The following is a 131468-nucleotide window of genomic DNA, read 5'->3' as shown; positions in this document are numbered from 1 at the left end:
CCCCCCGCCGCCCCGGTGCGCGCCTCCCGCAGGCTGTGGCGGGCGGCGGGGTGGGTTGCATCAGCCCCGGTTATATAGCGGCCCCGGGCTGCGGGGAGGGGTCGGGAATGCGGAACCGGCTGGGCTGCCAGCGCCACACGTCAGGGAGGGCGGGCGGGGGAGCGGGGCCGCGGGGCGGGGAGCGGCGCGCAGGGGTGGGACCAGCCGGCGGCCCCGGCACCCCCGGCCCCGCCGCACCGCTGCCCCCCGTCCTGCGCTGTGCCCCGGCCCGGCCCGTGCCGCTCTGCGCGGAGCCGGCCGCCCCGCGCCCCAGCCGGGATGCAGAGGAGCGGGGAAGAAGCTCACGGATCCCCGGCCCCGCTGCTTCGGGCCCCTATCACCGGCACATCCCGTGGGCCGCTGGCACTGCACGCGGATATCAGGTGGGGACGAGGGAGCAGCCGCGGGACCGGGCCTTCCCGATAACTAATTTGCATGGATGCCAGTCTCTTCCTTCCTTTCTCTCACCGCTGGTCCTCTCTCACCTGGCACCTGCCAGGCTGCTGGGGAAGCACGGCTCACACAGGGCCGTGTGGACCCGCTGTAGGAACTGCAAGCACCCGCATTGGTGTTCCCAGAGCAGCTGCATCTTCCTGCTCCAGGCTCGTCAGTCATCACTCCCATCAGATCCCACAAAGTTCCTTTCTTGGCACCATCACACTGCCCATCACTGACAGTTCCCCATCATCAGCACATCCCAGTCCCTCCATCTGTATCCCAGGAACAGCTAACTGGGCAGTGCAGTTGGGACTGAGCTGGGGATAGGACTGCTCAGCACAGGACACCCTCGGTCATGCTGTCCTACTGCAGGAGACAGCAACCGAGCTGGGCAGGACACAGCACCCATGTCTTCATTCCTGTCTCCTCATGCCATCAGCTTTCTGATTTGGGTGAGGCAGAACACTTTCTATGTACACCTCTGCACACAATCCAGTGTTTCACTGATGGCACCTCACATCAGGGAACAGTGCAAGTTGCAGCATGTTTTCCCATACACATTTATTCCATTCCCTGGATCAAACAGGACAGATTTGGTAGCACCTCAAGCTGGAAGGACCCTGGCATGGCTGACAGACAGAACTCCTCAGCAATTCATGCACAGCTGCCTTCAGGGCATTGCAGGGAGCAGCAGATCCAGCCAAACCCCTCTGTTCAGCCCCTAACGACTTTCCCTCCCTGTTCAACCCTGCAGGTGCCCTCTCTCAGGGGCACTAAGCCTCCATTACGATGAATCCGGGTTATCCCTTACTGTGATTTCTTTAACTGTTTTGGGGCCAGCTCCAGGGAAACATCCTTGCTCAGGGTAGCACTTACGCACATTTGAAGGGACACGCATCATTCTTTCTGGAGACAAGGGTTCTCATCTCACAGGGGAATTCTCCTTGCTCTCACTGCCACTTATGCCGGAACTGTTCTTTTCCCAAAGTGAGTTTTGCCTCATGTAAACACAAAACATGTTTGCTTTCCAGATATAATTTCATTCGGGCATAGGAATTCATTGAGAATTTGCGGTTTCAGTGGGTGAAAGTGAACAGAAGAGCCCCAGACAAGCAGAGTGCTTGCAGAGGGATACGGAGTGCTGGCCAAGCACAGCCACCCGACTGGGGCTGCTCAGCTCCACCACCACCACAGAGATAAATGAATCACATGGGAACAGCAGCACCTGCAAGGGAGCCGTGAGAGCTGGGGAAAGGTGATGTTCCATGGCACAAAATGCAAAAAGTACTTTTGGCTTCCTCCTCAGACCAAAGGGACGATCTGCATATTTTTGTCCCAAATAAAATGTGTGGAAGGTGAAGGCTCCTGGATATGGGAACAGAGCCCAGCAGCGCAACGCGGGGATCAAGAAGTTATCAGGAACACAGCGAACTCTATAGCAAAACAGAGCTGCACCAGCCCAGGAGTTCCACTGCAAGAGAGCTGCTCTCAGCCCCTGGAAGAGCTGTGCAGGAGCTCTGCCTGATCCCATTCCTAAGGCTGGCTCCTTGCTCCCCCAGTTAGCATGTAACATTGGAGAAGAAACAGGGTTCTTCACACATCACCCACCCACCTAAATCCCCCACGTCTCCCCTTGTTCCCAATCCTTTCCTTTGCGTTCAGCACAGGGATCATATGCAAACCTAACGGGCACTGGGGGAACAATCTGCTGAAGGACACAACCAAGTTTCAGCATTCATGCTCCTTTCAGTCAGAGTACAGCACCCACCTACAACACAAATGAAGGACAAATGCCACAGAGGAGGGCAGCAGTGACCTGAGTTGGGCAGCAGCTGCCCTTCAGCCACCTCTGCCTGCACACTGCACCATCCCCACTGGCCTCAGCTCCAGTTTAGCTGCTCCCATCATCTAACCCTACTCTAACCCTACCTAATTTCTAGCTGATTTTATGTGTACCTTTTTAAGTAACTTCCAGTCACTGTGCACGGGGAGCAAAAAGATAAACTTCACAGGCTGTAGGAGAGAATGGAGTGTTGCCCCTAAGTCACAGCAGGGAGGTGTGGGGGAAAGCAGCTGGGTCTGGGCTGCTGACTGGGCTGACTGATCTCTGGCTGTTTGCCTATACAGAGCACTGAGCAAATAGCAGGTCTGGCAACTGCTGCCCATGAGCTTGTCTCTGACAGTGCTGAAGCCTTTTGGCTAAGTAATCTTTATTCTGGACAGTTGTGGGATAAGTTATCAGAGAGGAATTTCCTTCTTATCTTTGTTGGTTAGACATTGGCTTAGACTTTAAAGTATATAGGATGCATCTGCTTTTATCTCCCCTGCTTTTCCCAGCAGAGGTGAGGAGAAGCACACAGAGTATTCCCAATGAAGGTGCATCCCAGGCCTTCTGAGTGCCAATACAATACCATCTAGGTCAGCTCCCATCCTGTTATAAACCCCGCCCTGCATGGTTCCCAGACATAAACTACGTAGAGCCTTTGGTCTCCACTTCCTTGCCATGTTTTGGGAGTGCCAGCACAGTTCACCACATGGCCACATACATACACAGCATGAAATGCCTTTGAGATACCCCACTCACAACTTGTTACAATCCCATGTTTTGCCATACTTCCTACAGCAGGAAGCACTGCATAACTCCTAGCAGCTCCAGGAGCACGATTCTCTTTGCAGAGGAAAGTGAACTGCAGACTTCTCTGCTATGCAGCTGAGCAGGTGGGTGTGCAGAGGGGACGTGCAGAATGGCCATTTCAGCAATGTACCTGGGACTGAAATAAGATGTGTATCTGCAGCTCTGCCCTCCTCTATTTTTGCACACAGCTGCTGGTCTCTATCAGTCACTGTTCCTGACAAACTGCTGCCTGATCAGGGGAATGCTGCTCTCAGACACATCCACATTTCCTTTAATAACTTCCATGGCCTCAGGGTGCCTCATCTGCACCCAGACCTGCACCGGTAGGGATTATCTTGGTTTTTGGTTTAGGAATTATTTGACTTCTTTGCAGCGCCCTTACCTTCCTTAGCTGCCCTACTTTCCTCCATGTTCTCAGTCAATCTGTAAGCCCTCTCCTGGCTTCCTACATCCTTCACATTCAAAGAAGGTCCTATCAGTTTTTTTGTGTTTTTGTGCTTTGCGTTCTCTCCTTACCCACCAAGTTCTCACCTCCCATGTTTCCCGCTGCCATCTTTCCTGACCCACTGCTCTGGGGTTGGATGCTCACTGTCTGAAGGATTCCTCTTTGCCTTGAATAACTTCTCCCGGCTTGCAACCTAAGCAGACGGTGGGGTTCCCTGCCTTCCTCTGGAGACTGCTGTCTGCTGCAGTGGCATTAGTAGGGACAATGAAAAAGCTCTCTTTTATCCCCAAACCATCCTTTCCACAATGTTCTCTCTCCTCCTTCCCCATTTCATTCCTTCACCATGGCTTCTTTACCCCATTCCCTGCATACTTCACTTTCTCACTTTCCCGACTTTCTCTGTCCCTCCCCCCATGCTCCCTCCTTCCTCCTCTGCCTCCCTTCTTCCCTCCTCTCCTTGGCTCGTATCTGAAATCCCTGCCCATAGCGACGAAAGGAAAAACAACAACACAACACTGCAGCCCAAGGAGGCCGGAGCACGGGATTCCTTCCGAGAGAACTCAGAAACCAGGGAAAAGAGAGAAAGCAAACACAGAGAGCAGGAAGAAGAACTGGGTATTTCAAGGGGGAGGGATGAGCTGGTATCTCAGCGAAATGCAGTGGGGTCTCTGAGAACAACACAGAGGGTGATCACAGCTCCAACCTAAACACTGCAGAGAAGTTCTGTGTTCTAGGGGAGGAAGCTGCTTCGGGAAGCCTGGCACCCACTGACAGAGCCCGACACACAGTTACCCAAAGGATAGAGAGAACCGTGCAGATGGGGAGGGAAGAAAAGCAGTGCCTTGCTGCAGGGAGCAAAGGGGCAGTGGATATCTCTGCAGCAGAGGAGGGCTGCCTCCAACAGCAGGGCGATTTGCTTTGCCAGAGGAAGCGTTTGGAGGCTCTGGGCTTGAGGCTAAAGGGTTAATACCCCACAGGAGGGCCCTGGGGAATCCACTGTAAATAGGTGTGGTTTTCTGTGTAGTTCCAAGAGGCATTTTCTCTCTGTACCAGTCTGGACAGGTGAGAAATCGGAAGAAGTTGGAGCCCGTGCTTCCCACCAGCACAAAGCAGGGCTGTTAGCACAGGCCTGACTGTTTGTTTGCACACTCCAGCCTGGCTGCTTAACTCCGTAGTACCCAGTGCCAGGAATTGCTGGCAGTCAGCACGGTGGTCCCCCGGGTACAAGCACCTGCCTGTTAATGGAAAGCCACAGATTAATGGTGCAGCACAAGGAGCCTCAGTCAGTTACTCCCTGTAGAAAGGATACATTTGGTGATAAGCAAAAGAGCTCATTACGGCAAGGACGGGAAAGGCAGCCCTCTTCCTTTCTCCTCCCGATGACTACCTCACGGGCCTGTGCCCCTCTGCCCTCGACCCCAGTACTGCACTTGAGAACAATCTCCCCATCTTCAATTGATTTTTAAACTTAGCTGGCCCCCAGGAAGTCAGGACTGAAAGATTGCTGAACTCACCCACAAGCTCTACTGCCATCACTTATATAATCCCTATCATAAACAAACCAAGCTCAGTCTTGAAACCAATTTGGATCTTGCTCTCACTGTTCCCACTAGAAAGCTGCTCAAAGATCACACTGCTAAGAAAGGAAGAAACATTTTGTTAATCTCCAGCCTAAATTTACCCATTCCTGTTTGCTCTGGCAATGAAAAACAGCACCCAGGCAGCAAAGTGCTGGATAAGATATAAACCTTAGAACAGAACTCAAACAAATCAATCACAAAGAATAAAGCCAAAGAATGAAAAGTGAACTGTTTGCAGAGCAATTGACCTTAGATTTGGAGATGTTAACTCCCTGGACCATTTCAGATCCTGTGGGCTTCTCAGCCCTCTAGAGCACTCATGTCTCTCTGGTTCCCCAAGTTCTTGTTGGAGACACAATCCCACTGTAGCCCAGTACCAACTGCTCTTCTGAAAACTGCTTCCAGAAAAAGTCATTTGCATGAAGATACATCCTCAACCCAATGCCTTCACGCAGCCACAGCCAAACTGCAGCCAAACCCCTGGAGAGCTTCAGGTAAGGAAGGAGAGTGCAGAGCTGCAGAGAGAGCACAAGAGTGTCCAAAGTGCAACATACAGAATAGCAAAATGAGCCTGCAGAGGGCTGAGAGCATAAGAAAGGATACTACAAAGCCCCAGGAAACAGAAAATGCAGGTGTCAAACCTTCCTTCTGCCTTTCACTAGTGGTCATTACTGAAGTCAGCAAGAAAAGTTGTTTATGTTAGGCTTTCAGTCAAGTTCCATTTAGAAGAAGCCAAAATAATGATGCTAAACACAAAGGCACGTCATATCCAGCAGAAATATGGTTCCCCAACTTACATTGGTAGATAGAGCTGAGACATGAACACAACACTGAATCATAGGTTTCTGTCATCTAACGGTGGAGGATAATGGGAAAGAAGACAGAGATAGGGAAAACCAGCTGCTCCTCTCGCTGGATTGTGCTGTGAATCTGTAGGCTCTGTTTGGGATAAAACAGCACTTATTTCCAAGGCAACAAATGGCAGTATCACAAACAACAGAGGTCCAGGAGCTGCCTGCAGGTTGGAAGCTGAGAGAAAGAATGCCTTCCCCAGAAGCACAGGCAGAGTAAGAGGAGGCAGGCCCCCATGCTCCAGCTCAAGGCAACATTTTGCCACTGTTTCTCTCCATTCAAGACCTTTTCCCTGCTCCTCCCATTTACAAGGCATCTATATGGACAAAAAACATGTTCTGTTGTGCCTGTATGAGGTAAATGCTCACATTCAAGGGGAGGATCATAAAGCTAGCCCTGAGGGCCTTTCAGGGAGAAAACAGAGCTGAAAAGCTAAGACTGAGGCTCAGAGAGACACTAGGCAAGGCAGAAAATGTCACATCAGCATGACTTACTGTACAATCATCCAGCGTGGCCATGCTTCTGGAGCTGTTACAGAAGATGAAGCGCAGCTGGACCTGGAGGATACCAAGCTGGATCAAAGCTGGAGGCATAAAATTACAGCAGAAAGCGAATCCTTCTTCAGGGGAGGAATGAGGCTGAGCAGGAGAAACAGGAGCGATAGGCATGAGAGACACTAATTTACATAAGCCACTGAGTGCTACAGAGGGAATGTCCAGCAGAGCACAATCAGTTCAGGAGAAAGATAAAGAACAGAGCTGGGGATGGAGGTTATTTGCTGGGAGCCAAGTGGGCAAGTGAAGCATACATGAATTCACTGCTTGGGACTAAGTTGTGGGGTGCAACAAAGAGAGGGGAAGTGAGTGCGTAAAGTCAGGGAAGACAAAGTAGGAAGAGAAACTAGGAGTGGGACTCCAATAGTAGATAGTAGAAGCTGTAATCACAGGAAATAATAGCTTCATGGATTTTGAGAGCTTAGGTGTCTGTTTAAAAACACGGTATCCAAAATAATTGAGTAAACTCGTCTGTGTAGCTCCATCTGCAGAACAGGGATGCCCTAAGTACCAGGGGAGCTGACAGTGGCTGTGCATCTTTCATGCAGAGGCACAGTTGCATTTCCTGAGAAGTTCGCCCCATGTCCTTCCAGAATTCCTGAATTCCAGAATTCAGCTGGAGCGCTGTACCCATGGTGGGGCTGAGTTCTGTTCCTTGGAACATAGAGCCAAGGAATGGCACTCTGTGCAGACAGCACTGAGAGAAGGAACAGTGGGGTGAGAGGGCTAGCCTGGGAGAGTGTTCAAAAGCTGTTAGTGGGAAGAAGGACAGGTGTATGGATGGGCACAGGAAATCCTAGAAGTGACAAAATGTGAGGGAGAAGGGTGAGGTGCAAAGGTTCCAGAGTTGACTTGTCAAGATCGTATGAACAACAAAGTTGGAGATAAGAGAGGGAAGAGTAGGGCTTGCTGCGGAGAAGTGAAGACAGCTAGCCAGGGAGAAGGTGGGACCATGCTGAAGGATTCTCTGAAAGTCATTAGCAGCACAGCCTCAGAGTGAGAACAGTTATTAAGTTACAGGAAAGATCTCAAGGTAGAATCAGGATAGGGCAAACAAAGATCCCACTGTGTGAGGTTTCAGTGGGGTAACCTACAACTCCCTGATGAGTGTGACAGTGGAACAAGGGGCAGACGAGAGGAGCAGAGTGGCATCCCTCGAGACCCTTCAGTGATCGGCATGCTCTGCAGTTAGTGGGCTGCCAGGAAGGCCTGCGAGCCAGAGTTGTTGTACAAGCTGGACTGGACATTCCAGGAACTTGAGAAAACCACAAGATGCCTTTGTGACGTGGACAAAGCGTGCATGGAGCGGACTAGTACATGCAGATGTCTCAGCTTGTTCCAGCTGATTGGCACCGATTGATTCCCCCAGAGTCTGGGGCAGATGTGCTCCACGTAAAACTAGACTCCTCACTGACATGAAAATGTGAGAAATCACAAAACCAGTTTTAGCTCACGGCAGCAAAAGGACAAATGAGCCCCTTATGAGCTTTCCCAAAGAGATGTGGTACCTCCATTTTAGAGTGGGACAGGTTTCTGCCCCTCCTTCCACTGCTTAGTCCTGCACAAACACCTTCCTCTGCACTCTGTAACTCCATCGGGGCTTCTCATTAACAGGCACTGTGAAGAAGGAAAACTTCCTTTTGAGCATCATCAGCTCTGAGTCACCACTGGCTGGATTTGTACTCCAGCAATCCCAAGGAAATCCAGCCTGAGAGGTGGTTAGATGCTGCACAGCCTGAGCCTCAGCACCACTGACAAGCCATTATAAAGCTTGCTCTCAGGTGTGCGAGGGGTTAAGTCTACCAAGAAAATGCTTCTGCTGCATAAACCAAAATGACTCTTTTTCTTCTCTCTCTCTCTCTCTCTTTTTTTTGGGTTTTTTTTTTTTTGTTGAGGAGTTCATGAAAAGGGGGGGAAAAAAAAGCTCCTATTTGTTTTGCCCCTGCAGGAGCTATGAAGGGAGCTCTGCAGAGTGGACAGTACAGGCACTGTGGCATCACAGCAGTGAGGGAGCTGAACCGGGAGCTGCGAGGTGAAGGTCCCTGTTTAACAGCTTTCCGTTTGTTTACCGAAAAAATATTGTTCCATCATAAAAATTCCCAAAATAGTTCGTGTCTTGACAGACTGACTGGCAGCTGCCCAGCTCTGCAGGATCCTGCTAAATGAAAGGAAATAAAAAGAGCTAATCTGGTGCCCATGGCCCAATGCCTGCAGCTTGGGAATCTGCAAAAGCTCAGGGTTCAGTTGGCCCATTAGGTACAGGGTAGGGTACCTAGAGAGCCCTTAGGTTGAGAGGCCAGCTTTACCTATGGCAAAAGCTTTCCTGTGGGTGCTGGGCAGGCTGCTGGGGAAGCCGGAGATTGCCTCCCCGTGAACGGCCAGTTTCTGCTTTATTTTTATGCTGAGATTTTTTTCCCTGTTTCCAGCTCTGCAGAGCTTTCCCTTGACCAAACAGGCTGTTCCACACCAGGGACTGACTCCAAGGCTTTCAATTCCTGGGAGCTGCCAATTGCTCATTTGGGGAAACTCTTCACGTAGGCATCGTTTTGGACTAGTGCAGATCCTAGCCAGCTTAACATATTGCTTGCTGTTCCAAAAGTCTTAGGACGACAACCTACTGTTGCTGCAGATTGTGATGATCTTATCGTGCATAAAAGGAAAAGTATCAAAGAGCAAATGGCACCCAAGTCAGAGCTGTTCTCCCTAGGAAGAGCAAAAGGCCACTGTGAAGCCCTGCAGCAGTGACCAAGGGACCATGCACACTGTGACTCACAGCGCAGAGAATCAGCAAACCCTGATTAGGTCATGCAGAAATTGAGCCTCTGTGGAAAGAACCTATCTACGCCAAATTGCAGATGCGTCCTCAGCTGCAGTTAACTTCTCCATGGGCCATGATCATGGCACTCAGAGCAGGTCTGCTTTAGGCAGGGACAAGAGGAAATGTGTGCTTCAGATCATTCCTGGCAACAGCCCCATGGGAGTCTCCATTCCTTCTTTGGACATTTCAGCACCAGGCCTCCAAGCTGGGCCAGGACTGAGCAGTGAGGGTGGACTAGAGGGTGGCTGTTCCCCAGCATGATTAGGGGAGATAAGCATCTCTGAAATTGACACAGCCTCAGCTGGGCTCACTGTGGACAATCATAGAATCATATAGGTTGGAGAAGAGCTTTGAAATCATTCAGTCCAACCATCAACCTGCCACCACCATGCCCACTAACCACGTCCGTCGGTGCCACATCCATACATTCCTTGAACACCTCCAGGGACAGTGACTCCACCACCTCCCTGGGCAGCCTGTTCCAACAAATTACCACTCTTTCCGAGAAGAAATTTTTCCTAATATCCAACCTGAGTGATCGTGCTCATCTGGCTGTTGAAGTGCCTGGTTCTTACTGTCTATTTGCATTTTGCACTTACTTCCCTTAGCCTAAGAGAGACGCGTTATGCAGTTGTGGCTGCACTCTGACAACCTCCTCCAGGATAAACATCAATTTCAACCACCAGCCCCTTTCCTCATCTGTTTTCTCCATGTCTGTCAATTTCCCTTTTACAGGATCAAGTGCCCAACAGCCTGACATTTCTAGGAGGTGGGGCTCCTGCAAGGCAAGGCTGGGAATACCTCTCCCTCACAAAGCTTCCTAGGTGACAGAGGCTGACTCCCATGGGCAGCATCCAACCAGTCTCAGACGGAGTCCTGCTAAGTAGCTGTCACCTCCATCCTGTCCCTGCTGTGTCCCTGGGCCCTGAGTCACCACTTCCTCTTTCACTGTTGGGGCAGGTGATGGACAGTACTGCCTCAGTTCTTCCAGCACCCTCTCAGTCACATTTTCCCTCTTATCTTGTGATTGCCACCTAGGAGATAATCATCAACAGACCAGCTGGTCAAGGGCATAAGCAAAGGGTGTTTCCTTTTTACATTTTAATCCTCAGTAGCTGGCACTAATGCCCGTGCTAAATAAAACCAAGGTTTCAGGATTGCAAAGAAGACAAAATGCTGCTACCTTGCTCCAGTGTTACCAAACTAAATAAAAGAATCATCACTAGCTGAGCCAAAGCCCCAAAATACTGAAGAGCCCTGGTCTTACCCCACTTTTTTTGAATGGCATATCAGTAGGACACTGTAAGTTGCTACAGAGGAACCTTATCTCTTCTCCAGTTTGGATGTTGGAGCTCACTTGGGCCCACAGATTCAGTTCCTCCTCTCACCCACAGCTCTGCTCACCCTGTATTCAAGACACCCGTTAGCACTCCATGGTATCTAGGCGCTTGGACACATCTCAGATGAATTGCTTCTCACGTACTCCTGGATTTGGTTGTCCACTCACGTCCCTACTTCAGTCCCTGGCTCATATCACAGAAAAACTCCCCGCAGCCATAAATTTGCTTTTCAGCTATCTTTGCTGGGAGATCTTTCTCTTCAAACAGCATAGGAGTGACATAAAACTCTGTCGTCTGGTTGTCTCTACGATCTCACTGCCAGCAAATAAAGTGCAAATTGATCATTGCTGTACCACACTCCTCATTAATTAAAAAATCTCAGAGAAGGAGCCCAGGAATTGAATTTACTTCTGAATTGAATTGAAGTAGTGAGTGAAGAAAAACTTAAATACAGAACTTCATGGCTCAAGTAAGTAGCAAGAACTCCTGGACACACACTGCCAGCATAAGAAATACTAAGGTTCCACCCTGCTCATGCCCCTGGCTTCTGCATTTGGTTCTTATCAGGTTGCTATCTGGCTGCTTATCAAGACTTATTTTGCATTATTTGTTATCAGTAGATGGCAAGCAATCAGATTTGTTGTTACTAACTGCTATTCCAATCTTGCTAGATACAGGACCCCCACCCCCTCCCTGGGGAGGCACGGTTCACTTCTAGGAAGTACTTTCCCATCTAAATTTTCTCCCTTGTTAATGCAATTCCCATCTCCTCACAGATGTTTGGAGTCAACAATCCTTTCCCCACCTTAGTCATCTTTTGGCTAAATTGGTTAGCATTATGCTCAGTCAATCTCCCCACTCTGTCAACAGCTCCAACTACCCCCAGTTCAGGTTACAATATTTGAACTGTTTGGAGAAAGACTCTCACTCTCCTCATAGGAGGGGAAAAACACTGACCTAGCCTGCAGCCATAACACAGCACAGGCTCCCTGTCTTGCTTGCTTCCCACTGTCCTCTGGGGTTCACTCAAAAAAAAAAAAAAAAAAAAAAAAAGAAAAAAAAAAAGAAAGAAAGAAAGAAAGAAAAAGCATTGATAGATACTGTGAGGTCAATTTCACCTCTTATCTTTCTGGTTCCCTAAGGGTAGCATCACATTTGCTACCAAGCTGATGCTCACAAGCACAAATCACAGTCCTTTTTCAGCCAGACTGCAGCCAAGCCTGAGCCCAGGACTTTAAGTTTTATGAAAGCCACAGACAAAGATTGTTATCTGCTTTATCACTTCCTCAGGTTGCCCATGAAGTTGGCTCTAGTGTGAGCAGGAGGGTGGGAGCTGCATACTGATCTCATCCATCACAGATGGCAGAGGAAGACCAGCCCATACTACTGAGTGCTGGAGAAGAGGGAAAGTAAGGCTGAGCATTGGCAATGAGCAGCTGGCTAAAAGAGAACACTCTCCCCGTCAAAGCAGCTCCACAGGCCCTGCATTCACTTGTTCTCAGTACAACACAACAGCCCTGTCAATCTGAAAGTCATGCTGCATGAAAGTCTAGAGGGAAACGTTTCACATTCGTTCTCCACGCCTTGGTTGAAGAAAAATCACAAAGATAATTGCCTAGTTCACTCAGTGACTGGTTGACATCATACTTCACACTCCTTGTGCCGTGCAGGATATTGCTCGCTCAATTCACATGAACTGGCTCCAGTTCCAAGCTCCTCCTTCCCATCCTTCCAAGGATACTGTGACAGTGGGTGGTTCACACTAAAAGCAGACTTGAAATCAGTTAAGCATTCTCTGCCTGGTCTCACTCCCACCTCCTCCAGAGATGCTTTCCTAAGCAGGAGGGCAGTGCTGTGCTGGCCACAGCTGAAGCATGCATGAGAGATCTTTGGTTCAGGACTTGTACCTGTCTCAGACGGTGCTAATGGTTGTGTAGGACAGCGAGGGGTCACAGCAAGCTGCAAAGAGAGCAGCCACAAGAAAGGAGCATGGGAGGGTTCCTGTGGAACTTAATTGATCTGTGGATACTCTGAGGTAACAACAGGGGCACCATGGCTTGTTTACCTCTCCTGGAAGTGGATTAAGCAAAATGGCAGCATGGGCTGCAGAGGTCAGTGCCCCTGTAGGGAGCTGGTACAGATGAGCTCTTGCACTCTGCCGTCAGCACTCCGCTACATGTGGCAGGGAAACTGCAGCAGTGAGGAGAAGAAAAAAAAGGAATAACTGTCTTTCCTGATGCCTGGTCATGAATGAAAGCCATTTCTAAGCAGACTGGCATGTATGGGAAGAAGGAGTATTAATTCCTCTCCTTTGCAAATTTGGAAAGGACTTGTGAATGTTTCCTTTCCTGCGCTCTGCCGTTAACAGTTCTGCAGAGTGATATCATCGGGGCTTTTTCCAAACTCAGCCCGTCTCAGACATTACAACACCAGGTTTTGGCTGCCTGTACATATCACCAGCTACACCCACTCCAGCCCCCTCCCTTCAACACCCCCAGGGGAACAGCAAACCTCCCAGACTCACCCGAGCTCTGCTCACATCTCAGCAGCCATAAGCTCCAAACTCATCCTCCAACATTGCACCTGCACCTACCCAACAGTTCTCCAAAGCAGCTCAGCTAAAAATAGACCCTAGCTTCTCCAAAAAGTCCAACACTCTGAGCCCCATTGCTTTTAAGGACAAGAGAGCAAGTGGCTTATAATGCTAGGCACTGGGATACCAAAGAGGGCATCTGGAAGTGGAGAGTGGAAAAAAGGAGAAGAGCAGCTGCCTCAGAAGGTCAGTTTCCCTAGTGCTGTAGGCCCATGTACTGAGGAAATCAACAGCCCCCAGTTGAAAATGTGCCCTTGGAGAAGCCATTTACACACTGGAGAAGGGACAGCCACTCTCTGGTCCCAGCAATCACATGCTGTACTACACACTGCAACAAGTTCACCTCTGTTGTGCAGCTATTGCTGGGCACAGCAAGAGAAAGAAGTTCTCTATGTATGATGGGGGCTCTCAGCCAAGCCAGCTTTGTGCCAACATGAAAAGGAAGTATTGCCATTGACGTTAATGAAATTACTTCTATGTCGAGTTAGGCCAAATAAGAATAGAATTAGGGTACTTTGAAGTGTTGGAGATTTGCAACCACAGAGCAGGCTATCAGCACAACAGGCAAAAACAATGCAGAGAGGAAGAAGTTTTAGTTTCAATTTGTCCAAGAATCACAATGAAGCAGCAGTTATTTAAAAAATGCCTGAGCTCAGTTCCTCAAAATAGTGGGAGTTTCGTTTAGCACTTACCCTGAGTGGTGTGTTAGCAGTAAAATCAGGCCTTCTGCAAGGAGCAAAAGTGCCAAAGGCAGAAGAAAAATAAAGAAACCTAATGCCTGGGTCGTTCCACTGACCAGCCCAGATGTCAGATTTGCTGCTAATAATGCCAAATGATATAACCTGCTTCCTTCCCTGCAATCATGACCAGGAAAGTGCGAGAAACCCCTGGAGATGCATACAGCACGTGCTCTCAACCTGAGACAGTTCCACTGCATGTTTCCACCGCTGCTACTCTCCCCTACAGATGTGCTATGTCAGTATGAAACCTCCCAGGGCTCTCAGCCTGCTCTCAACAGCCTCCTCCACTTCCCCCTATGCTCAAGGATCACAAAGCTGCAGAGCTTTCTTCTGTTTACTGTAAGGAGATGTTGCCTGGATCCTTTTTGGATGGAAACTCTCTGCTGCTTCAATCTCTAGCAAACTTGGTCCAGGCTCCCCAGAGCTTTTTCCAGCCCACCAGACAGTTTAGTTGCTCCAAAACAGAACTGGCTTGGTTCAAATCCAGAATTTGATCCAACGGCTCAGCTACATTCCTGCTAGGATATCGCCACTTGGCCTGCTTGTTGAGCAGCCACTGATGAGAAAGACAATCACATGCCAGTGGTTACGAGGTTCATCAAAGCTAACTAACCACCAAGGTCCAGAGCCGGCTGCCTTCAGTCAGGAGGAGATTTACCTTTGCTCTGGAAGCTTGCTGCTGCTATTGTTTCCCCTTTCTTTCCTCAGAGATTTATATTGGTACTGACAGTAACATTGCAAAGACCTTTCCTTTCTGTCTTCTAGAGCACTTTCTCTTTTCTCTCAGCCTCTATGTAGGTGATAAAGCCTATTTCCCTGCAGAGATTAATTACTGTTGGCCCTTTAAAGCACTTATATCCCAGAATAAGATTTTCTCTTACAGCTGATTCTGTCCCTCTGTAACTCAACGTGAACCTTGCACCATACACACAAGCTCTGAGCATTCCCCTTCAGGAACACAGGTCCAAGTCCGTACAGCAGACACTCAGAGAAGGACACGGTGGGCAGGCCGATGGGAGCTACTTGATGTCAATGTACAGCTCCAGCAAAAGCACTGCTTCCTTGCTTTAAAAGGGATGCTGATTCCTGGGGAAAGGAGTGGCAAGAAACTCCAATGGCTGCCAACTGCACCACCTGCTCCATAGTAAGCTCAACCTGTTCAGCCTCCCAGATGGAAAAAAATGCCTTTGTACTGCTGTAATCCCATGGTGTAAACACAAGGCACTCAGAAAGCTTTTCATCTCCTGTAGAAAGGAAGAATGGTGACCGCAGCCGGATGCCATAACCAGGCAATTTCTGATTAAAAATAAAACTTTTTTTTTTTTTTTTTTTTTTTTTTTTTTTTTTTTACAGTGGTGCTGTTCAACCAGTGGAAGTGGCAGATTCCCCGTCTCACCTCCGTTCTGCACTGAGGCTGGTAACCTCCCACTGCACTGCTGGCAAGCACACATTATTGGGTGTGGGACAGGGGTAACTACATGAAATGAAGGGTCCAGTCTTATACAAGAGGTGAGGCTGGATGATTGCCTGTCAAACCCAGGGAGCCTGTGAATTACCAGAGCTCTCGTTTTGCCCGTGGCATTTCTGTAAACCTGCCGCAGTTTCTTGGTGCTGGTTCAATGCTGGCACGTGTCCTGAAAGCACACCTTCTCCGAGCTGTTCGTTGTTCCAGGTCTGCCAGAGACTGAATCTGCTCCCCAGCCTCTGGCAAGAAAGTTTCAGATTTCCTCATATAACCCTGCAGAAACAGGAGCATAGCAATCAAAGGGAGCTGGCCGCACCCTTGGTCACAGACAAGAGGCTGTGCACTCCTAGTTCAAATCAAGTGGAAGAAGGCTGCTGGAGGTGACCTCAGAGCCACAGAGCACAAAGATGCCCCAGAAGAAAGGAAGCGCTGCAGTGTGGCAGAGATTAAGTAGAACTGCCTGGGGCATGCAGTTTATCATAAGGATCTCCTGGCATCAGTTGTACAGTGGGAGATTATCTTGCAAAACAAAGCTAAAACCCATCCAAAGTAATGTGGCAAGACATACCATAAGGCAAGAAAACGTGGTTCCTGTTTCAGAATGAGGCTGTTTGTGCCAAGAAAATACAAGGCTGTGGTCCCTTGAACCACGGGAGTACCCAAAAACGTACTATGTAGTACCCAATAAAAACTTTACTGCAACTTCACCTGTGAGACAGCATCCCCTTAGCCTTTGTTATCTCATACACGTGGGGGGTGCAGCATATGTGGGTCAGGCAGTGAGAATGTCCCCAGAAAAGAAGCTGCGCCACCCTGGAAACCTGCCAGTGGGCTGCACCTAAATCCTCTGAAGCCCACCAGGATGGAGGCACTGTTTTCAAGCCTTATGTCTTACTGAAGAGCTTAGGATGCAGCCAATGAAGTAAGTCTCACGCTTGGAACATGAAGGTATACCCAAGCTTCTGCTCATGACCAGACCATGTAGAATTCTTTGAAGAATTAAGAGGCACAATCTGGTATGGGTAACGATGTCAGAACAGAAAAAACAGCTGATGAACCATATTTCACATTTGTGTCTTTGCCTCTGGCATTGCTTTAATTCAGGCTTTCCCTTCACACTTCTTTCCATTCTGTGCTCTGGCTAGACCTGATGTATGTGTGCTGGCTGTTGTACCACCACACATACCCTGTACATACCGGCTCCACACCAGGAGTGCTTCTGCTGTGACAAGTGCTGATTTGGGCCTCATTCTTTTTCCACCTGCAGAGCACCATAAAACATGTAGAAATACAGCAAGCAATCCTGGAAATTTCTAATCTTCTCTCAAATTTGATTGAAATAGTCCTCTGTCTTCAGAAGTAGCCAGAGGGGCCCCATGGTAAAAAGCACGATGACGTAGGCTTTGTCACCTTAGGAAACAAGCCAGGAGCAGCTAAGAGGCCCATAAGCTACATCCACAGTCCTACAGGTATCTTGCTGCAAAAAAGCATGGTGAGGAGGCATGGAGCAAAGGCAGCTGCTTGCCAGCAGTGCTTTGCTGCCTTTCCAGCTTGCCTGTGCATTGTCACTTTGATGAGAAATAAACTGCTTAACTCAGCAGCGAGCCGCAGGTCTGTCTGGTTCTGTTGATGGTGGCTGTCAGTCCTCACTGAGATGATGCATGACTTGACACTATTTTCTGTGCTCCCTTCGTGTCTCCAGCTGGAGCACCCTGTACCCTTGGCTCCCAGCCAGCGAGCAGGGTGAGTGTCTCTCACTTGCCTACAGCAGGGCTGGGGGATGTTTAAATGAAGGTGGTGATGAGAATCTTGGGAATTTTGCAGCAGACGTAACTGCAGCTATGATCCTCCCTGCATCCACCAAGCTCCTCATAGGGCAGAGTACAGAAAAGTATTCATCTAAAGAGAAATCCATTGAGCAGTTACTTCTGGAAATGAAGGTGCTCTTAGGGATACTAGCTGCAAAGCAAATTTAAAAGACATAATAACTCACAGCCTGATCTCTAAGAGGCAGGAGTCCAAAGCAACAGGAAAAACCATGCGTGCAGCTGCATGCTTTGTTGACACACTCAGCTACCATGATTGCCTGCAGAAACACACACTTTGATACCAGTGAGAGATAGAGCCTGGCCCAGCACTGTGGCAAAAGCCCTTGGAAATGCAGGTCCCCACAGCCCCTTGCAGGCTTGGTGGTAACGGTGTCAGAGTACAATTGCAGCTCTAACACAAAAAATTCCCCAGTCATTCATTTACCAAGAAAGTGCTACAGATTATTACTAAAGCTGAAAGAATTTGTTTAGATCCACGCTGTGTTTCATTGCAAATGTTTATTTTCTTTCAGCACTTCATTCAGCTTGGACAATGACACTCAGTTAATTAGTTTCACATTTTTGTCCATGCTTTTAAGCCCATCTCTTTTGCAGGATTTCATGGCTGCGACGCTATGGCTGAAAGCACAGTGGGCAAAGGCACATTTGCTTTTTTCTGTAGAAAGTCTTCACTTGATTTTGATGTTGTTGTTGTTAAATCAAGTAATTCCAATGAGCTTTCTGTTACATAAAGCCTAAACTGGAGCACCAAAGCTGACATAGTCATGTTTCCTTTCAAAAAAACAATACATAATTATTACAACTGACACCTAATTTAGAGGCTGAAAAGCCTACAAGCAAAGCAGCTTTTTTTTTTCCACAGGGAATCAATGCTGTCATATTACAGAATTACTTTTTAATACTCACTCCTCAAATGCCAGTCATATACTGGACAGGAGAAGCACCAAATGCCAGGGCCCAGCAATATCACTCCAATGTGTGGCTCAGCTCAAGGTAACAAACACATCCAGGATCTCTTAAGGACTGCCTGTTAATGATCCTTTTCTAGTAGAAGTATTTGGACTCCTTACAGGATATCCCCAAGCACAGGAGATTTGGGAAAATCAGCACAATCTCAGCATTCACTGCAGTGCCTGAAGTTCCTTTCTGCATGGGCAGTTTTGCCTGAACGTGCAGCTGAGCACTGGCTTTGTGAACACATACAAAACCTGGTCCTGACAAGCAGGTGATGAGCAGCAAGGGCTCAGAGCAGACAGATGTCCCGCATTATTACACCTGAGCACCATTCCAGAGGGCATGGGTGGCCAACATTTCCACATCAAAAGGAGCAAGGATAATAAAAGGGACAGTAACAAATAGTTACAGCGCTGTTGAACTTCTGCTTTCATCCCACTTGTCCAACAGTAGGAATAGCCACAACTCTCTAAAACAACATGCAATTGTCAAGATTCATAGCTAATGCCTTTCTGAGAGCAAGAGCAAACCAGGCAGCAGCAGCAAAATAAAGTAAAATCACCTTTCCTCCTGTGTTTGTCTACATGTAGATGTCTGGAAGAGGATGGACTGCTTATTCTGGAGGACGCAGGACTCAGCACAGCAGGTTTAGCCTGAGTAGTCCCATCAAACAGTGACATTCTCAGCTACCTGCTCCTCCCCAGACCCACACCACTCCCCACACAAGCCAGTGACACACCTCTCCTGCTCTCCTACACTTACAAAATTTCATTTTCTCTCTGCTTCCGTCCCACATTCTGCCCCAGCTTCCACGCCTAATCTTCAGTACTTTCTGCTGATGGGCAGTCTTGCTTTCCACCAAAACAAAGCTTTTGGAGAATGAAAGCCACAGAGAATTGTATCACAAGGAATGAGAGATCCTGCAACGCATACACGCTAATCCAGGGACAAACAGTTGCTGCTGTCACCGCACGTCACAACAGCCGATCCACACACCGGCAACAGGCACCTGCCCACAAATCCCAGCCATCAGCAGGCAGAGGACTGCCACTGCCACGCTGTGTGAGGCCATGCTGGGTACACCTGTAACAGCCCAGCCTCCAGTAAACTGGAAACAAAGTAACCTGAGAATCATAGCCCTGAGAATCTGCTGAAGCTCTAGAAAAACAGCTAGTGCTGACTTGCCCTGAAAACCCCTTCCTTCTTTGCTGAAAGCTAAAATAAAGAACAAGAGCAGGTTCTCCATAACGGACAGCTAGAGATAAATTTCCCCCCAGAAAGAGCAGCATTTTCCGTAGTGGTGGCTGCATCATCATGGAAAGGCATCTGAGATGCTTCATTAGTCACTGCTCCTCAGTCATCTCCCCAAAGCAGCAGAGACTGAAAATACAACAAGAAAAGAGGAATCTCTGCATCTCTTTGCAATCTCTTTGCAAATGTGGAAATAACTGTGTTGCCAGTTTAGATGCCAACCAAAGAAACCCCTCTGTACATTTTATGAGCCAAACTCCAACCTCTTCTCCAGTGCTATTCTCATCTGTAGGTAACTCCTACATATATATATGTATATGTGTACCAGGATATACATATATACATACATATATATATGTATACCAGGACGGGGGTCAGGTGCAGATCTGCACTACCAAAAGAGCCGAGTTTGTCAAGCAGATGTCTGTACAAGTACATCCAAATCCTACAAATCACTTACGGCCGCCAGTGCCCACTGGAGCCTTGGTAAAGCAGCCCACATGCTGAAAGCTTGGCTGGAGGTGAGCACTCAGAGCTCTGCCAACTGTCCCCCTGCAAGGGGCTCCAGCAGCAGGGCCAGCAGAGGCCTCTGGGAGGAGTCGGGAGAACAGAGAAGCAGGAGGGAAGAAGGGAGGGAGGTACTAAGATGCCTAGAATATTTATTTTCGAGTCTAAAACGGTAAGAACCAGCAGGGTACAGAACAGACACAGAGGAACCCTTACAAATCTGTCACCCCCAAGTCTGCACATGTAGCATCAACCTGTACATAACAGGAAAAAAAAAAAAAAAAAAAAAACTTCAGGTGAAGTACAGAAAATGGCTCAGTGTCCTTTCTGCACTTTGGTAACATCTCGATGGCAGGGTTTTCGAGTTCCCTGTCACTCCACTGATCCTGGCTGTCATCACTTTAAAGCTAAGCGATGAAAAAGGACCGTCCCTTCCAGCTCTGGCGAAATGCGTCCCCAAAGCCCTCACACAGAGCCGAGCCAGGCCGTGGAGCGCAGCGCTGGGGCGGTCAGGAGGCAGCGGCCGCCTCGGATATTCCCGGGTGAGGGAGGCGAGCCGCTCCGGTGCCCAGCACAGCAGCAAGCCGAGGCGCGGAGCTCGGCCGCACCACCTACCGGCCGCCGCCGGACTCGATGATCTTCAGAGGTTCCTTCCAAGCCCTGCGATTCTGGGAAAAACAGTGGGACTTGCTGAATCACGAGGTCCAGAGCTCAGCTGAAGGGCAGACCTCCTGCCATCGGCTCAAGAGCGCTCCCTTTGCTACAACAGCCCTCACGAGCACCAAGACTAAACCTTTGCTCAGGTACCTACAACGCCCTCGGTGCTCTGCAGGCTCCAAACACAGCCCAAGGAGCTCACAGGGAAAAAACACGGCACCAAATGTTCCGAGTGTGCAAGAGAAATGGCCGTGAATCTTTTTCTGGGTGAGTGAGAAGCCATTACTTAATCAGCTTCAACCTCCTGGGGTGGTGGGGCACAGTAGGTGCAGCCCACTGCACAGCTGCAAGCCATGGCCACCGCAGGACAAGATTTCCTTTTATCCTCACCCTTTCTCCCACAGAGCAGCTCTTACTTCCCAGATCCAGCTAGCAATACAGAGTCAGTTATCTGGAAATGACTGGTTGTGGTTTCAGGCTATGATAGATGGCACTCACTTATAATCCCTCCCTTCCTCTCTCCATTAATACTCCTCCTCCCTTCGCTTACCAGAAAATGCAGCACTGCTCCCTTTTGCCCGCCCCTCTCCTCCCTCCAGGCTATTCCTTTAGAGAATTGGCTCCACAGCTGGATTGTAAAATAATCCAGCTGTTCCTATGACAACATGCTGGCAGTGGGCAGAGATGACGCCAGCACACGATGTTGGCCCATTCACTACCAACACCCAACTCTGTTTGTTTTGGTTTGGGATGCGTTTGTTTTGCTATGCGGGCAGCTCTGCCGAATGTGTTTCTGAAGGCCACAGGGGCAGGAGGAGCCACAATCCCAGAGACACCAAAAAAGTTGCTGGCTCTGTGATTTACCTCCCCCCCTTTTTTTTTTTTTTTTTTTTTTTAACCCCAACTTCATCTGATGTGAGAATAAAAATCCCTCCAGGAGTCTTGCAGTTGCACCCAATCTTTGCAAGACTTGATCCAGAGCCGGAGTTGAAAGGCGCAGTGCAAGACTTTGCATGTAAGGCTTCCAAAGAAAAAAGTGCTAGGTAGAATCAGTGATGGCTATGAAGCTTTTACTTGAACATCTTGCCTGCCAGCAGAAAGACTGCCATGCAGAGGAAAGTAAACGATAAACTTGTTCCCTGTGCTCAGCCAAACACCTGGGTCCAGCTTCTCAGTCTCTGACAGAAGCTAGCTGGGATACCAGGGAATTCAGGCAGAGGCATTAGCAGAGGGATCTTATAGGGAAAGCTGAGCAAAAGGAGAGACTTCTCAAGTCTTTCAGCTGTTAGACCTTCTAAAAAAGGTAAATTATTAAGATCACTCTGCAGAAAGCATCTACAGCTCTGCAGCTCCAAGGTCAGGGCTCCCACCAAATGCAAGGGCAGTGTTTGACAGTCCTCGGACAAGGACAGCTTCCCCAGGGCTAACACTCTTCACTCACAAGAAACTCAACACAGCGAAAGGCCACTGTTGCCAGGATGAACAAACAAGAGATGGAGATTGCCTGTACATTTCATTATGTCTGCAGTACCGTTCTGAAGGTCTTCAGATCAGACAGAGCAAGGCATGTAGGACAAGGCAGGATTGTACAGTTGCTAAGCTCTTTTTCCTTTGGAACCCAGGACATTAACCACCACCACAAGCTCAACAGTGGCCATCCCCATTGCACAGCTGACAGCAAGCACCAGGTCTCCCAATGCTCTGCTTTCCACATGCTGAATTTTAGCATTCTCCCCTTTGAGAAAAGAGAACCGTGACATGAATTACACTGTTTCTGAAGGGAGATCTCCATGGGCCACTCAGAACACCAATGATCCATTCACCCAAGAAGCACAACAAAGTGAACGCATCTCAATCTATACCGTCTTGGTCCTCTGACCTGCATAGTGAGAAAGTGGATGTAAGAGACTGGTACAAAGGAAGCCAGGAGACCAGATCAACACCTGTAGATCTGTCTTTGGTGAGAGCAAAGAGTATAACTAGAATAACAAAATAACTAGAGCACATTGTAGCAATTACAGACCTGACAAAGCAAGGCATATCACACTGCAGTCAGTAGGCATTGGATGGACCTTTGCATTTTCAGGAGGTTATCATTCAAAGCTTGGCACAGCTCTGCTTCTGGGTGTCTCACTCTCCTCCACTCTCCAAAACTATTCCCAAGTTGCTCTCAGTGTCTGTCCCCTGCCTGCTTTTCAACCACATAAAAGTCCTAGCCATCAGTGGCAGCAGCAGCAGGCCAGTGCTGGGCTTGGAAGTACTGCAGTGCACCTTCCCTCTTGTGTGAAAGAAGTAAAAGCAAGTTACTTTTTCTGAACTGGCTGCAGTGCTGCTGCTCACAGAGCAGGAGGCTCTACTGTACACTGACCCAAACTCTTACCTATGTCTTACCCCTACCTCCCCTCTCGCCACACGAGGACTTTCATTCCAAATTCAAAAGATTAGATATCAGTATCATGAGCCATAAGTGGACATACATTTTCTCTCGCTATTCATTTTGCAGAAATGACACAAATAACTTACGACAGTGCAGAAAGTGTTGATATTCCTTCCTGCAGGGCTATGTTTTCCTGCTTTTTTGTTTTCATTTTAGAAGTCAGCCCTAGCTTATACGCAGAGCACAACTGCCTCCTCCATATCAAACAGCCCTTCAACCTGAGTGCCACCTGAACATCTCCTCGGCAGCATACTAATGCTTCCAGCCATTCAGCCATGGGCTCTGTCACTGGCCCAACATCTCTTTAAATCTTTCCTGTGGGTATGGTTCAGAGAATCAAAAAACAGACTTGCAAAACAGGCAAAAGCAAATACCTTCCCCTGCTTAGCAGCACAGCCGGTGGGAACCCTCAGCACCTCTCCCAGGTGCCAGATCCCAGCCCCATGATCTTTCTCACAGACTTTCTACCATTTCCTAGGGCAAAATCTGATGGGAGGCTGCTGGGCCCCCAAATCTGCATGATGCTTATGGGATCATCTTGTCCAAAGTTTCGTAAGATAAACTGCACCCAAGATCAGCACACACACATATTCAAGAGGATTAAACACAAGAGACCCCATCAGAAATTATGTCAGTTTTCAGACTGCACAGCTGATACACAGCCACACAAAGAACTCCAAGGGCAAGTCCAGCCACGTATCAACAACCTGTCCTTTCTACAAAAAGTCTACCTGTCTCTACCTGGTCCTACCCCAACAAAGCACCTATGGGAATTTGAAAAAGTTTGGGAACACAGTGGAGAAATATAGGCTCTTCAAAGCATGTCCCCAGCATCCTATTTTATTCTAGTTTTTATCATAAGCACCATAAGGACGGTTGGACACTGGACTAAGTTGCCCAGCCAGGCCGCGGAAACTCCATTGCTAGAGATGTTCAAAATCCAGCCCAGCATCCTGCGCAACCCGCTCCCGCTCCGAGCAGGGGCTGGAGATGGGCGCCCGGGCTCACAGCGCCGCCATTCAATAGCACTCACGCACGGCGAGTTACCTCCGCCTTCCTCCGTCAGCGCTCAGCTTCCTCGGCAGCAGCAGGGAGCAGCGAAAGGCGAGCAACGAAGTCACGCACCGGGCAGGCAGCATTCCCGCGGGGCCGCAGGGACGCGCGGCGGTCGTAAGGCCGGGCGCCCAGCCCCGAGCAGCGGCCGGGAGCCGGGCAGCCAACAGAGGGCACTGCGCGATGCCGCCGGCGGGCAGAGCGCGGCTCACGGCGGGGCTGCGGCACGGGGAGAAAGGGCCGGCTGCAGCCACAGCTGTCAGCGCTGGCGCCCGCTCGCGCGCTCACGGCCGGAGCCGCGGGGACAGAGAGACCGCCTCGCTGCTGTTAACGCGGAACGCTGCTCCTTACTTCCAACGCCTGTGGCTGCTGGGTTCATATTGCTCAATTCTCCTCCTCAATCTCAAGATCTAATCGTATGCCTAACAAAAAATTACGTTTAAATTCTTACATAACCACATGACCCCAAGCGCTCCGGCTCTAAGAAATGCACGAAGCATTACAGGTCTGATGATGAAATCCCAAGTGCCTCCAAGAACTCTGCAGATACAGGACCTGGAAGGGGCTGACGAAACCCAGGAGACATAAACAGCCTTCTGGTGTTTCACTGGAAGGCTTTGCCATAGTTTAGGATCATGATGCACATCCACCGTGAGACAGAACACTAAGGCTACAAAGACATTTTCACTCGTCAGTCCGCTCCAGTAAAAACAGCATGTTTGTTTAAGATATGGCTCTTTACGTGCAGACAAGTGTGGAAATTCAGATTTGGGACTAAGAAGCTCTGATGAATGGGTGATGTTTGTCAGGACCCCAAAGACCCAGATTTAGAGGCAGCAGAGCCTAAAAGCACTGTTACGGGTGTCTGACTTGTGTGCTGATGGGCTGGGTTCCAGGCATTCCCATGCCAGTCTCTCCAGCATGTTCTCCCAGCTGGGGCTAACACATGTTCCTGGGGGTGGTAAAAGGGAACAGGAACCTCAGCCTCTGTCACTTGGCATTTGGGAACTGTGCCCCTCCCCATAATTACTTATCAGCCAACAGGATTGTGGATGGCACAGCACAGAGTCCTGTCACCTAAGAAAGTTATCAACTCACTTCAGAGAGCAAAGATTAGTACATAATCCTGATTTTAGAGGTACTCACACAGAGGTAAGTTTAACATCTCTGGATTAGTTCCTTGTTACCACTGGATTGTTTTCATACCACCACCACCACATTATTCCTGTGCTCCTCCTGACCCAGCTGATCCTACTGATCACAGACACAGTGCATCACATCAGTTGGTTGGGGTTTCTGGAGGCTGTGTAGCCCAGTCCAGCTAAAAGCTGCAGGATTTGCCTCCTGCATTGCTTCGGTATTAGCATTTGACTGATTCTGCAGTAACTTTGGTTAGGGACCAAATTCAGCTGGAATTTAACTCCCACATATGAAAACATTTCTTGTGCCAGTGTAAATTCCTGAACTACTTCACTGAGGATCAAGCAAGTAACTATGAAGAAACCAGGAAGGAAAGAGAATCGCACAGAGCAGAGGTGACAGCAGGAACATCCATGTAGGCTGATTTTAACTTTCCCAAAACTGCTGTTTAGTGCTTCAACTTACCTGGATGTTAACGTGGGATCACACTCTTCATCCTCTTCATACAATTCTGAGAACAGCAGAATTTGGTTCTCATCTTAAGGCCTGGCACCAGCATATCAAAGAGAAGGAAGCCATCTGAAACACCAAGATAGACTGTACTCAGCTAATGTGGCACAAATGGACTTGGCAAAAAGGCAGTGCTGATCTGTGCGAGAGACCCCACTTTCTAAGGACCTGTCCAAATTTGGAGAATGAACTCCCTAGCGACAAGAAGACCCTTCAGTACATGCTTCCCCAGACTGCAAGGCACAATTCTTCCCACCTGTACTACTGGCACACTGTAACCCAATGTGGAGAGACAGGAACAAACCACACATTTACATATTAGTCTCATTTGAGGTGAATGGGAAAGTACTCGAATGCTACACTGAAAATCTCACGGTGAGACAGAACAGAACACTTCTATCATTAGGGCCCATAAGGAGGCTACGAGATCCCCAGGTGGAAATTGTTCTATGATACTTTGCCCTCATAAATACAGATGATTATTTTAGTGCATGATGTATCTTAAAAGGAAATACAAACCTCTGGTTAAGAGTCAGACTGGTCTTCAGCACATTCTGTGTCTGATCATTTGCAGGACACAACCTGTCATTCCATATCCAATAATTAAGCTGTTCATATGACAAGACTGAGGCTGTGAGGTCATTACCTCATGCAACTACACGTGCCTTAAATTAGCTATGGTCATCAATCTCACACACGTGCAACAGTTCAGCCCCTTAGCTGTGTCTGATACAACAGCAAGTAAAAATATGGCATATAGAGGAAAGATAATGCAGGTTTTGGTTCTAAGGTTAAAGTGGTTTGGTAGAAGATTCTGTTGGGTATTGATCACATGGCCTTATACTCAATTCCACGTATCTAACAAATGGAATTGGTTTGCACTTTGATCACAAACACAGGGACACTGACAGTTCCAGAACTGTTTTATTCATAGCTGTTCTCTAGATCTAATCAGCAAACAAGCTGTATTTACTTTTGCCACAAAAGCATTTGTAAGTGTTCTCATATTAGAGGTAATAAAAATTAAGAGGAAAAATAAAATATTTCTACCCTGAAGTGCTAAAGCCCTCTTGGCAAAGGCTATTTATTTATACATTACAGGGACAGGCTTATCAAGAAGCCACATTAATCCTGTCCAGGTATCAGGAGCAAGAACACTGCACTCCTGTCATGCCTTTGCACAAAGAGCAGAGCTACAACAAATGGTGTTCCATTAGCAAGGCTGCTACAAATCAGGCCTTGACAAAATGCACTGGTATTAGGAGCCAGAACTGACACACCGTGAGGCATCTGCCCTCAGAATCACCCTAAGCATTTAAAGATGTATAAAATATACACAAAACTTCTTTCAAATAAGTGTTCCTAACCAGGAACGTGCCTTCTGGGGAAGGGAGCTTGTTTGAGTGCCACTGTGCAGTTCTAATAGCTGTACAACCCACCCCAGCAGCTTGCCATGCCCCTCAGCTCAGCCTTCAGGCTGAAGCAAAGATCTTGAAGACAATCAGGTAGAGTAGCATGTCTTCTTGTTTGGTTAGTTCACCGTATTTGTCTTCAAACACAGCTACCTACCTACCTTTTGGCAAAATAAATCACTTTGTGTTTCCCTTAAATTCTCCCCAGGTATTTCAGTAAGCTTGGAGCACTGAACGTTTTACACAGCCATTGCAATAAGTAAAGGACTTGTCACCAAGTAGGAAATGCAGTATGAAACTGGCTCAGATGTTGCAGTACAACCATGGAGCATGGGGGTAGCCCAGCTTCACACACAATCCTCTTTGAAGGCATACTATGCCCTGAACCATGCCCACACACCACCTTGGAGATTGCTAGTTGACACAGGCCAAAACCATTTCAGGTACCAGGATTATTACTGCGTAACAGTCAGCAAGCAATCCCATGCTCATGCTTTCTGCTTACCCCCAGGCACAGCTAAGGAACCCAGGCTCATAGCACCTCATTACAGGGAACTTGGCAAACTGCAGCAGGGAGGACCTGCAATTCCTATGAATAAAGCTATGAGGGCCTGAATTCTTTGAAAGTTTCAGAATGAAATCCTTACCTGTGCTGAAACATCACTTGGCTTTGTACTCAACTCTTATGTAATGGCAGCAAATTAGTTTATCTTCCTTTGTGTCCTCAAGGTTAGTGACGCAACACCATCAGGTCACGTTACTGTTGAGTTGAATCGCCACACCACACACTTGCATGTTGTAACAGAGCTTGTCCTTCTCTCAGCTGTGAGTTACCAGCAACTGCCATTCCTCCTACAATTAGGAGTTCAAATGCTCCACAGCAGAATCAACATCATTCTTACACAGAAACGCCCACTACGCTTCAGAGCAGTGCCAAAGTGATGTGCTACTCAAAACCCTAGCAACCTGGAAATATCTGAATCCTGTAGAACTTAGAGGATATGCCTCAGGTTTGACATTGCTACTCTGTGGCCCTTGCAATGCCGCTGCTCATTGAAAACAAATACTTAGTTTTGCAAACCAAAACAGATAAATACTGCATTATGAGGTTGCCCCTTATCCCTTAGCATGAGAAAATTCAAGCTGGGCTATTTAAAGGGAGCTATATTCTCACTAAACAGAAGCTGTGATGCAGTCAGAATTCAGACTGCTTTAAAGTTTTTCCTGTCGGCAAAAAACAACCAGGCACAAGTTACAAAATATTTGTATAAAAACAAAACCCAAGCAGTGAACAGGAACTGAAAAATCTGTTCTGCAATCCAAAGATGCCAGGGAAAAAAAGGAACAAGAGCTCCATAATTGGAAGTAATAAAGGTGCTGTATTGCCCACATGTTAGTTATGACCGTCTTTTGTTTCCCTGTGGTATCCTGTTGATATAACACCGAGGTCCCTTGTGGATATCCGCTGTTTCCATATCAGAAGAAGAATAATACGCGTTTGTCGGTTTCACTTCAGCATCTCGCCGGGTCACCAGCTTACCCGCTATGGCTGGAAAGCTCACCAGAAGCCATAAGAACAACTTTATCAGCAAAAGATCTGAACGGATGAAAATTGTGGACGTATGAGATCACATCTGGTAATTACTTACACAAATTTCAAATACACCTCAGTAAGGAAGCACAGAGTCAGAGCGAAAGTTTAGCTAACTGCTTACCAAACAATAGAGATCAGTCAGGGTCACACAGACCAAGTTTCCCTTTCTCTGGTTCTCCTCCTCTGCCATCACCCACAGACTTCTGCCACTGGCTGGCAGCAGGCACCCAAAGAAGGCTGTAAGGACAAGGTAAAAGCGTGATGCTGCATCCCCAGAATATTCCCCCAAAGCCCCAGAAATTTACAAAAAGTAGAACTTCATCACCCAAAGAGGGCACATTGTTATTTAACAGCACTCATTGGCTTTTTCTTCTGTTCGTTTTCTAGACTCAAGTGTAAGAAAAGTGCTATCTACAACATCTACCATGCCAACACACAACACAGAATGAACAACCCCTGTATGTTTAACCCTCATTTTTCCCACGTTTCATTTGATGCCCATAATTCTTGCCAGATACCTCCCTCACTGGTGCCTCTTTAAGGCTGAAGAGCCCTCATTAATTTAGCTGTTCCTCACACAGGAGCTGCTCCACAGCCCCAGAACGTCATTATTTACCTGCACCTCTCAGAGCTCCACAGCCTTTGGAAGGGAAGATGAGCACTGCACAGAGCACCCAAAGCTCAGGCACACCACAGGACCGTGCTGCATTGTGAATGCTGCGCTCGGCTTTGTTCTCTAGCCCACTGTTAACATTTGATTAGCTTATTTACCAAGCCTTGAGCCGAGATTCACACAGAACCATTATAATCTCAAGATCTCGTGCCCGAGCGGTAAATCAGCTTATAGGCTGATTCTTCACAGCAATATCGGAGTTGGACGGGACCCTGAAGGCCGCCCAGCCGCGGGCAGGGTCACTTGCGCTGCCTGTTCCAGCAGCCCTCGTGCAGGCACCGCCACTTGAGGCGCACACACCCACTTCTGCAGCCAATACAGCGCTACTGCTTTTCCAAACCCGCATCTCCTCACGAGAACAACGCGCCTATCGACCATCCGTCAGCACCGATGACTTTCTGGCAGGCTTCCTAGCGCGACTGACAGGTTTACTGACAAAACAACAGCGAAACATGTGACAGAACCTGCAGAACGCACACCTAAGGCCCGCTCCCCGCCTGTACCGAAGCCCGTTACAGCCCTAAGGGCTCATGGGCAGCGGCAGATCGCCGTGCCAAGGCTCCGGCTCGCGCCCTTCTGGAACCTTCCCGCTGCAGAGCCGCACGCGCAGCGCAACGTCCAGCGCCCGCGAGGGGAAAAGGGGGCCGCCGCTTTGCCATATATGGGCACGGCCGGAAGCACTTGCGTCACGGCGCTGGCTCGTAGCGTCTCCGCGGGGAGCGGGACGTCACGTCCCTGACGCGCCCGCCGCGCGGCGCCCTGGCAACTAAACAGTAAACACGGCGGCTCCGCGCAGGCGCGGGGCGGTTCCGGGCTCGGGCGGCGGCGCTCCCCGCGGCGCGCTGCGTCGGGCTGGGATGGGGCGCTGCGCCGCGTCCGGGGCGAGCGGCCCGCGGCTCCCGTCGGCCGTGACTCCGGGACGGGCTGCGGCCGGCGACCTCGCGGCGCTGCCGGGTGGGTGCCGGGCCCGACCTCGCGCGGGGGGTGGCGCGGCGGAGCTGCGGGGATCCCCGCCCTCCCCTGCCCGGGTCACCGCCGCACGCCTGTGCCGCGTTCCCCTGTAGAGGCGTTGCGGGCCGCTCGTGCTGTGGTACGGCGCTGCCTCTTGCCGTGCGTAACTGCGGTTCTACTTTTTCCTTGCGTTGCAGCTTCGTTTCTAAGAGCAAATTACGCTGCTGCTCTCAGTGGGATTAGGAGCACGGCAGGAGTCAGAAGTAATGCGAGTGTCGCTCGCTTGTGTTAACACCGTGCCCGTTGTTTTGTTTCCCCAAGCTGTGTGCCGGTATCTGTGTGATCCATCAGATACAGCCCGTAATTGAGGCACGTGCATTCGCATTTAATCTATCCCGAGCGGAGGCTGCTGCACGGCTCCCTCTCACGGCTCTGCTGAAGTCAGTGGCAAGATCCGTGCCAATTCAAGTGAGGTTTTGCTCCGCAGTCCTCAAATACTGGGAAGTGAGTACATCAGCCTAGTGACGAGCCGTACGTGGTACCCAGCACAGCCTGACTTCTGCACTGCCCCTGGGCTGCATCAAAAAGGGGTGGCAGCAGGGCAAGGCGAGTCATCGTCCCCCTCTGCTCTGCCCCTGTAAGGCCCCATCTGGAGTATTGCGTCCAAGCCTGGGGCCCCCAGGACAGGAAGGGTGCAGAGCTGCTGGGTGCAGAGAAAGGCACAAAAATGCTCAGACAGCAGGAGCACCTGTCGTATGAAGACAGGCTGAGGGAGATGGGCTTGTTCAGCCTGAACAATAGAAAGCTCCAGGAAGACCACATTGTGGCCTTCCAGTACTTAAAGAGAGCTTAAAAATGGAAGAGAGACACTTTTTACACAGGCAGATAGTATTAGATGGGATGGTTTTAAAATAAATGAGAGATTTAAATGTTGGGGAAATTTTACACTGAGAGAGTGGTGAGGCTGTGATGCAGGCTGCCCAAAAGCTGTGGTGCCCCATCCCTGGAGGCATTGAAGGCCAGGCTGGATGGGGCCCTGGGCAGCCTGAGCTGGTGAGGGGCAGCCCTGCATGTGGCAGAGGCTGGGACTGGGTGGGCTTTAAGGTCCCTTCCAACCCAAGCCTTTCTGTGACTATGATAAGGCAAAGAACTGGGCAAGAGCCTGGGATTAAAGGAGTGGATCTCGTGTGATGCAGATTCTGACACTGGCACATGGTGGTCACTGTCACCGCTGCTGGAAGGAGCAAACCTCAGAGAGGCTGCAGGAGGACCGTGGATCAGAATTCAGCCCAAGGTTCTGCTTTACCCTGCCGAGTAATGGGGAAAGGCGGTGAGGCCAGGATCACCTCACATGCCTCCAAGGTATTGCTTGGTACTTTGAGACTGCTTCTTTTTCCTCTGTTGAACATGCAGCTTGCTGAATTCTCCAGCTAGGAGCCTGAGAGTCTTTTCAGCAGCAGACATGTTGTGGTTACAGATTTTCTGACTTCACCAAGTCACTTGTCTCTTGTAGCTACACCTACATGACTTCTAGGGTCAGTGCCACTGTGTGTTTGCTGCACCTGGGTATTGCCCTTGTGAATTAGAGCGATGCTGCAAAAGTGCTGAGCAGGTGGCATCTCAGTGGCAACCAGGGTCATTCCTTGTCAGTTGTCAGTGCTGCCTCCAGCCGTGTGTTGAAAGACGGAAGCAGCACAAGTGATGCTTGCCTTTGCACAGTGCGGGTGGTGTTGAGCAAGCCCCAGGCAGTGCAATACGCACTGCTGAGATGAGGTACATCCTGTGCGTGTTCTGGTTGGGACGGGGTGAAGAAAGCAGAGCTTGCAGCCATGACCAGGAAGCCTCCAGTTGCACAAACCCAGTCTGAATGACCTCCAGAATCCTGTGGAGATTTCCTGAGCATGCTGTCACAGAATCTCAGTACTGTAGGAGCTGGAAAGGGCTTCTCAGGAATCACTGAGTTCAACTCCCCTACAGGTCATACAGGTAGGCATCCAGGCAGGTCTTGAATATCTCCAGAGAAAGATGTCAGGCACCTCTCTGGGCAGCCCATTCCAGTACTGTCACCCTCAACGTAACAAAAAGTTTTCCTCAGAGGAAAAAGCAATCCTCAGCCAGCTGCACATAGCAGCACAGGAGGCATCTTTGCCATCATCTTGGAAATTACATTCTCAATCAAGAGATGAGAGCAGAAGAGCCTCCCGCGTGCAGAGAGACTTGCCCACCAAAGGAGCATGTTTTGCTGTGCAGGCAGCAGGAGGAAAAGAGAGTAGCAGCCCCTTTAGATGAACCAGAGAAGAGGCTGCACAGGCAAGACCCTGGTGGGGAAGAGTTCCTAGAGCTCATAAGTTGCTTGCCATAGCTTGCATTCATTCAAGGACCAGGAGAACTGATTCTGGGGAAGTGTATATTTTGCCATACACTATTTTGTTCAAGGAGAAGTGTGTGTCAGCATCTCTCCATGCCTTTATGGCTAGAAGGCATTCAGTAGCTGCTCCTGGAGAAGCAAGCCCAAGACACACGGAGCAATGCTGCAGTCCCAGCCCTCCCTACACAGGAGGAAATTGGGCTATCAGCCACGTGCAAGTGAGAGGGTAGACCCCAGTCTGGAGACAGCCTTGGTGGTTCAGAAGTGAGACCCCTCCTACTCTCCATTCCCTCGCACACCTCTGGTTTATGGCAGAAAGGCCACAGCAGGTGACAGGCAGAGGTGCACCAGCCCATTGCAGGCAGCCCCAGAAGGAAGGCCAGAGGAGGGGAGGCCCCAGCAGTGGGTGGGAAGGGCGTAGACACAGCCAGGCCTGACTAACACATCAGGGCAATGACAGGTCTGCACATAATGGCTTTCCCACCCCAATACATGCTATGCATACAAGCGGTCAGTTGTCAGTAAAAACCCCAACCCCAGGCAGAGTTCAGGGAGCCCCTTTAGGGTCAAACGGATTAACGCAAAAGGTAAGGCTAGGACAGCTCCAGCACTCAACTTAAATGCTTTTATTGACAATGTCTCTGAACAATAATAAGCAAACAATGCTTAAGTTTCATCCAAATTCACTTTCCACATGTCAAAAAAGACCTCAAGGTAGAAAAAAATAAAATAAAAATATAAATATCTGAGAATCCATCTTAATAAATAAATTAAAAACACAATAAAAACGTTTTCATGGAAAACTTATGTCAGAACATTCAGACCACCTCAACAATGCATGATCAGTAAAGTTACAATGAACATCGATGTAGAACTACAGTACATGGATATAGCTATTCATCTACCTACTAGAAAATAAAATAGAGTCTCTTTCCCCCCCACGTCAGATGGGTCATTGCTAAGTCATCAGAACACGATATTGCCAGGAACACAGTAGTTATTGTTAATCAGCTGCACTAGATACAAGTTGGAGATACCCAGCACCAGGTTAATTCCAATCATTTAAAACCAAGGGATTAATTAGTTAATGCTAGTGATACTAAGGAGGGGGGGAGTCACCAACCCAGCCATGTGGGACATGCTACAGACTACCAGCTCTCACAGATGGGCCGTTGGGGACAAGACAAACTCCATGCGGTTTGCTACATCTCTGGAGGAGGTATGGGCCCAGGCACTCCACCAGGCCCCGGGCCCCAGCTGGACAGGGGGGTGGCAGCAGCAGTGCCCTCCCCAGGCCCGGGGGGGCATGGCGAGTCCGTGGGGGTGCGTGGGCAGGGGAGGGGGCCCGGCAGGTCAGTCAGTGCGGGGCGAGCCCCTCACAAGGCCAGCAGGGTGGGGGAGCTGAGGGAGTCAGACGAGGGCTCGTTGCTGCTGCTGCCCTTCCGGTGCGCAGCAGCACAGCTGGGGAAGGCGTCCGCCTCGGGATAGGTGAAGACAAAGGTGGAGGTGTAGGTGCTAGGGCACGGGGTGCAGGTCACCACGGGGGTGCAGAGGGGCTCCAGCTCCCCACCGCTCCCGGTACCCAGCGGCTCCCAGTCCGACGCATAGAAGGATGAGGCCCCGGGCAGGTCCATGTCAGGCACCGAGCGGGAGGCCTCCCGCGGCCCCGTGGAGAAAAGCAGCTCGTCGAAGGGCTCGGCCTTCAGCTCCAGCCCGCTGCCGCTGGGCTCCTTGGGCGGCACGGCCGGCGGCGCTTCGGTCATCAGCGGCAGTGCAAAGGCCTCCTCGGCCGCGGCGGGGCTGGGTGCGCCCAGGTCCAGTGCAGTGGCGGCCGCCAGCTCCTCGGAGAAGCGCAGCTCCTCGGGCATCTTGCAGGCTGGCCGGTGCGCCGCCAGGATAAACTCCAGCTTTTCCTTCTCCTTCAGCAGGTTGGCTATCTCTGCCTGCAGAGCGGACTTCTCCTCCTCCAGCTGGTCCGTCTCCTGCGGAAGACGAGAGGGGGCCGTCAGCCGGGGCCAATCGCTCCCGACCGCCCCCACCCGGGGGGTCCCCGCCCCGCAGCCTCCGGGATCCCGGGGCAGCACTCACCGCCTGCAGCGTATCGGTGAGCTCCCGCCGCCGGTTGCGGCACTTGGCCGCTGCCATCTTGTTCCTCTCCCGGCGGATCCTCCTCTTTTCCTCCTCCTCCGGGGACAGCTGCGGACACAAAGTGCGGTCAGCGCGTCCGCCAGACCCCCGCCCCGCGCCCAGCCCTGCTCTCCCCGCTCCCCCTCCCCCCCTTTAGCCCCGCGCCCCGCTCACCTGCTCGACTTTGCCCCTTCGTCCGATGCTCTGCCCGCGGCCGCCCGGCGCCTTCAGCACGGCGGGGCGGGAATAGGTGGCGGGGGGGGCGGGCGCCGGGACGCCGTAGGGGTGCCCGCGGTTCTGGGATGGGGCGACTGAGGAGATGAGGGTAGGCTGCACCAGCCACTGCAGGTCGGGACTGGTGGAGATGGCCGTCACGGTGGGCACGAAGTTGGCGCTGGACACGGCCAGGTCGGTGCAGAAATCCTGCGGGACACAGCGTGGGGGGGGGGGGGGGGGAAAAAGAGAGTGAGGGGGGGCTGCGGTCAGCACTCCCCTCCGGGCCGCTCCCCGCCGCCCCCAGGGCCGCGCCGCCAGCGCCGCTCCGCACGAGAGCGGCCCGATATAAATATCTCTGACGTCCGCGCTGACGCAGGCGCCGCTCCGGAGTCTCCTCAATGAACTCGCGTTTTATCAATGAAGCCGCTTTACACACCCGCCGCAACGCGCAGCCCAGACCCCAGCTCCCCCCGCCCGCCCCGCGGCGGCGCCGCGGCCGCTCCCCACGCTGCCCCCAGCCCGACTTAAGCCAACCGCGCCCCTCGGGCCCCACACCTCTCCGACCCGGCCCGAGGCGCGCCCCGCAGCCCCCAGCGCCCACCTCCTTGCCAGCACCGAACCCCGCGGCGACCGCGCAACGGCCCTCACCTGCGAGTTGACGGGGGAACCCATGCTGGAAAAAGAGTCCGCCGGGGACGGGTAGTAGGTGAGGCTGTCCCCGGCCGGGGAAGCGCTGCTGCAGCGGGAGGAAGGCGCCTCGTACTCCCCAGCGAAGCCCTGGTACATCATGTCGGCTGTTTGCGTGGCCGGTCGGGGCCTTGCGGTAATAGCGGAGGGCACTGCGGGAGAAGGCGAAGAGGGGCCGGCTACGTCCCTGCGTTCGGTCCGCGCCGCGCGTCTCTCTCTCCGCTGCCGGAGCTGCCTCTGCCGCTGGAGTATCGCTCGGCGCCGCCCCTTTATACCCTGCCGCCGCGTGAATCGCCTACGTCACGTGGAACGCACCACGCCCGCCCGCGGGGGGAACCGCTCTGCCCGCGTCCGCCTCGCCCCGCGCGCCAGGTCCCGCCACCGCCCCGCTCCGCCGCCGAGCGCGGGAAACAACTGAACTGCAGGGTGGAGAAAGCGTGGCGGGGCGGCGGGGCGGCGGGAGCGGGGCGGGGCGGGTGGAGGGGCTCCGGGCTTTCCCCCCCCCTCGCCGAGTGGTACAGCCGGGCTCGGGAACCCACTGACGCAGATATCCTTATATGGGATACATCCTGTGCGAGGGGGCGTGACTGACGGGAAGCGCTCCAGGCTGCGGCCAAGTGCGGCGCGGGACGGGACGCGGTGGGACGGGGCCGCCCCAGCCCCCCCGCATACCCCCCACACCCCCGCCGCCGGCACCCCCCGCCCCGAGCGGCCCGGCGGGGGTTCCGTACTAACGGAGCCGGGCGCGGCCACGCGTGGGGTGCGGCCGGGAGCGGTGCCCTTCGGCCCCGCGCCCTGCAGCGGGCTGGTGCCGCGCGCGGGGCTGTCGCGGCGCGCGGCGGGGACGCGTCCCCACAGCAGGGTCACGCACGCGGAGGGCCGGGAAGGAGGAGTGCGAGGCGGCCCCGGGGCCGCGTAGCACTCGGGGAAGCCCCCGGGCGTCGGGACGGGGGCGCGGGCGGGGGTCGCCGGGGGAGCGGCGAGGGCGAGGCCCGTCCTTTCCTCCAGTTTGGGTTTTGTTTTGATCCCCGTCGCGGTGAAGCCCGGAGACACCCACCCACGGCGGGGATGTCGGCAGCCCTGGCTCGGGGCAGGCAGAGCCGGCGGCCAGACCGCAGCCTCGCCTCGCACGGGAGCCAAGAGATCGCGGCTATAGATAGTAACAGGGAAGCTGCAGCGGCAGCGTGTTTACAGCAACAAACAGAGCCCGCAGCGCAGTCTCCAAGCAGGAGCGTCACCCGGGCAGGCTGGGATCCTGCTGGCAGCCTCTCCAGCTCTTTGAGCTCACGGGCTAAATGCAGCGCCTGATGCCGCTGCCGCTGTTGCTGCGCGAGCAACCTCCGTTCTTAGAGATCTGGGCCACGGGGGCGGGAGAACTGGGCCAGCTGCTATTTCTGCGCTGCCCGTCAGCGCCGAGGGGACAGCCAAGGACTGCCGCAGCGCACGGCCCCGCCGTTCCCGGGCGAGGGGCCGCGGGACCAGCGCTGCTCTCACCGGCTCTGAGCCTGCCAGGGCTGCTCCCTCCTTGGGACCGGCCCAGACCCCCGCCCCTCGCTCTGGCCACAGCTCTGGGAGCCGTCCTCCGGGTTGTCCTCTGCTGGAGCGACGTTCGGCAAACAGGCGATGCCGTGACCCCAGCACCGCTGCCACGTCCCTGGCAGGCCCGAGGGCAGCGCGCCACAAACCGGCCCGTGTTGGCCAAACCGCACCCAGAAGGAAGTTTCTGTAAAGAGAGGGGGTACCCGCTCCACTGACAGTCCCAAACGTTTTTGGGTGCCCGTGCAAATAGTGCATTGTTGCCATCTCTGCCGGTGACCCAAGGCACTCTGTGTCAAATGGAAAGTGCCCAGGTGCTGCTGTGCATCTCCAGCATGTGCCACTGAGGCAAGGAAACAGAGAAACCGAAAACACATGACGTGGGTTTGTTGTTTGCTCCAGACACGGGGTGCGCACGACGTCTCCACAGATGGTGCGAAAAAAAAAAGAAAAAAAAAAAGAGGAAGCAAGTGGTACCACAGGGCTGAACACCCGCGAGGCATGAGCCCTTTGCCTGGGTGATGGCTGAGGCTCTGCATGGGCATCACATGCACCCAGTGAGGATCTGGCCCTGGGTACCCAGGGGAACCCCTCTGCCTGCCCCCCGGCAAACTGCTCCCTGTGCCCTGACCCCAAACACCCCACAGGAACTTGTGCCACTTCCACACCCCACCCTAAACAGGGCTGTGACAGCCTTGGGCTTGGGAAGTCACAGCAGAGAAATGCCCAGGACACGTGGGACAGTGCAACCCGCACAGCCTGCACCATCTCCTGGGGCAGGTGGTGGCTGTGCCCACATCTGGCTGTTCACCAGGGGAAAGTTCATGCCACAGTGCAGCCTTTTGGCAGCCAGCCGACAGCTCTGATCCACCCCTGCCCACAGCACAAAGCATGGAGCAGCTCCATGGCTCACTCTGCGCTATGGGCAATATGGAGGGAACCCAGCAATGGGGAACCACCGTGGGCAGCAAAGCACACCTGCACCATCAGACAATCCAAGCAACCACTGGAATGCCCACTGCAATATGGATCTGATGGGCTGTAATGTCATTGCCGGTGCCTTTGCTCACAGCGTGTGCCACCAGTACAGCACAAGGAATCCCCCTCTACCTGCCTGGCTTGGGCAGAGGCTGCAGGGTTCTGGACCAGCCAGAATGGGAGAGCAGTAATGGAAAGGCTAAGGGGGCAGTGATGGGAACTCCCACTCATTGGGTGGTTGAGCCCCAGTCATGCTACAGCTGTGGCTCTGCCACCCAACCTGGGAGCTGCCAGAAGGCTCACACCTTTGCTGCAGTGCATACCCAAAGTAAATTATAAATAGTAATTAATAATCGCAGCAGCTGGGTGTGTGACGGGGATGTCCTGAAGAATAAACACCATCAGTGGAGACATCCCGGCATCTCGTGGTCGCGCAGCCCCACGCCATCAGCTGTCAATTACTACAGACTGTCCCACCCGGCCCCATCACTCTGCCTTTCCCTGCACCGTGCTGGCTGCAATGCTGGGCACTGAGCCCATTCTAAGTACTGACAAGACTGCACCTTGCTCACAGATGGTGAAGCTGAGTGGCACTTTGCCCATCGCCATGCTGCCCTGTGCCCTGACAGCCCTTGGCTTGGCCCCTGGCAGCAGTGACTCCAGGAGTAGCATTTTATAACCTGGAACATCTTAAGCACAAAGGTCCCCAGGCTCCTTGTGCTGCCTGCACAGAGCTGGCACAGCATGGTCCCTTATCTCTGCGCCGTCTGGAAGGCGACAGGCGCGTCCCACAGTTATCACCCCAGGGCACTGTTCCACCTCGAGAGGAAGGAAAAACACCTGGAACAAAGTGAGCAGACATCTGGGGAACTGCTTGGTGTTTAGAAGCGAAGTCTCTGCAATGAAAGCTCCTCTGCCCTGCAGGACCAAGCGGTCATGGTGCTTACACAGGGGGCAAGGGGGCTGGGTAGGGCAGGGTGCCCTTCTGTGTGCTGCTGGCAATGTGGCTCTGGAGGGAACTAGGACAAAGGTGGTGAAGGAGGAAGTACTGAGATCAAGGAGAAAAGGGCGGTTTTGCTTTGGGTGGAGAACAAATGAACCCGACTCAGGGAAAGGGACAGGATGTTGGGGATTGTTTGGCTCAGGATAGAGAGAAACCCTCTAATTGTTTTGACTGGAGAGTGCTCTGGGGAATGGCACAAAGGGACTTCCAGGACAAGGGATCACAAGGCTGAAAGATTCTCACAAGGATCTTTTTGCCTGGAGGGAGGCAAAAAGAACCTGAGGCTTTGCCACTGCCCACTGAAACAGCCCTGCTCTGGGGGAGGTGGGCCCCACATCACCTTTCACAGTGCTACTTGGGTACCAGAGAACAGTACATGGGGGCTGTCCTGCAGGACAACTGTCACCTCAAACAGCCTTTTGGGCCCAGAGACCTCAGCTCCCACAGCGTCTGGCTATTGTAGAGAGAGATACCAGGAATGAAACACAAGAACAAGCAACGAGGGATTTGTCCTCCTCTGCCCAAAAATATGGCAAATCTCCAGCAGAGAGGTTCTTTACGTGATATTTAATAAATGTATTGAGTATAAATTCAACATAATTACAAGGTGTGGAGATAAGAGCACCACTAAGAGATGTGTGCGAATGGCCTGGCCTGTGGTTTGATCCTCCCTGGGCCCCTGGTTTGCCACACAGTTTGGCCTGGCTAGGGGGGTTGCCGGTGTGCTGCTGGGAGGGGGAACCCTTTGTGTGGACTCGGGTCCATATCGCCATGACTGCAACAACCGCCAAGCACAGGAGACGAGCAGCTGGGCCGAGGTGCTCCACTCCATCCCTGCACAGAGAGCAGAGGCCCAAGCGCCGCTCGCCACTCCCAGCGGAGGCCAGGGGCTACTCGCCATTACCCAGGCACGTCCGTCTGCGAGGTCAGGCAGAAATACACCCCTACAGAACAGGCGGCCGGCCCAACCCCAGCCCTTTACCGGGAACCTGGCCGCTGGGCACCGCCCGCTGGGCTTCCAAGGAACAGGGCTTCCCCGGCCTTCCTCCGGGGGCACCGAGAGACCCCGCGGGTAGAACCGCGGCTGCCCCGCCTCGGCCACGAGGCCTGGTATCTCGCGGCCCTCCCCGGGGCCCACCCAGGCCGCGGCGGAGCTGAGCGACGGGCAGACGGCCGCACGACCCGACTGGCCGCACGCCTCGGCCCCGCCCCGCCTGGCGCCGGGCGCCCGCCCGCAGGCCCGGGGCAGCCGCGGGAGGGGGGCGGGACCGCCGCTCCGGCTCCGCCCGTCGCCCCTCCCGGCCAATCCCGGCGCTGTTGCTGGGGCCGGGCCGACCGCCTGACGTTGCCCGGGAGACGGCGGAACGTTGAAAACACACAAACCTGTTGACGTCGGTGCGTGGTTTCCATAGTAACGGACCGGGGACGTCATCCAGCCCTTCCCCCGTCCTCCCTCCGCCGGAGCTCGCGGGCGACGCAGGCGGCGGCGTCAGCCGCTGCGGGAGGGGCGGAGCCGCGTCGCCATGGCAGCGAGGGAGGGTGAGGTTCGGTCGCCATGGCAGCGGGAGCGGCTGTTGTTTGTTTGGGAGGCGGCGGCGGCGGCGGCGGCCTCGGCCTCGGCTCCCGCGGGCGCTCTGCCCGGGCGGTCCCCGGCTCCCGGCGGGGCTTTCCCCCCTCTTGGCTCGGCCCCGGGGCCGGAGAACCGAGGTGTCGCCTGGGGTCGGTGCACCCAGGGGCGGGGAGTTCACCCTCAGCCTGCACGGCCGTGTCGGAGGAAACGGGTTGGGTTAAAATAATCCTGCTGAAAAACTGTTTATTGTTAACCCGGGTCGGGTGTTCAGCCTGGCAGCGGGCTGCAGCAGTTCGGCAGTACCCGTCGTCCAGCCTCTGCGGCACAGGTGTGAGCTGTGTGACCAAGAGAACCCCAGAAACGGAGCCACGAAGTGAAAGGGAGAAAACAAACTGTGCCCTATGACTCACGGCAGCCTTGTCTGGTCCTAGGGATGGCCGAGGCCGTGCCCTCCCCTCCCCTGCCCTCCTTGTGTTGCCCCCCTGCAACGCCTTGCAGAGCTGCCGGGCACGCTTTGCCCGGTGCCCAGGCGCGGTGTTGCTCTGGGTGTTGTGCAGGTGCCCACTAGAGCCCAGGCTCCTTCCTGGGCGCTGAGCAGTCCCTCTGGCAGCCCCCTCTCTGCCACAGTGTGCCGGGTGCCCTTCCCTATGACATCAGCTTCCTCCCCTACACCTCACAGCAACCAAAGCCCTCAGAGGCAAAGCCCTGGGCTGGGGACGCCCGCCCACAGGCATTTCCTCAAGCACCTGGGCCAGGCGGGTGCTGACGCCAGTAAGGGTCTGCCCTGAGGCTGAGCGCTGCGTCGGCGCCGTGTGTTGCACAAGGAAAGCAGTAGGAGGGAACCACTGGGCTGCCCGACCATGGCAGCAGGCACCCCCAGGGCTGGGAACTCCCAGCACCCGCTCCTGCCCTGTTCTGCTGAGGCCAGCAAACTGGAAGGCAGTTGCTGGCCCAGCCCTCACTAGCAGCCAGGCTGCTGTCACCACTATTGGCTTTGCATCAGCTCTGTTTGTTTTGGCAGGTGGAGGGCAGCGGGTTCAACCCCAGCTATTTTATGAGTGCTGATTCCAGTCCCACGCCCGTGTCTGTGAACACAGTGTACACTGAGGATCCCCTCACCTTGCTGCCCGGGGCAGGAAAGGGTGGGGCTGCAATTAGTGTTTGCTTCCCAGGGGCAGGCCCGCGGTGCTGCCTTCCGGCAGGCCATTACTGTGCGTGCAAAGAGCTCTGCGTGGTCATGGCTGCCGTGTGTGTGGAAATGCAGATGGTGGGTGGCCAAAGGCAGGAACGGCACTGAGGTGGCTTGCAGTTAGTTCAACAGGATTGGCGTGCAGGCAATGGCGCTGTCAGCATAGGTGCTCGCCGGAGAGACCAATCAGCTTGATGCTCTCTGCGCATTGCCTCGTGCCCCATCCCTATCAGCTGGGTAGCTGTGCTGTGCCCTCTTTCCACTGGTGACCCCAGGTAGCTGCCATGTCGCAGCCCTGCCAGCCGCAGAGCCTTACCCAGGGCAAAGGACAGGGCTCACCTTGCAGCACCACTTCAAGTCCAGACCTGCCCTGGCTGCTGGCTCCTGAGCCTACCCTGCCCTGCAGCACGTGGGCCAGCTGGGCCGTGACGTGGGAGAAAGGCTCAGGGGCGATGGGGCACACCACAACCCTGCAGCCCTCCTGCCTGAGCTGTGTATTTCCACCCATTCCTTCTGCTGCCCACAGGAGGACAGGCTCCTGCCTGTCTGGAAACTGAACACTATCTTTTGCCAAGTTACTTGCCAGCAAGGGCAGCTGCCAGAGTCTCTTCTCTGGCCCAGCCTTCAGCCCTCCCCACATAGAGTTGCTCCGTGCTACCTCAGCAGAAAACCCCTTGCTGCTGTCAGTTAGCACCTTGCTATTTGAGAAAGGTGAAATGGCTCACAGCGACGTCAGGAGGCGGTTGGGTGCCTTGCCAAAGTGCTGGGATGGGTGAGCCCACAGCAGACAGACCTGGGCCACCAAGGTGCTGGTAGCTGCCTGGGCCCACATCAGCTGCCGCAGGTCAGGGAGGAGCTGGGGAGCATGGCAGTGCCCTGCAGCCCAGCGCTGAGCTGATCCTGCAGGAGCGCAGCCCTAGAACAACAGAACCCTGTCCCTTTTCTGCTTGATCAGCTTCAGGAACTGGCTTGCCACACAGGTACATGTGCTGTTGTGCCGGCACTGTGCGGAGGATGTGAATGAGTGCTAAGGAGTTAGCATCTCTCAGATCACTTCAAAGAGCACCAAAATGGTGTAACCATGGCCACACAGAAGCCCCAAGTTAATAGGGCTCCAATTATATGCAGAGCCTTTGTGAGTCCAAGCCTGATGCTATTCTGCGCTGAACTACCTTGCTGTGACAGATGTTACTGAGTGCTGGATTTGAGCTAGTGGCGGCACAGTGCTGCTTTCCCTTCCCTTCTGCATATCTGGGCACACTGACAGTTGCAGACAAAGCTGACAGTGGACAATGACCGACTGCTTTCCCATTCCCATTTATCCAGATCATGTAATATTTTCACTTCTGGGAGCATTTTAGATTTATTTTTTTCTGTAAACCTCCTGTTCACTCAGTGCTGCTTCTGGTGTTTTCAGCAACCCCTGCATGGTGCACAGCAGCTTCACCTGAGGTGTCACCACCTGGCCATGAGCTCATACAGCCAAGCCCTGCTCTTGGGCTGAGCCCACCCACCTTACAGGCTGGGCAGCAGCCATCCTCCTTGCATCAACTTTTCTCTCCCTCCCCCCTCCCCACCCCCTCGTGAAGGGGACTCTGCACTGTTGTGACTGTTGTGTAACAGCTGAACTTCCTACTGGAGCAGCATCCCTGCTTGCCAGCCCGTACCGGCCACTCATAGTGCCTGCAGCGCTCAGATCCTTCCCTCCTCCTTGCTGACGTGCTCACATGCACGCTGCCACATGCACGCCTGGTAGTGGCTTCGGCCCCTGGTGGTTTTCTGGGGGCTCTTGAAATACTGCCCCAGAGAGCATGTGTCAGAGGGAAGAGAACTCGAAGCTGATGAGCTGCTGCTGCCAGCATGGATGTGGGACAAGCAAGGTGGACAGGGGTCCCAGTGCCCGAGAGGGCAGCTCTGCTGACATCTCTCCATGGGCAAGTGGTGTGATGAGGGCGGCACAGTCCCGCAGGCTGACTTGTCCCGGCAGTGACTGTGTCGGGTGCGGAGGCTCGGCTGCCCTCCAGGGAGGTGACTCTTTAGGAAGTGAGTGGGTCCAGCAGTGCGGGAACTGTGTGGGAGCAGGGGGTGCCACAGCCTGAGCTTAGGGGTCATTAGGGAGAAGGTAGCTGGAAGCAAAATAGCTGCAGAGGTGAGCACAAAACTTCAGGGAGGTCACTGAGGAAATCAGGGCTCAGCTGTTTTCAGGGGGAAACGGGATCTGGGGGGGGGGGGAGGTGGCACATTTGGAGCTAGGGAAGGGCACGAGTCATGGCTAATGGGCTGTTTGCAACTGTATCGTGGCACGTCATAATTACTTTAGCTTCCAAATCTGCATTGTGCTATTAAATTTGCTGATTGTGCAAGAAACAAAAACAAAGAGGCATTCCCCAACACTCCCTCCAGCGCATAACCCAGATGTTGGCAGATCTGCCTGCGCCAGAGAGGGGAGGAGAAGGGAGTCCCAGTCACGTTGCCTCCTTCCAAAAATTCCAAACCCAGCAAGCCTCTGCTCTGCTGTGCTTCCTCTCAGCCTCAGGCACTGAAGCATCACTGACAAAGCCACCGGAGGAGCCAGGCTCGGCTCCCTGCAGCTGGGAAACAGCCTCTGTGTGGAGCCAGGTGCTGTTGTGAGGGCGGGGATCCCCCCACGGCGTGCATGACGTGGGGGAGCCGAGCTACTGGAGAAACCTTAGGGATTGCATGTTGGAGGTGCCGCTGCTGCTGCCACCTAACGGAGCTGCTCCCACGCCACGTGGGGGGACAGTGGCAGTACCCACGCAGAGTGCTGCTGTGTGGGTAGTGCCTGTACCACAGGCATCGGCACGGTGGGACCCGAGCTCACGTCACACTTGTGATAACACACAGAAGAGCAAACACCCGATCTACCCCTACAGATGGCCGCTTGCGAATCTCTCTGCCACAGGCTCCCTCTGCATGCATGGGACACAGCTGGATGCTACACATCTGGGACACAGCTGGATGCCACGCATGTGACAGATGGATGCCACTTACGTGGCACAGCTGGATGATGTACACAGGCACAGCTGCATGCCCCACGCATGGGTGCCATAGGAACTGAGGAGAGCATCTGAGTTGATGTTTAGTGGCAGCTGCAGTGGGGAAAGAAAAGCAGCTCCTGAGCAATGCAGGTCATGGCAGGATGCTTTATATAACCCAGAGCCACAGAGAAAACCAAAATAGCTGCCTCCCCACTGCTCAGTTAGTCTCTTCCATCAAACGTGGATAAAATTAGAGCAGGCGGTGACGTGTGCCTACGTCTGCACAGGGACTCCAGGGAGACAGAGGGAGACGGCTCAGGGCTCTGCCATCAGCGGCACAGGCTGCCAGAGCTTTCAAGTAAAATCCACCCTCCAGGTTGGCTGCAGGGACAGAGGTGTGGATGAAGAGGTGGTGGCAAGGGCCTGGCTTCACACCTCACCCCTTTTGGGGCAACCCAAACATCTGGACACAGGCTGACCCTAAGCAAGGTGTGCTGGAGCAGGGGCATTTCTCTGAGAGCTTTTCATGTTCCTCCGTGAGCCAGCTGCCAGAGCTGTTGATCTCTGGGGGTGACCTGCATGGGCTGGCCTCGCTGTGCAGCTACGGGGAGCCCCTGGCTCTGTAGTGCTGATTCAGAAAGTGTGCCTGGAGGCTCAGGTCCTCTGAGAAATGAACCAAAAAAAGAACCAAACCAAAATGCTAGGTGAGAGCCTGCAAAGCTATTGTCGACATCTGTGTTTATACACCCAGATAAGGCCTGAGCCCTTCACTGATAACAAGAGAAACTGCAGTCGAAACTTTTATTGTTTGGTTTACTGATCTGAATGCAGACAAGGGAGCCAGGAACGCAGCTGTCTGCCCTGCAGAGACATTGCCCCAGTCTGTGACCTTGGGCACATCTTTCCCTAATGTTCAGGTGGATGTGTGGATGCTTCAGAATCCCACTCCCTTCTCCGGGACTAATTTCATCCTCTTTCCGCTGCCAGGGGAAGGATTTGGGAAGGTGGGTTAGTTAATATTTGCTGAACACTCTGAAGACAACAACAGCCCTGGAGAAAGTCTCTGTTAATTATTATTTACAGGAAAACAACAACAAAAAAGGACAAAGGATTAAAATTTGTGGTCTGAGAAACACGCGCCCACTCGTGAAGTTAATTTACTCCCTGTCCCCTGGTGTCCTGCCACCTTCCCCCTGACCTCTGTCACACAGCACACTGGGTGCCTCTGCTCAGATCTTCTCAAGGCAGGCATTGCAGATATATATAGCAGCACAGCAAGGAGCAAGCCAGGCAGCAACAGCAGCGGCTCCTCACTCTGGGATCAAAAATACCCCAAGGCACACACAGAGCAAATGAAATCTGTTCATCTTCCACATGGGCTCCTGGAGTTGAATAGCTCAGTGAGAATGAAGGGAGGAATAGTGGGATGAGGGGAGGTACATGGTGGTACACAGTGGATCCTTCTTCACACCGTCCTGTCTGGGGACTGCCAACAGGACTGCCAAGCCCACCAGGGAGCTGCTTGGTTTTCTCAGGGACATTCTTTCCTAAGTCTCTGTCTATGCCTATGCCCATTATCTTATCTCACTTGTTGCTGGGCTCTCTGAGGAATTACGCTGGAATCCAAGGGTTAAACAAGGCCATGCAAAACAGTCAGCACATTGCTCTGTGCTCTGTTATCTATTTCTCCTTCGGTGTGTGTAAGACCAAGGGAAATGTGTATGTGCAGGCACACTGGAGTTCAAGAAGTGGCATGTGATATTTTTGTGTACTGTGAAGCAGCTCAAAAGGGGTGTTTGGGAATCAAGAGTTTTCATGTGGCTGTATATCAAAGCCCACCTTCTGTGGGTTGGTGCTGAAATCCATGTTACTTCTGCAGCACCCACAGCCCCTTGATTCAAAAGAGTGAGCACAGGAAGCATGTGGTGTTTCCAGCTAAAGCTTCCACTGCACTCATCCATGCCTCATCCTGCACACCAGCTCTTGAGAGATGAGAGAAGTAACATGAGAACACTGAGTATCAGGGGCATTTGTTAAAAAGACAGGGAGAGTAGGTGATAGGAGCTGGGATTCCCCCAGAGCTGCTCAGGGGGCTGGTATTTACTGCTAGTCTTTCGGCTGGGATCAGATGAATGGGGAGCAGGATTAATTTGCAATCCTTTTTACGTCACTTGATGGAAGACTTAATGACTGGGATTTCCCTCCAGTTATCCTGGGGGAATTAGAGTTTATTTAACAAGCTCTTGCCTAGCGTCAGTCAAGGAGCCCTTCTCTGGCTATTTGAGTCTCCTTAGAAAACTTTTAGGAATACAGATTTTTTCTTGTCAGCAGTGGCAAGGAACAGCCTAGCACAAAAGTGGTCTGAAAAGGATGCTTACAGCAAGAGCATCTTTTCCCTCAAACCTTCAGCACATTGCTCTTTCATAACTGTTCTGTAGCTCAAAATAACCTGTCCTGGTAGTTGGTGTTACTTGCATAAAGAGGAAGCTGAGGCCCCCAATGAGGTCAAAGGGAAGAGCACCCTGTCTAGACTAACATCCTTGGGGATTTCAGCCTTAGGCTCCTGGAAACTCCCCTGGTCCAGAATTGCTATGATGACTCACAGCCACTTGCACAAAACTAGCACCAACGCCAGAACTGTCCCACAACCTGACATCTCTCCTGTACCCCACTCTTCATGGGAAGGCTGCTGGGGGGGTGGTCTTCTCATGCATGCTGCAGGGTGAAGGAAATTTCCACTGCTCCTTCACTTGACCCTTATCAGTTATCCCCAGCCATGCTGCAGCATGGATGAGAACTATTCTGTACTTCCTATCCATCTCAATCACCTGGTTTTCCCTCCCCTCCAGCTGGAAAGCCTTGCACTGCTCACCAAAAGGCCTATACACGAACACTTTTTCCACCTCAGGTGCTGCATGCAATGGTCATCCATGTCTTTGGGGCTCACTGAGCCCAGCCCACTAACAGGGCTGGCAAGGCCCATAAGTTTTTGGCGTAAACTTTAGGAGGGACTTTTTGCCTGTGTACATCTGTGAGAGAACCAGTACCCTTGAGGTATCTCCCACCTTGGTTTTGAGATGCCTCGTGCACCCACAGCCAGCCTGGTGGCCCAACTTGGCCTCGCAAAAGGAACTCTGCAATGCAGAAGTTGCCCATCTGCACCAAGTGGCTACAGAGGTTGTGGTTTTGGTGAGCCATCCTGCTCCACAGAAGTCTTGCCTTAGAAGAGTTATTAATATTCCCATTGCCCACGTGCCACGCTGACTAGCTTCCAAGGATAAGTGCTCTTCTCATGTGCCTTTGGAGAAAAGGGACTTCCCAGGCCTAATTCAGTGCTTCCCATTCCTGCTTTCTTACAAACCAATCTCTGCCGAGGATAAGAATATGTCCTGCTGATTCAGTGTTCATCCAGCCAGCTTCTCCTTTTCACAAGGGGAAATATTTATAATCTAGCACTCAAGCCACTACATAGTGCAGCTGATGGAAGCCATCCAATAAACATCCCGTCTAACTGCTTTCTTTGCTGCCAAGCCTCCTTCCAAGCTCTGGTGATTTGAGTGGCATTCAGCTGTTCTACTGTTGATATATATGACTTTTTTAAATCCTTAGTTAGATGCTGATCCCTTTTACGAGTTGCATTTTCTTCGTGTAATCTTCAAAGAACCAGCAAGGCTGTTCTGAGCATGAAAAGATCATGTCCACCTGGAAGAATTCATTACATTGTTTTCAGTGGAGAGCCTGGATTAGTATTGCCCATCACATCTCATTTGTCTCCAGTGGTGAAGATATACTTAAAATACATAGTGTCCTTGTGTATAAATGTCCTGTGTTTATTATTACCAGGTGATACAGGGATATTAGCATTGAGAAATAGTGGCTCCATAGTTACAGCTGAGTACTGTGTTTAAAATAGGGATTTATGCTCTCTCCTATCTTGGCTTTTCTTCCCCAGTGCTCTTGCACTCACTTGCTACATATAAGGAGAAAAGACCTGAGAACAATCAGATGCAAATGTTAAATAGCTGAGAAGCTCAGAATTATCAAAATAAGCCCTTGAGGAAGTACAGCCTCTGCTATCAAACTTTTGTTTGGCATTTGATCATCGCTGTAGAATAAAATAAAGACTTCAAGCTTCCTACACAGTAAAATGTTTACTGCTGTCATGTGCAAAAGTTCTGTCTATGTTTTACAATACTTTTGCCACGATTCTTTCTCTGGAGGGCTACATGAAGAATTCAATTCAGAATTGTTCTTTTAAAAATGCTACTCAAGTCACAACTAGCCTTAGTTGGGGGATCATTTGGGAAGAGGTGTTTTTGAACACACTCATACATGAGCCTTTCCTCACACCTGCTCATATATTTCTATCGGTTGCTGTTACTCCACACCTTGGAAGCCATCTTCCTTGAGAGCAGTTTTGGCAGCGTTCCCAGCAGGATCAACCGAAGGCCATGTTTTGTGACAGCTACGTGTTCAGTTATGAAAAGCTGAGATTGATTTACTGAAACACCTTCACACATATTGGACAATCAGACAGGATGGCATTTAGGCGAAGAATTCAGCAATATTAAAAAGCACTGAAATTTATACGGCTGATAAGAACACTCCGATCTTTAAAAGTCAGTATGTGCTGTAAAAAGGAAAGTGAGTCTTCTCCTGAGGTCCTTTGGCTAGATTTCACTATTAAAAAATTGATGCTGGAGCAAATATGTTCTGTCTTTCTGTTGTGACCTTCTCATGTCTATCAGTGGCCATTGTCAGAGAGGACAATGGAATAACTGATCAGAGGGATCTATCTGTTCCTTGAGCCACAGCTAGCCCAAAAGTTGGCAGTGATATGTGAGAAAGGCGGAGGGATGTGCATCTAGCACAGCCAACCACCCCTTATTTAAAGTGCTACTGAGCTATGTTTTTTCATTCCACTCGTTTGTTTAATGGGTGAGGATGCTGCTCCGATCCATGCAGAGCAGCAGTACACAATAAAACAGCTGATCAAACTTTGTTTTCAGCATAAATTTGGTTTGAAGAAACCTAAGGTGATATTTACTCCAGTCAGTTTTAGATGTCTAGTTCAGTCTAGTCTCCAGAATAAAATCTTTATTTCCATCTCCTGGAAGGAGGCTACAGCTCCAAGCTCCATCAGATACAGAGACCAGAAGAAACTCAGCTCTAGATTTTAAAGAAAAAGTAGGGCTCTTGTCCTGAGACTGCACCAGACTCCACAAATGAAACAAAATTAATGGCATGACATAACACTGGAGGGTTTGCCTGTTAAAACATGACGGTACCCCAAGTCTCTAGTCTTTCGGAGTTGTGGCTTACGTAACAAAATTGCACGCAATGTTTTGTACAGCTTCTTAAAAGTCTTTGTAAACAGTAACTTCATTCCCTCCCTGAGCAGCAGGAATGTTCCTTGCAGAGGCTAAAGGGGGACAGCACCGGGCCTAGAGAGCATGGGAGCTTCTCGGTGGGCTGCCCGTTGGTGCCTGCAGAAGAAGTTTCTCTTGATGCACGTGCTGGCTGTAAGCTCCTGTGCTGAGGCAGCTGGAGAAACAGGGCTTGGAAATGGAAAGAGGAACAGTCTTTAACTTCAGGAGGGCAGTGGGTAAAAGTTCCCAGGAAGTAAAGTGAGGATTTCCTCAAAAAGCCAGGAAGGAGCCTTGCAGGCCTGCACTGCGGTTATTGCTGGAAACCTGCTTGGCGCCAGCTGGGAGCAGAGAGCGAATGAGAAGTGCTGTGGGTGCTTGGTTCCTCAAAGTGCTCGGTGCGTGAGTGAATCTGCACTATCTTTGATGAAGGACGTTTCACATCCCCAAACAAACTTGTGTTTTAGATTAAGTCCCAAATATATTATTTCAAGCAAAACTCAGTGAAATGGAAACAGATGTGTATACATATGTTGTAACAACAGCTTGTATCTTCATACAAAATGCAGCTAGAATTTCCACATGTGCTTCTCCTACTGACGTCTGAACGGTTATTTTGCCCCATGCCTCTCATCAGAACGTGATTAATTTAGCTGTAAGATCGGGCCACCGTATCTGAAGTCTCTGGGACAGATTACAGGGAAGGCAGAGCAGTGCAGTGGTGATTTATGGTTGTTCAGCTACTGCTTTAATTTTAGTCGATTGGATTATGTCGCCATGTGGATTGTGACCATAATGGTGCCTGCGATGGTTATATCTTGGCACTGAATTCGAATAAAGCCCTTTAAAGGAGGAAGCCTTGCACTTTCCAGAAGTGAGTGAACAATTTTGCATGTTTAACTAAAACACGGAATGGTTTACAGAAGTTTCTCAGTAGGTGGTAGTAGGTTGCTAGGTGCAAGGTAGAACGCAAGAGTGTCCAAGTCTAGAGTAGGTTCTAAGAAGAAAACTGTTTAACTTTTCATTGGGAAAACCAAGAAAATGCTGAGATGCCAAAACAGCTGATGCAGAGCAGGAAAAAAAGACTAATTGCCTCATTTGTAGACATTCCTACACATTGTTTCAAGGAGGCAGACAATTGTTTTCTGCAATTCACTGTGGAAAAAGACATATTTAAGTATGGCAAAAAAAAAAAAAAAAAAAGAAAAAAGCTTATTGCCAACAATCTGTTAACTTCTTCAGTTGAGAAAACAATTACAAATTTTGTGGGAAATGCCATATTTTCTCACTAACCATTGTTCCAGTGTTGCTTCAAACTATAGAAATACTGATTTTTTTTCCCAGTACTTCTTTGTAAGTCCAGCGTTGAAAGCTAAATAATTCATTTCTTTCGTAATTACTTTCAAGACAGCTATGAAACAGTATTAGGGATGTTTAAAAGTATAAAACGTACACAATAACAAAATGGTTTAAATTTTGTCAGTATGTCATGTTGGTAGATAATAAGGTAATATTTTCTCTGGGCATACACTCATTTGTCTATAGATGAATGGTAGCGAGAAACGATACCTGCTTTTACCTAATTGCCAAGCTCCTACAATGTGTAACACAGCAAATTACACGAAAATAGGTCATCGTTTCATCCTGAAAGTTGTGTAATGAGTTATCAATCTCTTCTTTTCATCTGTTAAGTGTTTCAGAGTTACAGGAAGTATTTCATTTTGCCAGCTCTGAATATGTGGAAATGTTAAGGCATGTCCCTGCAAGACTGTTATTTCTAAACCTGTAGCTGAAAGGATCTTAAAATGCTTTCCATCTGCTGTAAGTTACTTTACCCACGAAATGAAGATTGCCCCATTGCATTTTTAAGCAGTTAAAGAGCGAGGAGGTGGGGATTTTAGAGAGACTTTCAGCAGTTCATAGAATCATACAACTGTTTGAATTGGAAGCACCCTTAAAGGTCGTTGTCTAGTCCAACTCCCCTGCAATGAACAGGGACCACTTTCTTTCGCAACATGCTAACGTGCTGAACCACATATGATACAATTTTATAATTAGAACTGAATGTGTGTGTGGCAGTTTAAAACATAATGCATTATAATACGTGAGAAGCTAAAACAGAAACGATGATAAATTTGTCAGTCATAGATGTAACTCATCTAAAAATGCACCATGATGAAATGGACACAATAGGAAGGGATTGTTAAATATTTTCTCATCAATAGTTGACTTCACATTTTGGTTTTAGAAAATGAGGTTACTTCAACATGAATGAGACAATCTCTCCAATGTTTTCCCAAGCAAATAAGACATTGAATGTTTTAAACTCGCTAGCAGACTGGGTGCATATCATTGGTATAAGGAATGTTCAGCATGGAGAGAATTGTCGTGCTGTACATGTCTCATCTGGAATTTGGTGGAAGGACATTACAACATTTCATATCTTCAGATTCTAGTAATCTATATTTCTTAAAGCTTGTGAAATAGTATCATTTCTGCTGCAATGGAAGAAATGTTTTCATTGTGCAAATATACTTTGACATACTGCAGAAACAGCTAAACATTTATTTGTAAGATTGAACTTCAAACTAACACAATTGTCCAAGTAGGGAAAGGTTTGCAAACTGATTAAAAGAAACAAACATGTATTGGGATGTGCAACAAATGACCAGAAATCCCATTTTTGATCATGAAGTAATGGACTGAATATTTGAGCACAGCCGACCTTCACATAAAAGGTATGTGCTATGCTAAGGAAAATTGTGTTCCTCTATAATATTGTTTAAATGGAGCTTAAGAGGGGATTTTATTCATGAGGGTTCTATTGCTATTACTGCACAGCAGAGCTTGAGTTCTGTTTCCTCGTATGGAGGGCTTTATCGCACTCTCTCAGTAAACAGGAGCCAATGGGTGCAAGAGAGTGGAGCTGTTCTTTAAAATGCGGTGGGCAAGGCTTGTCTTGTCTTGACCTGCATGTGAACACTGAGACATGAAGTCCACTGGTTTAAGCCTCTTAAGATTGAAATTTGCAGTGATTCTTGATTACTGCTTGTCGCTAAAAAAAATTCTGCTCAAAGAGAGTGGAAGAGTGACGTTTAAGATACAGAAGTAAAAAACTGTATTTTTACTTTAGTCAAGCTAACAGAAACAAAAGAGTTTTGTTGTTTGTTTAATTTCTAGCAACATAACTATTCATTTGTTTCTTCCCACCCTTCCTTGAATCTTAACAAACCCAAACACTTGCAGTCTACTCCAGGAGCTGACCACAGGCGTGTTCATCATAACTACATATTTGGGAATTTTTCCTTCTTCCTTCATCAAGGCAAGTTACCGTGCAGCACACAGCAAAGGCCATAGAAACGAAGAGGATGGGATGGAAAGCTTACAGCCCAAACCCTGACATTCCTCAAGCTTGTGTTCAGCCTTTATCTCTGCCCTGCCCTGTGGGAGAGCAAGGCGCCCGTGTGCAGCGGGATGCTGAGGGAGGGGAGCAGCAGCCCAATGCTGCGTGGCTCCGGTGTAGAGCAGCTACACAGCAGGGTTACATAGTGCTACCTTCCTAAAAAGTACAGTGCCTGAAGCCACCGGAATAAGAGTAGAGCTGACCATACGCTGGCGAGGGAGGACAGAAGCCTCCAACTCACTTGAAAACCATCATCATGATTTTATTCGCTGCCAGAAACACCGGCATGCCTCTGTCACCATCATACGGTATTTGCACGGTGCAGATCCGAAGGGAGACATGTGGCACAACAATTTTTTCTGGGCTCAAGAAGACGGAGAAATTACTCTGGAATTTCTAATATATATGCGTGTAATTAAAAAGCAAGTGCATCTTCCAGCGAGAGACTTGGGAGGCACCCAACTGCAGGGAAAGCCCTGAGAGCTCGTGTCTGCATCCTTAGCGCGCACCGCCGTATCTGAACGGGCGCTTTGACGATTCCTTGAACGGTATCACAGCCCGCTGGTAAGAGACGCGCTTTCACACGGCACCGCGACTGCCCCATACCGACTGCCCCATACCGACTGCCCCATACCGACGCTGACGGGATACGGGCCGGACCGCCGGCCGCTCGCCCCACGCCCCTCAGCGCCTCAGCGGACGCGCGCGGCGCAGATTCGAACGCCAACGGCCGCCCTGCCCCGCCCCGCGCGCCTCCGCCGTGACGCAGGCGGCGGCGCGGTCACGTGTGGCGGAGGCCGGCCCGTCGCACCCGGAGCCGCCGCCATGCCTCTGCCGCCGCCCGGCCGCCCCCGCCTCAGGCTGGCCCCGCTGCTGGCGCTGCTGCTTCTGGCGGGCCCGGCGCGGCCCATCTCCTTCCAGCTGCCCGGCAAGGCGCGGAAGTGCCTGCGGGAGGAGATCCACCGCGACACGCTGGTCACGGGCGAGTACGAGATCGGCGCCCCGCCGGGCTCTTCCAGCGGCCCCTCCGCCAACCTCAAGGTGCGGCCACGGCGGCGCCCGAAGGAGCGGGCCGGGGGCGGGCGGGCGGAGGGCGGCGTGGAGGCCCCGCCCCGCTGCGCCGGACCGGGCCGCGCTGACGCACCGGAGCGAGGCGGCGGGGAGGCCGCGTCCGGACGGCGCTCCGTGCGTGGGGCCGCTCCCGGGGCGGCGGCGTGGGGCGAGCGGGGCCCGGCTCGGGCCGCGGTGCCGGGCCGTGCGCTGCGCCGGGCCGGCGCTGATTGGCACCGGGCGGGGGGAAGGACCGCGCTGACGTGGCTCTCGCGGAGCTGCCTCGTGCTGTGCGGCGTGGGCAGGGAGCGGTGGGGAGGGGGTCTGGAACGCCTCGTGTGCAGCCGTGCTGAGCTTAGCCGGGCGGCTCACGGGGCTTAGTGACGTACTCGCTTGCCGCCGCTGGCACGGCTGAAGGAGCTATCAGGGTACGGCCTAAAGCACCTTTCTGCGGCGCAGGGGAAGGCTGAACAGCGTTGAGAATGTTCCTGTCGATGTGACGAGCAGCTATTAAAACACACCTTGAGTATTTCTGCCTACAACCTGCATTTCTTCAGATTTCCCAGCTAGTTATGTAAGGCCTGCTGCGCCGTCATTGGTTGTTAACAGCTCTCTGTGTGCCTTTCGTCTTTGTCAAAGCTCCCACAGCCTTCAGAAGTTACCACACAGCACTTGCTAACGGGGTGGGCTGCCCAGGGCCCAGAAGTGGCTGTGTTACACGGTGAGAGTAGAAGAGCTGCTGAAACCAGGCTGCCGCTCCAGCACTGCACTCAGATGCTTGGAGGCATTGTGAGGTTGGCTGCTGTGTTTGATTAAGGACAGAGCACGCTGCTCTGGAAGCCTTTTTCTTTTTTAATATATTTTTTTCTGCTATCTTACATCATTTGTAAGAGGAAATTTGTCTGTGTATGGACGGACATACAGCTTACATACATAATGCTTTACAGTCTTGCTCTAATGTTTGCCTGCTAAGGTGTATGCATTTCCGCTTGAGTGCCATATGCCTGCCTCTCTTGTCAGGAACCCTCATTGCCTGTTGTACTGCTATAGCTGCATCTCCTCCAAACCTTGCCTTTTTTTATAGTGGTCTTAGCAGGTGGCAAGGCAGTAAATCCCATGCTGGAGTCTGGCTTTGCTGCTGAAGCAGTTATCCAAACAGGAGTGCTCACAGAAGGAGCTCTAAAATCAATTTGATGTAAAATAAATAAATGTCCTGTAGTATTCCAAAAAGCTACAAAAGAGAAATGAGTCCATGCTATTCCTTCTCCCCTTCTTACGGCTCAGGTATGTGATGGCTCCCAGCCGCTGGACCTGCTGGAAGTGCTGCAGCCCCTGGGCTAGGTGCATCCTGCTTTTTCTTTGTGTCTTTTTTTCTGTGGGAAGGTTAGTTGTGGGCATGGTACCTGCAGGTGGTCTCGCTCCCCCCACACTAGACAGCTGGCTGCAATCCCTGGATTGGCCACGGAGCGTAGGCGGCTGGTAGTTAATTTTGGCTGTGTTCGGTATGGTTCCTGTCCATGGGCTGAGCTTTGTGTTTGTGATGCTCCAACACTAACAGTGGCACCCTCTGTTTGGGAGGAATCTGCGCAATCTGCCAGCTGGCTCCAGGAGGGAGGCCCATGGGTGGCTGACGTCTTGCTCAGGCCCGGTCACGTGCGTCAGTGCCATTGTTGGGACTGGTGGCTTGGGGAATTGCTGGGCTGTTTGTCAAGGGCGAACAATGCCGTGTCTGTGGAGGGTTGTGTTACTGTAAATAACGTTTGAATATCATGAACAATCCTTTTCAGGACAGCCTCTCCCCCTCAAGTGTTCTGGCTGGGCTATTAGCAGCTTCTCCCACCCCCGCGGGCCCAGATGAATGGACATTTGGCTGATTTGGGTAACAGCATTCAATATTGATGGAAGCAGATAGCAGAGCTTTGGCTGTCTGAAATCCTTTTTATGAGCAGGGTGCTGCTAGACCTATAAAGGACAGAAACTGATTAAGCTGCACGATATCCTCTAGCTAAAGATTAGCTCTGGTCTATGGAAAGCCCCAAGGGAGCAACATAATGGGGTCATCTGAAAGCTTTCTTTACTGTGTCCTTGTCGCCATTCTTGGGACTGAGAACCCACTGTGCAGACGATACGATATCAGCCCAGATACACCATCAGCATCTTGGTTAATCAGGACTACACTGCTGAATGGTGTGTAGTGACCAGAATCTAAGCTCTTTTGCCACGGCCAAATGCAGGCAGTCCTGCACTGCAGAAGAACCTGCTCGCTTGAGCTAAACGCTTCCAGTAGTTTGGTGGCTTCCAAGCAGGATACGGTCTGTGTCCGGCTGCAGGGAGAACAGCAGCACAGCTGCCTGTGCCTGCCTGCGTTGGGCGGATGTGTATCTGCATGCTGCTTCAGTACGGGTAGAGCTCTGGAAAGGAACTGCAGTGCTACACCGCAGCAGTGCTCCGTGTTGTTCTCAGATGCTGACAAATACCACATGGTGCAGGGGAAGCCACAACAAAACCTGTAACAGACAATTATGAAATACTCTATGTAAAGGAAGTTTTTTTCCTACTGTCTTACACCTGAAGGCTTGAGGGTTTATTGTTTCTTTTGTCTAGTGTAGCAGCTCTCATTATCAGAAGGTTCCGAATCTTAGTAGGAGGTAGGCCTCAGTGGTGTCCTCTGGGGAGTTAATTAGATGCTCGGGTAGGAAAACAGGAGTGTTTCCCAAAAATTGTGTTAGGTATGTAGCCTTCCTGTATGGTTTGTTTTATTTCTCATGGGGAAACAAGTTGTTAGATTGCACAGTTGTTTTTCTGTTTAAGGTGGAGGGAAGGAAAATGGCCAGCCTATCCTCCTTGTACACAGAGTACTTTGTGTACCTCTGTATTCTGTGCTTTTGAAATTAGTTCCAAGCTTTTCAAACGTATCTGTTGAGGGAAACTGGGATACATTCCAGTGGAAAGCATGCTGTTGATTTTCACACGGTTTTGTAATACCTTCTTTTTTTTCCACCCAACTTGTTGGTCAGTGTATTTCAACTGATTGGACCTCCTCATGGGGCACAGTAATTCTCAAGCCTGTGCCACGTAATGTGTGTCTTTTTTTTTTTACTCTTGGTTGAAGCATTTTTATAGACGCGCTGTTTTTACCTGTTCTTAGTAGTTTCATAGATGTGGTGCAAAGCAGTCATTATTCTGTCTGCAGTCTGAATTGTCCTCTGAACTGACTGTTGTGGATGTTGGCACTCAGACCTTGTGTAACTCAGGGCTGCACTGATCATTCATTTCTGGAGAAATAGATGTGCCTTTCTCCATCTCATCTTGTGGGAAATTAGTCTTTTTTTGTACCATAAGACTTCTCTGTATTTGTTACTATGGGAATTTATAAATTTTATTTGCAGAAAGAAGGCAGTGGTTGACACTTCATACATCTAGAGTTCCTAAATGCAGTCTGTATTCAGCTGTCATAAGAGGAAAAGAAATTAGTGTGGCTTTCAGTTTTGGGTTGGTTTTCTTTTTCTGTTCTGTTTTCTTTTACTTTTTGTCTGTTTTGTATATTTGTTTTAATGTGAGAGTCAGTGATTACCTGAGAGGCACTCTGACTTTGTCAGCTCAGTGAGGATGAGTAGGAGAGAGTTTGATGTAGTTGCCAGGGAGGAGGAAAACTGTAAAAAGAAAAGTATCTGATCTAATAGGGAGGTTAGGAGATTTCTTTTACTTCTTATGCTGCCAAAACTCTGTAGTGTGAGCCTACAGCAGTGAAAAACTGCATTCCTTACTCTCATTATCTCTTTTACAGATAACTGACTCAGCGGGGCACATCCTGTATGCTAAAGAGGATGCCACTAAGGGCAAGTTTGCCTTTACCACTGAAGACTATGACATGTTTGAGGCCTGCTTTGAGAGCAAGCTTCCTGTGGGTAAGTGAAAGAACCACTGGCTGCCTTCACCTTCTAATGAAGTTGGTGTAGATGTGGATGTTTGGGTTAGTGGTATGTGTAAAGTTATCCTGAGCATAGTCTGCAGAACATCTTCTTTTAAAGCTGTGTTTCAGGAGTTTGTGTGTATTCTCCATGGTGCAGAATATCTGCTGTCTGTGTTGCATTTGGAAGTTAAGTATTCCTCTGTGGCTGTTGTGTAGAGTGCTCAGGTTTCTTCTGTAACAGGAAAAAGAAAGGGGAATTGTGTTCCTCCTACACAGGTTACCGCAGTTGCTATGAATGGTGGTAGCAAGGAGCAAAACACACCTCTCTTGTTCTTTTCATGGTTCCTGCCATCCTGCAGTCAAGCAAGGACAAAGCAGAATATCCTTATCTCCAGGACGTAGCTTTTGTGTCGTGTTGACCCACTCCTCTCCTTTGGTGGAATGTAATCTCAATAGAATGTGTACTTTGCAGCAATCCTGTTAGGCCAGCAACTGTTTTATGGAGTTCCTGTGTGTGTATCAAAGAGCGTGGCCTTCATTTGCACCCATAGCTGCTGAGCAGTCAGTAAAGGGAAGAGGAAATGAGCAGGATGTCAGTATTGCCTTTGTGCTGCAGGGATGGTTGCCTAACGAGCACTGAGGCTCGTTTCCTTTGAGCGTGACGCATGAGCTGCTTTGAGTGGCTGGGCTCAGCTTCAGGACAGATGTGCTGAAAGCAGCTGACATAGGCTCCAGTCTGGTTTGCTTTGAGTATGTATGTGCAAGTTTGTAGGTGCTTGCATTTTTTCACCGTCACTGTCAGAGTTCTGCTCCCTGGAGCCACTTCTCCCATGTCTTATCTTAGAAGATCTCAAAGTCCTTTACAGAGCAGTCACTAGCAGCATTCCTCGTATCTCTTGAAATGCAGCATCTGTTTTGCTCTTCTGCTCCATGTATAACATGCAAATAGTTTGCAAGCTGAAGAGAACTTGTCAGATAAAGACAGGTATCTTTTATTAAGAGACATCTGGCTTGTAGCACCTCTTCTATCGTGTTTTTCAGATGAAACGGTGACTCTAAATGCTCAGGGTTTTGCTTTTATTTCACTGCAAAGGTAGGGCTTCTCAGTGCTCCTTAACACATCAAGACATGCAGGTGCTAGTGACTCATATGGGAGAGTCACTCCTGCTATGTACTGTCCAACACCTGGGTGTTTGGGAGGTCTCCAGACAGTCCAATAAATCCTTTCTAGCTTCTGTGTGGTCACACAATGAAGTGGGAAAGGTTTCTTTCTTTAGCTGTGTCTAGACTTTCAGTGCTTGTGACCAGGGGTTTCTTGCTTAGACTGAGCTTCTTAACAGCTCTATTGATTCTATCAAAGGTTTGTTCCTTGGCTGCCTTGTCTTGCTGAAAGCTTATATTAAAGCTTTTGGTACCAATGAGGAAAAATATTTCTAAGTCCAGCTTTACTTGGTGACCAGTGGGGGATCAAAGTGCCAAAATCTAGAGCTGTTCAATTCAGCAGCTGGATCCTCTTCTGAAGGCTTTCTCTTTAGGTCCCTTTGAGCTACCAGTTTCTTTTTTTGGGGGGGCATAATCCTTGCTAATGATACATACTGCATGATGGAGATCTTCTGATTTCCATACCTGTAGTGGGTACCACAAAAATGTTGAAATAAGTGTGGTGGCACTGTGAGGCCTGATCATCTGCAGGACTTGATTAGGTCGATTAGGAAGAAGTAGCCATGCAGGAAGAAGTAGCCATGTAGCAAGAGGTGCCTCGCTCCTCTATAATGCAGGCAGGGGAATGAGAAAACTGACTGAGATCTTTTTTCTCCCCGTGTTTCTCTTCAAAAAGTTTTGTTTTTTCATAGTTTCTTCAAGTAGGCAATCAGGACTTTTAGTGCTCCAGCTAAGGAGGATGTTGGTGGAGTACTGGCAGAGGAGAACTATTGGTAGAGGAAGCCTGGAGCCGTTGGGCCCTGAAGGATCTAAGCAACTGGGATTTCTCAATCCTTAACCACAGAAATAAGGAAGAAGAAGTGAGAAGGAGATGCTGTGTAGAAGGTACATGTTATGAGAGTGCAGGAGGTCTTAGGGTGCTTCTTGAATCCAAACTTACCCTCTTCTAGTTTAAAGCCGTTACTCTTTGTCCTACCACTACACCCCAGGATAAAAGGCCTGCTCCATCTTTAATTCTCTGCTCATTCTGTAATCTTTAGTTTCCCAGCCTCGTGTTTAATGACTTATTTATTCTGCCATTTCTCTGCAAAACATTTTTGACATCCAGTTCGACTATCTTGTTTATCCTTTGACTTGGCAAATTAGGAACTTCCTTTGTCTGCCAGGAAACAGCTCTGTGATTGTTTGAGATGGCCTCTTGAACACTTACAAGTGGGAGATGTGGGTATCAGCTGGATAGTTTAGTTCAAGACCTCTGGTAGTTACTATTTGTTTTTCCTTTGCTGCTGATCTGCTCTGCTCTGGTGAGCACCAGCTGCAGGAGGAGCAGGGAGTTACTGAGGATCTGACAGGCTTAAAGGAAGCTCAGAACACTTCTAGAAGTGCAGCTTCGGTTTTTCCAGGACAATCCCCAGCAATGTTAACCTCATGCAGAACGTCTGCTTTCCGCCCCTTTGCACCCAGCAGCTCTCATTTTTAATGCTTTCTTTCTGCCTCCTGGCATCTCTCCCTTCCAGCCTGACAACTGAATCCTTCCAGTTCTGTATTCCTGTTTGCTGGCCTTTTCATCTTTTCTCGTTCCTTCCTGGAAGCTCCAGCTGTCCCCCCGAGTTGCTGTAGTTTAAACATAGAAAAAACCTCTCACCGAAACTGTGTGCTTTGCATTTCTTTTCTGCAGCTACTGTTGGCCACCCTGCCTACCAGTCTCCAGGCATGATGATATAAGGCATAGGTGGTCAAAGCTTGTTGGCTGGAGAAAGGAGTACTGGGTGGTTGTAGTCGACGTGTCAAAGAACAGTGCTGGGTTTTAAGTTTATTCTTGCGGTATCTGACCTTGTATAAGAAAACCAAAGAGTTCCATCCTAATCCTAGTTTATCCATTAGACTCCTCAAACAGCTGAGTTTGAGTTTTGGGCTGCAAAACTCAACTTGGGAAACCTAGGAAATCTAAGTAATAGTTTGTAGTTGATATGGGCCGTGTTGCTAGGAGATTATTCCATGTGCTGGTAGCAGTAGAACATGGAGGTGATTCCACTCTGTTGTTGGAAGAGCCATTTAGTGAGTAGAGAAAAAACTTAGGGGTGCCATATTGAAGGTCTGGAATACATTCCTAGCTCTGACTGGAGTGACCTTGTGTAACCTGTACTTTGAATTTGTTTGTGAACTGAGAGATTGTCCACCTGGCAGTCACCTCAGGCAGTGTGAGTATTGGACATGCTCCTGGATAAAGGCTCTGAAGTTTGTAGTGTGAATGAATTCAAACGTTGTGCTGTTCTGGCAGCTAGCTGAGGACATCCGTATACCTCAGAGTGCTGGGATTTAGGAATGTGTTATGTACAGACATTTCCTTGGTGGGTGGTATAGTGGAATATGATACTCAGGTCAGCTGATGTGCTACATTCTTTAGAGTATCTTGAATGCATAGCCTTTTTTTTTTCTTTTCTTTCTTGTGAGTATTCCCAGATATGATAGTTTGTAGCCATTTAAAACAAACAAACAAAAAAGCTATTAGATATAGGCTTCCATAGCCCTGAAAGTTAACAGGTTAACCTGTTGTGCTGTTGACTGCAACCTTCGTTAGTCTCCTGGCATCTTGAGATTTGCATTAGCAGCGTGGATCTTAAGACATCTGGTCAGTTCATTCCCTGAATTCCCTGAACAAAGACATTTTGGAAAAGATGCTGCCCTAATTTCTGCGATGCTGTAGCATGAGGAGGTCAGCAGTCCTCATACGCCACGTTCCTCGATTATGGAAGCTTTCTTCCTTCTGGTCTAAATGTAAAATCATTTACAACCCCAGTAACCTTGATAAGTTATTGGTACACTTCCTGCAAGGAAGAACGTGGGCTCTCCCAGTGACTTGCCTTCAGCCAGGCCGTCTCATAGCAGCTGGTATTGCTCTTCCAATCCTTTGCAGTTTTTACAGCGACTTGCATCCTACACATACTTAGCACTTTTGGTTACAGCTTGTTCCCATTATCTTTGGGAGGCTCTCCTTCAGCCAGGATTTATTCTGAAGTCTCTGTATTTTTAGGTTGGACTGTGCTGCCTCCGCAGTTAGCTGCAGACATGGAGGGGCGGGATGTTGTGAGTCCTTTCTCAGCACTGGGGAGAGCTGGTGATTTCCTGGCAGGCTGACTGTTTCACACAATGAATCCTTTCATTATGCTTCCAGGAACAGGGAGGATGCCGGACCAGCTCGTGATTCTGGATATGAAGCATGGAGTTGAAGCAAAGAACTACGAGGAGGTATGTCCCCTGGCTGCCTGCTCTTCAAACTCCCCTTTCCCAGCACTCACGTGGTGCTATTTGTAGATCTGAGGCTCATGATGGGAAGCTGTTTTCCCAGCGGTGATGAAAGCTTGTCTGCAACCTACTGTTCTAGTGAAGCTTTGTATGCGAGAGGGGGGAAAAAAAAAAAAGACAAACATCAGCTAAAATTCATTCGGTGCTCCGTAAACCAGAGCCTAATGTGTGAATATTTTTGCCAGGACAGTGTGACCCAGCTTCTGGGCATAGGTATTAGAAGCAATGAGATACTGAGATGTGCAGTGTCCCCTGCCCCAGCATTGGGGAGCATTTTAGGTTAATATCAGATCCTCTTAAAGGTCAGGTTGCTTTGTTACTGTCGTTACCTTCCTTGCTGTAGGATGTACTGGTGTGACAGCCCCGAAGTGGTACTCGTGTATTTGTAAGAACTGGCAGTGCATCAGTGTGAAGGTATTTGGCAGAGCAGTAGTTGGTGTGAGATGGGTGTTTGGTTTGAAGGTGTGACTTTGGGAACAGGCATAAAAACTTAAATGTTTACATCTTAGCAGAACATAGCTTTCTTAGACTCAGGAGCAGCTGTGCAGAATAGCAATTGCTTTGTGGCTGGGACAGTCTCTGGCTGGTTTGGATGCGGAATTTTGATGACTGCTGCTATGTTTTTTGCTTGCTGGAATTTGGGGTCAATAAGCTTCCTGAAGAGTCTGTGCCTGAGGAAATTAGAGTTGTTAGTGGAGAAAAGTTCCTGCAAATGTTTGCCATGCTCACTGCTTAAAACAGACTGGGAGATGTCTGAGAATAGAAAGCTGCTAGCAAAGGACACTGCGTATAGGAACAATTAGAAAACTAATGAACTTCTCAGATGGTTGGGCAGGAGTTTTTGTATCCTTTTGTGTTTTGGAGAAGCTGTTCATCCCTGGCTGGAGCCCGTCCTACGTGAAGAATAAAAACCACTTGGGGTCAGGAAAGAGCAAAGCAATCGTTGTGCCAACTGCCTGGCTAAACCAGCTGTTGAAGTATTACAAGACGTTGAAGTCTTACAGGGTGACCCCTGAGAGTTTAACTGGGAAGATTCTGGCGACTGCATTTACAGAATCTCTCTAAATCAACCCTGCAGCATACTCTTGAGTTCCATCAGGGTAGTGTGAGGTACCTCTTGAGGTACATTAGGGTAGTCCTCATTAAGGAGGAGGAGTGTTACCTAGAAGCATTGTTTCAACAGAAAGGTTCTGTTTGGTACAACTTATTGGTTGTACTGATAAAACCTTGCGTAAAAGCAAGTATGAAGTATGCATTACACTTGTTTCCAGTGTAATTATACCAAAGGTAAAGGTCCAGGGACAAACATGGGAAAAGAGGAATTTAGACTTGCAGCCCCACTTAATTGCAGACATTGCTAGCAGGCATTCTTGATGTTTTTTGAGGACCTTTGGGTGTTGCAAGGTCTTGGGGAGGACTGTTGCCCAGAGTTCTGTCCTGGAATTGCTGTCTTTTTTGGGCCTCTTGTTTACGATGTTTGTGTCCTTGCATCAGTGATCTGCCCTCCCCTTCAGTTCCCTTTGCTGAACTGCTAAGGAAGAATTGATGAAGAGTGTTGATTGAAGGTCAGTGATGCCAATTTGCTTGTGCATGGACACAGGCAGTGGGAGAAGGGATAGTGTCTCAGTCTGGCTTCATAAGCTTTCATAGCTGCAGATACTCTTGGGGCAAAGCAACTTGGTGATGTTAAGGCTAGGAAATCTTAATGACCTGCTGCATGGCATTGCCAGAACCTTAGTTCTCTGAGGTAGGGAAATGTGGTTTTCTCCATTCAGTATGTAGAAATGAGGGTAGGAAAAAGTGAAAGGTCTCTTCAGAGAACACCAGGAAGGCTTGGGGATTAAGGTTCCCTTGCAGGTTTGCAAATTGTTGATTCTTGCCCATGGTCTCTCTATGCTAGGGAGTTAGGCTTTGCATATTTAAGAGGCCTCACTGAGAAGCTCAGTGGCATTGTTGCCTCAGTTGTTACGCTGGCCCAGATGTTCCTGTGCTTTCCAGGATGGTGTTTCACTGTCGCGAGGCCTGGGGGGCTTCTTACAAACTCTTGGAGCAGCTGTGCTCGTTGGCTGCACTAGAGGCAAGAAAGTTTCTATCTGAGAGTACTGAAATTAGCTATCCAGTGTTTCTACCCATACATATTAAGAGTAGCTGAAGGGAGTGCAGAATGGAGCAAGCAAGCCCAAGTTTCTCCCAGTGGACGTTTCTAGCCTTCTGTGAGTATGAAGGAGCACCATCTGGGAGGATAATGGAGCTGGTCTGCTAGTGACTTTGTCAGCAGTGGTGCCTGGGACCTTCCTTGTGCATGCTACAGCAGAGTTCAGGCCATAGGCATATTTCTGCTAGTGCTGATTCTTCAGCAAAGCTCTGCTAACAAGTATGAATCCAGGCCCCAGAGTTTCATCCATACAGCCTCTTGACTTGAAAACAGGAGGATTAGAAAGATTTTAATCTACCATTTCCCACTACCTCCTCATACGTGCACTCCAAATTGATTCTGCTGTGTTGGCAGAACTGTAATACAAAGCTCACCTCAGCATAAAAATACTCAGATGACTGCTTGAGGGCCTGCTGCGTCCCAGGTTCCGTGTGTCATGTGAAGACCCTTCAGTGAAGTGTTTGATTAGCTAGCAGTGTCCTGGTCGTGAGTGCCTCTTCAGGTCGGTTCTGAAACCTGGGACTGTTTCCAGCGGCAACGTTTTGGGATGCCTGCTCCCCGAGCGCCATCTATTGGCTGCCTGAGAGTGTCTGGACCACGGGGGGATGCCATCCTGGCTTCGTTTCTGAGTCACGGTGGTGAGACCAGTGCTTCAGAGCCAGTCTGACCCAAACATGCACCATTCATTTTCTGTCGCGTGTCTTTCTTGCACTGTGTGATGTTATGACATGGTGTCTGTTGTTCCTGGTGGGAGCATTCATAAGTAGTGACAAATTCTACACAAAAAACAGTGTTATCCAAAACATACATTGTAATAGAGGCAGGATCTGCAGTTAGCTTCCCTTTGTGCTGTGCTTGTGTCACCAGCTTTACCTAAGGTTTAGTCCGGTGATGTCCGGCCTCGACTGGGACAAAATTGAGCTTATACATTCAACTTCAAACAGTTACTGTTGTGGACTGTGCTAATTGAATTTCCTGTTGATTTTTCTCTTAGATACAAGCCTGTAACTTGCAGGTTGCATGATCTGCACAAAAATGATGTCCCATAAAACCAGCTTTTATGAAGGGAAGCTTTTTCATTTTTTAAGCTGGCTTAAATGGAACCCATCTCATACATATTCCAACAGCGTCATCTGGTGGAGTACATTGTGGCTGTGTGATCTCTGCTCAGAGTGGCTCTGCTCTGCTGGCCTTGAGGTTAACAGTAAAACTACAAAAGCCCTGAGTGTCTGTGGATGTAATCAAACCACTGCTGTCAGGATTCGGGCTGCCCTGACTTTCTGGTACACATGGCAACATTTAGCCCTGTAAGCATGTGAGTCTCAATGCTCATAAGCAGTGTGCATGTATAACTGTGCTGCACATGTGTGCAAGTGACAGTCACTTGTATCTTGCTCTGTGTCTGCTGTTCACTAGAGGTTTAGCCATGTGGCAGGCTCTTCTACCCACTCATCAAAAGCAAACTGAATAAACTAACTGTAGGCTGAATAAGGAAGAAATGTGCATGTATGCGTACTGTGCTTCTCCGTTGAGTAGGAGGGGTAGACCTAAGTGTGCTTTAAGGAACAGGTGGGAGAAGTGATAGTGTTTTATGCAGTGGTAGTTTCTGGCTCGCAGAGCTGTTACCCTAAGGGGAAAGATGCCCCAGATCTGGAGTATGTGAGAAGGAGTGGTTCAAACTGGCAGTAAAAGCTCATGTGGGAGTTCTCATTTTTGGCTTAGTGACTGTCTGACTGTCTTGCTTTCTAGATTGCTAAAGTGGAGAAGTTGAAGCCTCTAGAAGTAGAACTGAGACGCCTGGAGGATCTTTCAGAGTCCATTGTAAATGACTTTGCCTATATGAAGAAACGAGAAGAGGAAATGAGGGACACAAATGGTAAGAGACAGTGTGTTCCTTTAGAGGGCTGGAGCTCTAAGACCCTCACTTCCACTGAATGTGTGACAAGGATAGCATTTGGAGACCAAGCAATTACAGTGGTCTCTGCTAATTCTGTTTCTAGTACAGGAAAATGCTCTGATATTTCTCTTCTTCTGAAGCAGTCACCTAGTCCTTTGTGGCCCACTTCTAGAAAGCTTCTTTTTTTTTTTTTTTTCCTTTTGTTTTCTGTTTTCTTTGTTCATAATGTGAACTATTCTGTACTATTTGGTGTTGCCCTTTAACCGTAATTTTACCTTGTCCCTCTCACTGTCTCTCTCATTGTTCCCTCTGCATTTATTCTCAAGTATTGTTGGTGCTTGTGTAACTGTGCCTTTATGTCATTCGATGTCTTGTCTGAAGTTTTTCAGAGGTGGGGAGGGAAAATCCTAGGAATGTTGCCCTCTTAAGGAGCATTTTATGATGTCAAACTCCCATGTGATGGTATTTTGTGTGTTTCAGAATCAACAAACACTCGGGTTCTGTACTTCAGCATTTTCTCCATGTGTTGTCTCATTGGACTGGCCACCTGGCAGGTATTCTACCTGCGTCGTTTCTTCAAGGCCAAGAAACTGATTGAGTAAAGGAACAAGTCCTCCTCCCCATCTTCACAGCCCCAGCTGGACACCGCTGGAACCCAGCCATGTCCTCCCAGAGCCATCTCACAGATGACACCCACTGACTGGAGCTATTCTGCAGGAACTTGAACCCTAATAGGGGAGGGGAGCATAAACATTGGAAGACTGGGGACTTCAGAAATCCTGTTGGATATTAAGGGTTGGGAAGCTTGTGGTGGGTTTGGGGATTCCTGGGTCAGCGATTAAATAAAAATGATTTTTCTATGACAGCTGCAGCCAACTCTTGCACTGCCTGTTCTCCTCTTATAATCTTGGCTTGATGATGTCTCCCATCTGTCTGTGACTGTAATGTTACTCTGAGGCACCTGATCCAGCATTAGGTGCTGTGCAGCTAGCACCAGGGCAGTGCTGGGGATTCCCCGTTCTGATCAGCTGAGATCTAAGCCTCGTGCGAATAAAGGTGCGTGCAAGGTTCATCATTCCAGCAGGGGCTGAGGTTGGAGGAAGGTCCAAGGTTTGGTCCCTGTCGTGGACCTCGGTGTTTCTCCCTGTGGGAGCTGGAGTTTTTATGCTGATGGCTCAAGGCGCTTAAGCATATGATGATTCAGTGTGGAGGAAGGGAGAGCCTTGGAAGGAGGGTTTGGTAATATGTTTGAGCTTGGGAAGGAGAAGCCTGCTTTGCTTAAATTGGCTGTCCAGCCTTGGCCCCCTTATTTCATGTGCTCTTGTTGGATTTGCCTCTCTTGTTCCAAAATGATGCAGCAGTTTTTCTGAAGGCTGTGGTCATTGGTGACCTTTTGTGCAGAGAAGAGGCCTCAGTTAGATACAGTCACAGAGCAGATTGGAGCAGGTTATGCTAAGAAACTTGATTTTAAATTGAGCAGGAGACTTTTCTCATCTAACAGTATAACATTTATTCAGCAGGCAGGTGGCTGAACCTCATTTTCTGAGACATCAAAGCAAGGTGGGCTGCTGTCACTGTGCCTTGTGCGGCACAAAGGCCTGTACCCTACTTTGAGGTCTGAGGATGCAAGGGTTGCTTTGCAAGTTGGCAGAGGAGTTGTTGGAAGGACGTGAATGAACTTGAAAAGCAGTGCAGAGTAGGAATACGCTGATGCTACATCTGAGGAGTGTCTGAACTGTGCCCTCCACCAAACTGTTACTCTGTGCGGTACCGCAGTGAGAGCAAACAGGCATTCATTGTTTCTCAGCTGTCCAGATGCAGTTGTGTTGAATAAGCAAAGCTGAGGAAAAACAGACAGGTTAACTTCTTGGACTCGCATGCTGCAGTTTTTAGGCAGTGATTAAAATTCTTAAGCCTTCTCTGCATTTCTTCAGAGCAAATGGTTTGGCAGCACAGCTTTCTGGTCTCAGGTGCCTCGACCCTTCTGACATGGGAAAAGGTTACTGCAGTCCTGGGCCCAGCCTACCACGTTTTAAAAAGAAAAAAAGAAAAAAAAAAAAGCATTCATGATTTCTAATTGGAATCTGATCTATTACCAGGAGGGAAACGGTTGTCCAGGGCGAAGCTATGGGAAAAGAAGGTGAAAAGAGGACATACAGTCATCTAAATAAGTTAGTGCTTTGTCTCTTCTTTGCCATTGCTGAGATCCTGGAGTAGTTTGTTCTACTGGCAAGTGCTTATACTGCTTTTAATTTTTATTTTTTTTATAAAGCTATATTAAGGATCCAAGTCCACTCCCCTCCCTTTGCATCCATGCTATCCTTGTACACTTTTGAAAGCTGTTACAGTGCAGAACAGTGATGCCCCAGGACTGAATTACAAGTCATTTGAAGGTAGCTTTAGGTCTTACAGTTTGAAGCCTGTAGATCTGTTAAGGATTTTTGATTTTTGTTTTTATACAAGTTGAAGAGACAGTCCACACAAGGGGCTTTCCCTGTCTTATCTGTTATGACATCCTCTCCCCGTCCTTGTCAGAATACAAAAATACCTTTCTCTCAGAAATGGTGGTGAAGGCTTGAGTTCCCCAGGTGACTGTTATGGTATCATCACTGTAGTGCTGCACATTGATCCTCACTGTGCTGGTGTGGTTATGGGGAACAGATGTGGGGGGCTTTTACGGATTGACCTTGTAATGACTGGTTGGGGAATTGTTTTGATTTTTCTCTAATAAAATGTCTTTGGGGGGAAAAAATCCACTCAGTTGTCTTTGTGTCTTGTCCTTTGTGCATGTCCCTACTGACTGCTGTTTCCTACAGGCTTCTGCAGGAAGCAGAAGGAACACAGACCCCTGGCATGCCTTCAGGTTTCTCCAGCAAAAGTTCATTTCTGAAGAATTTAAGAGAATATTAAGACTGTGGTGGGGTGCCAGGTGCATGGGTTTCTCCTAGGAGTGGGATTGGCACAACAAATGCTGGTCATTCCAAAAGGTGTTGCTAGTAGAAGTTACCTTTTGTTTCCTTTTTTTCCCCTCCATTCTTCCTAATCATCTTCCCTCTATGTGGAGAGGTCTAAACACTACCAACTTGTTTCACACGTGGCTGATAGTGAAATAGGGCTGGTACCATAGGACACAAGGTTCAGTTTTTCACTGTCGGTTCCCAGGTTTGTTAAGACAAATTACTGTCAGTTTTGAGCTTGAGAGGAAAATTTAAACAGGCAGGCAGGTGGGTCAGTCCTTGTGAGTGACAGATGCTTAGTGAAGGGAGTGATTAGGTATTTACTTGCTTCTGCTGTCAGATCACCTCTGCTGAGCCAATGATCCTTTTGTTGTGCAGTGACCAAGTGAGATGGCAGATGGCAGAACTGAGGCCTTGTAAGTTCTACATAACTAGGTTGTAATATCAGAATTTCTAGGGCGGAAATTCCCAGATCTTTGGATAAGGATTAATGTCTACAAGTTCTTGCTTGGATGAATACTTGAGTATGTGAAATTGTACAGCTGTTCCCATGCGGTAGGTTGGAGGTGGGTCTGTGCTGTGCTGTGGATGCACAGCAGTCTGCTCATTCCATTTTACTTCTGGGAAGTGGGTTAAAGTTGAGCTATTGCAGATACTTGAGTCCAAGCCCATCTTTCTGTGTGACAGATGCATCGCTAGTAAATCTATAATTGCCTGTGGCAAACTGCATCAGAGGTTTTCAGCCTCTTCCACCCACTTGTCAATGTGAGTAACAATTTAATTATCACACCACTTAGCGCGTGAGCATTCCTCAGTAAGGAATATAACGCCGTGCTCCCCTCCTGCTCTGTCAGCGTAGCTGCTGTGTGCGTGCTGTGGGAGGAGAACGTTTCACACTCTGCTGCTCATTTCTCACAAGTTGGTCAGAGATATGAGAAATAACCCAAGTGTGCAACACCTGCGCTGCCTCCTGACTGGCAAGATCAGTGTGTTTAGCTGTGGAGCAGCTGCTGAGGGGCTTCTGACTCAAACTGGTTTGCCAACTGGTTGGCAAGGTCGATAGGGGATTCCTGCCCGGGTGTTTCATAAGGTCCTGCTGCAGAGATCCGGAGAAAGCAGTGAGGCGTCTCTTACCCGCTGCAGTTTTATGACATGAATTTGTCTCGGGCGCTTCAGCTGCGCCCTCTGCTGTGCTTATCTTGCTGCAATCTGTCAGAGCTCTGCTGGCATTGAACAAAGTCTCTTTGTTTGACTTGCTTAAGTCAAACAAAGTTTGGTGGGAAGGAGGGAGCACAGATCTGAACTGGGTACGTTTCTTAGAGTTGAAAAAAGCTGAGCATGTGAAGTCCATCGCAGTTTAGTTCTGTGTGCTTCCTTTACCCCACCTGAAACATTTCTATCAGGCTCATTTGCTCGTTCTTTTTTTGTTTCTACCCCCAACAACCACCAGTGCTGGTGCAGTAGCTCTGGGAGGCCTGCCTTCCTTGGAGATTTAGAAAAAAAATACACACTGACATTTCTGGGACCTTTCTGTAAGCCTGGGAACTGTTGAGCCCAAGCTTTTGCCTTAACACAGAAACTCTTTGCATTTGTTCAGTGTTTGCTTTGCAAACTGTTTTGCTTTGAGCTGGAAGTTGTTTGCAGTAGAAGCCCTGTCTCAGCTGCAGATGAAGTGACAAACTGTCTGCAAAACTTTGACCGTTGATTACTCCTTATGTTGCAAGTGGTTTGACTTGTTTTATTTCAATTTTCACAGTGAAACATTGAATAACTTCCTCAAAAAAGGCCGGGATAGAACTACTCTTGTGTAGCTCAGTCTCACTTCTGTGGTTTGCTCTCATTTATTTCCTTTCATAAGTGATATGCCTGAGGTAGTTTTCCCTGAGCTTAAAAACCAACTACATGATGTGATCCTTCCCTAAGCTGTACCAGGAGGTCCAGTTACCTTCAAGCACACGATCTGTTCTCCTGGTTCTCTGGGGCATGCTATCCTCATAGCTGCCACACAGGTGAGGCACGCAGAGGAGAGGGCACTTTTGAGTTTCCTGCTACGCTGCACTGCAACTTCAGTTTGGTTTGCTGCAGAGCTTTACCTCTACAGCACATACTAGTTGCTCATTCTGCTATGTGTATTTAACCGGGGTCTCATTGTGTTGGTGTCTTAATTGTAATTAACCACATGGATGACTTTTCATTTCTTCCTTCTCAGTGTGGTCTGCACTTTCCCTATGTTAGTCATGTAAACAGTGTACTGTCTTGACAGCTGAAACCCCTCAATGACATCCTTGATCTAAGGATCATGTTCACTATGGTTTACTTTAAATAGCACTGTACCTGAGTCTAAATTGATCTTTGTACCATGTTTAGCAAGAGACAAATGGCATGTTACCTCTAGACCATGTGGTTTCTTTCAGTTAGTGTTTAGTAAAATAAATAAATAGATAAATAGTTAAATTGGGGTGCCTACTCTTCATCCATATGCCAGTGAATCTCCGTGGGCAGCATCTGTTCATATTTTCAGTTGGAAGTGACCCACAAGGGACCCATCATTGAGCCTGACTCCCAGCTCCACACAGCACCACCCAAAAATCAGACCACATCTGTTGCATGCTTTACATGCATCTTGGTGTGTGTCTTACTGCACAGCTCTTTAAAGCATAGGAAAGTCAGAAGTATGTGTGCAGTGGCTGTACCTGTGGTAGGTACTGCTGTGGTATTTTATGGCAGCTATGTCATGGTTGCAGGTACAAGATAACTGTACTTTTCAAATATGGAAAAGGAATGTTAATTTTTTCAATCAGTATTCTGGTGTTAAACAGCTGTTCAAGGCTCTTTTCTCAATTCCATGAGCCTTTGGAGCATTAGTTTTTATTTATTATTATAATTATTTTTTGGTCCATACTGCATTTGGAAAGGTACTCTCTTTGCAGTGGAAGGATGGAATCCTACTTTGCAGAACGTATCTGAGCTTTTTCATGTGTAAGTTCTTTTTTTTCACCCTAAAATTGTAGTACCATTTTTACTACTTCTAAGGACAAAGTATTGGTATGGCAAGGGTAAACTTTAGTGGACAAATGATTCATTCTTAAAATAAAAGTTTGTAATGGAAATGCAGAACGGCCTTGTAAGGTGCACCCCCCTTTGATTCACACTGAGCAATAACAGCCTTTCCCAAGGCGTGAGATGGAAGCCAACCTGCTCTGTTGTGCCTGGTTTTAGGGACTTACACCTCAGCTCCTGAAATCCTCTGTGACTGCGGGGTCAGGTACCCAGAAGTGATTTTTTTCTCATCATGAAACAGCCTTCTGATCGGTAGTGGTGGCTGTAGAGCTTTGAAAACAAAACACCGGCATCACAGCAACGTGGGTTACCTATGAAGAAAATAGATCATTTACTTAAGGTGAAGGTTGCCAATACCTTCTTCTAACAGAGCAGTTATTGCAGTCCTGTCTTTATAATGCTATCTACTAAGTTTTCAGTTTTTCATCTCAGATAGAGAAAAGCGCCACAGATCAGGAGCGGCACAGTAAGGGATGGGTGTTATTTGCGGTGAAGTGCGAGTTCATCACAGCTGCCCTCATCTTTGGGGCAGCTGTCTAAGCTCGGCACACAATTGCAGTTTATCATCAAGTTCTCCCAGGAACAATTATTTTATCAAAAACCTGCACTAGTGTGTATTATAGTAAGGAAAAAGCAAAGCTGGTACGCGTCTGATAATGACCTTCTTTTGGACGCGAATCGGGTACTTCAGAGAACGTTTATCAAAACGCATCTCGACAGCTTTCCGAGAAAGCAGTCCTCAAGGCTCGGCTTCGAAGGAGACAGACCGACCGCTCCACCCAGGAGCTGCTCGACGGGCCGTGAGCCTCGTAGCCGCTCCCCGCGTGGAGCGGGCCCGACCCGGAGCGGAGCGCCGCCGGCCCGCGGGAAGGAGGCTCGGGCCGGCCCCGCCGGAAGGCCGGTCCGCCCCGCGGCCACGCTCACCGAGCGGCTCCCGCCTCGGGCCGGCGGGGGCGGGAGCGCGGAGGTCGGCGGGCGGCAGGAAGCGGTTCCGGGTCGGCGGCGGGAGCCGACATGGAGCCCGTCGGACGCGCGGGGCCTCGCTGAGGGAGCGGCCGAGCCGGGCCGCGCGGCGCCGCGCCGCCATGTCGCTGGGCGAGTACGAGCGGCACTGCGACTCCATCAGCTCCGACTTCGGCAGCGAGTCCTCGGGCCGGGGCGGCTCCCGCGGCGGCGGCGGCCTGCCCGGCGAGCAGGAGGAGCTGCACTACATCCCCATCCGCATCCTGGGCCGCGGCGCCTTCGGAGAGGCCACGCTGTACCGCCGCACCGAGGTAGGCCGGGCCGGCAGCCCTCCGCGCCGCGTCCTCCTCGCGCCGCCCGGCGTTGCGCAGCTCCGTGCCCGCGCCGCTGCCGCCGCCGGCCGGGCTCCGAGGGGCTGCCGCTCTCGCACGGCACCCTGCGGCTGGGGGGGCGGATGTACGACGTTCCCTTTATTGGACCGGAGCGCGCGCGGTCCATTGAGGCGAAACAAACGTTGCGTCCTCTGCCCGGAAGCCTCGTTCCTTTTCTTAGTGCCCCCGGCTAGGAGAACGGTTGCAGGGCGCCGTTCCCGGTGACACACGGCACAGCTTAGAGCTCGTTGTTGCAAAGAACCTTCGTCTGAAATCTGTAAAGGCAGGAAAGCCTGCCTGCCTTTCCTGAAACTTAATTTCCTGCCGTAAAGGCACGTTGCTCTCTTCAGAGTAACGTGTATTTAATTAAAAGGTGTTTTTGTGTTTCAGGATGACTCACTCGTGGTGTGGAAGGAGGTGGACCTGACCCGTCTGTCAGAGAAAGAGCGTCGTGATGCTTTGAATGAAATCGTTATCCTTGCTCTGTTGCAGCATGAGAACATCATTGCGTACTACAATCACTTCATGGATAACACCACGCTGCTGATTGAGCTGGAGTACTGTAATGGTGAGAGCCCTCCTCCCTCTTACCGCAGCAGGCTGCTGCATTGCTGAGTTACCGTCCTACACAGCCCACAGGGCGCGTTGCTGGGGCGTCCTCTGGGGGCAGAGGAACAGAGATGGATTGTGCTGCTTCCTGAAGAAGAGATTAAAAATCCTTCCGTGGTCTCTGCAGACAGTTCAGTGGGCAGTTTTGTGAGTGTTGAGAGCAACTGGTGCAACAGAAGAAGTGGCTTATTGATAGTGTGCGCTTCTAACCTGCCTTCTTTTGTTCTTACAGGAGGACAACAGGAGAAGAGTATGGGGGTATTTGGGCCCCTCTGCCAGTACAGAGTGGGGCTGTTTTCAGTCACGTAATCACCAAATAAAGAAGTGTGTTTAGAAGTCAGAGCTTGAAAATCTGTTGGCATGCTGCAATCAGGACTTTTTCCTGCCTTGTGCTGCCAGCACAAAAAAAAAAAAAGACAAAGAAAAAAAAATACAGTCCCAGTGTTGATGGAGAAAACTTTAAAATTTCATCCAAGAGTAGATCAGATGGGGGCATTTGCAGCTTGCAGGGTAAACAGCCTGGCTGGGATGGAGAGGAGGAAGGATTTGAGATGAGTGTCTGAGCTACAACTGCTCTTAGCTGGAGATAGTATGTGGCTGGTATTGCTAGAACAGGAGACTGACTGGAGCTGGAGGCTGCTTCCTATGTGGGACAGCTCACCTGGCTACCTGTCCTCTATGTGTTTAGGGGTTATCAGCTTTGGGTTTTTTTTGGTGGAAGAGACTTACTGTGCACTGCCTTTGATAAAGAGCTTTTCTCAGGATTGGCTGAGGAGGACAGCAAACCTGCACAAAACGTTTCTGCCAAACATCATTGACTAAAGCTGGTTTTGCCTTTCCAAGTTCACTGCTTTTCATTATGCTTGGTGGAGTTCAGTGCAAGGGTAGGGAAACGTGAGCTCCTTGAAGCACAGTTAGCTTTAGGAGTACTGTGAGAGCTCTTATCTGCCCAAAATGTCTGCATGCTTGGAGCCGTTACAAATCAGAGGATTATGGAGAGACAGTGGGTGGTACTGATGTCTGTAGTGTATGTCAGTGATTCTAAACTCTTGCTTTGCTCTGAGACAGTGACAAGGAGATGAGTATGTGGCCTGCCTTACCTGAATATCTACGAGTGGCACAAAAGTAGGGGTGTGAAAAGGAAAAAACCTCTTTTACACCTAGGAGTATGATGTTTGCTGAGGGCTGTGTTAGTTGTTGTACCCACTGCAGTGTGCACTTGTATTTGTTACAATGTCAAGCACAAGATAATTTGTAATTCTTAAAGTAAGGCTGGACTTTTTGCTGTGGGACATTTCTTGGAACCCAAAAATACAGCTGAGACAAAAAGCATAGTTAAATATCCAAAGTCTCTGCTGTTTAATTAGCACCCCCTTTCTGGAGATGTGGTGAATATTAGGCCCACTGTACAAGTGAGGAAACTAACCTGTGCAAAGTTGTGTGTTCAGTGGTACCGTAAGATTTGGATTTATCATGAAAATAAAGCCATTGCATGCACCTGAAACAAATTTGGGGAAGAAATATTCTATTAAAAGAGAGAAAACAGAAGAGAGAGTAGAGTCAAAAAGTCAAATGGGATGAGATGGAACAAAAAAAAGAGTAATTTGGTTCTGTTTTGGTATGTGTGCATGGAGTTACTGATCATCTGAATCAAGAACTACTTATCTCCTTGTGCAGGATTTGGGTGATGTGGTACTTGGTGGGCTGCACTTTGGCTCAGAAAAACTGTCAAAAAAAGATGATAAAAATATCAGAAATGAGGAGCAGAAAATGCTAAAAACCTCTGTAGTCTGGATTGCAAGGAAGGAGGTTTGTGAGAAGAGGCATTTCAATTTTGGTTAAATTGTGAGTGTGAAGAGTCACTCATGGATCATTTACATATGTGAACCTAAGGCTGCAAAAGGAAATGTGGTGAGAGAGGTTGTAGTGTGACAGAATGAGAGGAAATTAAGCAAAGGGAGTCTTGACTGGAATATCAGAATATTCCTACTGCAGGAGTCTTGTCTCTTCAAGGGGACAGAGCAGCCATTTTTTTTTTGGATATCTACAACAGGACAGACTCAGAAAACACAGCAGGAAGCTGTCTTGCACTACACCCAGGAGTACAGAACGGGGCCTGGTGTTCTGTTACTATTAGGATTTAAGATACAATAATTGGGAAATGGAATAGCAAGAGGATACGGTCAGAGGTTTGGTATTTACTGGTAAGATGCTAATCTGGCAGAGTCTCACTGCCCTCAGCACTCCACGTGATTTCTTTCAGTGCTCCTTTCAGTCTGTGAGTTGCCTTGGAGAGGCTGCATTTGCTGCTTTCAGGCTCCTGTTGGTTGGGCTGCTGTTGTCAACAGTTTGTGAATCCTTCATCAATGTATTTGACATCTCAGATGGAGAGGCAGCTCAGATCAAGTGGGGAAAGGCAGTAATTGGTGCTTTCAGAGACTTCTGTGCTTTACAGTGCTGGTGGGTTTTTTTTTTTGGTGTTCTGTTTGTTTTAAAATACATATATACTCTGCTGAAAACATAAGACTTCATCTCACATGATTTGGTGTACAGGTTAAATGTTTGCATATGCTAAGAAGCTAGGGAAGTTCTTAGATGGAAGAAGTTAATTTTGTGTGTGCCTGACTGGTGTAAGTGGAGAGCATGGAGAGGGCTGGTGTGATTCACTCGGACTTCAGTGGCATTTGAGCACTCGCAGCAGTAAGGTAGGAGAGTAACTGCTGTCATTAACTGAGATGATCCTCTCTGTTTCTCACTCATATTACAGGAGGGAACCTCTACGATAAGATTCTGCGTCAGAAGGACAAGTTGTTTGAAGAAGAGGTAATCTGGGCTGGTTTCGGGCAGCAGTGATGATTTGTGTTCTGGAGCTTTGTTTATGCTACTTTTTCTTTTTTTTTCCTCCATATCACTGATGGGAATTTTTTTTTTTGTAAATCTGGGGGTTGACATCCTTCCTCTTCTATTGAATACTGCAGACATTTAGGCACGATCAGAAACTTTATTTTCCTTCTTGGGCATCTCTAGACAATATAAGCTTCCAAGTGAGGAATAATGAAAGTGTGCACTCAGTTGACTTTTGTCATCCCATCATCTTGGCTAAAAATTGACTTCAAAATCTTTCTTCATAGCTGGTACTCGGTTTGCCTCTTAACCATTTTCTAAGCTCTTTTCTGAGTAATTATTCTGAAGCTATCTCACCATGGACTTTTTCTTTAAAACATATATTCTGCTGTTTCTACCTCATGTTGAGATGATGGTTATACTTATTTCTCTTACATAATGCATTTCAGGGCCTTCTGACTCATGGTGAATATTGAATGATCACAGTTAAATTCTAGGAAGTTCAGTTGTAGATCTTTTCTATCGTGTCATTAACTGTCTTTGCTAATTCTTTTAACTCATTGAATTCTGTGTTGCCCGTCAGGACTGGCACTGTGAATGGCACTAGAAAATTCAGAGATTTCCAGAACAGGAAATCCTGAAGGTAGTGATACATTTTCATATTCCTGAGAGAGGAATGAGCGTGGTTAAGCCTTCTTGCTATGCCTCTTTGTGTCAGGGATGTCAAGTCTTTTTTATTTTATGGGTCTTCTGGGGGTTTCTGTTTAAGCCTCACATAAGACTTTTATTCCTACCTTACAGATGGTGCTTTGGTATCTCTTCCAAATTGTATCAGCTGTGAGCTGCATTCATCGAGCAGGAATTCTTCACAGGTATGTGCTGCATGGCATACAGCTGAGGTAACGAGTGCACTTTGTGGATGTGAGTGCAGAACTCCTTTGAGTACCCTTTGCTTTTGCGTTTAAAGGAAGCCATAAGATTCTCTGTTCAAAACATAGCTGGGCTGCCTAGATGTTAAATATCACTTCTGTAAGGATTTTTTTGTTGGACTAGAAATGGTGTTCTAAGAAACGTGACAGAAATTTTGTATGAAAATAGAGCAGCTCTCTTTGCTGCACCTTTGAGAACAAAGAGTTAATCCATGTAGGAAAGGAGCAAATTGGTCCTTTACTGCCACAGCACATAAATTATGTTTGCTGAAGTGGATAGGAAGGATAATTAGTTAGTACTGGCCAAGGGGACTTCACAACTGCTGGACAAATAGTAGCTTCAGACCAATATGTGCATCCTTACCTGTCTAATTCCTGGAAGCTGACAGCAGTGGAGACTGTGTTGGGGCTATGCTATGACGTCACTGAGATGAAGATTTGTCCCAGATTTGGCTAAATACCATGTGATCAGTCTGTTATTTAAGGAAGTTAGCAGGTGGTCGTGATTTAGACATTGACTCTAAGATTTTAATGTGAAGCTAAGTTATCTTTTTTCTGATGCTTTGGCTGTTTGGGAGGGGTAAATTTCATTGCTTACGTGTGCTTAAGAGTGCCCAGTGTGTGGGCAGAGTGAGGAGGTGGTGACGTTCTGGTGAGCACTGCCTACACAGACAGTCATTCTCAGCAAGGTTGGCTCGTGCGCTGCACAACGTCCTTCTATAACAAGCAGAGCTGTGTGAGGATGCTCATATCTTTGAGACAGCATCCTGGCTGCTGGCAGGCTGAATCTCTGGTTAATCAGCTAGTCTTGGTAATGAACAGTTAGTAGCTTACACTCCACAAAGCGGTCCCTCAGTTTTTGACCTGAAGCAGATGTTGTGCCTGTGCTGCTTTGCAGTAATTCCCTGCTTTCTGGTGCCCATCTTTGCAGATGGGGAATGTGTGGCCCCACATCCATCCATAGTAATGAATTGAACAGTTATTTAAATGTTTGCAGTGATTTCCTTCTGCTGCAGACATTGTCAGAGTGACCCAGGACTTTGCGATGCCCCAAGGGGACGAGAGCAAAGTGCTGCTTTACTTGATATTGTCCTGATCTACATTGGGAAGCTCTTCATGGTATGTTAGGGAAAGGGAATGTTACAAAGTGTTGGCTGTGGGAAGCGTATTGTGCTGTGGGAGCTTCCTCTCTATATCAACAGCATTTTGTGTTGATCTGTGCTTCTACGTAACTCCTTCAATCTGGAACAAAATACTTGCAGTGAAGCTTCGAGTTATGCATTTTGTTGGCCATCAGCCTTTTGCTCTTTGGGGTCTGGTATGTCATGTTATAATTTGGACTTGTTCCTGAGGTGTAAGGTAGAGGGATGTTATGCTCACATTCTGGAGTAGCATCTGTTTTGCACCCTGTGTATATATTTGCATGCATACACGTTCATGCATTTTCTTAGCAAGCTCAGAAACTTGGTTTGGATCTGCTCATAAAAACAGGGAAAATAAGACTTGTTCAGTGACCTTCAGCTGAGAAGAGATTGAGAGAGGTAAAAGAGAACCATCTTTGCTCTGTGGCCTTTACAGAGGTTTTTGGAGCCTGAGCTTTTTAGACTGTGTTGTGGTTTTGAGGGCATATGATAAAATATAGCTAACTGCTGTTACAGCCCTGGTAGCTGGGCTCAGACTGGCTTTGTGTGTTTGTGTGTTTGTGTGAGAGCTTGCTCTTAGAGTAGCAGTTACCTTATGGGGATGGGGGGTGTGGTAGTGTGTGGGAGACTGTGAAATCTGGAAGTATATTTCAGCCACGTTTCTCTTGCTTCTTCTAGAGATATAAAGACATTAAATATCTTTCTAACCAAAGCAAACCTGATTAAACTGGGAGACTATGGATTGGCAAAGAAGCTGAACTCTGAGTACTCTATGGCTGAGACTGTGAGTATATGCTTTCTTTTGTGCAGAACTGAGGGTTGGAGTTTGTTTTTTCTTGTTTATTTTTCCATTTCAGCTCTGCATGCTTTGTAGAAGATCAGGAATACTGAATTTGTTTTCTGTGTTTTTCCTTCCTGTCTCCACCTAACTTATCTCACTGACATTGGTGTATTTGCTGATGTGTTGCAGCCTTCAGTTATCCTTGTTCCCAAGTTATCTTTCTGAGGTTTAAACCAAAGATAGGTGTCACTGTGGGCATGGAATTGTACCAGAGCCAGCATAACTACATTGGAGAGCACTGTTCTTTCTCTAGTACCTTGGCACTGTGCTTCCAAAGGTGAATCTACGTAACATGGAGGTGTAGCTATCTGAGGGCACGGAGACAGCACAGTCACAGCAATATTTCTAGCTCTCTCCCTCTTGGCTAGTTAAACCCAGTTCAGCAAGTTAAGTTAACCTGGTCATGCTGCTGTGCTAGCAGGACTATTTTGGCTCAGCTGTGCCTGAGATAGCTTGGATCTGTTTCCCTGACACTGCACGGTGCCATAGATATGCCTCTTGTCTCTTTAGTATTTAGACTCTGAACTGAATTACAAATTACAAAGGTGCTTCTTAAGGTAGATGTACAGTTTATTGGTAATGCTCTTGGTGGGTGGGAAAGCTTGCAGAACAAAGTAATTGTACCAGAAGGCTGTCAAATTTGGCTGTGTTCCAGACCCTGCCAGAAAGCAGTTTCACAGCCATAGTTATGAAACAGGACAAGCTGTATTGCAGGCACCTGAAAGGCTCAACTTAGATTTCCCAGCTCTGTTAATTTCTGTGGTTGCGCACTAGAGTTGGAAAGGGAGACAACGTCTGGATATCTCCTATCTGCTAAAGCCTTCATTGCAGGTTAGGATGCAAGCCAACCTGCACATCCCCTTACCAGGTCTTATTATTACATCTGTGTAAGCTATTGGTGTTCTGTTAAGATGTGCAGTTACCTGCCAACTTCCTTCCAGAACATGAGCACTGTTGTGCAGTTGTACAGCAAGTGGGAACTCAAGGCTGCTGCATAAAGCCCTTGCTAAGCTGGGCTGTAGCAAAACCATTTGTTTTGTCACATTTTTCATGGCTTACTGACTTTCAGAGAAACTTCAGTCTGTGCTATGACTTTTCGTTTATTATTGTTGCCTGTGTTGGGTATATTCATCCATGCAACAGCTTTTTTATCCTCCATCCTTTTTTTGACTTACAAAAATCCTTTAGTTAAATATTTTCAACCATCTTTCTTTTGTATTTGCTGGCTGTGCTCCAGGCCAGCTGTCCAATTTGTGGTCTAATGACTAGTGGCAGTCTGGAAGTTGTGTGTTGTAAAATGAGTGCAAACCGTGTTATTGTTAATATTTTTCATCATAAAGTTTAGAATTGTTGCAGTCAAATTATGAATTTGTAAAATAGGTACAGCTTGCTTATTAAGTGCTTGTTTCTTCATTTGTTACTCTTCCTCCCAATTAGCAAGGAACATATAGAAAAATATGCCTTACATTATCCTTTGCCTGAAAAAGATGTAGTGTCCTAGATCTTCTTGTGATATTCCATCTGGCTGAGGCTCTAAGCCTTCCTGTGGTTAGGGCTTGTGCAGCTCTGTAGCTGTCATGCTGTGTAAAAGGAAATGGAAGGTAGATGATGGTACACCAAATACCTAACAAGCACTTTCAGAATCTACCAGAGTCTAATGAAAGACAGCCTTTGTAGTCCTTGGAGTTTTGTTGAGAGAGTTGAAAGGACAGCTATAAATATTTCCCTTTTTTCTTAAATCTTGTCTTTTTGTACTATTTCAGTATCTGGTCGCTTGCTAGGAAATGATCTGAGTTCATGGAAGTACAATTCTTACACCTTTTAACCTGCTCTTTGTGCATCTCCTTTTTGTGACTTTGAGCTTTACCACTATTTCTGCTACAGCTGGAAGGGCTTCTCTATTTAAGTGCTGAGTTCTTTCTTGGATTTGAGGCAGGGAACTTAAACCCTGTTCAGAAAAGCCCACTTCTGAAGTGTAAGCCTTTCAGGTAGGACCAGTGCCAGCTTTCTATATACTGACCCCAAAGTAAACCCTCCCTACTCAGAGACAAAGTAGCCTTTGTCCAGTAGGACCTTGTCATCAGAGTGGCTTCATTGGTGCAGGCTGACAGCTCTGTTAGAAGGTTTGCTAGGTCCCTTTTCCATTAATCTCGTCAGGATTTCTGTATAGCTGGCCAGTATGCAGAGCCCTAGTTACCCCCAAATGCAGTATGTTTAAGAGAGAGGCAAGTCCTCATTGTGTTGTTACAACTGCTGTTCTGTTGAGAATCACATACTGCATCAGAACGTGAGCAGAGGTGCCCAGGATCTTGTTAGAAATGCAGGCACAGGCTTGTGGGTGAGGGAGGAAGAAGTGTGCTGCTTGTTCCCATCCCTCCAGCATATGTTGGGGTGATGTGTGATCTGTATCACTAATGCTGTGTCAGAGCTTTGTTGAATCCTGATGCTCATGAGCCTGTGTGAACAGGTGAGATGCAGAGCTTCAGAACTGAAAACTGCTGGATTGGTTCTGATTTTTAAGTGTTCTTTTTTTTCTAGCTGGTAGGAACTCCTTACTACATGTCTCCAGAACTCTGCCAAGGTGTGAAATACAACTTCAAATCAGATATTTGGGCTGTGGGCTGTGTCATCTTTGAGCTTCTTACTTTGAAGAGGACCTTTGATGCTACTGTAAGTCTGCAAACCAGGATGGACTGAATAACCTTATTTTTATCACTCTGAGGTACACGCTTGGCTCATAGCTTTCTTAATTCATGTTTTTCTTTCACTGTTGTTTAAATCTGCTGATTAAGAAACCAGTGGCCAGGAAGTGCTGATTACAGAGAAATTTCTTGCAAGATTTTCCCATGGGTGCTCCCATGGCCTTTGCCAAACCCATTCCTCTGTAGCCCCGGGTTTACCAGATGCTGACTGCAGACTGCGTCCTGGTTGTGAGTGAAACATCCTTTCCTCCACAAGAGGGAAGTTTGTGATTGTGTACTTGGGTTTGTTTGTTGTTGTTTTTTTTTTTTACCATTACTAGCTGTGTGCAACACTGCATAGGGAAAAACAGCCTTTGGATTTTACAGGATTTAGTCCTGTTGTCCTTCCCCAAAGTTTGGGTGCAAGAGAAGAGTGGCCAAGCTGGCATGAAATGGTAAAAGGGAGCACTGCTGGCTGGAACATGCAATTTGACTGCTTGTGAGATGAGATGGCAAAAGCTGCAAGCTGGAATGGCACAAGATTCTGTAACCCTTAAAAGAACCATGTGAAAATACCATAATTTCCTGGCTGTAGTTCACATTAGCTATACTGTGTGGTGTTTTATGCTGTGTAGGAGCTTGCATACAGAGAGGAGCATGTTCTCCTTCAACTGGTAGAGAATTTGATGACAAGGCAGATGTCACCGAGTCCGAGCTATCAGAGGTAGCAGTACTGCAGTGCTTATTATTAGGTTTCTGGAGAATCTGCAGACCAGGATGTGTCCTGATCAGAGAATGATGAGGACGATAATGGAGGCCAGCACCACCTCTCCCTCTGGGCACAGTACGCAGTTCAATTCCCTTACAGCTGGTTTTGGTTTTGTGCCTAGAATCCCCTGAACCTTTGTGTGAAGATTGTACAGGGAAATCGAGCCATGGAAGTTGATTCCTCTGTCTACTCTTGGGAGCTAATCCAGATGGTGAATTCCTGCCTCGATCAGGTTGGTGAAATACTGAATTGTCAGACATTCCTGCCCAGCTATGTTGTTCAGATGTGAAGGGGGATGATGTGCCTGTTTCAGCAAGAGGGCTGTAGGTGCAGGATAATCTCTGTGTGGCTTGGGGCATCACTAAGGCTGGGCTTCCTCCAGTTGTCTCAGGATGCCTTTCAGTCCTGCAAGCTCTGGGGGGATGCTGGATTTGCTCTGCTGACAACTATTTTACAGACTCACAGAAGAAATTGTTTTCTCATGCAGCGTTATGGAGGTGGAAGCCTCATCTCTGTACAGTCTGGCTTTCTAACCATGACTGTAGATTTCTATAGGAAATAATTTTTTTGCAAGCAAGGATAGTGTGAATATATTCAGAATGGGATATGCTGTAGTGCGTATCCCAAACATTTATCCCAATTCGTTCCAAATATTTAATTAATTCCTTTCTTTCTTGAGGAGAGGCAGGGAAGAAGGTCCATGCAACCTTGTACCAATGTATCACTGTAGATGATGAACATTTCCCAAAGAATGACTATTGCTCACTTCTTTCAGGATCCAGAGAAGAGACCCACTGCAGATGAGCTGCTTGAACAACCCCTTCTCAGCAAACGGAGGAGGTAATCAGATAGATGGTCTTGCCTGAAATCTGATCAAGCCAGGTGGTAGAAAGAGGAGGAGGGTTTGTACAGGCTACTGGCACTTACAATTCTGAAGCAAAGTCCTTAAGTTAATGTGTGCTGATGTGAGGCACTATTTGAAGTATACTTCATCGTCTTTAAGAGAGAAGTGTGTTTTTGCTTTCTTCTTTTCTGGTCAGTTGCTCTGCTTGTTGAGGCATGGCTACAGTGAGAAAGATCTCTGCATTTCTGGTCTCAGGAGCTGTTATATTGAGAACTTAGAGGCATCCTGTTCTGTCAGTCCTTTGAGGAATGCTGGTCTCTGCTTTTCAGATCTCTGAATGAAGTGTTACATTTAGACCCTCCCAGGGTGTCTCGCTCCAATTTATAGGAGGGAGAGGAGGTTCTTTTATTATCTATATACCCGGTGTGAGATTAAGAAGCAACGGTTCAAATGTTGGTCCAACCAGTTTATTACAAATCTTAATCAGGGGAAATGGGGAAGGGGAGAACGGACACTATTATGAATTAGGGTAATGGGGGAAGGGAAGGAGGGCGATAGAAAAGATAGAAAAGAAGAAGCAAGGAGTCTTTATAGGCAGCAAGAGGGAGATAGTCACCACCATGGATCCAGCGAGGTTCGTAGTTCCGTCTTTGATCCTCAGTAGCGGTGGGTCGTCAGGCAGAGTTGTCCTGTTGCCAATGACAACGGTGAGAAGGACGACGACCATGGTGATGATGGCCCTTTTTCAATGCTTCAAAGTGGTTGAGTCAGCTCTTTTTGGAGTGACAGCTCAAATCTAAAGTGGTCGAATCAGCTCTCCTTTGAGTGACAGCTTCTGGCTCTGGGATCTCAGCAGGAACCTCCTTTGTTCTTATCTTTCTGGCCTTGCCAGCAGATAAGAGGAAGCAGGGAGGCACCAACTTGCATCTTGCCTTCGCAAGATGCAATGGTATCATCCCCCAGCCTTCCATACTTAGCTGGAACGGTTTGGCCACAAGCCAGATCTTCCGCTCTTCTACAGAGCAAGCAGCTCTGGGGGAAGGGGCTTGCAAATGTTCCCAAAGCGATATCGATTGTTACACAGTTAGCACCCATCAGCTGTCTCCTTGACAAGTCACTCAGAGTCTTATCACAAGAAAAACCTGAGGAAGCAAGCTTTGAGCCAAAAAAAAAAAACTAAGAAGGATTCTCACACAGGGTCATTGAAAAATGCCTTTCATAATACATATCTCACACAGCATAGACACTTGTACTTTTTTTTCCTGTACCTCTTTCTTCCTGAGAGAGTTGTACTGAAAATGGTTAATTTTAGCTTAGTTTGACCACCAGCCTGCACACACTGTCTTTTTTTTAAAGATAGAACAGTATTTTGGACTCTTTGGATCCCACTTTGGTTATCAGTCCTTTATACTGATAGTGTTTTACTTGGTGATCAATGAAGTTTGAATTTTGTCTTGCTATATGCACCACCATAAATCCCAAACCCTTATAAAATATAGCCCTTTAGGGTAATTCTAGTTTAATATGGGTATAGGTTGGCCAAGTTCTGGGATTTATCTGGTTTGTTCTTAGCACTTCTGGAAGTTTGCTAGCTCTGTGGCACATTCTTTCTGCCTACTTCATGTATTGCAGTGAGCTCGTAAACAGCTGCTCCAAGAGGGAGCAGCAGTTTATAGGAAAGGAAAGCAGTCTATGTGTGTGCTAATTATCAGTAAATTGCTTTGGGAGATGTGTTGTTGTTTCCTAAAATGTTTTTTGTCCTTTGGCAGAGAGATGGAGGAGAAAGTCACACTGCTCAATGGGCCAAATAAGCGACCAAGGTAATTATTTTGGCACATGTTTGGAAAGGAAGTCTGGGTGGAACAGCTCACCAGAGAGGAACTTTGCTGAGAGTGTTAGTCTGTGACAACCTTAATGGAATAAAGTTTCAAGGAGGTCCTTAAATGCTAAGAATTAGACATATTTGTTACATAGTTGTCATCCCACGTTTTACTCTGCCTATTAGATGCGTATGTATGGCTGGAACCTTACCTCAGTAGGTCTTACACAGCAATGTATTCTGTCCTGCTAGGGACGTAGTCTTCACAACCTAAATATCTGAGGCTGTAATGTAGGTCTGCTTTCAGGCAAATTTCCAGGAGCAGGAGAAATGTGACCATCTGAATGTTGACTTTGAAATGGTTACCTTTCATAGAACTGGATATATGCAAAAGTTCTGCTTAGTGAAGGAGACAGCAATACATATCACATGTATACAGTTTCTGTGACTTGTATATCTGTTGAATTACCACAGAATTTAACCTTTCTTCCTGATAAACTCAATCACTTTATGTGAGGCTGTTCCAGTTCACGAGTTCACAAACTGTTTGATCATGACTTCCATTTCGCAATCTGCTAGTGAGTTGGTTCTGCAGTGAAGAGTTGTATCTCCCTCAAATGGAATGCCTGTAACTTAAACAAAGTGGAGATAGGGGAAATTTAGAAGCTTTTGAGCAAGATTTCGTGACTTCTTTACAAGTCTGAACAATTCCATGGCAATTCATTGAAAGCCCAGGTGTTCTGTAGTTTTTAATGACATTGCATGATCAATCATTGGATGATTGCGTCATCCAATGCATGATGACAGTGATGTGGAAATGATTAAAAGCATGTGTGTTTCTGGGGGGGTCCTTGTGCAGGTCGAGTACCGTGAATGAGGCTCCCATTGCAGTGGTGACTTCACGCACTAGCGAGGTGTATGTCTGGGGGGGCGGGAAGTCCACCCCCCAGAAGCTGGATGCCATCAAAAGTGGCTGCAGTGCACGCCAGGTGTGTGCTGGTAACACTCACTTTGCTGTGGTGACAGTGGAGAAGGAGCTCTACACTTGGGTGGTAAGTGAGAGAAACTGCAGGAAGGGGGGATGGTGGGAAGGGAAAATCAGAATCCACCAACCGGTCATGAGTGTGTTAAATTCGGGTGGGAAGCAGCCTGGAAATAGAGAAATTTGATTGCAGTGGATGCTGCAGGAAGCCATCTGCTTTGGCACTGACTCAAGTCTTCCAGGACAAATGTGCTTTTGGGTGAAGTTTTTCATAGTGCTGGGAGGTGCACTGGAGATTGGTTGTGAGCCTAAAGGATTATAGGTAGATGTGTAAAGTCAAACATCTCTTCTTCTCGTTTCTGATGACCAGAAGCGCAATGGAGGATTCGTGATATACTGTTGTCTTTGATGTCACTTGTGGATGTTCCTGCAAAAATGCCCATTGAAATCTTTAAGCTAGCTATTCATATTTTAGTTTCAGCTTCAACACTACTCAGAGTTGTTTTTTTGTTTTATTTTTCCCTTTTTTTCCATTAGACTCAGTAGATCTTTCTGCTTTGGTGACATTTATATAATGGGTTTTTTTGCAGCCATTAGGGTTTAGAAATGCTGATTAAAAAGCTGAAGGATGAATTGTACACAAGTGAATTCTGTAACTTGGCAGGTGAGAAGAGGGCAGGGATTCCTCACCAGTGCTTGAACCCACCAGTTGGTGGCCTTAGACCACATCAGTTATTTGTGCAAAACTGTTGAACTGTGTTGATGTTTAAAGTGTTGTCACTTAGCTAGCAGTCTCTTCCCTAGAGTATTTAACGCTTTCTCTTGTCCTGTGCTGTCTTCTGTTCCTGGCACCGTGTCAGGAGTTGCAGATACATAACCTTACAGATGTTTGGTTTTTTTTTCTTGCAGAATATGCAGGGGGGCACCAAGTTGCATGGGCAGCTGGGGCATGGGGATAGAGCATCCTACCGGCAGCCAAAGCATGTGGAGAAGCTTCAGGGAAAAGCCATTCGCCAGGTGTCCTGTGGAGATGATTTCACAGTATGCATCACAGGTGAGAGATGGAAGGGTACCACCTCACTTTGCTGTGCTCTGAACTCGTTTGCCTTCACAGCAGGTCAGCAGAGCAGCATTATGCAAAAAGGAGAAAGTTCTGTGTGTTACCTAACCTTCAGTTTTGTGGACTGAACGTTCAGTAGTGGTGATAGATGAAAGTCATTGTACATGGAAAGCTGTTGACTCCCAAGAAATCTGGGTGATTTTTTTTTGTAAGGATGCATCTCTTTTTGATGATGAAAGTGATGGTTGAGCACAACTCCTTGTGGCTGTGCAGCATCCATACTCTTATCAGTGCATATGTTGTTTCTCACACATACGTTGTGTTAAAGGCAGAGGAGCCTGAATCCAAGGATCTAAATGTGTTTGAAACATTTTTTTGAATTGTGTGAGGAAGGAGTGCCTCAATTATGACAGAAGCTTGGAAAAGCTCAGGTTTTGACAGGGATGAGCTCAGATGCTCAGCATGCTGGAGGACTTAATTAGGCAGTGACAGGGTCAATTTGTGGGTTTCTGTTACAAAGTGTGATAGGTTCAACCTGAGATTTTTTTTACACCAGTGGCCTGAAAAAGCTGCATGTTGTGGTGCATGGTCATCCATTTTAGTGTGCTTAAGAAAGAACTCCATAGCCTCCTGATGATATTATTCTGCACAAAAAAAGGCAAGTGATTAGAGAAATGGGTTGCTCTGGCCGTGTCCTAAGAGATTAATGCGCAGCCTAATCAAAGCTCTGTGTGCTAACCAAGCTTCCATTGCCTCCTTCAGATGAGGGCCAGTTGTATGCATTTGGCTCGGACTATTATGGATGCATTGGCATTGACAAGGCTTATGGCTCTGAAGTACTTGAGCCCCTGCAGCTGGATTTCTTTCTTACCAACCCTGTGGAGCAGGTCTCATGTGGAGATAACCACGTGGCAGTGCTGACCAGGAACAGAGAAGTTTACACATGGGGCTGTGGAGAGTATGGTAGGTAGAGTCTCCCTGGAACTTAAAGGCACTGGGGCATGCCTGCTCCAGAAGGCAGCATGGTGCAGGTGTGTAGCGCTTGGCCTGGGTGAAGGCTGTCTGGCATGTGCTGTGGGACAAAGAACATTGTGTCTTTGGGGTTTTCTTTCCTTGTGAGAATGGGAAATGGGACTGAGTCCTTGAGACCTCTCTCTGAGAAGCTCCAGGGCACCACCTGGCTTTCTTGTGAATAGAGTCATTCTGTGAATGGGATTCGATTGCTTTGAAGATTGGCAGGCAATCTGTGTAGGAAAGTGGGTTTCTAGTTCTGTGAGGAGATTTGGGACTAGGGGGAGACCATACAATTTCTTAGGTGAGGGCACCTGTGAGGCCCTTTCTGACTGTTCTGTTTTCCCTGATACAGGGCGCCTGGGTCTGGATTCAGAAGAAGATCACTGTACACCTCAGAAGGTAGGACCGTGACCGCTTCTTCCCAAAATCTGCATGGGCCTAACTCCAAATTTGTTGCTATTTGGAAATGTTAGCTACCCAAGGCTCAAGCAGGGTTTTTGTTTTGGTTTTGTTTTGTTTGTTTGTTAAGGTATCATAGAGTTTGCAAGGGTTTTGTTTTCCTTTACTCACTTCATTTTGCTTCATTTATCCCTAGAGATCATGGCAAAGGGATGTGCTACTTCCAGACTAGCCAGCATCATGACTTAGAGCTGATCTCCAAGTTGAAACTGGAAATGCTGAACTTAGTATTATAGAAATCATAGGAAATACCAAATTGCATGCGGCAGGTCTGTACAGGAAACTTGCAACACTGCAAACAAATGGGAGTCTTTGAATTTCACTTAACGTGTTAAAGATGAGTTCAAAGTAAAACACTCTTGAAACGTGGTGCAAGGGATAATTAAAGTAAAATAACCCAATGAGGGTTAGAAACCAGCAAGGCTGTGCCTGGTAGCCAAATTTCTGCAACCACATGGTGTCACACCTACATAGCACAGACCCAGCCCTGCTTGGCTACCTGATGCTGCAGCTCATGGATGTCAGCTGACTGGGATGTGTGTCTACCACATTCTGGTTCCTCTGCTGGATCAGAGGTTTCTGCACACAAGATCTAGGATGCCTTGAATTTCTGCACTGAAATTCTGCAGAGAATTTCAGTATGCTGTAGGTATTCTTGCACTTGTATTCAAAGCAACTGTACTAGGTGCTGTTAGTGCCCGGACTAGCTGAACCACTGTTTTCTAACCCAGTATGTTTTTTCCTATGCTAGCTTCTATGTAGCAGTGGTTGGGATTTTGGTTTTCTCAGGGTGTGTTTCTTCCACACAGGTGGACGTTCCAAAGACTTTGAACATTGTATCCGTTCACTGTGGCTGTGATGGGACCTTCCTGCTCACCCAGACTGGCAAAGTGTTGGCGTGTGGACTCAATGAGTTTAACAAGCTGGGCCTGAATCAGTGCACATCAGGGATAATTAACCACGATGTAAGTGCATTTGGGTGCCTGACTCCAGCTTCCAACAGCCGGTAGCACATGCGGGAAGAGAAGTCCTGCAACAGGTTTGTTTAATTTGTGCCAGTTTGTTAGTTCCAGACCAAGACAATGGACACTGATGTTGTGGGGATGGGCAAATTATTCCTCAGCTTGCTGTCTGCCCTGTGGTCTTGTCAGATCTGAGGTAGTGAAACACAGTGACTGCTCCAGTGTAATTGGAAGCTGGCAGAAGTTTTCTGTACCTGTGCTGGAGGACTGTCTAGGTTAATGTGGTCTGCCAAGACCTGCTTGAGTGGATTGTAGCTGATGAATGTGTTATTCTTCACTCTGTGCTTACCCATATGTCTTTTCTCAGACATACTGTGAGGTACCCTATGCTACTTCCCTTACTTTGGCCAAGCAGCTCTCCTTCTACAAGATCCGTACCATTTCTCCAGGGAAGACGCACACAGCTTCCATTGATGGTGAGCCACATATTAAGAAACAAATACTACTTGCTTCATTCCTTTATGTCAGCTTTGCCCTTTCAGTCTGGCTTCTCTTGGTGAAGTGGTGCTATCAGTGCAATGATTGCCAGGCCCTTGACCTTGAAGGTTATGTTCTTGGTATCAGAGCTCACGCATGCTCCAGGAACCAAGATTTCCCATTCCTCAACTAAAACAGCAGCATCAGCTGCCAGAATAATCTTTTCTTTTCTTTTTTTCTTTTTTGAAAAAGAGGTTTTTGAAAAAATTATGGCAAATCCACTATCCTCTGGGATAGTGAAGGAATCATTTATGACTGATGTCACTTGAGCAAAGCCTGATTCAGCCAGAGGAACTGGGGAGGTGTTTCCAGGTTGAAGCTTTTCCTCTTGAGGCAAGCACTGTTCCGTCCCAGTCTGGCTGGCTTCTCAGCAGAGTCCTTTCTGGTTATGGGCTGGTGCTGCTAGTTCTCTGCATGCATGGCTGCTTCCAGAGTTGGGCCCTCGCTGTGACTGTCTCCTCGTTCCTCCTCTCAGAGCGAGGCCGCCTGCTGACCTTCGGCTCCAACAAGTGCGGACAGCTTGGTGTTGGGGACTATAAGAAGCACCTGGGAATTAACCTGCTGGCAGGCCCCCTGGGGGGTAAGCAGGTGATCAGGGTTTCATGTGGAGATGAATTCACCATAGCTGCTACTGACGGTGAGTGGGTCTCTACGAGGTTGTGGTGGGTTCTTTTGAACTAAATCTGCAGGGTAGTTAACTGGTTCCCACTGTGCGTTTCCTAGCTCTCCCACAGTACTGCTCTGAAACTTATAAGTAAAATCATCCTAGACTGGGACTCTCTGCCCCAGCCACACTGTCAGTGCAGCAGCAAGCATTTTCTGCCCCGTGGGCTGCAGCGCTGGCTTGCAGGATGCCTAATAGATTTATTGCTTTGTTCCTCCCATTGGCAAAATGGAGCTGGCTGATCAAATACTTCAGGACAGCAGTCACAGAAGAGAGGCTGTGGTCCCTGTAACAATTACGGGCTGACAGGGAGCAGGCAAACTGAGTCTCTTGAATTTCTCTTTTCTTCAGACAACCATATCTTTGCCTGGGGTAATGGTGGGAATGGGCGTCTGGCAATGACACCGACAGAGAGAGCACATGGTTCTGATATTTGTACCTCATGGCCTCGGCCAATATTTGGATCTCTGCATCATGTTCCAGACCTGTCATGCCGTGGCTGGCATACCATCATCATTGTTGGTAAGTGAAGTTTAGGAGTGAAGTTTAGATTTTGAGATCTTGATTCTGATGATTACTTGCCAGGGACAAGACTGTAAATCCTGCCTGGGAGCAGCCGGGTGGCTCTGAGGAATGTGGGAAGCAGCTCTGAGCTCTAGGCCTCGCAGTGCTGCCTTTATGTGCTGTTTGCAGGAGTTCCTTTACTTTATACCTCTCTAACCAAAATGATATTTTTTTCTCCCTTCAGAAAAGGTGTTGAATTCTAAAACCATCCGCTCCAACAGCAGTGGCCTCTCCATTGGTACTGGTGAGTAATTTGCCCTGGGGAGCTGTTCTCAGTTCAGCTGTTCATTTGAGTGTGCACAGTTTGGTTCTGCAGCATAGTTTCTCTGTTTGAAAGGCTTTGCAGAAATGCTCAAAGGGAGGAAATGCAGTTGCAGTACCTGGGGGGGAATGCATCAGGCTGGAGGGTGGAGAGAAGTGAAATGGAGCTGAGAATCTTCAATTTGACAAGGAAGAGCTGAGAAGAATTTGCTGAAGGGGGCTGGTAAGGGAAGGGGGGTTATGAGGCAGATGCTGGAGAGGTAGAGTCCAGTTTCCTGGACCTGTGGGAGCGGCCACGGTGCTGCAAAAGACTACTGTGCGTTGTGGGAAGGCCTGCAGGGAGTGTTAGGAGATAAGCAGCTGTTGAGGGAGATGCCACCAGCATGCGCTTTCACCACCATGGGTACACAGCCCCAGTTTTTCTGCTCCAGATGGGGTTTGGTGACAGGAATAACAGAGGTGGGAAAGTGCAAACTTGTCATTTTGTTTGCTAGTGACTCAGAGCTGCACCACCGGAGGAGGAGAGGAAGAAGAAAATGAGCGGGAAGCAGAAACTCCTGATCCCAGTGGAGGCTTTCGGGGAACCATGGAAGCAGATCGTGGGATGGGGGGCTGGATCAGTACCACAGAAGCCAAGGGAAGTGACAGCGCTGACATCAGCTCCTGCCCTGGCTGGCTGAGGAAGGTAATGTGGTATTTTAGAAATGCCCTGAAATGGGGCTGAAGAAAGGCAAGTGGTTCCACTTCTGCCTCTAAGGGTTGCTTAGGAAGGTTCTCAGATCTGTGGTGTGTGGGGAATCTTTTAGGTCTAGCTGCCTTTCTTACCACAAGAGGGTGCTGATGCACTGATTGAGGAGATCAGATCAGCTTTGGGATGGCAGACACCTAACAGTCCTGCTTTGGTGTATCCAGGAGCTGGAGAATGCTGAATTCATTCCCATGCCTGACAGCCCTTTTCCTATGAGCATGGCATCCTCAGAGCCTGAGAAGGAGACTCTCCCTTACCAGGAACTTCAAGGACTCAAAGTGGCTCCCGAGGAACCTACTGGATTCAACAAGCCCAAAACAGAGCCCTGGGTAATGTTATTCAGGTCTTTCATAGTGAATGCTTGGCCAGAAGCTCTTGGGAGCATAACTGGCGATATTTGAATTATGGGGAGAGCTGGGAAGAGGGTGTTGGACTGCCCTAATTCATCTGGATGAGGAAAAGAGGGTTGTTAAGAAGAGACAATGCTGCAAAGAGAGCAACTTACAGGAATCTAAAATGTGAAGCTGGGACTTAGCCAAATGGAAAATAATGAGATCAGTTGTATGGAAAGATGTGGTTAATTTAATAGAGAGGGAAAAAAAAAAAAGAGAGAGAAACCTGGAGCCCAGGAGTCTAGCAGAAAATAAAACTTAGAAAGCAGAAATTGCTGTGTGGAAGTGGGACTGACGTAGGAAATTGCTGTTAGACTAATTCCAGGAGTTTTCTGCCCAGAGAGGAGGTGCAAATTCCAGGCTAAGGGAAAGGGGTTAGACCAGGTTAATTTTGGTGAGGATCAGCTTTTTCAAAAGAGGATGTTAGTGGCTTTTGTACAGAAGGCATAACAGTAGCTTGGTGACCTGGCTTCTACAAGTTTGGGAAGTCAGCAGCTCATATGAGGTGACACTTCCCGTGCAGGCTTTCTTCTTGTGGCATACAGAACTGGCCTAAAGGTTCCTTCCCTTCCATTCAAATGCAGTCTGACTTCTCTTCTTGTCTCTGCAGCCTCCTTGCCCGAGTCCAGACTTGCCGTGCAGTGAAGGTAAGGCTGTGCCTCCTGTTGTGGGCTGCATGTGCAGTGCTCTTCAAGCAGAGGTGGAGCACCTCCGAAGCCTGGTCTTACAGTGTCTGGATGACCAGAAGAAGCTGCAGCAGGAAACCCTTCGTCTGAGTGCCCAGCTCCAGAGGTTCTGCAGTGGAACAGAGGGAATGCAGCAGGTGAGGACCATCACCTGAGTGCACATCCATGCTCAGGACTTAGTCCCATGATCCTAGTTCTGTGTAGACTGCAGAGAAGGATGCAGCTTTTAACAGACCCGTCCATATGAGTAGAAGTGTGTTGCCTGATTCTTGGTTGAGCTGCTGATTCAGGCTTTGTTAGTAACAATGAGACTGAAGCCAAGAAGCCAGTTTCCATTGGGGACAACCCAGTTCTTGAGGGACCTGGGATTCCCCTTTACTTCTCTTGGTTAGAAGAAATCAGCAGTCAGATATTGTGGAGAGTCCCAACTGGATGTGGAGAATAGGAATCATGCCTTGTGCAGCTCCTAGCTTCTTTGCAGCTAGTCCCAGAGCTGTTAAGAGGGTTGCTGTGTGTTTTGGCAGGTGGAGGTTCATTCCAAAGGAACCCAGACAGCCAAAGAGGAGATGGAAGTGGATCCAAAACCTGACTTGGATTCAGATTCTTGGTGTCTCCTGGGAACGGACTCGTGCCGCTCCAGCCTCTAGTCTCCTGAGCCCACTGGGATCCATCTAACTTCACAGCACACTAACTGAATGCAGAGAGCGGCTTTCCTGGCTTCAGGTCACTCAGACAAGGAGCGAGGCCGGAGGCTCCAGAGCAGCATCCATGTACGTTTGATATGAACCAGGAGTGATTCTGAGAGGGGAAGGGCCTCTGAGCTCTAAGCCAGCTCAGTGATTGAAGCAGCAGCAGCTCCTTTTTGTACCTTATCTGTCAGTTCTGCACATGAAGCAGTATGGCCCCGTTACGGTGACAGCTCCGGCAGCAGGCCCTTTCATTGTTCCACTGCTTCCTGGGAGCTGCCTTTGGGACCCCAGTATTCATCGCTGCATCTCTGAGAGAAAGAGACGTGTTTTGTACTGAAGCTGGCTGAACCCTAACACTCACCACCTTCACTTTAGAGGGGTGAAGGGCTAGGATCCTGTCCCTGCCACACAATAAGGCCCAGCCAGTGAGGCTTCTCTCTGCTCGGGGGCTGAGGGAGCAGAGAACATCTCATTCTGGAGGCAGTGGAGATTTTCCTGTAAGGGAGATAATGGCAGACAGCATGTCCCTGGCCCCAAGGTGCAGCTTCTGGCCATATGACTGTGTCCAGTGGCCTGTACAGAGAGTTTAAAGGCCTTATTCTGGGTGCCTAGAGCTCTTCAACTTCCAGGCAATGCACAGAGATAAGTGAATCGGGTGCAGTTTCTGACAGCTGTAGCAGGGACTGATTGAGATGGGATCTCTGGTACATGGTTTCAGACCACCTGCTTCCCAACCAGATGCTGAGCGTCTGGTCCTCAGACTAAGTCATGCATTTCTTGCTCCAGCTGTCAATTTGGTTTGGGTACCAGAGCTTCTGGTTTCTTGGCATAAGCCTGTAGCTGCTCCTTGCTTGGCTTCTGTTCTGCTTAGCCCCTGGTGTGGGTGTGGGAAGAATCGGTATTTTTCCACTCAATGTTGTGATGAATCTGGAATGCGTTTTCCTACCCAGAATAGGTCATTAATGCTGTGGTCACAGGATGCAGCCTTCCCCTATGACCACGAACGATCAAGACTCTGTCTGGAATTCACCTTCTTTCTAGAAGCAAGAGGTTTTCCCAAAGAAAATTGGAGATGGGAAGAGGCATGGTCTGCTCAGGGTTTCCTCATTTCCCATTAAAGAATGAAGTAAATTTTATTTCCCACAAATTTTTTAGCAAACTGATTCTGAACTAAGCTTTTGGGAGTGGTAGGATGACTGGGAGAAGCTAGCCTCCCTTCACTTTATGTGAAGCCTCCAAGGAATCCTGAGTCCCTCTCACCTTTGCTGTGAGAGTGGAGTTATGATTTCATTAAACAGTCCCCATCAAAGACACGTCACTAGAATTGTCTTAGGTCAAATGGAGCTGGTTATCCTATCACCTCTTCTGGATGTCTTTCTTTGAGAGACTGTCCCTTGGGAGCCAGCATATTCCCCCTTTGGGTCTAGAGGTGGATGCCAAACCGTTCTCCTTGTAATTTATGCTTCTTAAATACTTATTGGTGCCCCTTGCTTGTATCAAGTGCAGTGTCTACAGTGCAGAGTCCGGGGCAAGGATAGTACCCACGTGCCTGTCTACCCCTAATGAAAAAGGGCAGGAGGACAGCCCTCCTGGGAGATGGCATCAGGTGCTCTGTGTGGCCACATTGCTTGGTTGCCCTGGTGACTCTGCCCTCCTTTCCCCTCGTGTGTTGGAGCCAGTTCTCAGGTTAGGGGCCCGGCTTGAGGGTTGTTGCTGCATTTGGAAATGATCAAGTTGGTCATGTTGCAGCAGTGCCTTTGAGGAGCAAAGAGTTGAGCCTGAGCCATGTCCAACAAGCAAGCACCAAGCTGATGGGAGTCGCTCTCCTGCAGTGCACTGCTATCCTCATTTCTCAATGCTCTGCAGTTGGGAAGCTGGGTGCACAGACTGGATTCCCCTTGGATCTAGTGGAGAATTAGGGTCCTGACATAGGGTGCCCTGTGCTCCACAATCTCAAATGTGCCTTAGAGGATTCACGCTATCCAGGTTGTGCCTGTTGCAGACCACAGATTTCACACCAGCCAGCTATGCAACCAAAAAAGCAGTTTAAAGCCAGCACCTTAGTCATGGGCTGAAATTGGAAGGACAAGTGGGCAGAAGTGCCTCTGAGCAGTTTCAAATCCTTTTGACTTCTCCCCTTCTTGCAGTGCTAGCTCCATACGTGTCAGTCTCCTGCTAGTATTGCTACTGAGTTGTTATAGTGGAACACAACTTTTGCCTGCTCTGACACTCTGGCTGAAAACTAGTTTGTCGTCTTTTTTTGAAAGGTTAAAGGGTGGAGTGGTTTGGAGTTTCTGTTTAAATAAATGTTTAAACTCATTTGCTTGTGTTCAGATTTCTTTTTGCAGAAGAGTAAGGGGAAACATGCATATATTATCAGAGGCATTCTGTTGTTTGATGTGTTTTTTTTCTTATATGTTCTGGAAAGATGACCAGAGGACTTACAGGTTCCTTTGCTATGGGAAAAAATGTCACATTCTCTGATTCTTAGGAAAAAAGAAAAGAAAAAGGCCCTTTTATTGCTGTATCTCTTAGTGACGTCAGGGGCCCTTTGTGTGTGAGGTTTTTCAACAGTTTTAATGCCAAGTGGGAAATGAGTAACAGGAAGAGAAAGGTTCACAGGGAAGAAGCACCTGTTTCTCTTGAACAGCTCTTACTGAGCATTGAGGTCTATGGAGGTGAAAACCTGACCAATACCAGCTCAGCACACTGCACAATGCCTGTCACCTTTAAGCTTTTATTGGGGATTTTTGTAAATTGTGAAATGCCTGGAGAGGCAGACAGGGTCAGAAACTTAACGTTCAGTGGAGAATCAGAAAGTGAAAATGCAGGACGTCTCTGAGAATGGGACTGTACCACAGTAGAGGAAGCTGAGCCACATGGAGTGACATAGCTGGGGTAACCTTAACTGTGACAGCAAAAAGGTAGGGTAAAACTCTGCTGTCTTACTTTACCTGAAAAATTACCTCAGCAAAACAGGGTGAAGAGCTCAAGGCTAGCTCTGAAACAAACACAATGATGAAGTCTGGTGATTTAATTTCAATAACTACTTTTGCTTAATCTACAGTTTCAGTCCCAGCATTAGCTCCTTGCCTGTTACTTAAGGAAAGTCCCCAACTGATGGATTTATTTTACAGTATCACAAGCCTTTCTATGTGTATTCTATCCCAGTGACTGTCTGTTGACTTTTAGGACCCACTAAACACAATTAAAAAAAAACAAAGTGCAAGGAAAATTGAATCAATACTGCAAGACAGGAAGTGGTACTGAATTTCTTAACTACTCTTTAATTCAGTAACATCTTTCATTAATTCAAGACTGTGGGAATACAGCTTTCAGTTTATTCCTTTCCTACCCCTTTTCTTGTCGCCCCTTGCTATCCTCTAATACCCTATGTTAATAAGTTCTGAAGTTAAAGCGTTGATCTTATTTTCCAGTCAGTTTGCATACAGTGAAGTCTTTTCCCTTGTTTTGAGTCTCTTTTTCTCTCTTCTCTGGGTTTGCACGTTCTTATACATACCTGGCTGACAGAGCAGTACTGACCCTTTCTGGGACCTTCATGTTTTTCTAGGGTGTGCCACAGGATTGGGATCTCTGCCCACATGTCTATAGGTCAGAAGCACTCCCAACTTCTTTCAGGAATCTGGTCCACCCATTGCAGGCTGAAGTGTTTCTCCAGATTCAGGTTTTTACTAATCCAGTTCAATCTGGCTGCTTTTTATCTGTTGGTTTTGGGGTTTTTTTTGGTCTTCTTTTTTCTTCAGGCTCCTGTGAGGAGCTGGCGCTGCATTGCTGAAGGATTTGCAAAAGGAGCTGCTGGAACTTTTTTTGTTCCTTGTTTGCTTCCTGTTGCAACTTTCTCATACAAAGTAGTCGTTCTTACTTTGAGAACAAAAAACACTCTGTGACCATTTAAAACAACTTTTTACAAAACAGAAATAGTCTAATATTAGACTAGTCAGAAAATCAGAATCTGAAAAAATAGACAACTATGCAGCAACTGTTACCAGCTTGGAGCAGATGCCTTTTTGTAAGTCTGTAGGACATCTATTCCCCCTAAAGACCCTTTAATCGTGTGTGACAAACTAAGCCCTCCAGCATAAGGCCAAAATAACCAACAACTCCCTTGCACCTCCTTCAAGAAGGGGCATAATTTTGTCATGATGCCTTACAATTGCAGCATCCAAAATGGAAACAAGTAAGTAATCTGACTTCAAGAAGGGTTAAAGCCCTGTGTTTCAGAGGCCCCTATTACCTTGGCCTGCAGAAAATCTCCATCTTTTTAATATTAAATCTAGTTGTTGATTTACCTGTTACACTGCCTGTTGTGAAGTTCCTTAGTATTTTGCTTGGTTATTTTATTACTGTATTTGTTGTTAGCTGTTCTTGAATGTTTTAGATGGAAAGTAATTAGAAGGTACGTTAGGAATCAGGGGGAGGTGGAAATTCCTTCTCTGCTCCTGACAGTGATGCACTGAAGTACAGAACTATAGCTGGTGTGTTATTTGCACTTTTTATCACAAGCCTATCTTCCATCCTGAAGATGGAAATGAACTGTGATACAGAGCATTTGTTTCTGACTCCTGCAGTACAGTCCCTTCTGTGATTTTCTCAAAGTCCATCTTGAAACAATGCAGGTTCCTTGCCTCTGCTAACCTAGTTGGAAGATTTTTCCATGACCTCACTCTTCTCCTGATTAGAAAGCTAATTTCCAGTCTAAGCTTATTCGTGGCCTATTTTTTCATCTTGTGTGGCGTTATTCTTTAATTGAATGTTTATTCTTCTCCTCTTTCCCAAGACTTTTCCAGTTATTGTACATAGTAAGTAATCACTTGGACATGGCTGTTCTGCTGCCTGAAGGGCCTGTTCATAGTACCTCTGCTGTCCTATGTACGTGAATTGGCATACAGACCTGCACATAAGCTCTTCTACCCCCATCAATTTCTGAGCCTGAGGTTCACGTGTTGAGGAGGTATTTCATTATATAGCTTCCAATTCTCCTAATTAAATAACATCATCAGTTTTTATGTCGACACAATGCCAAATTTCTAAGTGGTAGTATGTTATGCTCTTCTGCTGGTAAGAAATGGTCTCAGGATTGTCATTAATGTTCCAGAAAATCATCTGAGTAAAACTCTTGGGCTGATTCAGAACAAGTGCAAAATAAGCCTGCCTTTGCAACTTTTATTATTCAACTGATCAGCACTTCAACAAGTGAGAAAAAGCGAAAGAAATCACCGACAAGTAGCTCTGGATCCTGTTGTCTATCATAGACAGAGGAGGGTAAACACAGCAGCCTGTGTATGGTGCTTCCCAAAAGCCCTAAATGCTAGATTGTACTATAGAATGCAGAGTCCATTCTATAGCAAAAAAAAAAAAAAAGAAAAAAAGGAACTCCACACCTCCCAGTTGTTGTAGGTAATTAAAATAGAAAGACTATGGCAGCCAGAACCACTGTTGCTGTTAATACATTCAGAAGTGAACACCTGCATTTACAGAGCAACAAAGCATACAAAAGGCAGATGCTCTCTTTGGCCCAGCTGTTTCTCTCTTGCACTGCACTTCTTTTTTCTTTTATGGAAGAAAAATAAATGTCTGCAGCCAGTGATGAGCTAAAGGAGAGCAGTTATCTCTACATCAGGGAAGCTATTTTCAATGAAAAAAGGTTAAGTCTCCGCAGCCTACAAGAAAAAAATGATTCTTAAGGATTTTTCTGATGGCTGGTTTGCTCCTTTGCTTCATGCTATCAGCCTGTAGCAACAACCTTTCTTTCCTGCTCAACGGACTGAACAGTGACATCCTTACAGTGTAGACTGGGTCTTGCTGTTGAGCTCACCTGCTGGGAGAAGGTGGCCCTCAGAAGGGCATCACACTCCAGCACACAGATTTAAGTGTACAAACTTATATTCTGCCTCTATGTCCTGAAATGATTGCTTATTGTAAATCTTGCTCAACACTCACAGCCAGTGTGGAGAACAAAGAAAGCTGCCTTATCAGCGTTTCCTCTGTGGGGGAAATGGGGGTCTATTCTTGATGTTTTTGCATTTGGGAATGTGTGTCTCAGCTACTTGGGGTGCAAAGCGGCGTCTGCAGTAGGGGCAGGCAGTGTAGTCTGGATTTTCAATGGGAGGCAGCGGAGGCAGGTCAGGTACCTTCCCTCCCTTGGACAGCACTTGCTGCACCTGCCGGGCATGGCGCAAGGTCTGGATGAAAGCCTCATGGTTCTGCCTCCAGTTGTTTCTTCTGGGTGGCTTATTCTGCAGAAGGGAAATGGAGTCAGAGCAACTGGCACTGCCTGTCAGCCTCCATTCTCAGCCTTGCTCTCATGGCCCAATTCTAGACACCTCTTCCTGAGCAGTCTCCGTTGATGTAAAATCCCCAGGCAGTAGCGCCGAGGAAATCATAGAATGGCTCAGGTTAGAAGGGATCTTAAAGATACTTGAGCTCCAACTCCCATGCCATGTTCAAGGTTGCCAACCACTAGTTTGAGCGAGATGCTACAGCTGCTCTGAAGGAGCAGACCTGCATGTTTCCACTGCCCTCAGATTGCTAGTCCATTTTATTACCTGCTTTTTCAGTCAGTTCCCCACAGCCCTCCAGCATCACAGATCTTTACCACAGCAGACCCAGTCTGCCCTGATGAGCATTCTGATACAAGGAGCAAGTTCTCTCCAGGAGTACCCCATGATGCATTACAAAGACAAATCAGTCAGAAACAACACCCTCTCATCCTCCCACCCAACCCAACCTATTAAATTTTATGTGGAAGGCAAGCGTCTTCCAGAGGCAGTGGCTGGGTTGTGTTCCTCAGCCCTGTGTTCTCATGAGGGTGCTTGTGTCTCAAAACTAGATCTCAGGGAGGGAGGAAAGTGAACAGTATGTGTGAACCGAGGAAGGCTAAGGGACTGCAAGTTACCTGAGGTCTCTCTGAGCTCTTCCGCTGCTGAAACTCTTCCAGGTCTGTGCCCCTGGCTCTGGCCTTGCTGGAGTCAAATGTTTTCCTTTTAGAGCCTTGGCTCTTGCTGCAGATATTCATGTGTTTCTTGAGCCTGGTGCAGAGAAACTTGCGGCCACAGAAGCTGCACTGTCCAAGCTCCCCCTTTTCTGTGGGGCTGGCAGCCTGCATGTACAGCATCTCTGCAGGCATGCTGTCACCACAGTCTGAGAGAACAGAGGAAGAAGGGCCATGTTTTAAGTCCAGCTCTGAGCATGAGGCTAAACTCTGCACCGGTATGCGGTCTCGAATTTTGTTGTTGCTGGCCACCAACCGTTCCTTCTTCAGTTTCCCCATAGCCAGTTCTTGGGGATGGAGAGTAGTGCCTGTCTTCGGGACAGTGACCTCTGCAGACTGCATCCCACTAAAATCCCCATCACCCGTCCTGATGGTAAATCTTATACTTTCCTCTCCAGGGTGCCACATGGCCTTTTGCCTGCGAGTCCTCTCCATTGCTCTGGCTCTTCTCTCCTCTGCCTCCATCAGTTCCTTCTCTCGTTGAATCCTCCTAAGCTCCTCCTTTGTTCTCCTCAGCTTCTCTCTGAGAAGAGCCTCTTTCTTTCGGATTTCCTCTTCCAGGGACCGTCCCTCTGCCTCCAGCCTTAGGATATAAGCCAGATCTCTCCTGTATAGAGAGGAATCTGACTGTTTAGGCTCTGCTGTCCAAGGAGGGAGCACTGCAGCTAGCTGAGGCTTCCCCGGCAGATGCCTTCCTTTGCTTTTTGTGCTAGTCCTACTATTTAGAGCCTCCTCCATGTATGGGGAACTTCCGAGCTGTCCTGTATTGACTGCAGGAAGGCTCCCAGTGTTGTGCTGAAAAATTGGTTTCAGAGGACATGAACGATCCACTCCTTCTTTCCGTTTGGCTAATGATTTAGAGGGCAGAGTCTTAACCTGGCTGGCAAGATGCTTGTTTTGCAGCCCAGCTGAGCTGGAGCCTCCATGCTGGGAGCTGTGCTTATTGCTTTCTGCAGAAAGAGGATATGAATAGCTTTGGCTCTTTCGGGCACGGGGATTTTTCAGGCTTTCCTCTTTGTCTGATGGGAATTCATGCTGACAACTGTTTTCTAGGTGTTCCAGAGGGGACTGATGTACTGAGACTTCAGAATCATAACTGTCTGTCACTGAGTGCTTAGCAGCTGCCACCACAGAATCCACATATGGAAACAAAGCCAGCTGCAGCTCAGCCATTCAGTACCTGGGAAAGAGCCTGAGGTTAGAAGCAAAATCACTACAGACTACTACATCCAAAACTGGACAGATTTCACAGAATCATAGAATCCTTAGGGTTGAAAGGGACCTTCAAAGGTCATTTACTCCAACTCCCTTGCAGTGAACAAGGACACGCATAGATAGATCAGGTTGCCAGGGCCTGATCCAACCCCATCTTGAAAATCTCCAGGAATGGGGCATCAACTTCATGCCCCGTGTTAATGCCCCCCCATAACCATGGGGCATCAATCTCTGGGCAACCTGTTCTAGTGCCTCACCACCCTCACTGTAAAATATATATAATATATATTTATATCCAGCCTAAATCCACCCTCTTTTAGTTTGAAGCCATCTCCCCTTGTTCTGTCACCAGACCCTGCTAAAGAGTCTGCCGTTCTTTCCTCCCATTTACATACTGACAGGCAGCTCTCAGATCTCCTCAGAGCCTTCTCTTCTCCAGGCTGATCAGCCCCAGCTCTTTCAGCCCGTAAAATTTCCTCCCAACAACCTACACTTGTAAGTTAGATTGAATATTGGCAAAGGTTTTCTAACTCCTCTGGGTTCTTTCTGAGCCCTGTCTTGTCACTGTAGAGACCAATCGCATTACCAGGGAAGCAGCTATGCCCGCAAGGAGCGCTTACCGAGACTCGTCCCTGCCCGGGCGCCGCCGTCAGAAGGCGGCCCATTCAGCTCACCACGGCTTTTCCGTGGCTCACTCGGCCCCGTACTCCCGCATGGCGGTACCGGCTGCCCACGCAGAGCCTCCCTAAGGAGGAGCACAGCTTCAAGGTCTCCGAACCGCCGCCCCCGCGGGGAGCGCACTAAACACGAGTCCCTGGGCCCGCCCCCGCCGTTACCTGCAGAGTCGCCCGCAGCGCTCATCTGCGTTGCGGCTCCGGGAGCGACCGAGCCGAGCTGAGGGCAGGGGCCCCGGGCCCGGCCCCGCCTGCAGGCCTAGCAGAACGGCGCCGAGCTCCCGCCGCGCCGTGTTGACGACTGTTGCCTGGAGACCGGCACGCGGGTGCCACTGCCTGTGCCGCTCTAGCCGCTGAGCTCGTCTCTATGGGTACTCAGCCGCGCATCGGTTGCGCTCCGGGGAAGAGACGCTCGAGGGGAGTGGGGACGCTCTGCTGCTTGGAAGACTTTATCTCTATGGTCGAGTGAAAACCGCCGGCCGAAGGGGAGCGGGAGGGAGGCCTCATGTATTATTCATGAAGCGGTTAGGAAAGTCCCGCCTTCCCTGCGGAGCTTGGTTCTCGTTGGTCCCTGGGTGGCAGCGAAGGCCATGCTGCGCGTGCGCCGTGGGGTTGGCGGCTGCGGCTGGTGGGGGTTGCGGTGGCTATGGCTGGGAGCGAGGGCTTGGTGTCCGTGGATTACGAGGTGTCGGGCAGAGTGCAGGGCGTCTTCTTTCGCAAGTACACCCAGGTGCGCTGCGGGGTGGTGGGACGGGGACCTAGGGATTCCTGGGCCCGGCCGGGCCAGCTGATGCGATGTGGGGTTTGTAAGGCATCGCGCTGCCCGCTGTTGGTAGCTCCAGCAGCCCGGAGCCATCTCACGTCTGCGTTATCTCCTCAGAGCGAGGCCAAGCGGCTGGGGCTGGTTGGCTGGGTGCAGAACACGAGCCATGGCACCGTGCAGGGACAGGCCCAGGGTCCGGCCGCCAGGGTGCGGGAGCTGCAGGAGTGGCTGCGGAAGATCGGGAGCCCCCAGTCCCGCATCAGCCGGGCCGAGTTCACCAACGAGAAGGAGATTGCGGCGCTGGAGCATAAGGACTTCCAGATCCGCAAGTGACCTCGTCCAGAAAGCAGCCAACCTGGGGCACAGGCTGCCCCTGCCGAGCGTCCATCCCCAGCTCCCAGCTGTTCAGACAGCTGACATCCGGCTCTAGAGAACTGTATTTCCTTACATTTCTAACTTATTGGTTTGTTGTACTGTTGTGTAGCACTAAAATGCTTGTGTCACTTTGATAGGTGGAGCGTGGCTCGGTGCTGTCTGTACTGATGGGGCTGCCCAGGGGCACAGCCTCTGGTCCCCGAAGGCCTGAGTTGTGAGCGGCAGTGCTGAGTACCGTATGGCATTGGTGTAACGCTGTGCTCGTGTGGAGGAAACTGCAGAATTGGCACCAGCTGTAAATACTGCTGAAAGTGAGATTGTTGTGACCTTTGTCTCTCCGAAGCAATTTATTGTGTTCTTTACTCGCACAGAAGTTTATTTTTGTTAGAATAAAGTACTTGGAGCTTGCTTGAGTTGAATGTGGCTGTCTGGACGCGGTGGCACCCTGTCGGGGTCGGTCTCCCTGCTCCTTCCCTGTCCGCACGGGGGCGGTAGGAAACTACAGCTCCCATCGTGCACCGCCTGCCCGGAGCCGCGGTTCCGTGTCGCGAGCCGCGTCCCAGCCTCCGGGGCGCCGCGCGCATGCGCCCTGTGCTCCCCGCCCGGCTGCTGCTGCGCTGCTCCGCAGCGGGCGCCGCGTGCCGGGCCCATCGACGGTTGGGCGCGAGCCGCGGCCGTTGAGGGGCTGCCCCGCCTCGCCCGCAACCCCGCGAGCCGAGAGGGGCAGTGCCGGCGGCGGGGCGGGGAGCTCGCGCCCTCAGGGCCCGCTGGTTGCCGAGGCGAGCGCGCTTTCCTCCAGTGCGCAGCTCCCCCAGCTCGCCTTCTTGCTTCGGTACTGTAACAGAGGAGAAAGAGGTAAAAGTGAGGGGACGGCAGCTCGCAGCCCAGCCCTTTGGTGGTGCTTGTTGCCTGTTTGCGGTGCTAACGGGAGCAGAGGCCCTGTGCTTGCAGGCCGTGTGAGTTTGGCCTCACTGCTGTCAGATTTTCCTTGACTTACGCTGCGTTTGGGAAGTGTGTGCTGTTGGGTGCACGGACCGGCTTCTGGCCGTGTGCTTTGGAGGCACCGGCTGATGTGCACTCAGAGGCTGGGCCTTTAAATACTAGAGAAAAAAAAATCAAGCCCTCGATAATTTCTTCACTCTTCCTTTTTTTTTTTCCTTTTTTTTCCCCCTCCCCACCTGCGTGGCTGTTATCAAGAACACGGAGCCGTGATCTCCCTGCAGTTTGCCGAGTTTCTCTCCTGCCTGCTTTTGCCATGATCAAGCACTTGGCAGAGGACGTGCAAGCCAGGCTGCGCTCTGGAGTGGCGGTCACCTCGCTGGGGCAGTGTGTTGAGGAGCTTGTCTTCAACAGCATCGATGCCAAAGCAACGTGTGTAGCTGTTAGGGTGGATTTGGAAGCTTTTAAGATCCAGGTGGTGGATAATGGCTCCGGCATGGGGAGAGATGAGTTAAGTAAAATGGGAAAGCGGTACTTCACTAGTAAGTGCAGCTCAGTGGCAGACTTAGAGAAGCTGACATTCTACGGCTTCAGAGGGGAGGCTCTGGCAAGCATAGCAAACATGGCCAGTGTTGTGGAAGTTTCATCTAAGAGCAGCAAGACAGCAAAAACTTTTGTGAAACTGTTTCACAATGGGCATGCACTGGAAGTCTGTGAAGCTGAATTGAGCAGGCCAAGTGGCGGAACGACAGTGACCGTGTGTAATCTGTTCCATCAGTTACCAGTGAGGAGGAGGTGCATGGATCCTGTGCTGGAATTTGAGAGGGTGAGGCAGAAAGTAGAGGCTATATCATTGATGCATCCCTCTGTTTCACTTTCTTTAAGGAATGATATTTCTTGTTCTATGGTGCTTCAGCTCCCTAAGACAAGAGACGTTTACTCTCGTTTTTGTCAAATATATGGGCTGGGCAGATCTCAGAAGTTAAGAGAAATAAAGCATAAGTCTGGGGGATTTGAGATAAGTGGTTACATCAGTACTGAAGGACATTACAATAAGAATATGCAATTCTTGTATGTCAATAGAAGGCTTGTTTTAAAGACAAGACTACATAAACTGATTGACTTTTTATTAAGAAAAGAAAGTGTCATTTGTAAGGCAAAAAGTGTCCCTGTGAGCAGACAGGGTTCCTCAAGTCCTGGTCGCCTTCGTTGTGGCCCAGAGTTGTACGGGATCTTTGTTCTCAATGTGACCTGTGCGTACAGTGACTACGATGTGTCTCTGGAACCTGCAAAAACTCTGATTGAGTTCCAGAACTGGGATGTTCTTCTAGCTTGTGTAGAGGAAGGAGTGAAAATGTTTTTGAAACGAGAACATTTATTTGTTGAACCTTGTTGTGAGGACATCAAAGAGTTTAATGAGGATAATAATTTTTGTTTGCGTAATGCTCCAGTTACGAAATCCACACTCCCTGAGGATAAGAGCATCCAAGAAAACTTTCAGAAAGCATGTGATGAAATTATAGATTCCTATGAAGTGTGTAAATTGCAATCAAAAGATGTCAAAAGAAAATCCATAGTGGGAAAAAAATCTTCAAATCCTACAGAGTCAAATACACAGGAAACTGAAATTTCCTCAAATCAGAAGATTGTTGAACTCTCTGGTCAATGTAGAAACAAAAAAGCAGAGATTCCACTGTCCAAGAAAGATGACACCACTTCTAATTTCATTATATCTGATATGTTGGAACAGGAGCCAAAAGACACAATCAGTTCCCAAAAACGGTGTGATACTCATCTGAAATCTTCAGAAACTCTCCATTCCTCTCTGACTGAAGGAGCCAGATCAGAAATAATGAAAAAAGGCAGTTGTGATGACTTGCGGCGTTGTGCTGAGAATTGTGCAAAAGGCGTAGGAAGCCAGCAAGACAAAGTTGTGCAGAAAAGCAATACGCTTTGTATCTCAAATAATACTTCTACTTGGTGGCCATCTGAGAGAGAAGACCCTACTGAAACAGCAGGGGAATCTGAAACTGTCTATGGAAATTCATTGATAAGACTACCTCATGTAAGAGAAGGAGACAGGGAAACAACTGAAGTAATAGATAATGCTGGAAGAGGGACTGTTAGTTCAGTACCAGAAAAAGTGCGTTCTCACTTCAGCCTCAAAACGTGTATCATGCAAAATGAGCCACCCCGTGAACATAAACAAACAGAAACAAATCTTGCATTAAACATGCGCTGTAGGGCTTGTCCTGTGAGTGCCAAGCACACTTCCATGCACAAAATGAGTTTGCCGATTCAGTCTTTAAATGCTAAGTATGTTTCCAGTAACGTGAATAAAGAATATATACATCTCTGCAGCAGAGAAGTTGGCACGGCTGATGGAAATGAAAGGTCAGAGAATAGGAGTTTGCCAAGTCAAGCACGTGATGGGAGAGACGTGTCCATTGCTACCAGTAAAAGACATTATGAAACATCAAATGTGTCAGACTTGCCACTGGCAACATCTTCAGGTATTCCTCACAGTAAAGCTGTAAAAAGCCCTAGAAGGCAATTAGCTGAGCCAAGATCACAGCCTTGCAAGAAGCTGAGCCTGTCTACGCAGCTGGGTTCATTAGAAAAGTTCAGGAGATATTATGGGCGTGTTAAGTGTACGCTACCAACACCATCACCAGAGCAGAGTGAGTTTTGTCTCCCAGTTTCCAATGTACAAGCTAATTGCGACTTTTCAAGGAGTCAGAATAACAGTCATGGTCGCTTGAACATTTGTGAGACTCCAACTTTGGATTCTAATAATAACAGCCATGTTTTGAGATCTTTGGATGAAGTTTTACTCTGCAGTGGAGAAACTTCACTGGACAGACAAGCCCTTTGTCGCAGCCCTTTGACGTTGTCTGATTACTCAGAGGTTAGTAAAAAAACTGTGAGTAGTCAAAGATCTCCAGGATCCCTATCATCCAAACTGCGCCAAATGAAAAGTGATCACCGAGCAGTGAAACAGTTGGGTGAACAACTCCAAACAGATTCAAGTAGAAAAGATAACCACTCTTTTGATCTTGAATCTTCAAGTAATGATTTTTTGTATAACCCTTGTCAAAGGTATAAATCTTCAGTGGAAGAAATGAGGGAAGGTTGCAGCATTTCTAAGAGGGATGCTTGCCCACAGTCAGATGATTTGAGAGCAGAGTCCATGAAATGTACTGTTAGCCTGTCACCACTCAGCAGTACTGAAGGAGAGTACACAATCTCTGCAAGCAGCGTTTTACCATTTCCAGCAGAAAAAGATGGCATTGACATCATCTGTGAAGATGAAAGGATGTTAGATGAATCATCAAAACAAAATGTGAAAGATCCTGAGGTTCATTGCATGACTTTCCCAAGTAACTTGGCATTCTCTGGGGATAATGCAAGAACAGGTGATCCCAGAGATGATTTGCGTAATTCAGACTGGCTGCAAGATTTTGATGCTTTATTGGGTAAGACAATCTACATCAATAAAGCAACAGGACTGAGCACCTACAACACTCCTCCTGAAGAGTTTCCAGCTGCCTGCATTAAAGATTTAACAACAATGACCGTGAATGTTGTCTCAGAGAATGGTAAGATGATTTGTTGTCATTAAAATGGGATGAGGAAAACAGTATTTGTTCTGCTAGGTGCATAGAATATTTTGGTAGCTGCACATGACACTCATACTGAAAAATCCATGGCCTTACTCATAGCAGCTGTTCAGAAAACAGAATGTGTTGGTGACTGTGGAGATAAACATGTTAATGTTAAGATGTTAAAAAATGGTTTTTAATAAAATAGTGAAAAGAAATATCAGCACTTAGGTTTCACTAAGCATCATTACATGTACTGTAATCACTGTCGTAAATAATTGCTGTCATACACAAAGGCTGCTCTGAAATGAATTCCTCCTGTTTTATTATGCTGGCCCATAACTAACATGAGAGTCAAATGCTGATGGTACAGCAGAAGAGGTTGAACCTCTCACCAATATTCCATTGCATGTTGTTGCTGTGCGACAGATGGCAGCAAAGGGGCAGTCTGATAAAATGGTTTCTGATATGGGAGTCCATGTGAAGCAGAGGGGAAGAACTGACTTCCTCTATGTGGAAAAACTTGCACCCACTGAAATTCACTGACTCTCGCTGAACGTTTGTAGAGATCCAACAGTGGCTGTGAGCACAGTGAAATGGTGGGTGGTGCCTTTCAGCAGTGGTAACAGCAAGAGTGTGTCACCTCCACTGGTGCAGATTTTTTTACAAGTATGGCATGCAGGCTTTTGTTCACTGCTGGCAAAAATGCATAGCTAATGGAGGTGACTATATTGAAAAGTAGTGTTTTGTAGTTGACTTTGAATTTCAAAGCCACTGATTTATTAAGAATAGCGTATTGAAGGTTAGGGAAATTGCACTGGTTGGTAGCAGATGGAAAGACATAGGAATAATCCATGTCCTCTTGCAGGGGATCCATATCCTTTGGAGAGGAAAAGGACCCCCGGGTGTTGGTTGACACTTGGCTGAACATGAGCCAGTAGTGTGCCCAAGTGGCCAAGAAGGCCAGTGGCATCCTGGCTTGAATTAGAAATAGGCAGCAAGAACAGAGAGGTGATTGTCCTCCTGTACTCTGGTGAGGCTGCAACTTGAGTACTGTATTCAGTTTTGGGCCCCTTGTTACAAGACACTGAGGCACTGGAACGCATTCAGAGAAGGGCAATAAAGCCGATGAGGGGACCGGAGCACCGGCCTTATGAGGAGCAGCTGAGGGAGTTGGGATTGTTTAGTCTGGAGAAGAGGAGGCTCAGAGGGGACCTTATCACTTTCTACAGTTCTCTGGAAAGAGGTTGTGGTGAGGTAACAGCAATAGGGTGAGAGGGAATGGCCTCGAGATGCACCAGGGGAGGCTCAGGCTGGATATTAGAAAAAACTTCTCCGAAGGAGTGGTCGGGCTCTGGAACGGGCTGGTCAGGGAAGTGGTGAAGTCACCATACCTGGAGGTGTTCAAGGAATGTGTAGATGTGCTACTGAGGAACATGGTTTAGTGGGCAGCACTGATGGTAGGTGGGTGGTTGGATTAGATTATCTTAGAGGTCTTTTCTGACCTTAATGATTATTATGGATATCCTCCATCTCCATCTCGGCAGTAGCTGCCTGCTATCCTGTCTAGTCATAGGCCATGTACTCCGTGTGCTCAAGAGAAATGTAAGATTTTGTAGGTTAGACTTAGGCATCTTTGAACTGATTAAGCTGACCATTACAGGAAAATTAATGACGGTTTGTGTTTTTTTTTCATAATCAAATGACTTTCTGAACAACCCAATATTCTGCATCAATATGATAATAATGTAATTGAGGCAAGTGACATTCAATATTCAAGTGTTCTAATTGCATGTGGTTTGCATGTATAAGGTAGAGAAGTTATTCTTGGCACCTATTCTGATGTTACCTGTCAGAATAATAGTTTTAATAATACCTCTATGAGCTCTGAATTCTCACTGGCCGTCAGACAAGAAAATCCTAACTTCATGAGCAACGTATGTCCTGAGCAAGGCTTTCCCCTACAACAAGGGGGGAAATGCTTTTCTTCGTTTGTGACACGTATAAAACATTGGACTCCTGTTTACATAAATGATAGATGGTTCTGTGAACTTGAGAGATAATATCTCCTTGAGGCAATAACTATAAAAGTTCTATCAAAGTCCAAATGAGATGGAATTCTTAATTTTGTCCCGGTTCACCAGGAATTGCATGAGGGCATCTTGTCCAGTGTGAGGTAGGAGAGTCTGTGACAGTTGGATGCTGAGTTACCTTCCTGTGCTGAACTGCCAGTTTGGATTCTTGAGAGGATTCTTATCCCCCAGGGCAGAACCATCACCCGGCTTTTCTGGGATAAAGCCAACACTCAGGAGTCTATGGACTGGCCACAGGACCTCATAGAACCTTTTCCTACTGAGCTTATCAGCACACAGCCGGTGGATTTTTTTGTGTTTTTTTTTCTTTTGGCTTTATCACTCTGCCATGTTTCCTGAATGCACACCCTTAATTTCTTAGTAGAAAGGAACTTTATTAATTCATTATTATTTCACAAAGAATAGAAATCTGAATTGTACCAAAGGAAGGGTGAAATGTTTACCACTGTGCTGGAAATCTGAGCCGCTTAATAATCTTGATAACAGTGCAGGTTTGTAATATCATTAAATCATTCCTGGGCGGGTAGGAACATTGTTAGGCTAACTTTGATATCTCACATGGTCTTACTGGCTTGTAGTTTTCAGTCTTACAAGGTGCTGATGACTGCTGATAACTATTGATGGTGGTGGTAATGGATTGACGGCTCTGCCACACCTGAAAAGAGGGAAATCCACAGTGTTTTGATTGTCTGTATGACCTCTCTTTCCTCTTAGGGTAACACTTCTGATTGCATTAATTCTTGAAGTAATTCTTATGTGATTAAGGCTGTAGCCAGTTTTTAAGAATGACAGTCTTGCAGAGGCCACATTTCCAGCTACAAGTGTATCTGAAAATTTTTACGGATGTGCTGCTATTTCTTAATGCTAGATTGCCAAATCAGCATAAGAGTCTAATTTACCCAGGGCTAAGCATACATTCACTTATGAAAATGTAATTGTATAGTCTTTTATAGTTTTGCACACTGATGAATCTGCAGAAGTAAATTTATGTTGTTCTTAGGGTTTCAGTGCAGGTGCCATCCCTTTAGAAGTGAGATTGTGCTACCCTTCCTTCCTAGACCTCGAAAAGAGAAGACTCTAGCAAGTCAGGATCAGAGAGGTAGGGCCAGCTTTCCAGGACACGGTGTACTGCTGTAAAAACAAATGAAAGAATTCTCCCAGATGTTCCAACAGGAACACAGAATTACTCAAGGTCTGCTAACAATGGGACTGTGTGAGTCATCTCAGATCTAGAACTGGAAAAAAAACCTCTTTGAGGGTTGAAGGCAGGTTAGGGGGTACTTATTTACAGATTAAATACCCAGGTCTTTGTTGAATGATGCCAATAGCTTAAGGAATAATTACCTAGTCCATTCTTTGTACTCATTCCAACCTTGGAATGTGAAAAATAGCTTCAATCCACACATTCTTTTTGTGGTAGAACGGATGAAATCACCTTTTAGGTATGTAGCTTTGTCCAGAAGCAGTGGGTAGCTAAATAGGTCCTTCATTTGTTTTCTTTTGTTTTTTTTTCCCCTCCTCATTTTCAAGGCCTATGGAATTGTGCTGCAGCATGCTCAGGAAGCTGCACAGGGTCTCTTCTAGATAAAGCAAACAATAGGGAAGCCCACTCTCATGCTCCATTATTTACCTGTACACTCTCCCATTTTACTAAAGGAAAAAATGTAATTACACCTGTGTGAGTGAGAGGTACCCAGCGTGCCTTCTGCTGACAGCTTATGGTAGTGCCTGTGTTATCTGTGTGTCCCTTCCCAGGTGGTGAAGGCGAGTCTCTGCAGTCCATGCTTTCAGAATGGGATAACCCTGTTTTTGTTCGCTGCCCAGAGGTAAGCATTATCTTGTATCTCATGCCAACACAGGAGTTATTTTATCTGATGTGGGGACCAAAACTGCAAGTATTGTGACTGTTCTTTAGAATTTATTCAGTGATATTTTAGACTGCAGACCTTGCAATTATGTTTTACGGGTGGTTTATATACATGTCATTTTTGTGCATGTATTCAAAGTTGGAGAAGCAGATATTGGGCTAATCTTTTATCTTCCATCATTTCAAAAGCAAAACATTCTTGTAAGCTATCTTCTTCTTTACAGAAACGTTCATCTTAAAATTAAAAGGTTATCAGATGGCAAAATAGTAATATATTGTCTGTCCTCTTTGTGGACAGAGTAAAACAACTCATCTTTCTCCTCTGGGTGCAATGGGTCTTAAAAGTTTAGTTTACTGTAGTTGTTTTTGTAGCCTAGCAGGACTATGGCATGTGAGAGAAAACAATGTTGGAACTGTTAGAAAGACTTCCTTTGTTGTCATGAGGCAGCATTATCTTTAATCATCATGTTGTAAGTGTGTAAACTTACGTATGTAACCATTTCCACCTGCACACAATGGGGATGGAGTCACAAACCACCTGCTGGTGAATTTTTGAAAAGGAACAATTCTGTTCATCTGTTACAGTGACAGACTGAGTCATTGTAGGGTGATACATTTTTTGAGACTCACTCTGCTGGGAGCTTACCGAGGCTGGTAGTCGACATCAGGTTTTCTGATAGGCATTCACAATTAGCTGAATGCACTGAAGTTAGTGGGTTATCCCAGATGGGAAAATAAGTGGGGATGGAAACAGAGGGATTGCTAGATTGTATCTTTAACTAGTGCTGTGATTGAGTGGAAAGCTTGGTTGTCACAATATGAAGAGCTGTTTCCAGAACGTTTTTTTTCCCAAATCTGACTTTTTTTTTTCCCTACGTTCATCATAGGTGGCTTGAGCCTAGAAACTATTCATGTAATTCACTTTTATTTTTACAGATAGCTGTTGATGTGACCAGCGGTCAGGCTGAGAATCTTGCTGTGAAAATTCATAATATTTTGTATCCTTATCGTTTTACCAAAGACATGATTCATTCAATGCAGGTACAACATGAACTATTGCTAGTTTTCATGCTATAATTCCCACTCTGCCATTGGAATTTTCTGTTGTCTCTGCCTTGTAGGAGTGAGGTATCTGGGGAAATAGATCATATCCTTAGTTTTCACAAACACAGTCAGAAATCTTGGTGTGTGATATCATCAGACACACATGTCAAGCCAGATCTTCATATCTGGATAATCATCTCTCTGCAAAATGACTAAAATTCACTGGCTGCGTGGATAAATCAAGAGGCAGCCTTGTTGCTGCTTTGAAACACTGCTAACTAAATGATATTTCAACAGCTGGCTTTTTATATTTCTTGTAAATATTTGCTAGTTGATTGTCTCCTGAAATCTGTGTCCCATGGTTCTATGTTTATTGACTTTAGAAATTTAATTCTTCAGCAGAGCGATTTCAAAAGCAAATCCTAGATTTCCTGGAAAGACTTGAAATTTCCTTTTAAGATTTATATCTGCTCTGAAAAGCGATTCTTAAAAATAACATTGTAACATGAAGTCTAACTATTTTAATGCTTTTTCATTGTATATTTTAATAGTTAACTTAAAAGCTCATGTAACGTATGGCGTCAGCTTACATTCTTGGCATTTATAGAAATCTTCAGGTGAATTCTCTCCCTCTCTTACATATTAATGACTAACAGGTTGCAAACTGGCATTATTCTCATGTGATCATGTTGCTGACTTTGAGATTGAAGGTTCTGACTGGGTGGGACCTGGTGATATTAAGGTCAGGGTGAAGAAGGATGGAAATGATTCTCCCTTCCTTATGTTGCATGTGCAGGAATAACAAGAGAAATAAAGTTACTACAGGAAACAAATTATGTTTCAAAAAGGCAGGAGAAGAAAGCTGTGAAACAGAAGGAAAAAAACAGAAAAAATAGATTAATGTCTCGTATGCCTTCAAAGAAATAGGATCGTCTATTCATTTTTACCTAAGAGGTGGATAATGCATGTGTTGTAAGACAGTGTTCACAGCGGGCTCTGTACCTCTGACTCAGGGAGACTCCTTCCTTATTTCGCATCTGTTAATTTAAATATAAAAATTAGATCCTGAAAGCTTGATGCATGGCTGCTCAGTATTCCATCTGTAGATCTGGTTGATGTACGCTGGTTGGGAGGAAGTTAGAATCAACTCTGAAAAGCAAGTTAGGCATAACAAAAAGAGTGAAGAAGTTGCTTCCTGGTTACTACAAGTGATTAGCACAAACCCTTAAACACAGCTCAAATTATAAAAGGTTGTTTGTATCCTGCGGGCTGTGAACAGCTTTGATTCCCAGCTCCAGGAGCTTCTACACCACCATTCTGTAAATTTCCTCCTTAATTACAAGCTCTTGTGCTTGTAGCTCTTTCAAAAGACAGATTCAGAATTATTTTACTGGATATTGTGCAACTTTCTTATTTATTCCAGTCTGAACTGTTTCATGACAAATTATGGTCGTTTGACCTTCTTTTAGTGTTGTCTTATAGCCTTGCTAGAAGAATTGCTGCCTTTTCCATATTTAGCTCCTCATTGCTTTATAAGGAATAATTATATAATTTCACAGTGTTGGTTTTTCTAGTCCAAATTCTTTCAGCCTTCGAGATGAGAAAAGATGTATTTCTAGTCCCCCTTCTAATACCTCTTTCTGTTACGGCTGGATGGTGATTGTTCTGAGTATCTTTCAGGTTCTTCAGCAAGTGGACAATAAATTCATTGCTTGTGTAATCAACACCAGGAATGAAATGGATAAAAAGGAAGGTAAGAGCTACTATAGGTACTAAGGTAGCTCTCAAGTGCACTTAAACTGCAGAGAGAATACAGACCTGCTTGTATTGTTTCTTGCTTTGAGATGATACTGCGAGTAGAGGAAAATGTTAGTCTTCATATGAAATTTCCTGGATCTTCTTTCTCTTTATTTTGGACATCACTGAATGTTCCTATTACCTTCAGATTAGTATTATAAAAATAGATTATACTCAAACTACTAACATCTTCCAGACTGTTCGCAGTGTCTGGATATATCTGTTGCTGCAGCTTACTGAAGCTGTGTAGAAAAGGCTTTCAAAATCAGTAATTTTTGTAGCATTTTAAAGACAGTATTGAACAGAGCCATTGTTGATGACCTCAGCTTTTGTTCTGAAGTTAAATGACTATAACTTAAATGACTATGACTATATATAGGAGTTAAACTCCTATAGACAAGATTTTCTAATTGCCCTTAATTTAAATTACTCATTCGGATCATTCCATTTCAGTTCTGTAGTGACTTTGTTCTACCACTGGTCTTCCCCTCGCTTCACACATGTAGAACCTACTGGTGTTTATCTTGTAAATGTGGCCTCTAGGGAGCGGTCATTTTCTTCTTTCCAACCCATGTGCTTGTTGGGTACAAAGTTACCTGCTTTTAATCTCTTGTGGTACATTTTTTAGGTGGAAACCTGTTGGTTTTGGTGGACCAACATGCAGCTCATGAACGGATCCGCCTGGAGCAGCTTATTGCAGGTGAGAATGCAGATTGTTTCAGGAAAGATAGTGCACAGGAATGTGCAAACAAGAGCTGTCTTAAGGGGAAAGCTCGCTAACTAAGTTGTCGTGAGAATAAATCTGGGCTCTATGGAACCAATAGAACACTGATTTGTCAATTTGACCTTGATCTTTAGCAGAGTGCAGCCACTCAATATTTGTAGCAGTTATAGTATTGGTAGCTGAAAATGGTTACAGTGTTTCCAGAAATAGAAAATATGCACCCTACCCACACAGACCTATCAAATTAAAATAGGCCTGATGTAATGAAAGAGTAGGAAGACAGATAGGAAAAACAATGAACAGGAAATAGAAAAAACATCAGTAAGAGTATGTGATTATGCTGTGAAGAATAAGACATTGGGTGCAGACTAAAGAGCATAGTTTGTTTGGTTCCTTTCTAGCTGAATGCCACACTTGAAGCCTAAAATTTTTACATTCTGAAACTGTTTGCAAAGGGATAATGGTCTTTTCTGTAAGCCCATTAGCCAATGGATTCAGTGCTAAAAAGCACAACTATCCATCAAGTGCTTAGAAGTCACTGACTTTCTCTTTCATTAAGAAATACTGTGCAGCTCCTGCAGAGAGGTTTCCAGGAAATCTGCTCCTTTCGGTGAGGTACTGAATAAAGTTGAAGACTGAAGGGAGAGATGCTTAATGAGTAGTATTTTGATTTAGCCATTTATGAGAGATTTTTCTGTGGAAAAATCGCTGTGTGTGAGTTGGACTAAATATATCAGTAGGTTTTTCTTGCTATTTAGGGTGACTCTTTTTTGGAACCGGTGGGAAAAAAACAAAGTGGCATTAACCAACTTCTCCCCTGGGACTAGATGTCTAGTTTGTGACATTCCCAGTCCTCCACAAGTTTCAGGAGAAGGCATTTTGTGGTCACTTTTAATCCAAACAGAGATTATGTGCCAAACCATAGGGTCATTAAGGGCAATGCCTGCATAAGTATTCAAAGAGGCATATTTCTAAATGTTTCATTCACAGATTCCTATGAGAAGGAAGCTACCGCATGCGGCAAAAAGAAATTTCTGTCTTCCTCTGTCTCTCCCCCTTTAGAGATTGAAGTTACAGAAGAACAAAGAAGAATTCTATGGTTGGTAATGGCCGGTAGTGCTAAACTTTGGGGGAAGATTTCAATATCTTGCTAGGTTACCCCATCTGTTGATTGTTTCCTGAGTAGAAACCAGTTGGCTGTATCTATACTGTGGGAAATAGGTGTGCTTCTTGGGCACATCATTACATCTCGAGACAAAGCCCCATGGTGTGCCGTCCCTGTGCCACTGCAAAATTCTGTGGTTCCCCTGGCAAACCAAACTGTGATGCATGAGCCAGAGGAGTGCCCCAGAAGTCTCCAGCAGATCCTGCTGTCTGGAGACCAGGACTCGGAGTGCAGTGCCCATAGTATAGATACAGGAACTGATTTAATAGACTGTTGGAGAGGAGAGGGATGGGCTATGGAAAGCTTGTACTGTGAATCCTTCAAAAATGCATTCCTTAATTCTAGGTGTCTGCCAAGACTAACTAATGAGCACTGTTTCCCAAATGTTTCAGAATGGTGTACTAGTTACCATTAGGAAATTTAACTTTTGTATTGCAACAGTTTAGAACTAGATACAGAATCACAGAATCACAGAAACACCAAGGTCGGAAAAGACCTACAAGATCACCCAGTCCAACCATCCACTGATCACCAATAGTTCTCACTAAACCATGTCCCTCAACACAAAATCCAAACATTCCTTGAACGCCTTCAGGGTCAGTGACTCCACCACCTCCCTGGGCAGCCCATTCCAGTGCCTGACTACTCTTTCAGAGAAGTAGTATTTCCTAACATCCAGCCTGAATCTCCCTGAAGTTCTCTGCTAACTTCCACAGGTCTCCTTCATTGTTATTCTCAAACTCTCCTTTTTTTTGTGGTGCCTTTGGCAAACTCAGTAGCTTTTAAATCATTCTTTATTAAAATTGCTGCCTATTTTAGGGATACACTCGTTTGGTGGAATGTCCTTTTTGGGTGTATTCCAATTATAACAGTATCACTGGTATATGTTTGGTAATTCTTTTGTGTAACAATGGCAAATACCAGAAATTGTAGAGGAAAGTGTAAAGGACCATTATGTACCACCTGCTGTATGAAAAATGCGAGAATATAACCGTGGCTGCTCATAATTCAACAATATTTGGATGCCTTTGTTTCTATCCTTTAATGATATTCTTGCCAATATCACAATATTTTTAGTGCCTCTAGGTCAACTCTGAATTATTTTTACACTAATCTTTGAATATCTTTGTATCTACTTTTGATGGCCAAAACTGAATACAATACACCAAATGTCAGTATCCCACTGATTTCTGCTGCTATGCAATTGTTCCCCTGTCTTCTGTCTGTTACATCCACACTTCGTATTTTGTCTGTTGGTTTTGGCTACAGCTGATAGACTGCACAAACTGCTTGCTCTGCTTGCTTATTGAACTGCCATGACAGTGAAACATAGAGGGGATTTTTGAATTTTTGCTGTTTAATGTAGAAATCACCAAAGTGTACACAAACATCAAACTATTTGATAATGATTGCTGACAGTTTCTTCTCTTTTTGATGACAGGTTCTCCTCTTTTTTGTGTATTTTTCCATCCACAGGGAGACGTGTCAGATTAATTAAAGGTTGTTCTTTCCTTGGCTCTCTTTGCCTTATTTAACAGGACATGAGTTCTTTAGACCAGCATAAATCTCTTAAAATATTTTTCTGTCATAAGTATTTGCTGTCATGTGTCAATTGAAATCACTGTTTTTTAGGCTAGACTTAAAGCAGTCTTTGTAGTGCATAACTTTAATGTTTGGAAGATGTGTAGTGTTGCTATTTGTGTGATATTTTTTCCTTGAATCAGACATCTTGTGCATCTTTAGAAAACAAAAATTTATACATTTAAATGTAAAGCTCTCTGTGAATTACAGAAAAATTGTACCTAGATCTTGTGGCTGAGGAACATACAATATGCATAGTTGATTGGAGTGAAAAATTGGAGTAGAATGCAGAGTAAAAGGGCAAAATTAACTGGAATCTGAAGTATGATTTTCAAGATCAGAAACTTTTAGGAAGAAACACAGAGACTACACAAATATCCATTTAAGCGGTGAAGAAGTAGCTGCTTCTGTCTTACTTATTTTGGTTGTTGTTTTATTTTTTCTTCAGGTGCTGCTACCAAAATTTGAAGGATCTGGGCCTTGAATTATCATTTCCTGAGACCAACAACTCCTTGATTCTAGTGAAGAAAGTGCCACTGTGTTTTACAGAAAGAGAGGCCAATGAACTACGACGGAAAAGACAACCTGTCAATAAAAGCATTGTGGAGGTCAGCAGTGGATATGGAGCAAAGCAATTTGTGATACTGGCTTTTTTTCTGTGTTAAAGGCCCAAAGTATAGCATATCTTTCTTACAAGAGAGGCAAAGAAGTTCTCTTGGCCAGTGTAGGTGCCATCTCTTTTAGTAGCTAAACAGTCCTATAGTTGAAATCCCTGAACTATAACAGAAATGACAGAAATCTGTTTCAGACTTGAGATAGTGGAAAAGCAAAGAAATGTAGTAGGCAGTTCAGATGTTTAATCAGTTTTCTGCTCATCCTTTTAAGGAAACTGATGCAGAGAAACCAAGTAATTAGATTCAAGTCTGAAAAGACTTGGGATCAGGACTTGCACCTGAATCTTTTTCTGTGGTCAGTGTACAAGAAACTGCATCATTTTTCCTGAGGTGTATCCAGAACTTAAATTATACACAGATGTGGAGAACGGGGATATGGGCAGTAAAAGTGAGAAATACCAACTTACTGTCTTACCTTTTTGTTTTCAGGAGTTTATTAAGGAACAAGTTGAGGTGAGTAGCTATCTGCTTCTAAAGTTGACTGGAGTAACGCAAAGCTTATTGAAAGAACCGGAGGGAATAAGTGTGTTAAACACCAGAGATGTAGATTTAGGTCATTTGAAGCTCATTCTTGTTACAGTTCTCCTCATTCTTCATATTAAATGGAATGTAAGATGATGTTCTCTTACTAATTTTAGCTAGTGCAGACCACGGGAGGAGCACGAGGGACAATGCCTCTGACATTTCTGAAGGTGTTAGCTTCCCAAGCCTGTCACGGTAAGGAAACTGTACATTTCTTTCATTCTTCCATTTATTTTTTAGTCTTGCTGTTTCCTTATGACATAATTCCTGGGGTAGTGGTTTCAGAATGTGTTTGCAGGAATTGCAGGCTTACAGACTTTCATAGGGATGAGGAGATAACAGCCCATTTTCATGGTGTGTCACTACATTCTAAAGAATGGCTTTCGTGGCTAAAAGGCAAGACAGAGATTGCAGATAGCCTTGTGAATTTGTGGAAGCTAAAGATAACAGACACTTCTTGTAATGTTCTGCTTTAATTTTCTCTGGATGCCATTAAGTGCCCACTTGTGAGAAAGGACTTAGCGGCAGGGCTGGCGTTTGCTTTTGGAGCTCATGCCTGTCAGTGGCGAGTGTAAAGAACTCATATCAGTTCTATAGAATTGATAAAGGCTATCTTCTGGTTCTACTATCTCTTGGCATGTGAGCTGACTGCATCTTCAGCCCTGAAAAAAGTCTATTACAACACTATCTGAAAAGCTGGAATCTAATAATCCTGCAATCCATTAGAATTGGATTAGATGGAACAGTTTAGGCTTTACATAGCTGATTGTTATGCAATAGTGTGGTTAATTGAGCTAAGCCTTAAGCCAGCTTTTGCTGTTAGTCTGTCTTTGGGAGCTGCCTTATTTTCTTTGTAAGTAGCAGTTGTGGAGGGAGGTCTGTTGGGTGGTTTGAATTCTCTCTGGCAGCATGTGCAGGAATTTCATTTTGTTCCAGGAGCTATTAAGTTTAATGACAGTTTGACTTCAGAAGAGAGCTGTCGGCTCATGGAAGCTTTGTCATCTTGCCAGCTGCCCTTCCAGTGTGCTCATGGAAGACCATCCATGATGCCCCTTGCAGACATTGACCATCTACAGCAGGAAACGCAGGTACTGTGTGGGGTACCGGCAGGGAGCAGTACGCTCTGCATTATCGGAGGCATCTCATGTATGCGTGTTAGAAATTGAACCACCACTGCTGCATCTTACTTGAACTTTTATGTAGCTGTTATTAGCAAAATAAAACTTGAGAGAATTAAGCCTCTGTTCTGCAAAAACTTTGGCAAAGATTTTACCATGTTCCATTTGAATGACTGCACTGACTTGAATGGAGTCAACTAATGTTTAAAGTTGAGCATGTATTTACAGCAGTTCAGTTTATGAGTGTAAAACTTTGAACACATGGAAATGCGGATATTCTGCCAGGAGCAAAGATGCTAAAGATTAAACACCTGCTGCCCCAAAGTTGAAGATGCCATAAAAAATCCTAACTCTTTCCCTTTTGCAAATATACTATAATAAGTTATTAAATTAGCTTCTGTGGGAAATCATGTGGGACTTTGAATTAGACATGAAAAAATGGGAATGTTTCTATTAGATAAAAGAGTGTGGAGGCACTGAAGTTGGTTTACTTACGACTCAGCGCTGCTTCACTTTTCTCCCTCCAGGCTAAACCTAACTTGGCAAGACTGCGGAAAATGGTGCGAGCATGGCAACTGTTTGGAAACAAAGACCCTAACCTAAAAAGGTAAGACTGCAAACTGCAGATTCCATAAGTGTTGGCACGATCCAGGTTCTCTTGTTGTTAAATAACATCTTGTGTGGAGCAATGTTCTCAAGCCAGCGCAGTAACCAAAGTTTTGCCCTGAGCACTGACCTAAGAAGAGACCAGCCAGAAGAACGTGGCAGAAGCCCACTCATGGAGCTTGGAGAAGCATCTTCAGCACTAAGGAACTGTGTTGTAAACCTGAGTCACATGTCAGTGCTTGACTATTGATGTCAAGAAGTTGCATCCAGTCACAGTTACTGCAAGCATGGCCAGAGACTTTTAATTAATGTATTTTAGAGTGTTTGAAATGGAAGAGGTATTTATTAATAAAATTAATTAAACTTTCCTTAGGTTTCTGACAGTGGTTGGAATGAGGACTGACCAGCTTCTTAGTAAAAAACAGGTTTGACATAGGCTTAGGTAGGCCTATGTCTTTTTAACTAGGCAATCAGTGACACACCCAGCTGTTTTCTCCCACTTCCCTGCAGTTTGCATTCTTGAGTGAATGATTTCTAAACCCTAGCATAGCCCCACTTTATCAGTGTACAGAAACAACTAAACAGCTCACTGCATTTCTTACAATAGGCAGACAGTTTTCTTTCCTCAGGTTCCAGTTCTATTTTGTATCACATTCTGAGCTAGACAGGACATGATCGTTTTAAAACAGTAAATGATAATCACTGGTAGCTTTGTTCTGTGTAAAACAAAACAAGGAGTGGAAGCTTCTTTCCTTTGGTGCCTCAGCTGTGGTGTAGTGTATTAACATACATTGATAAAGGGGCTACGAAATGATCTGATCACCCTGCGAGAGCCTGAGATTTCTAAGCCGTTCTATGCTGCCCCTCACAAAAAGCATGAAGTTTCAGAATGAGACAAGATGTCCACCCAAGAAGAATAATCAGTCACCTGGTAGTAAAGGAGGGGAAGGCCCTCAGACTAAAATCAGAGAAGCAAGAATTTGAGTTTTGCCTTCTGATGCAGAGGCGAACAAACTTGCTGGCAGGCCTTCTGAAGTCTATCTGGAATTTCTGTTCCAGCATTTTCCAAATAACTGATTTGTATTTCAGTAGCTTAACAAAACTTGTCCAAAAGATCTACCAAAAGTTCAGTTTTGAAGCATGAGGTCACTGGCACTTACATTTTAGGTGAAAGCACGCGTTAACCTTACTTCTGCAGCACAAGTACAGGCAGCTCACTGCACTCATAAAACCCTGATTATTTAAGGAAACTAATTCTGCATGGAAAATAATTAACACTGAGAGCACTGTAAACAGCATTTATTGCAGCACTCTTGGAAATAACAGCTCAGCTGCCCCAGAAAATGACATTTTGCTGTTTCAAAATTGGTTAGCATCTTCACGTGGCTCGTAACAAAGCAGAGGGTTCAGGACAAGTACAAGAACTGTCTTCTGCTGCTTTTTGGTAGGTAAGATTGTGCTGAGCATATTCCCTACCAGTTCCCAACAGCAACTCACCTTTGCAACATCTGCTTTAATAAGCTGCTGTCTCTTTCTAAAGAGAAAGACTGGACACGTTTGGACAGTAATACGCTTCTTGGTGTTAGAGTTCATAGTCATCTGGATGGTAGAGCTCACTCATGAGGCGGTAGATGTAAGAAGGTGCATTACCCCCAATGTTAGAAATGAAGAGAGTAATGAGCTCTGGAGGGACGTAGTCAAACACTGGGCAGTGAACATTAGTCTTTGCCAGGATCTCTCCTGAAAAGAAAAGAGCAGCAGTATTAAGACATAAGCAAACCAAAGAAAGTATATTTAGCCTTCTGCACATCTTCCTGAGTTCCTAGAGAAACTGGTTGGGCCCATGACATCCTGAAGTCCTTACTGGGATATCCTGAATCCTTTCCAAGTTCCTCACCAATGCCTTTGAATTATAAGTATACAATAATCTTGGATTGGAGCAACATCCTCTGCTCTTTTGGTAGTTTTTACTGATAGTAGCCCCAAATCCTCTCTGATGCAGATTTACTAACTCATAGCAAACCTGCTGATTGGAAGTAGAATTTGTATCCCAATGCTGCCAAAGTTACCACCTAAACAAAAGCTCATAAGGCCAAAAACAAACCTGAGCCAAACTTAATATATTAGTAGTTTCAGAAGTCTATCACACAAAAATGTGTCATTGAAAGTAACATTCCTAGCTGAAAGGGGGAGACCGTGAGCAGCCACCTTTCTAAAGAGGACACTGGAGTGGAAAACTCACTGCAGAAATACCTGATCTGATTGTTGAAACTCAGTAACAAAGTTTCAAGAAATTACATGAGTTTTAGGAAGAAGAGCAAGCTGCAGTCATTGTTGGGCATCTGTTGTGTCCCACAGGAAATTGCCACCTGTCTGGCACCATTATCACAATCCTACAATAAAATGCTGAACAATGCAGACCAGAAGCAAAACTAAAAAGATGGATAATGTTCCAAAAAAACTTTTCTGTATTCTCTATAGTAAAAAAGCTACATATAAAATGGAATGGTTCCCAGCACTTTTTTTTTCCCCTTAAGATAATAGGAAATGATTTGGGGTCTCAGACAGTGTTACATTAACATTTTGTACCAAATATTAAAAACAAACAAACAAACAAAAAAAAACCCAACAAAACAACAAATATATTTTATAATATAAAATAGAATATAAAACAACCATTGCCTGGACTGGCTTGACCAGTACCTTCTGTGAATGGCAGCACTTCTTGTGGTGACACAAACTTGTGGAATGAATCTTCTTCATTAGGGAACTGAATGAGACAGAGTACAAGAAGGTCAAGAAAATAAAGAGCATCTCATTATCCTAGTGAAAACATCCTGGGTGCTAGAAGGAACTGAAGCAGTGGAAGATTTGCCAGGAAACAATAAAGCTCTTTACAACAATCACAAAGTACCCATGCCCAGTACTTCAGTAGCATCTACAGTGAAAGGAACTTCTAGAACCTCCTGTGGCCTGTCTGTCCTTTTGCAATGCCTGGGGAACCAGAGCAGAGATGTGACTTTTCAGTCTGCAATTTAATCTGACAACACTGAAAATACTGAGCATAGGAAATAGAGGGCATCTCCATCTGCCACTTCTGTAGGTACAAAGGATCTTTCACTTCTAAAAATATACACAGAAGAAAAAGAATGGTGATGTCACTCTCTAGTAGCACTGGCTCACTCATCTAGTGGCAACCTTATACTCTGTGCGCCTATTACTCAGCAGATTTTGCAAAGAATTTAGCATTGCAGGGAGAGCTTTGAGACCTTGACCTGTGCCAGATCTGGGTGAAGATCTCCTATCTGAAATAACAGCACTACATGGAGGAGATGACTCATCTACCAATCCTACCTTGGGCCATGTGGTGCTGTCCACCCTAAGCTTTCACAAGCAAATATCACCCCCTTATCTCTCTTTAAAGAAGGTGCAGAACTGAAGAGGTGCTGTGCTTACCTGGGGTGAGAGCTTGAACATGGGGGCACATACAATAAGTGGTGTGGAGTGGTGTTTAGCTGCTAGTGCCAGAGTGTGAGTCCCACTCACAGCAATCAGTGCACCGTTGGCCAGGATTGTCTTTGTACCAATGATAACCTTAAAAGACAAATTAGCATTAGAGAGCATCTACCACAGCAAACTGAGGAAGATGAGCTTCCTGGCTGACACCCTTCTGAGTAAGATGGAGTTTGTCAGAGCAGTCAGCAAGCAGCTGGAGTTGCAGGGCACCTGGATGCCTGATCTGTTTCGTGTGGCTTTGGCTCTGCACCAATATGTTCCTCTCCCAACAAGAGCACAACTCCAGCACAGTGATGCCAGCACAGAGAACTTACAGGACAAACATGCTCTACTGCAGAGACTACCACGCAGAAGCTGGGTTGTGTTCCCTGTCCTGCTACAAGCCTAAAAAGTAAGCTGGTCATTTGATTGATTGCTCTCCTGGGTTGGATTCTCACAACTTTTCTGATCATTAGCGACTCAGGCAGAAAATCACTATCACTATGCTGATAGAGTCATCACAGTTATTAGGGATTGCACAACATCTCCCTATCTGTAAACAGGGATTATTACAATTCTGAGTATCACTGAAGAAAGACATAAATCACAGATAGGATCTGTAGGTGATTTGGAAGGCCCAAGCACCAAACCTGCCACGAACTCCCACCAGCAGCAAAGCCCTCCTTACCTTGTTGACTCGAGACATGACAGCAAAAATAGCGGCATCACTCATGACCGTAGTTTCGATGTTCTCTTTAGATAGTCGGACAGCCATTTCATGACCCTGAGAAGAGGGAGAATATAATTGTGTCCCTGAAACCCAGCTCCTGCACTGCAGTTGTAGAGCACTCAATCCCTGCCTGAACTGCAGAAAACATCAAGCAGCGGACCACAAACACAGCCCTCTGACTGAAGGACAGAGAGCAGAGCAACAAGTCGTCTTTCATCTTTCAACTGCAGAAGCATTCCTGTAACGTTCCGCTTCAGCAGGTGTTCTGCTGACAGCTTGTCTCCAGATACAACAATATGTGTATATGCAATATGACAACACAGCCCGGGCCTTACCTGACAGAAAGGTGCACACTCTGCCACAATGACCTGGAACTTCCGTTTGCGGGCAGCTTCCTTCAGGAAGGCCTCAACAGTGCGTGAGTAGCCGATGGTCATGATCACCTCGTTGGAATGGATGTGCTCCAGTGCCTGCATGGCAATGTTATCGGTGGTGCCCTCTGTAACAGAATGAAGTTATGAGTGGAAAAGAAGCCAGCAAAAGCAACATCTGTGCAGCTGTGCTTCAGTAACATATTTTACCAGAGTGACTCTACAAATTCTGGTAGAGCAGAAGCTCCATCACTACAGAAGTGGGCTGTGCCAGCACCAGACAAGCACCATGCCCGCATGATGGACGTTCCAGTTTTAGAGTTCAGCAGCACTACAACCATGTAGAAAGGAGACCTAGGCTTCAGGAGGAGCTCTACATGTCTGTTGTAGGATAAGGTTGTAGGATAAGAAAAACACATCACAGTAATTTGGGCAAAAGGGTGAAATAATGCTTATAGGGATTACGTCCAACCTTGGCAGACTGCTGATTCTCTACTTCACAGGGCTCAGTTTAAGACTTCCCAAAAAACCAATAGCATGGGCAGACACCCCTGTTTCTGATGCTTCTTTGAACCAAAAAAAGCACACCTACTCCCATTACTTCAGATTAAACCACCCAGTTCTTCGGTGTCGTCTTTCCAGGTAAGAGCAAAAGGAAGCAGCAGCCCCATCCCATAGAGATCTCTGTTCATGAGCTATTTTAGCCCCGCCCATACCTAGCTCTATTAGCAGCTCATTGATAGCTTCAATAACGTTTGCTCTGAGAGAAGGGTAAGGAGTGCTGAAATCCTCACTCAGTCCTCCAGAGGTCAGAAGTTTGTGCAGGGAATCTTGCTGATCACTTTCCTCACTGCGCCCGTGAAGTCTGCAGAGAAAAAGAGCCCTTCAGCCTCAGGAGAGCATGCAGGTGCAGAGCCTAACACAAAGCAGCTAGCATCCCCACAGCACAGCACGAGGGTGTGAATGGAGAGGAAGGAAAACCGTATGCAGGGGTCACGTCACACCGAAGAGCTTGCCTAGCCATCTCTGGCAGAACCTGAAGGTCTGCCAGTGAGCGCTTCCCAAAGCTGCATCCAAGCACAGCAGGTGGAGAGCAGTACTCACAGCTACTGCTGCAGTGGAACAGACCCTCCTGGGGATACAGTAGAAATGGCCAGGTCAGAACCCAAACTGCTCTGGGGAGGGGAGCTTTTGCATCTACTAAAGGAAATGTCATCAGCTATTTTGAAAACCACTGGTCCATTGGTAGTGAAAACCACTGGTCCCTTCCCTCTATTATTAAACTTATCGAATCCCTCTGTAGAAGATGCTGGAACATGGAACAGCAGGTGATAAAAGCAATCTCACAGAAGCAAAACACTCTGCAGGAGCCTGCTCTGGGTTCTTGGAGGGGCAGAGAGAGCACAAGGAGCACCTCACCGGCCATACTCCTCCCGAATGACCTTCAGCACACGCCGCACCATGTTGCCCACTGTGGTCTCGGATGGCTGTGCTGCTGTCATCCTCTGGCCCTCCGTCCGGATCAGATCCATCAGCTCCCCTGAAAGAGGGCACAGTCTCAGTTATAAACTGCCTGCGGCTGCCCTGTGCACGTGTCAGACACCGGTAACACAACGCCAAGGCAAAGCACAGATGTGTGCAAAAAGCAACGCCACAGTTTGCACCAGAGGATTTTTGGGTAATGTGAATCACCTGCATACAATGCAGACTTGGAACCTATGAAAGATCATAAGAGATGAGTATGGAGAAAGAGGAAATTCATCTGCAGGTGAGATGAGCAGCATTCTGACTGACATCCCGAGCTTTTAGAAAGACCTTTACGTATACCCCATGCACAGGATGGCAAACTCGGGACGCTGAAATTAACTACCTAAAAGTGGGAGCCACATCCCAAGAAGCTTTTGCGAGGAACTGCATACAGAAACAGCTTCTGCCGACAAAAGAAGGAAGCCCAAGCCCAGTCCCAGCCCTCGGCACAGCTCTGACAGTTTCGGGGTGGGCGAGGAGCACGGGCAGACACGGGCGACTCAGAGGGAGCCCGGACCCCGCCGGCCACGCTCGGAGCCCCGCCCCCAAAGCTCCCGGGGCTCCCCGCTGCCGCCCTCCCCCCGCCAGGCCGCAGCCCGGCCCTCACCGGCCCATCCCCACCGCCCGTGCGCGATGATCTTTCGCAGCAGCGACAGCGTCTGCCGCGCCGTGTCCTCAGAGCGCGGCCTCTGCCCGCCGCCCCGCAGCCGCGACACGAAAGCCTCGATCTGCTCCGACAGCTCCGAGCCGCGCTCGGCGGCACCCGGCATGGCGACGGCCGCAACACCGCCGCACGGGCGGGAGAAACTCTTCCGCTTCCGCCCTTCTGCCGCCCCATTGGCGGACACTGCGGCGCTGCTCCCGCCCCGTAGCGGCGCGGCCAATGAGAGGCGCGGGGCCGGGGCTGCCGGCGCCCTCGTTACCCGGGAGACGGGCGGCGACCCGGACCCAGGCGGCGGGAAGAGCCCGCCCGCGGCATTGACTTTGGAGCGGGCCGCGCTCGTGGCGCAGGGAGCCAAAGCAAACCGGCTGGAAGGGCGCAGCTCCCGGCGGCCCGGCCCTTCCCGCTGGCAGCGCCTGGATAAGGCAGGAATGCGGCTCCGTCTCGTCCGCTTCCCGGCGCGCCGCGGCCACGGCGCAACGCTGCAGCGCCGCTCCGGCCCGCCGCTCTGCTGGGCCGAGGAAGCAGAGCAGGCTGCCAGCCGGACACCAGCGGCGCCTCGGCGATGTACCGCGGCAGCTCGCGCCCAGCGCCCGGGCTGCTCCGGTGTCCCCTGTTGCTCCTGCGTGCCGGGAGGCCGGCCGGATTCCCCGAGCGGCAGGCGGTCACACGCTC

At 47.8% G+C, this 131468-nt stretch overlaps 8 protein-coding genes across 10 annotated transcripts in view; 4 read left to right on the top strand and 4 right to left on the bottom strand.

Annotated features, from left to right (window-relative positions):
- Positions 1-28392, bottom strand: part of JDP2 (Jun dimerization protein 2) — a 43708-nt gene extending 15316 nt beyond the window's left edge. The window contains exons 1-2 of the mRNA XM_042893238.1: positions 27897-28392; positions 25793-25906 (exon numbers count right to left, since the gene is read on the bottom strand). The gene's annotated coding sequence lies outside the window, so the exon portion shown is untranslated. The remainder of the gene's footprint in view (positions 1-25792; positions 25907-27896) is intronic.
- A 5054-nt stretch (positions 28393-33446) lies between these two features.
- FOS (Fos proto-oncogene, AP-1 transcription factor subunit) lies at positions 33447-36098 on the bottom strand. The gene is made up of 4 exons (XM_042865110.1): positions 35827-36098; positions 35137-35385; positions 34924-35031; positions 33447-34817 (listed from the first exon to the last, which is right to left on the bottom strand). Exons 1-4 carry the CDS (start codon positions 35965-35967, stop codon positions 34212-34214), a joined length of 1104 nt encoding a protein of 367 aa, XP_042721044.1. The 5' UTR covers positions 35968-36098; the 3' UTR covers positions 33447-34211.
- Positions 36099-54734: 18636 nt separating this feature from the next.
- Positions 54735-70147, top strand: TMED10 (transmembrane p24 trafficking protein 10). Its single transcript, XM_042881306.1, has 5 exons — positions 54735-54950; positions 58747-58867; positions 63209-63282; positions 67244-67370; positions 67872-70147. Exons 1-5 carry the CDS (start codon positions 54735-54737, stop codon positions 67991-67993), a joined length of 660 nt encoding a protein of 219 aa, XP_042737240.1. The 3' UTR covers positions 67994-70147.
- A 4346-nt stretch (positions 70148-74493) lies between these two features.
- On the top strand, positions 74494-98557 carry NEK9 (NIMA related kinase 9). Its single transcript, XM_042870839.1, has 22 exons — positions 74494-74682; positions 75133-75310; positions 78119-78174; positions 78997-79067; positions 80945-81050; positions 83646-83777; positions 84679-84789; positions 85333-85397; positions 87171-87221; positions 88080-88272; positions 89112-89256; positions 90025-90225; positions 90629-90675; positions 91545-91700; positions 92065-92173; positions 92710-92871; positions 93250-93420; positions 93647-93706; positions 94218-94408; positions 94636-94800; positions 95474-95686; positions 96074-98557. The coding sequence occupies exons 1-22, from the start codon at positions 74494-74496 to the stop codon at positions 96194-96196; spliced, it is 2895 nt and encodes a 964-aa protein (XP_042726773.1). The 3' UTR covers positions 96197-98557.
- Positions 98558-100621: 2064 nt separating this feature from the next.
- On the bottom strand, positions 100622-105402 carry ZC2HC1C (zinc finger C2HC-type containing 1C). 2 transcript variants are annotated; one of them, XM_042870965.1, is made up of 3 exons: positions 105302-105402; positions 103155-104430; positions 100622-102495 (listed from the first exon to the last, which is right to left on the bottom strand). In XM_042870965.1, exons 2-3 carry the CDS (start codon positions 104421-104423, stop codon positions 102232-102234), a joined length of 1533 nt encoding a protein of 510 aa, XP_042726899.1. In that variant the 5' UTR covers positions 104424-104430; positions 105302-105402; the 3' UTR covers positions 100622-102231. The 2 variants fall into 2 exon arrangements, with proteins under 2 accessions (XP_042726899.1, XP_042726980.1); XM_042871046.1 differs by lacking the exon at positions 105302-105402 and adding an exon at positions 105140-105161.
- A 317-nt stretch (positions 105403-105719) lies between these two features.
- Positions 105720-106685, top strand: ACYP1 (acylphosphatase 1). The gene is made up of 2 exons (XM_042871170.1): positions 105720-105869; positions 106020-106685. Exons 1-2 carry the CDS (start codon positions 105786-105788, stop codon positions 106233-106235), a joined length of 300 nt encoding a protein of 99 aa, XP_042727104.1. The 5' UTR covers positions 105720-105785; the 3' UTR covers positions 106236-106685.
- A 328-nt stretch (positions 106686-107013) lies between these two features.
- MLH3 (mutL homolog 3) lies at positions 107014-124377 on the top strand. 2 transcript variants are annotated; one of them, XM_042892815.1, is made up of 12 exons: positions 107014-107132; positions 107475-110815; positions 114667-114737; positions 115715-115819; positions 117503-117575; positions 118248-118319; positions 119334-119442; positions 121538-121697; positions 122193-122216; positions 122402-122480; positions 123222-123373; positions 123931-124377. In XM_042892815.1, the coding sequence occupies exons 2-12, from the start codon at positions 107533-107535 to the stop codon at positions 124012-124014; spliced, it is 4212 nt and encodes a 1403-aa protein (XP_042748749.1). In that variant the 5' UTR covers positions 107014-107132; positions 107475-107532; the 3' UTR covers positions 124015-124377. The 2 variants fall into 2 exon arrangements, with proteins under 2 accessions (XP_042748749.1, XP_042748814.1); XM_042892880.1 differs by having other exon boundaries at positions 123296-123373; positions 123931-124016.
- Positions 124378-125293: 916 nt separating this feature from the next.
- Positions 125294-130917, bottom strand: EIF2B2 (eukaryotic translation initiation factor 2B subunit beta). The gene is made up of 8 exons (XM_042892983.1): positions 130740-130917; positions 130025-130145; positions 129322-129470; positions 128570-128733; positions 128193-128288; positions 127466-127603; positions 126713-126779; positions 125294-125749 (listed from the first exon to the last, which is right to left on the bottom strand). The coding sequence occupies exons 1-8, from the start codon at positions 130900-130902 to the stop codon at positions 125592-125594; spliced, it is 1056 nt and encodes a 351-aa protein (XP_042748917.1). The 5' UTR covers positions 130903-130917; the 3' UTR covers positions 125294-125591.
- Between the last annotated feature and the right edge of the window lie 551 nt (positions 130918-131468).

Source organism: Lagopus leucura, unplaced genomic scaffold (genome assembly GCF_019238085.1).
Source record: "Lagopus leucura isolate 7727_CA_CO unplaced genomic scaffold, USGS_WTPT01 Super-Scaffold_1, whole genome shotgun sequence".
Classification (NCBI taxonomy): Eukaryota; Metazoa; Chordata; class Aves; order Galliformes; family Phasianidae; genus Lagopus; species Lagopus leucura.
The sequence above is the reverse complement of the archived record's forward strand: the minus strand, read 5'-3'. Positions and strand labels throughout refer to the sequence as shown.

Bases quoted from the DNA above. Each gene is read 5' to 3' on its own strand.
- FOS (XM_042865110.1), bottom strand. From the start codon at position 35,967: ATGATGTACCAGGGCTTCGCTGGGGAGTACGAGGCGCCTTCCTCCCGC. The intron at 35,386-35,826 runs GTGAGGGCCGTT...TGTGTCCCGCAG, and splicing joins GTTCCCCCGTCAACTCGCAG to GATTTCTGCACCGACCTGGC. The intron at 34,818-34,923 runs GTGAGTGCTGCC...CGTCTTCCGCAG, and splicing joins TCACCGATACGCTGCAGGCG to GAGACGGACCAGCTGGAGGA.
- TMED10 (XM_042881306.1), top strand. From the start codon at position 54,735: ATGCCTCTGCCGCCGCCCGGCCGCCCCCGCCTCAGGCTGGCCCCGCTG. The intron at 54,951-58,746 runs GTGCGGCCACGG...TCTCTTTTACAG, and splicing joins GCCCCTCCGCCAACCTCAAG to ATAACTGACTCAGCGGGGCA. The intron at 63,283-67,243 runs GTATGTCCCCTG...CTTGCTTTCTAG, and splicing joins AAGCAAAGAACTACGAGGAG to ATTGCTAAAGTGGAGAAGTT.
- NEK9 (XM_042870839.1), top strand. From the start codon at position 74,494: ATGTCGCTGGGCGAGTACGAGCGGCACTGCGACTCCATCAGCTCCGAC. The intron at 81,051-83,645 runs GTGAGTATATGC...TTTTTTTTCTAG, and splicing joins AGTACTCTATGGCTGAGACT to CTGGTAGGAACTCCTTACTA. The intron at 85,398-87,170 runs GTAATCAGATAG...GTCCTTTGGCAG, and splicing joins CTTCTCAGCAAACGGAGGAG to AGAGATGGAGGAGAAAGTCA.
- ZC2HC1C (XM_042870965.1), bottom strand. From the start codon at position 104,423: ATGGCTGAGCTGCAGCTGGCTTTGTTTCCATATGTGGATTCTGTGGTG. The intron at 102,496-103,154 runs GTAACTTGCAGT...TCCCTTCTGCAG, and splicing joins AGAGCTCAGAGAGACCTCAG to AATAAGCCACCCAGAAGAAA.
- ACYP1 (XM_042871170.1), top strand. From the start codon at position 105,786: ATGGCTGGGAGCGAGGGCTTGGTGTCCGTGGATTACGAGGTGTCGGGC. The intron at 105,870-106,019 runs GTGCGCTGCGGG...TTATCTCCTCAG, and splicing joins TCTTTCGCAAGTACACCCAG to AGCGAGGCCAAGCGGCTGGG.
- MLH3 (XM_042892815.1), top strand. From the start codon at position 107,533: ATGATCAAGCACTTGGCAGAGGACGTGCAAGCCAGGCTGCGCTCTGGA. The intron at 114,738-115,714 runs GTAAGCATTATC...TTATTTTTACAG, and splicing joins TTTTTGTTCGCTGCCCAGAG to ATAGCTGTTGATGTGACCAG. The intron at 122,481-123,221 runs GTAAGGAAACTG...ATTTTGTTCCAG, and splicing joins AGCTTCCCAAGCCTGTCACG to GAGCTATTAAGTTTAATGAC.
- EIF2B2 (XM_042892983.1), bottom strand. From the start codon at position 130,902: ATGCCGGGTGCCGCCGAGCGCGGCTCGGAGCTGTCGGAGCAGATCGAG. The intron at 130,146-130,739 runs GTGAGGGCCGGG...GCCCTCTTTCAG, and splicing joins CGGGCGGTGGGGATGGGCCG to GGGAGCTGATGGATCTGATC. The intron at 125,750-126,712 runs GTACTGGTCAAG...TTTTCTTTTCAG, and splicing joins AGTGCTGCCATTCACAGAAG to GAGAGATCCTGGCAAAGACT.